Source organism: Hirundo rustica, chromosome 11 (genome assembly GCF_015227805.2).
Source record: "Hirundo rustica isolate bHirRus1 chromosome 11, bHirRus1.pri.v3, whole genome shotgun sequence".
NCBI lineage: Eukaryota > Metazoa > Chordata > Aves > Passeriformes > Hirundinidae > Hirundo > Hirundo rustica.
Window position 1 is genome coordinate 19,900,949 of NC_053460.1, and position 143,534 is coordinate 20,044,482.

General features: G+C 42.9%; 3 protein-coding genes across 13 annotated transcripts in view; 1 reads left to right on the top strand and 2 right to left on the bottom strand.

Moving 5' to 3' along the window:
- Positions 1–3,890, bottom strand: part of LOC120757951 (hypoxanthine-guanine phosphoribosyltransferase-like) — a 15,033-nt gene extending 11,143 nt beyond the window's left edge. The window contains exons 1-3 of the mRNA XM_058422145.1: positions 3,882–3,890; positions 3,542–3,648; positions 2,933–3,114 (exon numbers count right to left, since the gene is read on the bottom strand). Of these exons, the coding sequence (XP_058278128.1) occupies positions 2,933–3,114; positions 3,542–3,648; positions 3,882–3,890 (298 nt within the window). The remainder of the gene's footprint in view (positions 1–2,932; positions 3,115–3,541; positions 3,649–3,881) is intronic.
- An 18,671-nt stretch (positions 3,891–22,561) lies between these two features.
- Positions 22,562–48,449, top strand: LRP3 (LDL receptor related protein 3). 6 transcript variants are annotated; one of them, XM_040075496.2, is made up of 9 exons: positions 22,621–22,702; positions 23,953–24,015; positions 24,420–24,498; positions 27,794–27,841; positions 34,780–34,918; positions 43,812–44,020; positions 44,302–45,388; positions 46,555–46,687; positions 47,619–48,449. In XM_040075496.2, exons 5-9 carry the CDS (start codon positions 34,905–34,907, stop codon positions 48,420–48,422), a joined length of 2,247 nt encoding a protein of 748 aa, XP_039931430.1. In that variant the 5' UTR covers positions 22,621–22,702; positions 23,953–24,015; positions 24,420–24,498; positions 27,794–27,841; positions 34,780–34,904; the 3' UTR covers positions 48,423–48,449. The 6 variants fall into 6 exon arrangements, with proteins under 6 accessions (XP_039931427.1, XP_039931430.1, XP_039931429.1 ...); XM_040075495.2 differs by having other exon boundaries at positions 24,420–24,482; XM_040075493.2 differs by lacking the exons at positions 23,953–24,015; positions 24,420–24,498 and having other exon boundaries at positions 22,562–22,702.
- Positions 48,450–65,633: 17,184 nt separating this feature from the next.
- On the bottom strand, positions 65,634–106,461 carry SLC7A10 (solute carrier family 7 member 10). 6 transcript variants are annotated; one of them, XM_040075451.2, is made up of 11 exons: positions 106,365–106,461; positions 83,932–84,136; positions 76,924–77,075; positions 76,082–76,207; positions 74,975–75,128; positions 73,206–73,329; positions 73,007–73,110; positions 71,879–71,975; positions 67,582–67,731; positions 67,131–67,308; positions 65,634–65,875 (listed from the first exon to the last, which is right to left on the bottom strand). In XM_040075451.2, exons 1-11 carry the CDS (start codon positions 106,456–106,458, stop codon positions 65,751–65,753), a joined length of 1,509 nt encoding a protein of 502 aa, XP_039931385.1. In that variant the 5' UTR covers positions 106,459–106,461; the 3' UTR covers positions 65,634–65,750. The 6 variants fall into 6 exon arrangements, with proteins under 6 accessions (XP_039931385.1, XP_039931386.1, XP_039931387.1 ...); XM_040075452.2 differs by lacking the exon at positions 67,582–67,731; XM_040075454.1 differs by lacking the exon at positions 67,131–67,308 and having other exon boundaries at positions 65,746–65,875.
- Positions 106,462–143,534: the final 37,073 nt, after the last annotated feature.

The following is a 143,534-nucleotide window of genomic DNA, read 5'->3' on the forward strand; positions in this document are numbered from 1 at the left end:
TCGTAAACAGTACCCCAGATACACTGAGAAGCTTTGCTGATAGAACATCACAGTCTGCGAAAACTCCAGGCAGCAGCAGATGTGTAACATTAGGAGCACTGGACTATTTTGTCTTGTGGCAAACATCTTCATAAAAAAACCTTAGAGAGACTCTTCTCCTAAGTAATGTGTGATTATGCCTAAATAGTGAAACTGACTGAAAATCTCAAATTGTGTCTTTCTGTGTTGTTCAATAAGAAAGTTAATAGTTTGTCAGAGGAGAGAAGCATGTTTTAAAGTGTCATTCTGTTTTAGTTTAGGTTTTCTTTTTCTCCATTTTTTTTTTCATTTTTTAGTGTGTGTTAATAAAACTATTTTTGTTCATTTTTTAAGCTTAAGCCAGCTTTGTTTTTTTTCTCCTAATCTCTCCCTCCCACAAAAAGAATAAATACAAAACCCCCTACATTAATTGGTGTTTCTGCCCGGGATTATTAAATTAAAACCAATACACTGGTGCATAAAGTAACTGTTTTTATAAAGCACTGTGGTTACTTTACAGACACAGGGATATTCCACAAAATTTCCTTTTAGAGATCTACCAAAAGCAGATCTAGAATGCTACTTGAAGTCATCTTCCAAGGGCTACCAGACTCTTAAGATTCTGGAAACTTCTACAGTTGAGGATATTAAGAAATATTCTGAATGTTGTCATTCTAGTATTGAGGCAACTGAAGTGGTGTTAGAAAACCCATGGAAACAGATGAATTTTCTTCAAACATAAAATAAGAGCCAGGGAATCCATCAGACTTTATGGACTACACAGAAAGAGCCATAAAACAGAGACTGAGAGAGAGCCGAGCTACACCCACAGCAAGAACTTTCTCAATTTGCCATCTCACTCCAGAACGAGAGGTTTTATTGTTTTATATTATTCATTCTTTATACTTGTATGCACTTTGTTTGTTAAGTAAAATAGTTTTTTCCACTTTTCTCCAAAGAAGTTTTTTACCGGACCAGTTGGAGGGAGGGGCCACTTGGGTTTGCTTCCTGGAGGGATCCCATTCAGGGGTTTTCTCCCAAATTTGTCCCTAAACCAGGACATCCATAAAGTTGGAAAGGAAAATGAGACTGTCAGTGGATTAAATTGGAGCATACCAACCTGGCATCACAGTAACATAATTAATTATTATTTTATATGTAATATGTATCAATTTGAAAAGAAGGGAGAAAAGATCCGTGTCATTCCATCCCTCCTTCAGTCACTACCTACCTCTACTACTAGCACATTCTGGAAGAGATTACATAGGGAAAGACAAGACTGAAATGGCAATTTTCAGCAAATTATACAGCCAAGAAAACACACTAAAACCCTCAGTTACAAGGAAGTTGCATTGATTTTCAAAGGAGATTGTCACTTGAACTACTGACTTGACTTTGGCGATTTCTGAAGAGTCTTCCTGTAAGTATTTATGAAAGCTTAAAATATGGTGATAAAGGCACCCATGACAGGTCTATTTATTGCTCTATGGATAGCAGTAGTATTCTAGAGCCACAATGAATGAGTCAGTTCAGTATGGTTCATTTCTGGGGGTTCTGGGATAAAAGGGGAAATAGGATCTTTGGGAGCACTCATTACCGATCACTTCAAGTTTCCACTGAGATCAGTGGGAATGATTGACTGTTTGAAAGCCCAGCATTTTAAATCAGTGGTAAGTGGCTGGAAGTATGCAGTATCAAAATCTTAATAAAGATGGATTTCCTAGAAAATACACAAGAACAGTTGTTTCCCTTTAAAAGCTGAAGATGTTAATTCATACTTTCCCATTTAGTGTAGACAGTTCCTCTCCAACAAAACTGATTTTTTCCGCAGGTGAATCATTCTAGGAGGAGAAAGAAGAGATGGAAGTTGTTGGGGATTAGATTTGTTCCTTTTTGTCTTAAAAAATTTTTCCCCATAAATTACTAGGAAACAGCGTGCTGATACTTAGAAGGTACTTGACTAACACAAAAAGACCTGGCCTGGATGATCACACAAAGTTTGCGGGAGGGAAAAAGGACAGGGCTGTGGAGAGCGGGGTTTTTCTTTTTTTTTTTTTCCCTTCCCTGCCCGCGGCATTGGAGAGGCACAGTCGGGCGGCTGTTGCTGTGTGAAGAGTCCACTGTTAACGGAGGGTCTGGTCCTGGGAATTCTACTACCATCCATCATCTGCTGGTGTGCCCAGGAATTCTGAGCTCCTTCTCCTGCCCTGCTGGAGCTGGGCCAGCCCTGTCCAGCCGTCGCAGTTTCTTCAGCACTGCTCCCTTTGCCAGGACACCCCCTGCCTGCTGGGGACCCTCAAAGTTCCAGCCACCAGCCCCGGAGCTTCCACCCTTCCAGCTTGGTGCTCTCGGGGTCCCAATGGATCAGACTGCCCCATGCTGTGTGAAACAAAGCCCCTCCAGGTTCCTGGTTCTGTTTACTATTAACACTGTAGTTGTCGTTTGTTTGCCTTGTTATACTTACTAGTAAAGAACTGTTATTCCTTTCCCCATAGCTCTGACTGAAAAGCCTCTTTAATCTTCTAAATGATAATAACTTGGAGTGAGGGGATTGAATTCCCCATTCCTAGAGAGGCCCCGCCTCTCCCTCGCAGATACTCGTCTTTCAAACCAAGACAGAAGTTTACATGAAGCATGCCCAAAAGTGTTATCCTGTATTTGTTTGAAAGGTGTGCTGCTCTTGCTTTTTGCAAGAGGGAGTTTGACAATGCCCCTGGCTTTGTCACATTGAGTGGTCTGCTGTAAGTTTATTCCAGTGAATGTATAATATCCACCCTTTGGGGCAGATCAGTAAATCAGTTCCTTTTTAGTATGTAATTTGAACAGAATGTGTGCATAAACTCAATTTTTGTGGGGTTCTCATGCAATGTACCAGCATTTAGAATGCCAGTCTATGGAGAGAGTCAATTTTCCAAAGAAAAGAAAAGTTGCTTACACAGTACAGTAACAGGCACAGACTTATCACCATTTTGATTTAGTGGTTTTATATGATCCAGCAAATCATCAAAGAATTTATAGCCTCCTTTAAGGACACAGAGTGCAACAATGTCATGACTTCCCATGGCTTGCATGATATCTCTAGCAAAACATTGTGTCCTGTGAGAAAAAGAAAAAAAGGAAGTTCTGGAAAGTGTTCTGTATATCATCGTTGTTTGTCCATATATTAAGAAATGTTCAAGTAAAAATTCTGATCTTGCTGTTAGGTTTTTATAACTAGCAAACAGTGACCACAGCAAGTCATAGCAAAGTTAGTTACATATTTGCACAGCACAAACTGATTTAATTCATAAACCTAAATATTGCAGGATAGGTGGGGAGATAAAGATCTTTGAGGGAACATGGAAGCTTGGAGAGAAATCCTCTCCATAAACCCCCTCCTGTACTAGACTTTAGGACAGAAGTGTGAGGGCTGCAGGGTTTCCATGTTTCTAATGGACTGCACAGGGCAGGACCTCAGTCTTTTCATTTGGAGGGACAAAAATTGGCATCACTGTCCCTCTTCTTTTCTGTTTACCCTCATTACCTGTCCAGGATGAGTCCATGAGGAATGAAGAATCTTTCTAAATCTTCTTCATAATGCTTAGCAATGCAGAAGAGATTTTTGTTGTAGCCACTTTCCTCCTCTCTTATCTGCAAAGAAAATGGAAGTAGGTCTAAAACTAGCGAAAAAGCCATACAAGAAAATGCTTCCAGTATCTGATAGTGTGAAGAAAAAAATTCCTCCCCCCCCCCAATAATGTGCAATAATCTCACTGTTTTAATTTAACTGCATGATTTTAGAAGCTTATGGGGAGGTGGGGAAGAAGGGAAGTCTACAGCTTAGAGCACGACATATTTTAAAAAATATCCAAAAATTTGTTTACACAATCCATTGTTGTGACAAAGTCTATGTTTTATTAAAATTCATGTTATATCTTGGTGCCAAAAAATATCAGTCAGAAATAAAGTAAAATAAACAAAGCATATTTTTAAAAGGATCTTGAAGGGGAGGTCTGCAGCTGTTGAGATGTGGTGAACCCTGTCTGTCATTCTTGCAGGTCATCCTTTCATAAAACAAGAGAGTGATAGTTCTAGTAACACGCTTGACATAATTTAAAATCAAATCATGCTTATATTCCCTGTAATCTGATTAGTCTACCAAACTGCACTACTATCTTATTAACAGGAAAGTCTGAAATTTCTAACTTAATCCTACTTGCAAAATGAGCTAAAACCAGCTTGCAGGCAATATATTACAGGATGTTCTTACTAGAGGGGACACGTATTATTAATGCATCTAGTTTAGTGTTCTCTTGGTGAGGGAGCACAGTAGCTAATGAAAGGAGATTTTTCTTGTTTCTTTGTAGTCTCACAGTTGCTCTTCAGATGGTAGCTGGTGACACTTGGGATAATGCAGCAAATCTGTTCCAGTGGATTAACAGGCATAACCACAACCTTAAGTGACACATTACACAGAAGTTCTGTTTGGGAACTGTTAGTGCCTCGAGGCTACCTGACCTATCTGATGAAGTCAGCAGGAACTTCCTTCTGTGAATTCCCTACTGTATTTCCTATACACCCATGAGCTCCATATCCTGAGAAAAGCCTTGCTTTTCTAATTCCTAGTGTAAGGTGGCCCTTTCTAGCTGACATGTTTGTTGGTTGATTCTCAGGTAGTTTTCACGTTTAAACAGAATTCAGCCTCGTTTTGCTAAAATCAACAGCATGAATGCAACTGTTTGAAGCCTCTTTCTAATCAAGACACTAATTATTGGCACTACTGTCAGTTTACCATTTCCAGCAGTCAAACTGAGCACAGTGTCTGAAATTATAGTGAAGAAATAAACACTGTATGCATATCTGATACGATCTGTAGCTTTTAGTGATTGGCTAGAACAATTGTCTGTAAGCTTTAGCAATGTGCTATTGGCTGGAAAACCTTTAAAATGCCCTGTAACAAAGAAATCTTTGGCTGCTGCTGGCAAGATGTGAGCTGTTGTCACCTTTTAATTGTCTCACCTGTTATGAAGCTGATGTCTCAATAAGGCTCAAGGAACATCTCCCAGCGGTCCCGTCCCGTTTGTGCAAAGCGCCAACACAGATGGTGCCCCTTGAGGCAAGGGCCTCATTTTAGAATCCCTCTTGGACTGTTCGGTCCAAGAACCGTTGGAAGCCCCAGATAAATAAATCAGATTGTCTCATGAAAGAAAGAGCTGCTCCCTCTTGCCGTGAGCTTCGAACGGAGTAAGGTGAGATGGGATATCTGGGGCACGTTAGGGTTGGGCAATATTTGTTCAAAAATAAATGGGATGTCTTTGACCCGCTTGAGACACTTTTACAAGATAAATCTCGTACAGCTATCCAGAAAAATTAACTGAAAGACTTGCTGACTGGGGTGAATACAAACTTCCAATCTATAGACCCAAAATCTGTTTTGACTTATGATTTCTGGGACCTGGTAAATCGGAAACTGTATAACGCCCTCTCCGTTAAGAGAGATGAGGCTGTTGCTAACTTATTTCCTGTATATCGGGCATTGCTGGATGTCGTTCAACAGATCGAAACCTGCGGTTCCCCTTCGGCCCCAAATCGACTTCGCGGCTCCCTCTGCGTGTCAGAACGACCCTGCGCCTCCCCCTGAGGGTCAGAATGACTCTGCGTGTCCCTCCGCACCTTGCAATAACCCCGTGATTCTCCCGGCGTCCCAGGACGGCCTTCCAAACCCCCCGCTTGCCCTCGCGCGTCCGCGTCCCCCCGACCTCCCAAGCCCCCCGGCCCTCCCAGGGCCCCAGTCCGCGACCCCGGCCCGCTTACGGGCTCCCTCCCTTACTTCCGCATCTCGAACTGATGGCGTCACTGTCTCAGCGGAGGGCTTCCCCTTTCCCCAGCCCTCTGCTCACCCGGGACGGCTCGGCCCTCCCTCTGCCTCCGCTAGCCCCTCTCATTTTCTGCCTCCCCCAGCATCCCCGACCGGTTGTTTTCCCCTCCTGAGCCTCCGGTTATTTCCCCGTATCTTTCAGCCGTTTGCCCCGGCTCTCCGAATTTCTCAGGTTCCTCCGCTCAGCCGCCCGGCGGCCCCCAGCCCTGTCTGCAGCCAGATAATCTCCCATCCGGGGAAACCCCCAACGCCGTACCCATCCCTTCTTCCCCTAAAATGCTATCTCCGCCCCGCTTTTTGCATTTAACCAGCTGCCTCAGCAGTCCGTGTACGCGTCCGCTTCCCCAAACCCCTCCTCGCTGCTGTTTTTCGCGGCTTCCCGCGCCAGCTTCCGGATCGATGCAGCGTGCCGCCGCTCGGCCCGGCTCCGATCCTTTCGCGCGGCCGTGCAACCCGCACATCAGCTCTGCCCAGCCCGCGCTGCCCTGCAACGCCGCTCAGAGCGGCCCCGACCCCGGCCCTGCCGCGCGTGCCCCCTTCTGTCCCTCACGCCCGGCCCTGCTGCCTGGGCGCCGCCTCTGCCTCCGCGGGCGCCCCGCCTCCCTGCGTTGCGCCGGCCGGCTCCTCGGGCTGCGGGTCCGTTTGCTGGCCCGGGGCCCCTTTCCCGGGCTGCTCCGAGCCGCTGCTGCCCGCGGCCTCGCTGCCTCCTGATGTCGTTCCCGGGGAGGGGAACCGCCGCCGCCCCGGGGGCCGGCCGGACTTTCGCAGCTGCCCCAGCACCGGGCTGGATTTCCAACACTGCCCCGGAGCCGAGCCGTCCGAGGGCCGGCACCGAGCTCCTTCCCGGGCCTGCTCCGGGGGCGGGGAATGAATTCTCCCGAGCTACTTCCCTCCTCGCTTCGTCTCCGAGGGAGAGGGAAGAGTTCGTGAACATCACAAGAGCTTCACACAGCCGAAAAATACCAGCCGGTCTTTCATATGGTAATGGAACAGTATGAGGGCAGGAAAAGAAACGGCTTGCATTCGCGGCTCGAACACCTGACGCTGACTTAGGCGTGAAGCGGTCTGCATTTACAAGCCAAATGACAGAAACGGTTTCTAGCTCCAACGAAGCTAGGACACCGCAGGCATTTTCGGCAGAAATACCAGACACTGGAAATAGTTCAGATGGTGGGTTTGCCTTACCTTACTCTGGTCTTACGAATTTAACACGAAATCCTGATTTGGTTCGGTCCAACTTTTATTTTTCCTTACCACGTTTAAATTGAAATTCGACTTGATATTGAAACAGTATAAGTATATTGATAGGCCACAAAACACAGTAAACAATAGCTTACTTTGTAGACTAATCTGCATTTTTGACTTTGTAAAGGTTTGCAAACATAATGTCTTCGTATACCACATTGGGATGTTTCTCTTAAGGTGGATTTGACGGTTTTACTGGACGTGACACAGCTGTAATAGTGTTGGCTTTTGTTATAATAATTCAATACTTTAAAATGTTTACAATAATTAAGTTTTAAGCTCAAGAAACTTCAGAGGGAGCCCAAGCAGTACCGAGATGGGCTTAGCAGTTTCTACCACAACCACAATAAATGACACATCGGTTCATTTTATACCTACAGGTTTAAATGAATCCCTTCCTTTTAAATGCCATGCATTGTTACTCAGGAGAGATTTTTTTTTTTTTTTTTCCCATTTATTTTACCAGGAATCATTGACTCTGATTCTAGAAGTGAAATAAAAGTCATGACTTGGGCCCAGGATCATGCCTCCTTGAACTGATATGACTCCCCATACTACCGGACATGCAATCTGTCAGCTTAGAGAAGCACAGAAAGTTTTAAGAGCACGAGCACTCCTTACGTTTACTAGTCTAAACTTATTTCCTTACATTGACCTTTTCTGACCTGTGTTATGGATGGCAAGTTGTTTACAAGATTAACAGAAAGCACTAAAACATCCAGAAGCAATGATTTTATATTACATAGATGATTTGTTTGTTGCAGCTTTTAACCAAGTTCTATAAACTAGAATTTTATCTACAGCAGTCTTTTGAAGTTTAAAAATATTTGGCCTAGGATAATTTCATTATGTGGGCAAACAGAGATGTGTTAATCATGATTATACCTGTTTGCTTGCCTTTTATTTTTAAATCTGATGGGACATCTTTCACTGTGAATGAACTGTTTTCCCATTGTGACTGTATCTTATTAAGTATACCTAGTTAGTGCTCAAAGTTTTAATTTAAATTTGGCTTCATATCAAAACAGTATAGCTGCACAGATAGATATAATTTGTTTTTTACTATTTTAGTATTAAATATTTGTATTCCATTACTTTTATTAATCCAGGTTTAAATCTGTTATATTGACATTTGTAAAAGGCTGCAATTTTACAGGGTAGCTTGCCAAATTTTGTATTGCTGTTTTGAAGTTTTAGAAAATTTGTGTTTATGTAAATTTGGGGTTACTATGGGTTTTTCTCAAAACTAAATTTTCTAAAATCATAACACACTTTTTACACCCATTTTTTATTTCTCCAGTAAATTTGTCATGTGGTTATTCTCATCACAGACTGTTCTCAGTGCCTTTCATGTTAATAATTGGAACTTTTATAAGTATCAATTTTTAATTTTGTTATGTTCTAATATTTAATAATAAGATTAAGGTTTATTATTGTTAGAACTGAGTAATGTTATGTATTTTTACTTTATTGAAGTAATTTTATTAAGAGTAATTTTTGCCAAGGTTGATTTCTGTCAAGTCTGAGTGTTGCTAAACTTAAACAAAATCAAATTTAAGTCTTCTTCACTTTAAGCTATTTTACGTTCCATTTCAGTTTTAATAACATCAGACTTTATTCAGTGTTAGTAATGTTGAATTTGACTTTTTTATTTCACTTAAGTGATGTTAGTTTTTACTGAATTTAATTTTAATTTCTAAGTAAATTTTGTTAAAATATGCTTGTTTAAACCTACTTATAGATATGACAGTTTTTTAAATCCCCCTTTTTTTATATATTATGATTTTTATTGCAACTTCTGCTGTTTTGTCTTTTACAGATAAGACAAAAGATTCAATAGTTTTATATTATAGCTTTATTGATTGTAAGATATTTTAGTGTTTGCCTTTATTAAGGGATGGGTTACCTGGAGAATCCTGAGAAAGAAGGCACGATTCAAAAAGACCAAAAAGCTGATCACATGAGAGAGAGACTTTATCACATTGCTGGGCAAAAGCCTGCGTCCTACCTCATTTTTATCTCAAATGTGAAGTCTATTTAATTATAGCCAGCTTTTAATATGCTTTGTCAATTTTTATGCAATTTTCTCTAAGCCACGTGTCATTTTGAGATCTCACTCTTGTCCTCTAGCTATGCTGTGCATTTTTAAATTAAGCTTTTTGATTTGTCCTTACACTTTCTATATGAGTGGATCCAATGCTGTTTCTTAATTCTCAAGTATTTTTAGAACTCCAGAAAAAGATGTCTGAACTTCATTCACAGCTTCCTGTGTACTGATAGTCTTGTGACTTCTTCCAGTTAGTATCTCTATGCTGAAAGAAACTTCAGAGGAAACAGGATTCTGTATGGTTTGATTAATTTTTTGTCCTCGATCTTAGTTGTTTACTTTATACAAACACGTTCTAACATTTTGCTGTGTTTTAAGTATTTTATAGCTATTATTGTTAAGAGCCTTGTTTTAAAATATGTTAAGGGACATCCCTCTAGTTTAGAGCCTGGGTCTTGGCCACGCCCTGACTCTACCTAGATGGGAGATTTACCAACAGGCCCAGGTGTTTTCTGCATCAAAACAATACTGGGCTGGAGGAGCTGCCACCTCTATGGAGCAAATGGACAATCCTTATTGAGGGTCCTGAGGGTCAGGTTGCCACAGTAGGACCGTTCGTGGTCAGGGCACCCATCACTTTATGGGGCAGGGACCTATTGTCTCAATGGGGAGCCAGGCTGGAAATCCCCTCAGCACCACGGGATTTCTAGCTGGGGCCACTGTGGAGCGCGCCACATCACCACTGCCATGGAAAACTGATGAGCCAGTGTGGTTGGATCAGCGGCCCCTTTCAGAAGTAAAGCTAAAGGCACTCAAGTCCCTCATGCAGGAGCGCTTGTCCAAGGGCTACATAGTACCATCCACTAGCCCTTGGAACACCCTGTCTTTGTCATTTGTAAACCAGGCAGACAGGTGGGGGCTCCTGCAAGACCTCAGGAAGAACAGTGAGGTCATTGAGGACATAGGCGCCCTGCAGCCTGGCCTACCCTCACTCTCAATGCTCCCGAGAGACTGGAAATTGGCAGGTGTTATTAAAGATTGCTTTTTTAACAGCCCTCTCCATCGCAGAGATGCCCCAAGATTTGCATTTTCCGTCCCATCAATTAATAGACAAACCCATCTAAAAAGGTATCAGTGACAAGTTCTTTCCCAAGGGATGCAAAATTCTCCATCTATTTGCCAAATGTTTGTTGCCCGCATTCTCTCACCCACCCGACAAAAATTCCCTGATGCTACAATTTTTCACTCTATGAGTGATAATTTAATATGCACCAAGACTGACTATTATTTGGAGATTGTTCTCAAAAAGACTGTTCAAGACATTGAAGGAGCAGAATTTGAAATTGCTGCAGAGAAGATTCAGCACACCTGCCCATGGACCTACCTTGGACTCCAGACTATAAAATAATAGTTAAAAATATCAAGATAGTTATAGCTATCATAAGAACAAATAATATGGCCATCTATGCATATTATTTAATTTGACATATCTTGCCAAATGAACATGGTAGAAGGTCATGGCTCACAAATAATTTATTATAGTGTCCCTGATTACTATAAGTATGGCTTAATGCTTGAAAAAATTACTGATATAAACTATTCAATTAACCCTGCATGTTTATTTCTGAATAATTATACTATATATAGTGCTTCTCTATTAAAATAAATACTTACTGTCAGTAACAAAAATTATCAAATAATATGCTACCTCAGGTCTGTTTGGCCAGCCCTGAGTGGGGTTTTTTCCTCTACTAGACTTATTTTTTTTTTAATTAACATTTTAATTTGCATTTTTGCATTTTCAGGCAGAACAGAATCACTCACGTTCTTTTCCTTCTTAAGGGTTACGCTCTTTTATTATGTGCTTCTCAAGGTAATTTGAGTTATCTTTATGTAATAAATATGTATTGATGCACTATCTTAGTTGATCAGGGTACCAATATCCTATCATTTCCCTACCTTTAAAGCAAACCAAACCCAATCCTTATTCCATATTATCTATACTGGCTGAGTTCTAAAGTTTGCATATTGAATGAAAAAAAAACCCTCAAGACTTTTACTTCTCGACTCTAAATAGCTGAAAAGATATGCAGGTGTCTGGTCTGCAGTTCTTTGACTACCAACTTGGAAAACCAAAATGTTGGGGGAATAATTAACTTGGGACACCTGGTCAAAATGAACAAACTGCCTTAGTTGCCGTGGCCAGAACCTGCTTCCCTTCTAAGAACAAGGTGAACTTCATGTGCTCCTTAATACTGTTTCCCATGAAGTCAATTGTGATTTCTTCTGGCATTTTCTCTGGCTGTGGTCTGTGGAAACAAAACCTAGATTAAGGGGAATTAATGAATTATTTGTTGCAAATGCAAACTTAGAATTATTAGAGCCCAAGGCTGTTATGAGATAGCACATCTCTCAAAAAGGGTGCTAGGAAGCACCATCGCACTGTTGTTTAGATATTGTGGTCCAAATTGTGTCACATGACTATAAGTAAAAGAAGGATTTAGTCACTTCTTTTGATACTGTCTTGTTCAATCTCTGACTTAATAGTTTCCAAATGTTTTCACATAAACTGATTATGCAGCTGCTGCTGGTTTCTGTTATTTCAGCAGCTCTAAATGTAGGGCCCTTAGGAGAGCATAAAAATAGATTTGGGGCTGCCTTGGCACTATTGGTTTTAGGCCTGCACGGCAGTGATCATAGCCAATGCAGCTGCAGAGCTCTTGGTTGGCACTGTACAATCAGAAATTGATCCACATATTTGCTCTGCATCTGCTCTTCCCTGTAAAGAACTTCAGGAAGAATATTAGTAATGACCATGGGAGTGAAAGTTGTCCATAAAGAAGAGGAGCATATGTTATGCAGTAAATACAAATATGTCTGAAACAAAGTTACATTGTGGGAATATTAAGATTGTGAATGCTTGCACATCAAGATTTAAATATCACTGATGGGTTTTGTGTTAACTTTTTTGCCCTTGATTAAGGATAGAGCTTTGCAGAAATCTGAGCCCTTCTGTGCTGGGATGCATCAAGTAAATTACCAGCAAAAACAGTGAGATTGGAGCCAAGCTAGATGTGGGCACTGCAATGAATATTTGTAATTGCTTCCAACTGGGATTAATGTACTTTCAGTAGATGTATAGGCACAGGATGAAATATTTAAAATTGCTTGACAGTTAAATATTTGCTAGTGTGGCTTGCTTTTGAGAAGTAGGAAGGCTTTGTGATTTTTCCTTCGGCGTCACTGTAATCAATGGACACTACTTTTCCATTAAGTTTAGCAAATGTAGGACTGAGAACAAATTAACTCATCACAATATACCAGTTCTTTACAATAAGGGAGGCAAGAAGAGCTGAATTTGTGATTGCTGCACCTGTGACTGAGGAAATGGATCAATGCCATATTAGCTAATGAAATAATGGTATTAAATATTATCTCTGAATCACTATCTTTGTTCAAGCAAGTACGCCGTTTTTATGGACATAACTACTACTATTTTTTCGTAGTTAGAGAAGAAGAGCATGGAATAAGTAAGATTATAAAAAAAGTGTTTTAATTACTGTCATTTATGAAAGCTGGCAAATTACTATAGTGAAGAAGTATTTTAAAATTAGTAGGTTTTCCTAAGTTACATGACAATTATATGTGAGCTGCCATATTTTTGGTAGTCAACAACAAAAATGCATACACAAATTTTTGTTCATTTGTTCCAAGAGGGTCTGTGAATAATGATAAATTCATAAAAGGTAATTACAGTTAACTCCCAAAACAACTGGTTGTGTGAGATAGTAACTGAAAAATCTATCAACATCTCAAAAGTCTATAAGAGAGTCTGACAATGTGAATACAAATTTAAGTATAAATGAATACTCGGGTATTTTATTCAAATAGGTTTTAAAACTGGTTTACTGGTCTTTACAGCACCTCCCCTGACTTGGACAAAACAAACATATGCTGCCATGGGAAAAAGTGCTCTAATGAAGGGTATTTGAACACTGATCACTGTAGATGTATACACCAATTTGGGGATCATGGGATTTCCTGTGCTGTATATACTGCATTACCCTGGCATCCTCTCAAACCTGTATAAGATCAAAGAACTTTTATGTTAGCTACTTTTGATTTAGAATTTGTGAGCCTACTGGTTCTATCAGCTTGATTGCTTTCTGTTTAAAAGAATTCATAAATGTGTAATATATAAATATAGAACAACATATGGAGCAACATATGTACAAATTGATTTTATTATTGTTGCCTGCTGCAGGATTCTCTCCTATGCCCTCTGAAACATAATTGGTTCTGAGATTTCCCAAAATGAGAATTCTGTACAGAATTTTTTTATTTAGAAAAGTTGTAGTAACCATCATGTAATTCTGATTTTAAGTAGGTACCCTTCTGCAACATTCCTGATCATTTGCCACTACAGGCACTGGTGGATACTATCCTAAGTTTTCTTCAATTTTATTTCCTAATTTTTATTAAAATAATATTTTTCATTAATTTAGTTCTTCTTTTCATTAATTTAGGCTTCCCTATCTGGCTTCAACTTTGTCTTCAACTGAGGAAATAACTGGAACGTATTGACAGCCACATGGATATTCTGGGAGGAGTACTGCATGCAGCCATGCTACTGCTGCCTTCAAGGATAAATGAATGAATGTCAGCTCAGGGGAGCACCATTGATCCTGCGTGAGAAGTTGATGCATAGGAAAGAGGACCTTAGATGACTCAACCTTCAAAAACATGGAAGTGCAAGGGCAGAAATTTTCTCGATTTTTGTCTTTCAGGTTTTGACAAATATCTCACTGCCTCAGGCATCAGGTTTACATATGGTGTTGTATCCTAACAGTATGTATGGTTAAAGCTTTGTGAAAACAAATACCAGTACTCTTTTAAAACAGTTTTGGTCATGTAAATCACTGATTATCCTCATACTCACTATCTTTTTTTTTTCTTCTTTCTAGGCATACTTACAGCCTATGTACGTATGAATCCACAGGACTGCCAGTCTCATTCACTCATTGTTCAATTGTTGAAATAATTTTCCCTTCTCCTTCTTCTACCCATATATCACAGGCACTCATTTTATTTTCATGCTTTGGTTGGAACATATAACTACGATCCACAGCTCTGCTGCACAGACTGTGTCACAGTTAAAGAGTATATTGGATTAAAGGGTTATCTTTATGCACAAAAAAATCTGACTTTTCATGCTTTTAAACTCCATTGAATGTTGAAGCAGCCTTGATTATTCTAAAAATCTCTGACTGTAGTTTTGTTCCATGGTTTATGCTTTCCTTTCCTCTCTGTAATGTGATCTGAATTAGCATGCTGATTTGTGAAAACATTACTGGGCTTTATATTAATCAGATTTCACTTGTACACTTCAGACAGATTATACTTTTTAGAAATTTTGTACAATGTGCAATAATAAAAACAGCCTAAGCAGCATGGAACAGAGATGAAAACAGTACACCTTCAGGGCAGGTATAATTTCCTATCCCTAGCTGCAAGCCCACCATCCTTGATGACATGCTACCATTTTTTTACCATTCTAGCTCTTACTGTCAATAGTTGGGAGAATCACTGAGGATCCAGAAAGACAGTGTTTGTTTAGCCAGTGTGACAAACCAAAGAGAGCAGAGTATTTTGTGTCATGGAAATCCATCTCATGACTTAGGAGCGATGAACTTGACATGTTCTGTGTCCTCTTCCTGGTAGGTGTTGGCTCACAGTCTGTGTAAAAATCTGACATCCACACTTTAGCGCAGGCTGGCATTTCTTCTTTCCTAGTGCTTTAAACTTATTTTGTCTTTCAGTGAAATTAGCCAAACAGATTATTGTCCTGATGCACCAATACATGGTAATCATTCTGTCCTTTATAATACTCTACTAAGAGTAGACTTTTTTAGGTGAGCTCATGTTTATTTATATACTTTTTCACTCTTTCTGTGGAACAGTTTCACTGAGGCACAGTTCCAAATTCTTGCTGTGTTATCAGTCTACTCACGTTAAGAAGAGCTTTGGGAAATAAGCTGTAAATTGTAATGTGCTTATGAACACAAAAACCACTGTGCTATGGGTATGTATTGAGAATATTGAGAAGAAAACTTAGAATTGTCAATAATAATTATTCTAGTTGATTCCAAGGATACTTTAATACTGTGAAATCATAAGGACTTTTAAACCTATTGCAGTGAATAAGTGCAACACTTCATGCAGAATGGATATAAGAGAAATTTATACTCGAAAACATACCATTGGAACTTTAAAAACATAACTATAGTAGACAAATAAGGGAAACAAAGCCATACATCAGTCTTAGTGACAACCCCTGAGACATGTGAAACACAAATTGCATTTTCTAGAACCAAATAAAACCTTTAAGAAAGTATCTTAAAGGGAAGGTCCAAATTTTAGTAAAGACTAGCCAGAGATGCTAAATTTTAGTTACTGCCAACACAAGTAGTAGGAAAAAAAATAATTGTCAATGAAACAGGAGAAGCCTGGTTATCCTTACCCTCTGTGCTTTTCCTGCTCAAATGGTAATCGGGTGCAAGTAAAATGGCAGTCTATAATAAGTATGCTGTGTGGTACAGACTGTAACTATTATTCACTTTACAGTGGGATTGCTGCAGTCCATGTAGTCTGGTTCAGACCTGTACTGTCAGTATTGCTGTGATTTTTAAGCCAGTGCTTCTTGGTGAAATGGCAGAGCACCAGCTCTGAGTTACCTGCTGCACCATTTCCTCAGGCATCAGCTTGCTGAACAGCATGCTCTGGCTAACTTGTAAGTCTTTGCACAAGTTCCCCAGTTGTAAGGATGGATGGAAGACAGCTCTAAAAATTATTAGTGTTCCCATTTAATGGGTAACGTTACACCAGAGAGCATTTTCTGACTGTTAGGGGAACACCACAGGGTGATGTGACAGGGGAGCTGCTCCGCAGCCTCTGCATCTGCACTGCAGTAGTTTACAACCCTTCTCCACAGTACAAAAACCACAGTAAAAACCAAAAACCTACCCTTCTCCACAGTACAAAAACCAGTCACCGAACTTTCAAGTTGTCCGTTCAGTCGTAATTATGTGTTTTGCTTTTCTGTGCGTGTTTCATTTTAGATAAGCCTGATTATATGTAACACTTTAATTAATTTCTCTTTTTTTTCTTTCTTTTTAACAGAATTTAACAGAAGGCTGGGAGCACACTGCTGAGCAACCTCAGGTGGCTATTTTCATCTGCTCTGATAACAATATGCATTCCGAGCAAAGATATTTGTTCTCTCCCTAGGAGATAACTTTAATGCGCATTCACTGTGTTCACTGTGTTCATTGTGTGAGTTAGAGGAGCTTTCATGCTTCTAATTCCAATCTGTTTGATCTCCTACTTAAATTCTAAAATAAGTCTAGTAACTCATGCAGCTAGTATATGTTGACTAAGAATGTATTGATAGTTTGTTCCATTTCCTTCTGTAGAAAAGAAGTAATAATGACAACAGGTTCAAGCCCCGCTGAGCCTGTTATTTCTCTGAATTTTTGTAGGTGAAGAGGAATCTGAAAGCACATTAATTAACTAAAATGCAATTCAACCTTATTTTGGTACTGCTCTTCTATCATTTACAAGTAGAAAAGACTTACTTCTTCAGTTACTCTAGCCCTCATTTACCAAACATTTTGCATGTCAAGGAGAATAGTAAATCTTTTATGACACCAGCTACCAGGGAGAGTAAGCTCCTAATATAACCAAAGCACAAAAGGACTTAAACTCATAAACTAAATTAAATCATCCAAACTCATCTCATCAATAGATATGAAGGAACAGGCAGAATAGAGAAATCAGTTTAGCATCTTAGTAGATACGGGGTCTCACTATTGTCTTGCAGTGCTTTTCTACTGTGTAGATAATAAAACCGAGCACCACCACAGTTCATACCAATCCAGATACAGTTATTAAAAGATAAAGTCACCAGGGAGGTAGGAGATGTGATGTTGAAATAGCCATTCACTGTGGTGTCACAAGTGAAATAAATGCGTAGGAACTCACTGTCCTTGTATGAACTGCAGAATCCCTGTGCTGTGCAGTGGGACTGGGAAGGTGCTCAGAAGATTCGAGGGCACAGAGTTGAGGAGTGCGCTGCAGGGAACGAGTGTGTGTGCTGGCCTGTGATGGATGGCAGCCTCCTGAAACAGCTGACATAATTGCTGACATAAAGCAGCAATTTGAGATTATACTTTAAAAACTGGATCATACTGAAAATATTTAAAGCCAAAAAGAAGAGAGAAATAAAACAGTGCTGGTTGTGGCCTGGCTTTTTCTTTCAGGTGTCCGGAATGACTTGTTTTCCAGTGGAGCTTATGGATAAAGTGCAGCTTAAAATATTTGTTAAGGAACCTTGATAAACTTCTTCCAATTATTTCTGTAATTATTTGAAATGCAGATAATTCTAATCCTCTTCTGTAATTATGCTGCTTGTTTCAAAAATCTGATCTCATTAACACAATTAAACCAAAATGAGACATAATTTACTTAATGGAGTAGGTTGTGTGGACGTTCAGTTTTGTTAAGAGAGCTAAGTTACAAGTATGAAAAAAACCAATATGCAATTAATGCTGCCTTGATAGTAATTACAAAAATAACTGAACCCTTTCAAGAGAGAATAATTTTATTTTGTTTTTCAAGCAATTACCCTAATGTAATTGCTGCTTATAATCTGGTCTGCTTGATACAAACTCAGGATTTCATAGAATGTTCAGAGTGTCATGGAGGAATATCACAGCTTTGCACACTCTTTGGAAAAATGCCTATACATTGGTGATGTTCTTATAGTATTTCTCCATCAAACAATTTGGAATTGCCTTCCTGTGATACCAAATTGCTCATATTTATTTCCATCACATTTCATAAAATGAATGTGAATTACGACAGGGTTTTTCCAGCTCTACAACAGAATGTATAACAAATACCTAAAGAAGAGGAAGAAAAATAGATCACTGTGAAGTTTAGTAATGACCTGTAATGGATCAAGGCAGAAATAGTATTAAAGTTGGTGCAGCAAAGTACCCTTGAGAATTTTCTTCTCTTTCAGGAAGAGTGTAGTTGTCACTAAATGTAAACGTTATTAAATGCAGCTAGATAGTGCTGTGCAGTGATGCGATAAAACTAGAGATGAACAGTGCGAGGCTGAGACAAATCATGTGTTACCACACCTAATGTTTTCTACCCAACTTTTCTTTAATGCTGGCTGTCAAAACACAACAATGGTGATTATATGGGATTGCAGTCTTGTTGATTTGTGCAAATCTGTACATGCACTGAAACTGATATATACTGAAAACCAGATAAATGCATATAAGTTACTTGTGGAACTGCTAAAATTATAGTCTTAGTTTAAAGAAATCTCAACCAAATAAATCCATAGATAGAGATACCCATAAAAGAAGCATAAGCTTTTATAAGTTACAAAAAATAGACAGAGGGGGAACAGATGTGAATAAAGTAATAAAATGACACATAATCAGAATAAGACAGGTATTACACATGGACAGGCTAAGGTTCCAAGTTATTTTAATGTTTTAATACTAATATTGACAGAATCCATAATCTTTGTCAATATTGCAGTATCATTGTCTTCATTTTTCTACTGCATATTTTTAAAAATTGCAATATTTTTTGATTACACACAGTAAAACTTTATCAAAACTTTATTTTGGTGGTGTTACATGAGTTTTTTGTCATCCAGTTCTGTCAAAAGCATTGAACTGAATGAACATATCTATAGCTCCAGCATATATAATGTCCGTATCATATGTTTTGAAATGGGATACAAAGGCTGGACACTTGGCTAGAGCAGTGATTTAGTTTGGCACCATTCTTTTAAAGTCATTTTAAAATGCTCTGCAAATCACCCTGAAGTAGAGCACCGAGGATAGGTTCTGCTGGTTATGTTTTCAAAGTGGATGTTGTGATGTGATAATTAATTCCCCATGGCCAGTAGATGCTAGAGCATACACATATGTATCTTCATATATAGTCTTCTAATATATACATATATTTATGTGAACACAAAAGTGTGTGACTGAAAATCAGGTCTCAAAATTTTAAATTAGTCCTATGTGAACATCAAAGTATAACTCTAAACTGTGTGGATTTTATCTTAACAAGTTAGTGGCATGGACACAATCGGTTAAAAAAAGAGTCTACATCCATCATTTTGCTTTCAGTCCTATACAGTCTACTGTTTTGCTGAGATGCAAGGGTGTTATTTAATGGAAATGAGAGATGCAATTTACTCATAGTTATCATAAAAAGGGTTAATGGAGAATGTAGAAGTGAGAAACATTCCACTATTGCTTTTATAGACCCATAATTTGAGGATTACTGCTCAAAAACCCAGATGAAATTATTTTACAATCATGGATCCATTAAAGGTTTAAGAATTGTCTGGTTAGATTGGGAAGAATTTAGTTGTGAAAAAAAAAAGTGTGATTTATTATGCTATTTAAAATTGCACAGACATGTCAAATAGGCTGTATCTGCAAAACAGGCAGGTTGGGCAGAATGTGGGGCCTTCTCACCTACAGGCAAACGTAGTTTGTACTGACCCACTTATTATTTTTGCATCTTTAGCACATGTAATGGTCTTAATTTTAATGAAACCGGGCAGAAACACTAATTAATGTGGAGGTTTTAGTATTTATTCTTTGTCTGTGGGAGGGAGAGATTAGGAGAAAAAAAAAAACAACACAAAAACCAACAAAACAGGCTTAAGCTTAAAAATAAAAATAGTTTTATTAACACACATTAAAGGAATAAAAAAAAAAGTTGAGAAAAAGAAAACTTAAACTAAATCAGAATGACACTTTAAAACACCCTTCTCTCCTTTGACAAACTATTAACTTTCTTTTTAAACTATTAACTTTCTTTTTAAACAACATAGAAAGACACAACTTGAGATTTTTCAGTCAGTTTCACTATTTAGACATAAGCACTCATTACTTTAGGAGAAGAGTCCCTCTAAGGTTTTTTTATGAAGATGTTTGCCACAAGACAAAATAGTCCAGTGCTCCCAATGTCACACATCTGCTGCTGCCTGGAGTTTTTGCAGACTGTGATGTTCTATCAGCAAAGCCTCTCAGTGTATCTGGGGTACTGTTTACAAATACTTCTTCTAGTCTAAAATCATCTTTATCTCAAAGGTGAGACCTCCTTTTGACCCAGGAGCGAGGGCTTTAAAGTTCCCAAATAAATCTCAATTACATCAGTCCTCAATTTTGATTAGAATTAGCATTCTACCCAACAACACTAAGATGCTAAAAAGAACAGTCCATTTCTCCATAGTTTACCCCAGAGAAGTCTGGTTAAAAATGTCCACTTCTTCAATCCTATTCCAATATTATTAGTTCTTTCACTTCTAATCTAACTGACTTCATTCGATGTCTGTTCCACGTACCCTGTGCTTTCCTTCTTCTTTCTCTCAAGGAAGAGTTGTGCTTTAGAAGCTCCATGTTTCTAGGGAAGGGTTAAATCCGCCCAGGCCTCAAGGGCCATGTGCATGCCCCGGGCTGTATGAGGCTGAAGAAAATGCAAAGCTGTGCTGATGGAGGAAGCTGGTAGATGTCCTTTTTTCCACCCCTCGGTCTTATGTAAGGCAGTCCAGCTCGGAGCTGCCATAAGGCTGTAAACATGTAGCATCACTGAGCTGTTCTTTTTTACCTTCCAGCTGGCAGCCAGGAGAAAAGAGCTCAACCCAGACCACTCCCATGCGAGCAAGCAGCTCTCAGAGGGGCAGCAGGGCCCGACCCGTGCTCACCCGCTGCCTAGGATGATACCTCATTGCTGATTCTGAAGCAAGCAAGAGACCGATTTGCTGCAGAATGGAGTTTTAAATGTCCTTTCCAAAGCTGCATTGACATCCTTTTTGGTCAAACTGGCTGCCAATATCTTGGCTAGCTTTCTCATAGGTCCCTGTCCTCCAGCCCCCCAAAACCACTCCACTGTCCTGGCAGGAAAAAACATTTCACATTTCTCTATAACCAGAAAACAAAACTGTGCCAACCTATAATAGCACAGTAGAAGTATTTATTATGACATCAATTTCTCTTATTCTAGGTTCACCTGACATGATACTATTGATCCTCAGGCCAATCATCCATTAGGCATTCATTAAGAGCCAGAGTGATAGGCTAATACGAATTACAATTATAATAATTCCAATGAAGGAATTGATAAGGAAAAGATAAGGCACAGGTCTGTAACTCAGCAAGGGTAAGAATCTCCTCAAACTCTGATGTACTATTATAACCACACTATATTGTTGAAATTAAAAGGCCTAAAGCACTGGTACTGGTTCTCACGGACAGTATGTGAGTATCTGCAAATGTGAAAACAAGGGAAAGTTCAGTAAACGTGAGGTAGAACTGGTTCACTGTAGCTGTTTAGGGCAACCTGAGCAGGTTGACAGTGTCACCTTGCACTGTTTTGCAATTCTCTTTATGAAGTTCCCAGTTACCTTCTGTCACCTTGCTGCTTGTAAACACATTAAGTTTTGTCCATTTTCAGTGGGACAGGATGGGTTTATGACGTTTATACTAACTGAAATTGGCTGCCTTGCTCTAAATACGTTACCTGTTTGATGACAGATGACTTGTTCCACGGTCGGCCGGGCTTGGAAGAATCCGGGCCTGGGTCCCAACACTTGGTACGCGTGAAAGGACCGTGAGAACTCTAAGGACAGCCGGGTTGCTAGGGAGGCTTTTCTCCCTGCGCCCACCACCGATCACAGCGGTCATTCTCGGGAGCTGCATGGGAGCCAGTTCAGCGTAGCTCCGGAAGAAACTGCTCGGAAAAGGCGTCGGGCTGACCCGCTGGGCCGAGGCAGCTCCCGGCTGGGGGGCCGGCGGCGGCGGCCCTGGGCGCGGCCTCCCGGCATGGGACCGCGGCTCCCCGCACCCGCCCGGCCCAGGGGCGGCACCCGCGGGGCCGCGAGGGCTGGCTGCGCCATGGCCGCGGGCGCAGGGGCGCGGCGAGAGCGGGGACACCCGTGCCTGACAGGAAGCCCGGCAGCCGGCGCTGCGCGGGCGGGCTCGGCCCTCGCCTTCCCTTCCGCCCCCGGCCGCGCTCCGCCCGCTGGCGGCGGCGCCTCAAGGTGTGCGCGGAGAGGAGCGGGGCGGTGCTGCGTTCCCCTCGCCGTCTGGCCCGGCCGCCGCAGCTGCTCGGCGGGCCTGTCACGTGGGGCAGCGGCGGCGGCGGCGGCGCTGCGGTCTGTTCTCCGCCACCTGCCCCGGAGCGGGAGCGCGGGCCGGCTATGGGGCCGCAGCTGCGGTGGGTGCCCGCGCCACTCCCGGCTCCCCGGCGGGCGGGGGTACCGCGGGCCCGCGGCGCCGCCGGCTCCTGCGGCTCAGCGTAGCGGCTCGGTGGGTGCGGAGCCGCTGCGCTTTCCCCCGCGCTGAAGGGCAGGCGACAGCGACCCGCCATGGAGAAGGCAGCGGCCGCGGAGCTCCGTCAGGGCGCGCTGGGGCCGCTCGCTGCCATCTGCCTGGGTGAGTGCGGCCCGGCTCCCTGGCGGCGGGGCACGTCCGGGCACGGCGGACAGCGGCTGTGGGGACTGCTGGGCCCCCTCCTCCCCTACGGGAAGTGACCGTGGGAGGGGGCCCGGGATGGGACGGGGTTGCCACACATCGAATCATGCCGGCGGAGCCCCCTCCCGCCACCCCGCTTCCGAATGGGGCGAGGGGCGGCGCGGCCGCGGGTCTCTCAGGCACCCGCTTGAGCTGCCGTGCCCGGCCGTGTGGGGCCGCGCAGAGCGCCGCCAGATCTAGCGGAACCTATCGCCTTGCCCTTGGCTCTGGAAGGGCTGCCATAACCTCGCATAGAGCTGCAAAAAAAAAAAAAAAAAAAAAAAAAAAAAAAAAAAAAAAAAAAAAGTTCAAGGGGCATCACCGGTTCTTCCCTGGGCTGTGAGCTCGTGCGGGGCGCGGTGCGGGCAGCGGCGCCGAGGCTCGGTGAGGGACTGCCCGGCGCTCGGACCCCTGCGCGCCTGCCCGGCCCTTCTCTTGAGTTGCAGCGGGAAGAAACGTTTTCTCTCCCTCCGTGTCTCTGCTCTCTTCCCTCCCTTCTACTTGAAGCTGTTGCTCTCCGCTCCGCTTCTCAGCGGGTGTTAAGTTATGGCAACGTGATGGAGCGTATTACTGGTTTCCAGTCTGTCAGCCTGTTCAGTCAGGGGGGATGTTTTTTGTTAGGTTGAGGCGTTGGCGCCTGGCTGTGACTAGAACGAGCGAACGATAGGCCCCGCGTATTTAACAGGAACACGTGAAGTTAGAGGAGTTACTAGAGCTGACTGCTCCTTTCCTGTGCCCTGCCAGAAGATTCTGGTGGGGCAGTGTAGTCGGGAGCACCACATGCAGCTGAGCAGTGCTGGGGCTGCACTGAGCCCTCCAGACACTTACGTGTCACAACTGTCACAGCTCCTTGATCCAGAATGTTTTCACCCACATCTCTTTGCTAATGAAGTGGGTTAGAGTTAATTTTTAATAATCCCAAGTGACAGTTACTATTACTTATGTGAATGATCAGAAAGGGATTTCTGTGGCCAGATTGCTTGTTCTGTTTTTGTGAAAGTGCTTCCTTAACATCAGTGATTACCTATAAAAATGTAGAAAGTTGGAGTTTAAAGGTTCCTGTGTTTATTTCAAATGTATCTATTTTAATTGATGTAAGTACAGTGTAAAAACCTAGCTAAACTACAAAACAGTTTGAACATCCAGGTCGTACAACTCTTTGTTTTTTGCAGAGTCTTAATGGAATTTCAGAGATGTGCACAGCATGAGGATAATTGCTACAGTGCTTATTTAAAGTTAGAGAAAGATACGTATTTTCCCTGTATCTCTGAATTTCTTTTATTGGGGGGGGGAGAGGGGTTGTGGGGGTTTTTTGTTTGGCTGGGTTTTTTTTTTTTTTTTTTTTTTTTTTTTTGATTTTGTTTTTGGTTTTTTTTTTTGGTTTGTTTGGTTAGTGTTTTGGGGTTTTTTTGGTGGTTTTTTGTGGCCTAGTCAGACCTTTGTTAAATCTTTTATTAGTTGACATAAATAGCATGGTTATTGTTAAAATGACTAATGAGATAATAAAAGATTATATAAACTCCAGAGCTGAAGTGAGAACACTTCTTGTGTTTACGTGTGGGTGATGTCAGGTTGAAAGTTTAGTAGATTTCTGCTTTCTATGACTTCTAGAATTTCACTGTCTGGCTCTTCTTTTCAGCTGGAATGTTTTATTCCTATTCCTTGCACAACTGACAGTAGTGGAAGTTGAGAAACATGAGAGGTGGGAAGCTTGTAAGGTATTTTGCTTCAGTGCACCCATAAAAATATAATGCTGCTACTTTAACAGTTTTCTTATTTTACTTCCTGCTTGTCTGTCCTTTCCTTTCATCCTTGGTTTTGGTTCTTGATTCTTGCCATTCTTTTCTTGTTTTCCCATGGCCTGTGTGTGGGTGTTTGGTGTCTGTATCAACACACTGCCTCTGACCATTGCTGTGTGACCTCATCTGTAAACTGCTGCTCCAAAGACTGGAATTGGTTTTGTTTCAACTGTTCTTCTGTGAAGACATTTTGTTTATCATTCTTGAGAAATTCTGGAAGACATAGAAAGTTATCAAATAAGAAGGAATTAGTCAAGCTGATGTCTCTCCTTCTGGCTGTGGGGAAAGCCTGGTAGCTGTCATTTGTTTGGAGCTGCCAAGATGTAAGTTTCCCTTTTGATACAAATAGCCGCTTTCCAAGCTGAAAAACCTCACCCTGAGAATTATTTAGTGATCCAAATGAACGGCACAGTAAGTTTCCTACATTGAGTTCAAGCCAACTGAAGCACTTCGGGGGGTTTTTTTCTGGCTTTCCCATAACTGCTCAATAGTTAAGAAAAAGGGCATCTAGAAAACTTTCTAATGCTCTAGTCTATCACATGTTTTTATTTTGACAGGAGACAAGAAAATCGGCAGGGAATGGCTATTCTTTCTTATGGGCCTCTGACAATTTTGAGAGCTGTGTACTGGTTTAGCAGTGCTCTTGTGGTTTGATTTGATGGTCTGGAGTGAGCAAAATGGATATTGGAAACTGTAAGCTTATTCAGTTGCTTGGGAAAGTATCTGGTGTGAGACTTAGGTTTTATTTTAAAGAACTATTTCTGCTGACTTGGTGTATAAGGGTTTGGAAATGAGAGCGAAGAACTTGCAATTGCAGCCAGTAAAAGTTTTTTGCAGAGATAAATGAGTATTTTGGGGGGGTTTTCTTTCTTAGGTATCTGCCACGTGTGGTGTGCAAGGCTGCCTATAACTGCATCTGTGGTAGTAAACTAGGGCTCTCGGTTTAACAGTCCTCAGTAATGTAGCTCTGAGTTGGCTAATTCTGCTCTATTATGCCTCTTGTCTTTATCCTACTTACTTCCTTTAAAAGGGCATGGAGGCCTCTTATAAGCCATGTTAGGAAACCTCTGCTTCAGAGCTTGTTTCTCTTATGGCTCTTGGGAGTATTCAGGTAGGAAACATAAAGAAAGATTACAGTGGTAGCACAGACCCAGACTCTTCCATGCATTGTATCTTCAAGCACTGCCTTCAGTTGTGCTGAAACTAGTTAGGCAGAGTATATTCACATACTTTCTTTGGAGCAAAACCAAGAATTTTAATTCTCATTAATATAAATTTGTGATATAATCATGAATTAATTTCACCTCAGTCTTTAGGACTACGTTACTATGGTTACAGAATTAGTGGCACTTCAGTATTGTAGAGGAAATGTTGTGTTGCTGTTACAGCTGCTATCCAGAGTTTGTCACAAACGGATGTGCTGCTTTGCCAGAGTTAACAGAGCCATGCTGTTTCCTGGTACAGGATGTTGCTCCTAAGTAGGCTTGCTCACCTAACAGAGCAAGCTAGCACTGTGAAAGAAGAAATAATTACATGGCATATTGTTATTATAACAAATGTTGCTAATGTTAGCTAATTATGTAATAAAATTAGTGCTGTTAAGGTCCTTTGAGCATCATAATAATGTTTATTAACACAAATCTATGGCTTAGGTGTGTTTCTCCTCAAGCTGCAGTGTTACATTCACTGCCATTTAGCTGCCCTTCTGGTTTTGTGTATTCCTAAGAGCTCAGTCCCAAGACTACTCAGACTTCTCTTGTCCCTGTGGTAGGGCCCTGAAGCCTGTGACGCCAGGAGTAGTCTTTCTCTGTTTCTCTGTTTTGCAGGGCCTGGCCTCAGCCTGAGGTCTGTGGCAGTCCTCCCAAAAGGAGAAAATCCAAACTGTGGATAGCCAGATATAAGTCAGGGAGGGCCAGCTGTGTACGCACCTGGGCTGCTACGGTGTGGTGACTGAAAAACATGATTGGGCCTGAACTGGAAAGCTAAGGGATTGGTTTTTATTTCCACCTCTGTAGTGTCTGGTACTTTTTGTACCTCTTGTGCTGATTTAAGTTATAACAGAAGGTAGTCAGGGCAAGGGTCATTGTTTTGTGATGTGTTTAGGCAGTGTAGAAGACAATGGGGGCCTGCACTCTGAGCCATAAATAGTGTTGTGAGCTGCTTCCTAAGTGACTGTTGGGAATAGGGACGGTTTCTCTTCCTCTCTTCTCCTATTGTTGATTTTTAAATTATGCTTTTAACTAAATTCTTGCAAGAGATTACCTATGAAAAGATTTAGGGCTTAATTTATGCAAAATAAAGCCAAAGTGAGTACTTGGGCTGGGATGTAAATTAAGGTTTTGTAAATTAAGGGTTTGGTAACATTTAAAGCCTTTTTAATAATTTTAAGCATTTGTCATTTTACTAATAGGTTATCTTTGTAGATTGCAGAGTACTGTTGATATGAGAGCAGTCAGTGGACCACACTTTGATTTTTATAGTGCCTTAAAAAATGTGTGGGGAAACTAGTAGGGAACTACATGTTAATGCTGACTTTTGAAGCAACAATGACACAGGACAAATTTTCTTTGGCAATAACTACTCTTTCCAGATCACTTTAATAGTATGCACTGTGAGAAGAGACTTTTGAGAAAGTGAAGAGTCTTTGGAACTTAATTTGCAAGTCAGATATATATTGCAAGTACTGCCTCATCCTGTTTTGATTGTATTAGTGGACCTTGTTGAAAACTCCATTGCTTTTACTTAGTTAAGGCAATCATGTTAGCTTTAGCAGCTCATTTTCAAGGTGACATTTACCTGAGGGGAACAAAATTCCCTTTATTCAGAGCAGAAGTATTTAGGGATAATAATCACATTAGTTATCCAGCATTTAAGCAGGTAAAGTCACTAGCAGTGCTGATAAATGTTTTAGTGTGATTGTTCTTCTATGTTCCTCAATTAAAATTAATCCAGTGGAAGATAATTTAGAATAGATTGGCAGTTGTTTCTTTTGGTAGCATGTTTCAGAGGTACTAAACTTACATTGTGTATTGACTCGCTTTAGCTACAGTGAAGGATAATAGTTGCTTACGTGTCTTGCCTATGCAGATAAACAAAGTTCTTGTCGGAAAATTGCAATGCATTTATGCTAGCAACCCAGCAGACACCTAGGAATGGTAATTGACTGCTGCACCACTAGAACTTGTCTGAACATTGTTTTTCTGTCTTTACACAGTGAATCTCTTCCTGACTGGGAAAATAGAAAGTGCTGTTACCTCATTAGGTAAGACATGCTTTTCTTAACCTGTATTTACTGTTCATGTGAGCTGTTGAAGCTGTTTCTTCCCCATACAAAGAGATGTTCTAATGAAAGAGTGACTTTTGTGATGACATTTGTTTAAGACAGGCTAATGATGACATTTTAGGAAGTTTAAGACTTTTAAGTCTTCCTGGGCTTTGTCCTGGTGCCAGCCAAGGTGAATGATCCCGCTGTCCCCAGGGCCAAGGATCCCGCTGTCCCCAGGGCCAAGGATCCCGCTGTCCCCAGGGCCAGGGATCCCGCTGTCCCCAGGGCCAGGGATCCCGCTGTCCCCAGGGCCAGGGATCCCGCTGTCCCCAGGGCCAGGGATCCCGCTGTCCCCAGGGCCAGGGATCCCGCTGTCCCCAGGGGCAGGGATCCCACCGTGCCCGTGCCCAGAGCGGGCGGCGCTGGAGCCCGCTGTTTGCGGCGGGGTCAAGCCCAAGGCGCCGTGCCGAGGCCGTGCTGCCGTTTCTGTCCCCTGTGCTCCTGTCCCGGGCCTGTCCCGCCTTGTGTCGGGCTCGGAGCGCTTTGCATCGCCCTCTGTCACACGCTGCGGGCGGGCGTCAGTCTCCTTGCTGTCGCGTTTTCTTATCTGGTCGCTGTTAAACTGTAAATTGTTACGGTAACAGTAAATTGTTATCTCAACCCGTAATCTGCATTTTGTCTATCTCACCTGAGGGGGTGGGGGAACGGGAGTGGCTGTGTGGGGATTATTTTCCAGTTGGGTTTAAACCACTGCAGGATTATAGATTGCATCATTGTCGTTGTGATGGATAAAAATTGTAAATTTGAGGCTAAGGTTGTAGTGTGTGCTGATATGTTTAGGGAAAAACTGTGTTAAGGAAGTGTGCCTGGGAGCATCAAGTTAGGGAACGTGGCTCATTCCTGAAGAAGCTAAAACAAGAATATTTAAAATGACTTGTGAATGTCAGCATGGAAATTCAACCAGAACCATAGCACTTAATGTCATTTCCTTCTCTCTAGCAGTGCTGTGACTTACTGACGTTATGGGAATGTTGCAGTCAGGATCCTCTTAGTGATAAGGACCTTCTTGTGACTGTCAGTCCACCGTCATAGGGGTAGATGTACTTCATTCCCAAAGAGGCTGCAAGTTACATTAAAACTGAAAACGGCAAATAAGGGAGATGGGAGGAAAGAATATTGGAAAACAGAAAAATAATTCTAGGACAGTGGATTGAATAATGTAGTAGCTTGAGTGTTCAAGTCAAAATTGGGGGTTGAGAGAAGCTTTAAATCAGGAGAAGGTAGTAATTTTATGATTAAATAACCTGCTTAAATTAAGGTTAGAGGAAGTGTGGATAAACCATGCAGGACATGGGTTGTTTCCAACACAGTATTTTCCATTCTTTCACTGGAAAAAGCACAGTGTCATGTATGTCCCAGTATGTTCTGCCTGGATGGTTCTTTAGCTTTTGATGGAGTTTGGCATCTGTTTATGATACGTGAGTTTACTAAATTTGTAAATTAAGTAATTACACAGTGGCTTACTTAGACTGGTGATACTGTCTCTAATATAGTCTAATATAGTCTCTAATAGTCTAAAATATGTAGAGCTTCTTCCAGTTGGCTCTGCTGCTTTCTAACACTTTTTTTCACTAGAAATAGAGTTGTAACATGTGGCTTTTATTCCACAAGTATGCTGAAAACCTCAGAGTATTGTAGCCTTCATGTTTTCTTGTCTTCATACAGTTTTGAGTTACCTTGTCTCCTGATGGTGTAACTGGAGCTTGGGATGAAAATGATCATCAAAGGTCATGGCAACAGAGGGATCCGTGTGTAGCTTCTCTTACCTGTGCTTGCTGGGAGCTAGGTTGGCCTGTTGATGGAGCAGCGTGAGCTCAGATTTTGTCACATCTGTAAGTGGAACCCTTGGACTCTGCCTTTGCTGGTTCTGACTGGGGGCAGAAGAAGCCAGCTGGAGACAGGGCAAAGCGAAGGGGAGCCTTAAGTCTTCTTTTCCCACACGCATAAGGGATCTGCATTAAACCACGTATGCAAGCCCTCCTTGAGGGGGCATTGCGAGAACTTGGGGAGAGTTTCCTGCCGACTCAGAGAGAGCTACTCGAGGAATTGTATATTGCCAAGTATTTGGTTTTGAGAGAAGGTTCCTTGTGCCAAGCGCCAAACATCTTTCGTCCTGGAGCAGATGGTTGGGATGTGTCCCTTGTGACAGGGATAGGCCCTGGTGCAGAAGAATGTGAAGTTGCAGGATTTCTTTTCATCTGGAATTGTCTGAAAACTTATTCTGGCACTGCATAGTACCCTCAGTGTTGTCCTTGGTGAAGCTCAATGTCTGTTTTATTACAGTTGCTCTTGCGAAAAGAAGAGTAATATTATTCATATAAAGATTTTGGAAATGTCATTGCACTTATTTGTGGCATATTTAACAGGCAGAGGAATCTACTGCTGTTTGCAGTAGAAGAAATCCATTTGATTGTTACAGAAAACCTCATTAAGATTTATGCCCTCTTGACAGAAACTCTGAACTCAAGTATCTTCTGGTATTTGTTTAAAGTTTTGCTTTTTTTTTTTTTTTTTTTTTTTTTTTTTTTTTTGTTTTGTTTTGTTTTGTGTTGTTTAGGGTTTGGGGTGTTTTTAACTGTGGAAGATTTATTATTGACTGTCTTTATAATTTATCTTTTCTTTAAAAGCATCATCTCAGTAGGGTTTTTGGTGGGTTGGTTTGCCAGTCCAGGAATTGGTAGTTTTATGTTTCCTTGGTAATGCTAAATGTGGGAAGTGTAAGTAGTTTGGAGTTTGTAGTGAGTTGGGATTTCAGTTTTTTTTCTAGGTTTGTGCAGAAAGGCTGTGGAAAGACACAGACTTGTTGAAAAACTGTTATCACTGCTATTCTTAATGTGTTGTCACTGATGATTAGGTATTCACAATCCAGGACTGTACCTTTCTATTTAGGAACTTCCCTTTCCTTTAGATGTTTTGAACAGGCTTTTGTTTATTTTCCTGAAGGAATCACAGTGTCATGCTGAAGCCCAACTTAATAACACAGTACTTAGGCAGGCATGTGTGTGATTTTGCAGACTTCATGGCCAGGACCTGAGGAGGGAAACGGGGCCCTTTTATTGATGTTGAAGCCCCAACAGTGTAAAATTCTGCCCTTGTGTGGTTTTACCATTTTGTTGTCAGCACTGAAGGCTGTGTTTAGTAAAGGTTTTTCTTTCAAAATTTATGTGTGTGAAAAAAGAGCTGCTGAAAGCTGTGCTCAGGTACTTCACCTTTTCTGCCTTGCAACAGACAGGGCACAAGGAGTGGAGAGGCAGGCGACTGCTTTAGGAAGGAGGTCGATTAATGTTTGCAAATCCTATAGTAATGAGCGTTGGTGGGAAAAAAAAGACATCCAAAACACGAGGCAATTAAGTGAGGTTAGGGTAAACACCGTAGTAGTTTCGGGAAGGGTGTATATGTGTGTGTCCCCAGTTTGCTCCCACAGGTTTAGCGGACCGTGGACATATCATTAAAACAGTGTTTTGGCAATTCTGTCTTGGTGTAATTCGTGATGATAGTGTGCCCCATAATCATCTGTGCCCAGAAATCGTTCGTGTATCTCTCAGGTTCCACGGCCGGGAGTCGTGTGTATGTCTGTGTGTGTGTTGAGTGTAAGTTTGCTTTGGCGTGGGTTTTTTAAGAGCTGCCCGAGCAGCCTCTTTGCCCCTCATGGTCGCGGGGTCGGAGATGACCGCAGTGAAGGGAAGCTGCAGCGGTACCATTTAAAGCCCCAGGCTTGGGCTCTTCTCCTCGGGCATTCGGGAAGTCCGGGGGTACCGCGCCGAGAGAAAACAGCAGCGAAAAGCAGTTTCCAGCCCGAGTCTCGGCTTCGGGAGCTGGGGTCACGGCGCCGGGAGGAAAGGGCGCTGACGCCCGCTCCGGTGCCTGTCATTTAGCCGCACCCAGCCGAGAGGATCCCGTCCAGCCGCCCTGTCTTGACTGCCCCTGCCTGTAGCAAGACAGATCACCTCCGTGAGTTTCCAGCCCACTGAATCCAAAGAACTTCAGTCTGGGCTCCAGCTGTCAGAAGATAAGCCAAGTGAGAGATAGGACGACAGAGTGGGGGCAGTGGAGAAAAGACTGACGCCATTTCCCTCTTTGTCCTTTGACACGAATGCTTGAAATCCAGGGCATCATCTTGGGGGGTGTGCCTGGCAATTTTTGTTTGGGGTCTCTTTTTGTTTTGGGGAGTCCACAGGATTGAGTAGTTTTGTATATAGTCGTTATTTGCTGTTGTTTCTGACTTTTGCTATTCTATTTGTTAGGGAAGGGTTATTTTTTCACTTCATCTCCTTGTATTCATTACTTATTGGACTCCTGAGGGAGTCAGCTAGACCTAGAGGCTTCTCCTTTAAATTGTCTTGAACCAAAACAAATATTAATTCAGATTTGTGGTCCATTGAAATCAGGACCCTTTGCAAGAGCCAAACAATTGTCCTTTTGATTTTGAGTAGGACAAGTCTGAAATGCTTGTTATGTGTCAGAGGGGATAAGGCCGTGGTAAAGCGTTGGCAACAGTAGCCATTGTCAGATGAACTGCCAGAAATGGCATATAGTGTCAGTGCAGCCCTTAGATTTGCACAGCTACAATTCTTCTGTTAAAAGGAAAAATCTCTTTCTTCTGTTGGCTTGTTTTTTTCCTTGCCTCACATTTATATCAGATGTGCAGTGTTAACTAAAAAAAGCATTTCTCACTGAAGACCTGAACTGTGATGTTACAGCAGATCCTTTGCATTAGGAAACTACATTATTCTAAAAGGAAAAAATGTAGAGATATTACTTTAAAAAAGCTTAAGTTACTTAAGTAACTATTGCTCAGAGTCTTTGTAATTACTTCCTAAAACTGGGAAATAAGTATTTGGGAGAATAATATCTCTGCTAACTACACTGATGAATGTGTGAATGGAAGTGCTCATGCGGAGCCATCAGTCTGTCAGTGGGATTTCCTCAGAATGGAAACTAAATAAGTTTTGTGTAATTTTTATTCTGTTCTATTGCAAATACGGTGAGTAAGGGTTATTTATCCAGAACATAATTCGGTACAATGGTAACAGAAATATTTGCACAGGTGTTACTGGAAGCTTCTGGATAGTGTTGTCTGCTGTATTTGTTCTTTCACTTTGTGCATTCTGTTTCCTTCCCATTTTGAACTGTTATTAACCTGACATTTAGGAAATGCAGCCTTCCCAGCTCCTTTATGTGTTTGCTAGCTCTTGGTCCTCTTTTGCTGCTGTGATATGTTGATGCAGTAACAAGTATGTGCAGCACAATTATAGACCTGTAGAAACTGAGAACTGGAGTCGAAAAGTCCTGTGGATCTTACATTTGGTTTTATAATTCTATAATTGCAACTGCATCTCAGTATTTTCTAGAATCTGTTGTGGAGCCGCTCTCATTTAAGAAATACGATAACAAAAATTTCTTGTTTTTGTAACTTCATGACTGCAAAATATTTGTTTGGAAACAGATGTTTTCATATATTTATGTATTCTGTATGTTTTTGTGGCCTTTGAAACTGGAGGGAATTAAATGCATGTATTTCAGTGAAATGCTCTACCTGGAGAATAGCATTTTTATGTTTTGCCTCAGGTAAGTTAGTCACTTCATGTTTTTATATCCCTGTGTATCTCACTTTAAAAGTGCTTACTGTGAACAAAGAGAATAGTGCCAGGCCCAGGTTTCCTGGAGGGGACATGCTGCAGCCCAGCCCCAACAAGGAGCTCTGCAGGCAGCCCTGCCACCTGACTTGACTGCAGCCAAGTAGCGTTACTGGTACTCCTTCCTTCCAGCCCTCCAGTGCAGCTAAATCTGATCCTGACTGGGAATTGAAAATGGTGTATTTATGTGTCTGGATTTCAAGCAATACCATAAATCTCCCATTTATAATGCAGTGTAGTTGGATGCGTATGTGTATGAGGTGACAAGGTATATGCAACCTTTTTTTCCCCTTGCTACATTTTTCAGCTACAAGAATGTAAGCTCCTGTCAAAAACTGAAATATTCAGCTGCAGTCCACAAGTCATGCTCTAGATAGTAATTTGTTTTAAAAATAGTATAAATAATATTTTTGGAGTCTGTTCAGAATAGCTATTGCATTACAGAGAATCAGAGAATTTTCCCTCTCGTAGTCTGCTTGGAGTACGTTTTCCTATCAGAACGGCTTTTCAACTTTTCCTTTGAACACTTAATTTTCATTTTTGAATTGCCTAATTACAAATTACAAGTATTTGATGTAGCCTGCTGTTTTCCATTGGAAGAACCAAAAGTGCTTTGAAAATGCTGATCTTTATTTGGCTTTGTTTGCTCTTTTCCCCATCTTGAAATTTTTTCCCATCTGTGTGGGTTCAGAAGGAATTTATAGTACTTTAGTAATGTCCAGTGAAAACATTTAACGTTGGACTGCAGTTTACTTTTTTGAGGGAGGGGTGGGGGTGTGGTGGTTGGTGGTATTTTTTTAACCGTTATCAACTCTTCAGGTGGTTAAGAGAATAAACAACATGTCCAGGAGCATGTTATAATACAATGAGCTACTAGCTACTTTGCAGTTAATATGGATTATCTTCACTTGCTGGGTGACCTACCTAGGCTTTGGGAAGCTGGTAAGAAGGATTTCTGTATTACATCCTCTTGGCAGATCCATCAGTAATATTTATTGTAGCCTGTGGTAGATTCATACAAGATTATTGATTGGTCCTGCATTGAAATGCAGGTTATGCTTACCTACACTTGGTGTCGGTTTCTTAATTAAAAAGCAGGGCAAGGAAGAAAGCAGTAAGAGGATAAACCTGTGGACTATATGTCTGTATGTCCAGAAACTGATGAAAGTTCTTGAAGCTAATATGAATTGTTGATTAGGCAAAGCATTAACAATATTATTTTTCTCCCCTTATTAACAGCTGCTTGCAGTGGCGAACTGGAACAGCACACAGAGAGACGGGGAGTCATCTATAGTCCTTCTTGGCCATCAAACTATCCTCCAGCCGTAAACTGCAGCTGGTACATTCAAGGAGATCATGGAGACATGATAACAATTAGGTATGGCTTGATGTTTGTGGAGGTAAAGGATTGCTTTGCTGAAATAAAACAAAATCTGAGTTCTGATACACCAAAGTAAGTTGTCTTCAGAGCCGCTGGATGATCAAAGGAAGCCACGATTGTTTACACTGGAACATGGTTCCAGGTCGGGTATCTCTCTCCTTTTAAAAATGCTTCGTTGTGTTTTCTGTAGGCTATTTCTGACATCCATTTTTACAGAAGTCACTTGTGGTCTTTTAATGTATTTATCTTCACAATGCTTGTGTGAGATTTCATATACCCCTGACAGATGAGGGAGTGGGAAACAGCAGTACATTAACTCAGATTAAATAGTCCCCTTTCCCTTCATTGCATAGGAGTAGGTGAAGGCTATAAAACCTGGAACAGTTTCAGTGGGTATGTAAATTAGAGAAGAAATAGCATTTTTCACTAATGTCTTGAAATGGTGCTATGTTTAATAGACAGTTGAAGATAATTATTGCGTATTGTTACTTGTTTACCAAATGACACATGCTTTTCTGCTTAATATTTATTTCCACCAAATCAAATAATAGTTAGCATTTGTGGTACAATTTCAACTCAATTCTAGAAAAATTCTATTCAATAAAGACTAAAATGTACTGGAAATGGTTTGTTAAGAATATTTAGGGTATAATATGAGCATACGGTGAATGTGCTTAATTTTTCTGGACTAGTGGTAGGATCCTTCATGAACCAAAACTTTCTTACTTTAAAAAATAAAACCCAGGAAAAATTTTTGGGGGGTTTTAGTACTGTTACATTCGACACCATCTGCTCCTTCTTTGCTCAGCTGCTTAAAAGGACTGCAAAACCTCTTCAACTGCAGATGCTCAGAAATTGAAAACAAATCTGCCACAGATGGAATAATAGGAAGGCTCCACCACCCATAGTTCAAAATAGGAACTACTCACCAAAAATAATGGAGTAAATACCTGCTGTTATGAATGGGCTAGGAGACCAGCTCCAAAATAATTTCAGCTTTTATTAAAAAAAAATAAATAAAACAGCCTTTATTAAAAGAACAGCCGGGGGAGGGGCACGGCACACACCACTGTTGCTCCTTCGATGACTCAGAGGAGGAGGCAACCAGTTCCATCTCTGCAGGGCGGAGCTGGGTCTCCTTGCCTCACCAGAGTCTCCAGCAAGATGTTTGCTAGCTCTTTGTCGGGGGTGCCATGCTGTTTGAGTGCAGTCCTGGTCATGGCAACAAGGCAGAATCTTTGTTTGGTGATCTGATGTTCTTTTCTGTTTTCCCCATCTAAAGGTGTTTAGAGATCTTTATTGATGCTAGGGCTTGTTGGTTTTAGGGGTTTTTGTCTTCTAATTTAACTTCTGCCAGGTACTGGGCCTTATGGGAGTCTCACGTTTGCATAGGAGGTGATGCAATCTTCTGCCATCATGGGTACAAAGGGAGCAGCAGGGCAGTATTCGACAGTAAGGGGGGATATGAACTAGGAACTGATTAACTTACATAACTTGTGAGACATTTACAGAACATTTTAACACACAACTGTATAACTTAACATTGAAACAAGTAATTAACCTTTAGAAACTTTATTTCCTACACCTGCCAGCATTTGAAATTCATAAATAGAAACATGCTTTTAAACCACATTACATTACATTGGACATGGGGAATTTGTTTCAAAGCTGGGATTGTTGGAAACTGAGAAAGCATACAAATCAGACACAGGACTTGACTCTGGAGAATAATGCTGCAGTTTATACTGTGAAAATGTCTCAGAGCTCCAGATAGAATTGAGACTCTATTCTGCAAGTATGAGTGTAAAAGAGGCTAAAGAAACAAAGGAGCGTAAGGTGTGGCAATTGGTAATAATGTGTGTACAGTTTAGATGTATGCACAGCAATATGACTTGAAAGATTTCTTCTTAATGGGTTTGTTTTCTATCACTGAATACCCAGCCATATCCTGCCCTCCTCTGCACATGCAAACAATAGAAACTACGTGTTTACATCCCAGGGAGTAGTGCTGTGGTGTTGTGTTTCTGACTGTAAATGTACTTGGAATGACTCACTCCAGTGTATGACATGCAAAATGTTAACAGCATCTGAGGATTTCTTTACAAGGCTGTTGCCCTTGCAATGCCAAGGATGTAAAAGAAGGAGCTGACTTGCCTAGGCTAGGAGGTTTCAAATGCAAACATGTTTTCTGCTTTCCAGTTGGATATACTGCTTCTTCTAACAGTGTGTTGGTAAGGGCATAAGAGTAGCTTTTTAAATTTTCCTAGGAAAATCAAACACAATTCTTGTACTAACATCTGGATTTTGAAAGGTTTCAAAGACACCCGTCTCCTTTGTGTTGTGTTACACAGTAGGCACTTCCTTTGATCTTGAATTCGCATTGACAATAAGACAGCAGTGTTACATAAGAGATAAATATAATGAGATACAGCAGGAGTTGGTAAGGGATAAAATTGCAATTGAAAGTATTTTTTATTTCTAAACTGTTTGCACTTGGTGGTTATTTTTTATAAACCTATTTTTCAGCAGCTTTAAGTAGAACAGTGACCAGATCTACATGTGTGTGTAAGATGCTGGCGTCTGTGGCCATCTCCTTTAGAAGCTATGTCTTAATGTCTTATCTTTCATGTGTATATTGATTTTCTTCATGTCCTCAGGTTTCCATGCTTATTGTTTTGCTTTATAGTTTACTTTTTAGAAATCCTTGAGGGAGCTTTTCCATGAGCAGGAAGTACATGTTCTTTGTGCTTATACCACTCTGTATGCATATTTCAATACTTCCTTTCAAGCTGGTGTGTCTAATGGAATGGTTCTGTTAAGACCTGTGGACCAGTCTGTAGCCACTCTTTTCCAGGACTGTGTTATGTCTCTTTAAATTCAGGTGATCAGATGCTAGTTATTGTTTTGGAAACGACTTGATTTTTCCACTCATTTTCTCTATTTTTATGCTTCTTTTCACAGAGGATTATATAAAATCGTGTAAGATCAGATAAAGATGTCATATGTAGTACAGGCTTTATGGGTTTTTGTTTCCTCATATCTGAGAAAAAGATGAAAAAAAAATTGTTTAGTATTTGGTGTTACTTGATGGTTGTAATTAACTCTGGTGTGGGTGGAATATATATTTTTTTTATTGCTGTAATTTATGGGACTGCAAGTAAAATGTTCTCCATGTTTAGCATTCAAGATAAAAATACTGAAAAGCCTGAAAAGTGATCTACTTAGTGACCCACTCAAGCTGTCTCTTACTGATTGAGGTGAGGGGATCGCCTTCCTTGGCTTTCACTTCAGTGATTCATAATACTGGCTTTGAAAAAAGAAATTGTCAGATACCATTTCAGTTTCAATTTCTGCATAAAATTCAGGTCTGTTCATATATTCTTGCTGGTCTGTAATTGTGAGAAGAGTTAAAGAAGCTGCTTCACAGTCTATTTACCAAACACACAGTGTTTCAGAACTTGACATTAATTGGAAAAAAACCTCATAATAGCCATTTACTTGCTCAGCTTTTGAAGAAACAGCCCCAGTGTCTCTTGCCTAAGGTTATGCAGTTAGCTGGTGCTTGGGAGCTGGGAGTAGAATGCAGCTTTCCTGACATCAGGTCCTTGTGCTTCAGTGGTTAAGCAGAACTTTTTAATGAGCCAATTAAGTCATCAGTTGTTCAGGCTACACTTTCTATGAGAAGCTGGCAAATAGAAGTAACTTTTCTTGCTTAATTGGTCAGCTGGTTTTATTTTGGGACTGTGCTTTACTGACCTATACATAATATTTGTTCTCCAGTTTTTAAAATGAGTTTAGAGAGCCAAATTGGATGTTTTTTATTTATTTACTAATTGCTTTCATTCAGATTTTGCATCCCGTATTTGTCCTTTCCCAGTTACTAAGAAAGCTTTCGTTTTCTTTAATCTGTAGCCCCTCGTGCCTAAATTACTGAAAGGATTGTAGAGATTTCCCTACGTTATTTATAGAAGTACTTTTTTTCCTAGCTGCTACTGTTCCAATCAGTGCAGATGGTAAAAAACTAAGCTCTGATAAGCATTAGTTTTGCAGGAAGCACATTCTTCCTCATTCCTATTAATGTGTGTTTATGATATTCTGGTTTAATGAAGTACTTTCCAGCAATGTAAAAATACTTGTCAGATAGTGGGAAGATACCATCATAGGCTGTTACTTCATGTCAGTACATAGGTGAGAACTGATATCTATGACTAACCCTGTAATTTTCTGTAAACTCCTGGAGTTCTGCTCACTGCTGGAGGTAATCTCTTTTTTGGTATCATGCCACTGGAAGAAGAATCAGATGAGTTTACTGATTCCTGCAGAATTCAGTAAACACAAGACTTAGTGCTGTATTTCTCAGTTCACATTGAGTTGTTCTGATCCCCAAATTTGAATACTTTCAGTGTACAGGGGTAAGGCTGTAGTTGAGGAGTGCAAGAGCTGTAGTTTAGCACCACTGCACTGCAGCTTGCTTGGTAGGATGGACCTCTGGGTCCCCATTCCAGTCCTGCAGAACTGTCAGGGCTTTCTTGGAGAGGATTAGTGACTGAGCAGGCCTGTCTTTTGCTTTTCCCCTCAAGTCCTGTGCTTCCTTGCCCAAGATATTTAAAAAAACTGTGGTACTGTGTGGCAGTCTCTCTCTCAGAGCCCCAGCTCTGTTTTTGCCTGAGCTAGCTTGAGAGACAAACCACAGTTGGAAGGATTTTTTTCCTCAGGGCCCTAAAGATCCCAGGACAGCTGTGAACCTTTTCCTTTAAAGAGAGCAGGGTTGATGGCCAAGGAAGGGTCTGCACTTGATCTGCGGGAATCAGGGCTTTATTCAGTCTTTCTCCTGTGGTCGTGCCCCCACAGGGTCAGGAGCCCAGTCCCTGTCCCCCAGCCAAGAGAGAGATCCACGTGGCTTCCTGGCTTTTATCCAGGGGGAAGGGGCTAGAGGCAGGGACAAGCCACTACCCCATCAGGGATAAGGTGGGAGTGGAACAGAGTTGGATTGCATTCCAGTGTGGGGAAATGGGCAGGGAAAAGGAGCAGGAACAAACCTCGGGATGATACATTTTCCAGGGGAACAGAGGAGTACAGAAGAAACCATGATAAAATCCAATATAAAAATGAAATACAATATAAACCCAAATAATACACAACAGTACTGACTGGTGCTGCATGAGATATGGATGATGTTATACCTGAGTACTCTCTGTTTCAGTAGCCGTACTGTTTCTTGTTTTAGTCACAAAAAATGATGTAGTTTTTTGATACAAAAGGTCTGAGACTTCCCTCAAAAACAGACTTCAGTACTTTTCCAAAGACTGTAAAAGCATAATTGTCCCATATTTTCACTCTGTACCAATACTCATTCAAACACCAGACTTATCCTTTTGATAGAAAAATTTGCATTCCAGATTGAGAAAGCTCAGCTGAATAAATAATTGTTTTGTGGATAGCAGGATTAAGTTATTCTTCAGAGGACTATAAGAGAGCAGCTCTAAATCTAATTAGAAATGATGAAAGAAGTAATGCAGTAGAAGCTGCATGCAGGATTCAGGACTCTTGGCTAAAATAAATCAGTTGGCTACTTAATGTCAGAGTAGAATGGCAGAAACTTCTAACACAAAACCTTGTAGTCATTTACAAATGCATTATAAAGTGAAGCCAGATTTTATATACTTACAAGTGCAAACATGTATTCATATTGTTTTGATATTTCTTCAGAACGTAGTGTTTTTTGTGGTGAGGGCTTGTTCAGGTATATCATGCTTTTGGTCTTGTGTAAAATCACCATCAGTGTAAATGAGAAAAAGTCTGTTTCTAGTAGGGGCAATATAACTAGTAGGGGTAATATAACTTAAAAGAGTGCTGAAATAGAGTGACAATACCTTAATTAAAGGAAAATTTGTTGAAAATAGATCTGTTGATTAGTTTGCATAAGGGGGAATAAATTGCTTTGACCCTTGGCAGAAGAAATTTTATAACTGCTGTGGTATCTATTACAGATAAAACTTCACGTTAGAACTAGAACATACACAGAGAAATTGTGTTTGAAACTTCTAGGCACTTGGGATTAAGATTTTTTTTTTTTTTAAAGAGTTTGTTCTTGTGAATATTCTATATTGTCCATTTTGAATACGAAGGCTTTTTTTTTCAGTAGCTTGTGTATTTCTGAGGGGCATGGTGTTTTTAGGGAATCTATTAAACACAGCGTTTCCTTGTAAGTCTATTCTGTCTCATGACCCTTGTACTCTGTGGCTGAAGTTTGGATTTGTTAGGGAAGAAGTGTGGGATTCTACTCTGAATCTTTCTGAGATCCACAAGTGACACTCAGGAAAATCAGTTATCCTCTGTATCCCTGAACTTCTGTATTGGAAGCCGGAACTAAAGGTTCTCCCTGTTCCACAACCAAAAAAACCTGTTTTTTGGCAATGTACGATACTAGACTTTCAAGGTGCAAGTAAAAAATAGTAATTATACATTAATGCAGGCTCTTGAGAGGTATTGCTGTCATCTGCAAAGGAGCTTGTAAGCAAGGTATGTGCATGTAGCTGACTTTTCTGTACTCTTCCTTTGTATGAATCTTAAAAGTGTTGATTTTTTTTTTTTCCCCCTAGAAAGAAATGCATTTTAAAGTAAGTTATAGACAGCTTATTGTATAGGCAAATTCTGCCCTGGTTTGTGCAGTCTGTGTTGTGTAACCACACTATGGCTGAATTGTTTACTTAATAGACAGAAGTAGCTCTTTTCAGCAGAGTGAGGAAAGTGAGTGGCTGTGGGACCTAGCTGGAGTGCTGGGAACTGGATAAGATAGGAGAACAATTTGTTTGCCTCTTTAAGGTTGATTCTGATACATCTAAACCAACTACAGAACTAAAGGATCAAAAGATTTAGTAAATGAACTTGTTTGTATCATACAAACAGAAATTTTATAGTCATTCCCACCCCCCCTTCCCAGTTTTGAGTTTCCATTTCTTGATTTACTGACTGTTTCCTTTTCTTAGAAACTTTTGTTGTTGGGCAGATGGGTATTTCTAACACTTAGTCAAAAAGTTTTCATTAAAAAATTCCTATGAACAGTCCTCCAAGTAGATGATAGAAACTCTACATGATGTGTGGTGCCAAAATGAGTTACAGGGAGCAAAACTGATGTGGTAGCTAAGTAATGCTGTCTCACATCTCATGTAACAAACAAAAGTTGTGTGAGTACCTATAGCTTCGCTGATGCTTTGGATAATTCCTTTTCATGCAGTGGCTGTTCTCTTTCTTGGTCATTAAAAACATTTTATGCAGAACGCCTGTAAGAGAAATATTCTGGTTTATCTTTGAATGGCTGAGTTCTTGAATCTTTTTATTTTAGCTGCACAGTCATCTAAAACTTCCTTGCAAAATATGCTGATTTCAGAAGCTTGATGAGGTTGCTTATAGCAAAGAATTAAGTGCTGTGGGAATATTTCTTCACAGCTGGGAAGACACACAGAGGTTGGTGGGAGAAAAAGTTAGAAGAGGAAGGACATTTCTGGGTGGATTGTCCTCTCACATATGTTGTTTGTCATCTCTTAATTTCCATTTTACCTTATCACTTTCAGTGCTCTCTTACTTCTCATGATCTTGCTGTTAAAATTCTTTTTGAGAGTTATTAAGCCAATGTGTTTGGCAGAACCTAGAGGTGTGGGAAGGCTGAGTCTCCTGCTTGGGTGAATTAGCTAGTTTACATTGTTGCTGTTCTTTTCCTTTTAACTTCAAAGGTCAAGGTCTGGCAGGCATTATCAGCCTTTTGTAAATACACATTGATATCAGAAAATTATCTTTCCACTTACCTTTTTGAAAGAATTTGACTTTGATGTTTGTGAAGAATCATTTAGGGAAGGAGATCTGTATTTTGCAGCAGCTTTTCTGCCTTTCTGAAAATTCTGTCTAGGTATTTGCATGGAGTATGCACAAACTTCTACACCAAGTTAATTTGGTGTGGCTGAGTTACACAAAAAGGAACCAAAATTCATTTCTAAGTGTTCTGAACAGTACCCTTTCCTAATGAGTATGCTTTTCTGTGTGATCTGCAATCTGCTGTTGTCATTGCAGATTGCTGAATACAAATGCAATCAGTTTCATCAGAGAACAAATACCACATATGGTTCCTGAGCCACAGGTTAGGGAATATTATCCAGTTGTGTTCAGTGTTCTGCAAACAGCCAGGGCACCTCTTTGTACTACTATTGAATAATCACTTGACTTGTGTCAGCAGGAGGGCTAGAAAATTGACTGTAAAAGGTTACAGTCTTGTTTGCTCTGCACTCCCAGAACGGGAATATTTTAATCTTTGAATTAAAAGATAATGGTGTTAGTTTTGGGGTTCAATTTCCACCCCTGTTCTCCTCTTGATCTCTCCTTGCCCATCCGTGGCTCGAAGAGTGGATTTGTGTCTCTCATTCTTAGCCCTTTAGGATTCTTTGTACTGCTTCCTATTGTTTTTTTTCCAAGACAGTGGTCAACCCTGTCATCCCTAGGTTCATAGCTTTTACAGTTGGAAATGACTGCTGAAATTAATCTACTTTCTGTAGAATGTATTCCAGAATTTTGCTTTTCCTCATATCTGTATTTCAGGAAGCAATTTTATTTAAGGACTGAGTAAAAGAGGAATCATTTTTTCAGCTTTTGGAGCTACTTTGGTATGATGTTTATGTTTGTGAGATGGGTGCTTTTCCACGCTGGGGGATGTGCTTTGTTTCTATATACTCAAGGTACTATACAGAAGGTAGATGTTTCATTTTCTTTGAATGTGATACTTTTATGTCAGCACTGCTGGATGCAGAAAGTCAGCCGTTAGAGTCTGTTCTTTCTGTGTTAGGCTTTGCTCCAGATACGTGTTCTCTTTGTAACTTGTGCTTTCTTTTGTTCTTAACAGTTTTAAGAACTTTGATTTGGAAGACTCTCAGAAGTGTGCGGTAGACTGGTTGATGATTGGCCCATCTTCCAAGAGGGAGGAGTACAAAGTGTGTGGATCTTCCATACCTCCATCTTTCATCTCTGCAAGGGACCATGTGTGGATATTTTTTCACTCAGATGCATCAAGCTCAGGACAGGCTCAGGGATTTCGCCTTTCTTATATTAGAGGTAAAATCTTACGGGTTTGTTGGTTTCACTTTATACTCTCTCTGGCAATACTTAAAAGACAGTAGTACTTTTTTTTTGACTAGCCTCTTGGGCCATTGGTGGCTAAAGTATTGGTGTGGTGACACTGATATCATTTGCATGTGGCTTTTTAACAGTATGGCTGAAGTGTACTGGCCTGACTAATTAGTTTGTGACATGTATGGTAATAGATGTTGAAAAGTAATATCAGATAGTTCCAAAAGTTTTGATACTGATTTTTTTCTCCTTGTCCTCTTTCACAGGAAAGATAGGTCAGTCTGTGTGCCAGTCAGATGAATTCCATTGTGCAAATGGCAAGTGTATTCCCAGTACTTGGAAGTGTAACTCCATGGATGAGTGTGGCGATAACTCAGATGAGAAAAATTGCACTGTCCCTCCAACAGACCCTCCATCCAGCATCTGTCCCTCAGGAATGTTTCAGTGCAGCGCAGCCCACTCCACCAAATGCTTGATGAACGAGCTGAGGTGTAATTCGGTTAAAGACTGTGGTGATGGTTCAGACGAAGATAATTGTCCTGATCTTTCCTGTGGCAAAAGGCTGGGTAATTTTTATGGATCTTTTGCTTCCCCAGACTTATTCCGTGCTGATCACAGCAGATCAGACCTTCGTTGCACGTGGTATGTCGACACACAGGATAATCGGCATGTTCTGTTGCAGCTCAGCTTGCAGTTAGGCTACAATGACTACGTAAAGGTGTATGATGGCATCGGAGAGAGAGGTGATAAATTAATGCAGACGTTTTCACACCACAACAACAGGCATTCGGTGAGTGTGGAGTCATCAAAGGGCCAACTCACTGTCTCGTATCATGCCCGCTCCAAGAGCACGGGCCATGGATTCAATGCAACGTATCAGGTGAAAGGCTATTGCCTTCCTTGGGAGCACCCTTGTGGAAGTGATGAGGAGTGTTTCACAGATAAGCAGCACTGTGATGGCTGGTGGCATTGTCCAAATGGCAAGGATGAGGAGAACTGTCCTGCTTGCCAGAAGAATGAATACCCATGTGAAGGAAACAGTGGGCTTTGTTACTCAATACTTGACCGCTGTAATAACCAGAAGAACTGTCCAGATGGCTCAGATGAAAAAAACTGCTTTACTTGCCAGCCGGGAAATTTCCATTGTGGGACAAATCTGTGCATCTTTGAGACTTGGCGCTGTGATGGCCAAGAAGACTGCCAGGATGGAAGTGATGAACGTAACTGCCTGGTCATCGTTCCCAGGAAAGTCATCACAGCTGCTCTGATCGGGAGTCTCGTGTGTGGCTTGCTGCTAGTGATAGCACTGGGTTGTGCATTTAAATTATATTCTCTGAGGACCAGGGAATACAGGTAAGTGTCTTGCTTTGCTGATCTTTTAATAGCTGTGGTGGTTTTCTCTGTTCTGTTAAAAAGAAAAAAATGTTGATTCTTAACCATAGAAGTTGCAAAATACTGTGAAATCAAATCCGAGGACCTGATGACAGCTAAACAGTAGTCACTGCATTAGGCTTAGAGAAGATTTCTGGGAGTAGCGAGCGGAAATATCAGCTCTTCTGTGGTTTGTGAGAAGTACGTTTATTGTGCAGTATGGCAGAATCTGTATCTAACCTAATCTGTCTCGAGCGATTTCCTTTTCCTTCTCATTCCTTTCCAACAAACCCCTTGCCCCTGCCAAAAACTGAATGCTGAATTACTACAGTGAAGTCTTTACTGAATCTGAATTGAATAACCCTTCAGCAGCCCTCCCCAAATACTCCAGTTCTCAGTTCTGCTGAAAGTGATGTCCTGTTATGGTGGGGCCTGTTCTGAGCAGGTGTCCATGGTATAAGCTGTGCCCCTTTCCCCTGGTTCTGTATGCCTTGTTTTAGGTATCGTGTGTGGGATTCTTTGCCTGTGTGTTACATGTATGTGCGAGTGGGGTTCTGCTTGTAGGAGAGAGTGATAAGGGACTTTCTGGTTCCCATCTTGTCAGTGTGTCAGCTCTGTGCCATACTGCTGACACTGTGTTTTGAATAGTGTGCTTTACTGTTCTCTCCTGATCATACCTGCATGATTAAGGACCTGCAAAAGAGCTGCTGTGCTAAGGTGGGAACTTCAGTGCCTCTGTTCTGGCAGGACTGGCAAACCTCTCTGCAACTGCAAGCTGCCTCTGTTCTGTGATTGTTTACAGTTCTTAATGTTTCTTTCAAAAATAACCTTTGTGCCCTTGCTGAACAAGTTACTGTTGTTACTGGTGCAACAATTACTGGCCAGTTGAAAAAACTAGAGTTGCCACAGTGTCCAGCCTGAGACTACACTAAAGAGTTTGCTGGTTTGATTGGTTCCTATTTATACCCTGTACTCTTAGTCCTTTTGTTTATTTTAGCATCCTGATAGAATTTTCATGGAGCTTATTGGAAGGTTTGTGGTTTTAGTCCTAGCATGAGCCCTTTGGCAGTGCTTTTATACATTAGTGTCAGAGAGGCAGGACAAACTGTTACTTCTCTTCCATGTCTTCTCTCTGGTTCTGCTTCCAGAGCATTTGAGACTCAGATGACACGACTGGAGGCAGAGTTTGTGCGGCGGGAAGCTCCACCTTCTTATGGACAGCTGATTGCACAAGGACTTATTCCCCCAGTTGAAGACTTCCCTGTGTACAATGCATCACAAGTATGCAGACAAGTGCTAATGAATATTTCAGCAGCCAAACTACTGTAAATTAGAGAAAAGCAATCTGGAACTGTATTTCAGTGGCTGTACTAATTATATGGAAGTAATATAAAAATGTGTATGCATTACGTGGAGCTGAAGAACTGCAGTTCCACAGGTGCTGTAGGTAGTTTTGAGCACATTAAATGTATTTGTTGGGGAACAGCAGTGAGATAAGCATTTCTGCTGTACATCAAGACAGAATAAGAGAAAGGTCAGAAAGTAAATAGAAAAAAAAAGGCTTTTCAAGCTGAAACTGTAAATGCACCTGAAATGTTAAGAAAGTGAAGTCTCTAGTAGTATTTTTGGAAAATTCCTGATTTTCCAAAGTAATTGTTTTTCATTTATAGGTAAATTACAGTGGCAAACCATCAAGTCATTCTGTTTCATTGCTGAGTACTCAGAAAACTTCTGTACCCTGTCAGAAGTATCCAACTGAGATACAGTTCCTAGTGTTATAAAGCACTTGTAGTTTGTTACTCCAGTGGAAAATTAACTGCCTGGGCAGACAAGTAGAGCTTAAACTCATAAAAGGAAGCACCGTAAGGGACAGGAATTGTGGCTGCCCTTCCCTGGTGGTGTTCAAGGCCAGGTTGGATGGGGCATTGACCAGCTTGGGCTAGTGGGAGGTGTTCACAGCAGGGAATTTGGAATTAGATGATCTTAAGATCCCTTGCAAGCCAAACTATTCTATGAATCTATGAGAGCCTTTTGGTACAGGCAGAGCAGTCTTTGGTGTTCTCAAATATTTTGTCAGAAAATAAGCATTTAAGAAGGAAGCAGGGGCTCATATCTGAGTATTATGGTAAAGTGGAGGTACTTGTGGGGAGAACAGGGTTTAGAAATCTTGTGAGTACATGTGAAATGCTGGTTTTCTACCTCTGTGTTCCAGGCTTCTGTGCTGCAGAACATTCGCACAGCCATGAGGCGGCAGATGAGACGCCACTCGTCAAGACGGAGCTCATCTCGGCGGCGCTTGGGCAGGCTCTGGAACAGACTCTTCCACAGACCTCGGGTGAGAGGACAGATCCCCCTGCTGACACCTGCCCGCACCTCACAGACTACACTGGGTGATGGAATCATCAGCAGTGCTGATGGGGCCGTTCAGAGTCCTCTACCTTCCCCTGAAGGACCTAGTCTAGAGGCAAATGGCCAAGCCAGGGGCCCACAAGAAGCTGGATGTAGCAGCCTGCAGCCAGAGACTGAAATTACAGAGCCATCGCCTTCCAACATCTTCCAGCCAAATACTTGCACAGCAGCACATGCAGAACCTGAGGCTGGACACACCGATAAATCTTTAAGTGCTGACTCTGACAGAGAGCTTAAGCAGTCCAGTAAAGTAGATACAGGAAAAGCTTTCAGAGATCCTTTATCTGAAAGTGTAACAGAAATGATCCATGGAGGGTCAGTATCCAGGACTGTCCCAGAGGACAGTAGTTTAAGTGGAAGTCATCCGCTGAGTGAAGATCCATGTAGATTACCCTTAAAAAAGTGGGAGTCTGGTTATCCAGACAGCCCTATGGATGTTCATATCCAAGTGAATGGACAAAACCAATGTTGCCCTAACTCGTACCAGGAGGAGCCTTTGGGTGTTCATGCAGCTTGTTGCCATTCTGTGGAAGTGCCAATGTTACAGTCATCTACTTCCCTCTCTGAAAACAATACCAGTGATGATGAATCTTTACTTGTTTGCTAATAAAAGTTTTTGTTTTGTCCATGTAAATTTTGTAACTTCATTGTTTTTGTGGCAATGCGCTTTGATGATAGGTGGTATATCTGTGCTCCCAACTTTCTCTTTTAAGATGAATGTGCTTTAATCCCACAGTGGGTGCAGTACAAGACTAAATGGGACAAGTTTGTCGCCCTTGCTATTCCTGCAGCTGCAATGGGGCAGAGGAAGGCCAGTGTGTGATGGTAGGGGCTAGGAAAACAGAAATGTGTCACTACAGTTTGGAGATATCTCCGTTCTCTGGTATTTTTTTGTACTTTTAGTCACTCTGCATTCAATGTTTCTTTGCCCTTCAGTGGTCTTACTGAACTAGAGAACTCTCTTGGAACCTGGGGCAAACACCAGTCATTGTAACTCTGAGTTCTAAGCTACAAATAACGTGGTTGTGTTTTTAGGCATAATAATTTAATTGAAATTTAATAATTTTAATTAAGCATACTTAGGAGGAATTAAAATCCCTTGTAGCTTCCTCTTTTATAGGAACCGCTTACTTCTGCTCCCTTCAAAACTGTTTTGATGGCCATATGTACCTTGAAGCACAAGGTCCGCTAAATCCAAAGTTCCTGTATGGAATACCCAGAATGAAAGCAAGTATCTTGGCTACTGAAGCTTTGTAATGAGAGTTTAGCAGTGCCCAGTATAAGTGGAGTGCATTGACTCTTAGTTGCAGCAATATTTCTTTTTTGCCTTGTCATGTGTTGCATTTTCTTCATAGTTACGTTGTGAGTGTTGCAGAATTGTTTCCTCCTTCTTTGCCCTTTGTCCTCTCCTCCCTTGTGTTTCCAGGGACTCTATGCTGATGTCACTTTGAGTGTGCCTGAAGGACACTGAGACTTTACAGCTCCTTGGGGCTGCACTGGGAAGCACTGAGCACTTGGTCAGGATCAGACTTGTTTTATTTTGAAATAAAATCTGTCTCACAAATTTGCTTTTAAATCTGCACTACGTAAGTGCAGATGTATAAGCCAGTGATTTTATTTATCTTTTATTTTTAGAGAATGTTAATTTGCTTTTTTATTTTTATTTGTTTTTTTTTTTTTTTTCTTTGAAGAACTGAAATACATCATTGCCGTGCCATTTTAAAGCTGACACTGTGTAGAGTGTACACAGTTACATGTAAACTGGTGCCTTTTTGGTTTTTTGGAGTGTAATTAAAAGTAAGCAAGTTATTTACCTGTAAGAAGGTGGCATTGCTTAATGAGGAGTCCCTGCAGAATGACAGAACTCTGCAGTGTGATAGCTTGTTCCTGTTGGGATGGCTGGGCTGGTGGCTGGACTATCCCTACCTAACGAGAGCTCTGCTTCAATTCCCCCGTGACACAGTGACAAACAAAAATGCTTTATAAAGGAGTTGAAAGGAAGTTGCTACAGCTCTGTAAACATCCAAGTGCTCCAAAACCTTTTTGTTGTTGTAGGAATTCAAGTTGTCCAGAGTTACTAGCTGAAGTTGTGAAGTTGGAGTCTGTGGCATCTGTGGGCCTGAGTTCTGCTGCTCACAGGACTTTTCCTGGCTGTAAAGGCAAACAAACTTCTGCAGTGAAACAGTTAAGTTTATATCAAAGTTTCAAAGATTTTTTTTTTTCCTTTAAATGGGCTGTATTTTGCCCTGGATCTTTCACTAGGACTCCCTTTGTGGGAGTGCCTTGAAAAAAACAAGGGAATGGGACTTAGGCCTATCTAAATGTAAAATGGAAAAATTAAACAAAAATGATTTTTTTTCCCTCCTCTATTGCAAATTGGTTTGGTAGTGTGTATTCCAGAGTTAGAAGATTCAAGTTCTTAAGGGCATTAATACCAGGAAGGGCTTGTGGCAAAATGCATAACAAGAGTTGTAGTTGCATTAAATAAATACGGCTCAGTAATTTTTTCCAGGTTCTTCTGTGATCAGGACTCATTTCATGAAAGAAAATGTAGTTTTGAAAGAGATCTTGCTTTCCTAGCATTTGTAAACATTTTGGGTACATTCCACCTTTGCAAGGCTGTAATCATTGCACTGCCAGAGTGGTTGTTTCCCTCAAAGGCTACAGGTTTTAGTGGGTTTTTTGGGTTTTCTTTGGGGTTTTTTTTTTTGTTTTTTTTTTTTTTTTGTCTAAAAGTAATTTTGAATCCATAGACTTGTATGTGTAAAGTAGGTAAGTATAGTTAGGAGACAGATTAAAGGTTTATATTGTGTGGATATGAAGGACCTTAGAAATACATGTGTATTTATTTCTGTTACAGAAAAATATTTCTATAATAAAATAATGCTGATCATGCCATGCTTTAAACCATCACCGTCATAAGGCTCATAAAGTTGAAATACGCACTTTGGAGTACTGCTATATTTTGGGAACAGCCCTGAACAGCTAACACTGTTTTAAGATGTGTAACTTCACATTATTTCTTATGTGTATCACACATATTTTGTGTACTGATTCATTTGGTTACTTAGTGAAAATTTCACTGAGAAGGTTTTACTTTTAGAAACTTAAAAAATGTCCACGTTAATGAAAATCTGATGTTGAAGCATACAGAAGTCTTCATAACCCTTATGACTGGTCTGTGCAGCTTTGCATCAATGAGAAATACAAACTTGGCGCTCTTTGTAACACTGACTTCAGCAGGGCAGTTTTCTCTCCTAGCTCACCCCTTAGAAGGCAAGAGCCACAAATTCACTTAATTTTACAGAAGAAATCTCTGGTTTTGCACTGTGAGCACAATGAGAGGTGCATTGCAGTGCCCTGGAATGTCAATACCTGCATAAATCACAAAGTCAGCCTTAGTGTGTGTCTACCCTCCTGCATCTCTTGTAAGTGTTAAACAGGTGTTGGGGATTAGGTTTGTTCCTTTTTGCCTTAAAGAATTTTTCCCCATAAGTTGCTAAGAGGCAGAGTGCTGGTGCTTAGATGGTGTTTGACCAATACAAAAGACATCAGGAGGGGGAAGATCACAGAGTTTTGGGGCAGGAAAAGGACAGGGCTGGGGGAGCTGGGGGTTCTGTTTGCTCTCAGCATCAGAGAGGATGGCCAGGCTGCTGCTGGCTGCGGGAGGAGTCCACTGTCGACAGAAAGTCCGGACCTGGGAGATCTCCCATCATCTATCTGCTGGTGTGCCCAGGAATTCTGAGCTCCTTCTCCTGCCCTGCTGGAGCTGGGCCAGCCCTGCCCAGGAGTCGCAGTTTCTTCAGCACTGCCCCCTTTGCCGGGACACCCCCTGCCTGCCTGGGACATCTGCCCTGCCTGCCAGGACATCCTGCCTTTGCAGCACCAGCCCCGGAGCTTCCACCCTTCCAGCTCGGTGCTCTCGGGGTCCCAAGGGATCAGACTGCCCTGGGCTTTGGGAGACAAAGCCCCTCGAGGTTCCTGGTTCTGTTTATTACTAATGCTGTAGTTGTTGTTTGTTTGCCTTGTTATACTTACTAGTAAAGAACTGTTATTCTTTTCCCCATACCTCTGCCTGAAAAAACTCCTTTAATTTTCTAAATTATAATAACTCAGAGGGAGGGGATTGGAATTCCCCATTCTTAGAGAGGTCCTGCCCCTCCCTAGCAGATACCTGTCTTCCAAACCAAGACAACAGGGAATCAACCATCCTTGAAGGCACCTCAGTTCTGATTCATATAAACTGCCTTCTTGTATTCACAACTTATTAAAATTAGAAAAAAGAAAGAAAGTGAAAATACAACACTTTTAAAGACTATACAACCTTGAATTAATCAGCTAGTAAAGTTGTTAAAAAAATTGTTACTTTAGTAAAGTTTTTCTGCACTCTTTAAATATTTTTTAGACAGGAAATGAAGTGTTTAAGTTCTTTGTTTGGTTTTGGTTTTTCAAGATACGAAATTCCGCTGTCCAAGCAAGCCTAAAAAAAAAAAACTTCCAAAAAAACCCTCTGACTAGAGAAGAATACCTACTGGTTTAGAAAGAACACAAGCTAGTGGTTAGCATAAAGGGGAAAAGTGATTCCCTTAATATTTTCTCTACTGCTATTAAAGCAGGGAGTATTTCTGTTAGAAATTCTGGTACCTTATAGTTTGTCTATCACTCTGCAACATCCCTTAAATGTACTTGTTCTCTATTTCTGTTCTCTGCTTTTTGGTTTGGGTTTTGGTTTTTTGTTTGTTTGTTTTTAATTTGTGTTGTATATATTAATTAAGTTACAACATTTTACCATAGCGTGTGTGCAGGTCTGCGATACAGGTGTGGCATCATGTTTACCAGTGTCTACTGCTGCTTCCTTTACTGAGCACGATACTAAGCAAGAAAGATGCTGGGCACCATCGTACTTTGCCTTGCTTTGGACCGCTTAATTTTTAATAAAATTTCATGTGCCCAGAGCCTGTGGGTTTCTGACTGTCACTCTTAGCACCTAAGCTTGAGGATTCCTAAACTGTACTCCTATGGTCTTAGTTTGACTCAGACTCTTACATGTCAACCCCTGACTCCATGGGTTGACATGAATTTGTGGGGGAGAGGGTATATTTTGGTTTGGTTTTGTATCTCTGGGGGTCTTTTTAATCATCTGCTCTTTCTGGAACCTAAGCTGGTCAAAGGGATTTCACTTTTAAAATAATACTTGTGAAGCCTTTGTACTAGGAAATTCACTGCTGTATACAGTTGCCTTTAACATGTATGCATATATCCAAACTTAAAAAAAAAAAAAAAAAGGCAGCACTGAAGTGTATGACTGTTAGGGTGGTTAAAAAAAATAATTTCTGAAGTACAGCCTCTCTGATTTCTGAAGCCAGTGCTTGTTTCACTGAGGCTTCTCCTTCCCCATCTCTTTGAGTTACTGCTGGATCTGTCCTGCTCTTTTTCAGAAGAAGGTGAAGGCTGAGTTATTTTGTATTGACTGTGTTCTGCAGACTTGGAAATCTTTATCTGTATTGAAGAGAACTAGAGAGACTTTATGGTGATCCCAGATTTATCTGCAGCCATGCAGGATGAAGGGACCCAGCTTGATGCAGAGGGATAATGCCTTCTAGCCTAGCAGAAAGGCTTGGCTGTGCCATGCCATTCAGCTACAGTGGCAGAAGCATTCACATTTCAAACCATACCATCATACCCTGATGTGAGGCTGTGTTGAGGGTTAAGTTTCCTGTAGAATTTTTCCCCCTCCCAAGTTGCTAGGAGACTAAATGCTGAGTGCTTAACCTGGACAAAAGAAGCTGATAACTTAGTTTGGGGGAGAGAGCTGAGGGTGGGGGTGTTGCAGCTCTCGTTTTCCGGGGGAGCACCGATCGGGCCGCTGCTGGCTGCCTGGAGTCCACGGGTGACGGAGAAGTCTGGCCCTGGGAATTCTATCATCTGTTGGAGCACCCAGGAATTCGGAGTTTTCTTCGCTGCCCTGCAGGATTTTGGGTCAGCCCGAGTCCCGCCGCTGCGGCTTCTCCGGCACTGCCACCTCTGCCTGCCGAGGACACCCCGTGCCTGCCGAGGACAGTCCACCGCGCCCGGCTTCCAGCCATCAGCGCCGGAGCCTCCACCGTTTGCCCTCGGGGTTCTTGGTTCTGTTCTACTATTGTTATAATTGCTGTTGGTTTTTTGTCTGTCCTGTTATATTTACTAGTAAAGGACTGTTATTCCTTTTCCCCATAGCTCTGACTGAAAAGTTTTTTTTTTAATCTTCCAAATTATAATAACACGGAGGGAAGGATTCGAATTCCTCATTTCCTGGAGAGGCCTGCCTCTCTTTAGCAGACACCTGTCTTTTCAAAACCAAGACAGAATTTGGCGCCCAAATCGTGGGGCATTGAGAGAAAAAGGAATAACAGTTCTTAAGTGCCTGCATTGTTGTGTACTGGATATCATGTGGTCTGGCTTAACCTGGTTCGGGTGGCATGTGGGTGTGGCCGTATTCCTCCCATTTGCAGGCCCTTTTCTAAACATGGGCCCTGTAACTAAGGTTACTGTGGCTGTCATCCATTTTGCTATATGGGTTAACGAAGTGAGGAAATTGTGGATTTTTAATTTCCTCTGGAAGGCAGGCACATGGATTCAGGGCTATCATACACTAACTGTGTGTTTCTGGAGTTACTTTAACAACGGTACCTACTGTGAAGAAATGACACCGGGGGAAATTTTTTCACAACCCTTCACCCAGCTCTTTGGCCCTACCCCACCAGTCTTTGAAGGGTTCAAATCTCTGAATGTTAATGACATCATACAGTGGCTGGTGTTGCTGGTATGCCTGTTCTGTTTAGCATTTAGAGATAAGGGGAGACTGACCTGGATAACCACCCTGATACCTACCCCTGAGAATAAGGATGCTGCCCCACAGCCTGACCCCGTCCCACAGCCTGACCCCATCCCACAGCCTGACCCTGCCCCACAGCCTGACCCTGCCCCACAGCCTGAGCCCGTCCCACAGCCTGACCCTGCCCCACAGCCTGACACTGTCCCACAGCCTGCCTCAGGAATAAACCACCCAGATTTGGTGAAGGAGATAGGCGAGATGCTGAGGGAGTACCTTTCCCCTGTAGTAGCCTCATTAGCCCCAGCTGCTGGGAAACCCTCCCCCTGCCCCGACAAAGGAGAGTCTGATGGTGCAGCAGCAGAACCCACAGACGTTACAACCGTCCAGCTTCCAGCTGAACCACAGGAGCAGCCACAGACAGCAGCAGTGGCCCCTGTGGAAAAAAAGAAGTATAAGGTGAAATCAGAGCACCCAGGCAACAAGGATAAGAAAGGAGGGCCCTCACAACCCGGGGAGGAGTCAGAGGTTGAGATCATCACTGAGTCCCTGACATATGAAAGTCTGTGTAATCTGCAAAAAGATCTTGCACGGCGGGGACGTGAGGCTTATACAGCCTGGTTACTTCGGGTCTGGGACCTTATAGGTACAGGCGTGCAACTAGATAGTAGTGAGGCAAGGAATTTGGGACCCTTGACCCAGGACTCAGGTGTGAATCAGGTATTCGTAAGGGAGCCAGGGCCCCTTTCCCTTTGGGAGCGGCTTTTAATGAGTGTAAGGGAGAGGTTTGTCCACAGAGACAGAATGCAGGAGCACCATCATAGAATGCGCTGGAAGACCCTTGAGGAAGGGATCCAACAGCTGAGAGAAGTGGCAGTATTGGAGGTACTCTTTGAGAGGGGTGGACAGCATGATAATGACCCCGACAAAGTCAGGTGCACAGGGCAAATGCTGTGGAATCTGGCAACTCTAGGACCATCTCTATACGCCACATACATTGCAACAATTCATCCTAACAACAACCGAGAGACAGTGGGTTCTGTAGCCAACAAGCTCAGAAATTATGAGAGTATAATCAGTGGCCCAATGCAGGCTCAGGTCTCTACCCTGGCTAAGGAACTCAGAGAGGAGATGATGGAGATGAGGGAGGAGATAAGGAGGAACAGTTCCCGTGTGGCACCTGTGCGAGTTACAGGCCCCAGAGTCGGAGCTCAACAGCCCCCAGCTAGAGAGAGAGGGTACACCCCACGAGCTGACCTATGGTTCTTTCTGAGTGACCATGGGGAAGACATGGGAAGGTGGGATGGGAAACCCACTTCTGCCCTGGCAGCACGGGTGCGTGAGCTCAAGGAGAGAAACACTAACCGAGGGGGTTCCACTAAGATGAAGGTAGCCTCGACATCCCATGACCAAGCTGTCAGGTATTATAGAAGTGAGGATGATATGTCAGATCCCTGTGAAGGAACCTCTACCATGTATGCCCAGGAGGGGAATAATAACCAGTGCTAGCAGGGCCTTAGCTCTAGCCAGGGAGAGGCACGGGAAAACCGGGTCTATTGGACGGTGTGGATCCGATGGCCTGGCACATCAGAGCCACAGAAATATGAAGCTTTAGTTGATACTGGTTCTCAGTGTACCCTGATACCATCGGAATATGTGGGGACAGAACCTATTTCCATTGCTGGGGTGACGGGGGGATCACAGGAATTGGCTCTGTTGGAAGCCGAGGTGAGCCTGACTGGGAAGGAGTGGCAGAAACATCCAATTGTGACTGGCCCAGGGGCCCCGTGTATTTTGGGCATAGACTTCCTCCGGAATGGTTATTACAAAGACTCTAAAGGACTCAGGTGGGCTTTTGGAATAGCAGCTGTGGAGGCAGAGGGCATTAAGAAATTGAATAGCTTGCCTGGACTGTCGGAGAACCCATCTGCAGTAGGACTCCTGAAGGTAGAAGAGCAACAAGTTCCAGTTGCCACCTCGACGGTGCACCGCCGACAGTATCGGACAAATCGAGATGCCGTGATCCCCATCCACAAGATGATCCGTGAGCTGGAGAGCCAAGGGGTGGTCAGCAAAACCCACTCACCCTTCAACAGCCCCATCTGGCCTGTGCGCAAGCCTGACGGAGAATGGAGATTGACTGTGGACTATCGTGCCTTGAATGAAGTGACTCCACCATTGAGCGCTGCTGTGCCGGACATGCTGGAACTCCAGTACGAGCTGGAGTCCAAGGCAGCAAAATGGTATGCCACAATTGACATTGCTAATGCCTTTTTCTCCATTCCTCTGGCTGAAGAATGCAGGCCTCAGTTTGCTTTCACCTGGAGGGGAGTGCAGTACACCTGGAACCGACTGCCCCAGGGGTGGAAACACAGCCCCACCATCTGCCATGGACTGATCCAGGCTGCACTGGAAAAGGGTGAGGCTCCGGAGCACCTACAGTATATCGATGACATCATTGTGTGGGGGAACACAGCAATGGAAGTGTTTGAGAAAGGAGAGAAGATCATCCAAATTCTCCTGAAAGCTGGTTTTGCCATCAAGCAGAGCAAGGTCAAGGGACCTGCCCGAGAGATCCAGTTCCTGGGAGTAAAGTGGCAAGATGGACGGCGGCAGATTCCCACTGAGGTCATCAATAAGATCACCGCAATGTCCCCACCAACCAACAAGGAGACACAAGCTTTCCTAGGTGCCATAGGCTTTTGGAGAATGCACATTTCTGAGTACAGTCAGATTGTGAGCCCTCTCTACCTGGTCACACGCAAGAAGAACGATTTCCACTGGGGCCCTGAACAGCAACAAGCCTTTGCACAGATCAAGCAGGAGATCGCTCATGCGGTAGCCCTTGGCCCAGTCAGGACGGGACCAGATGTGAAGAACGTGCTCTACTCAGCAGCCGGGAACAATGGCCTGTCCTGGAGCCTTTGGCAGAAGGTGCCTGGGGAGACTCGGGGCTGACCACTGGGATTCTGGAGCTGAAGCTACAGAGGATCCGAAGCCAACTACACTCCAACAGAGAAGGAAATCTTGGCCACCTATGAAGGAGTTCAAGCTGCCTCAGAGGTGATTGGCACAGAAGCACAACTCCTCCTGGCAACCCGACTACCGGTGCTGGGGTGGATGTTTAAAGGAAAAGTTCCCTCCACTCATCATGCCACCGACGCCACGTGGAGCAAATGGATTGCCCTCATCACTCAGCGCGCCCGCATTGGAAACCCAAATCGCCCTGGGATTTTGGAGATAATTACAAACTGGCCGGAGGGTGAGAACTTTGGTCTCACAGATGAAGAGGAGCAGGAACAAGTGACACGTGCTGAAGAAGCTCCACCATACAACCAACTGCCAGCAGAAGAAACACGCTATGCTCTTTTCACTGACGGTTCCTGCCGCATCGTAGGGATGAACCGGAAGTGGAAAGCAGCTGTACGGAGCCCGACACGACAGGTTGCACAAGCCACTGAAGGAGCAGGTGGGTCAAGCCAACTTGCTGAACTCAAAGCTGTTCAACTGGCCCTGGACACTGCTGAAAGAGAGAAGTGGCCAAAGCTCTACCTCTACACTGATTCGTGGATGGTGGCCAATGTTCTGTGGGGTTGGCTGGACAGGTGGAAAAAGGCCAGTTGGCAGCGTAGGGGAAAGCCAATCTGGGCTGCAGATGAGTGGAAGGACATTGCCACTCGGGTAGAGAAGCTACCTGTAAAAGTCCGCCACGTAGATGCCCATGTCCCCAAGAGTGGGGCTAATGAGGAGCACCGGAACAATGAGCAGGTAGATCAAGCTGCAAAGATAGAGGTGTCAAAGATAGACTTAGATTGACAACACAAGGGAGAGTTGTTCCTAGCTCAATGGGCCCATGATGCCTCAGGTCACCAGGGTAGAGATGCCACCTATAAGTGGGCACGAGACCGAGGGGTGGATCTAACCATGGACAGTATTTCTCAGGTTATCCATGACTGTGAGACGTGTGCTGCCATCAAGCAGGCCAAGAGGGTGAAGCCCCTGTGGTATGGCGGGCGATGGTCCAAGTATAAGTACGGGGAAGCCTGGCAGATTGACTACATCACCCTTCCCCAAACCCGCCAAGGCAAGCGCTATGTGCTGACCAAGGTTGAAGCCACCACTGGATGGCTGGAGACCTACCCTGTGCCCCATGCTACTGCCCGGAACACCATCCTAGGCCTTGAAAAGCAAATCCTGTGGAGACATGGCACCCCTGAGAGAATTGAGTCTGACAACGGGACTCATTTCAAGAACAGCCTTATAAACACCTGGGCTAGAGAACATGGCATTGAGTGGGTGTACCACATTCCTTATCATGCGCCAGCAGCTGGAAAAGTTGAACGATGCAATGGCCTGCTTAAAACCACTTCGAAGGCACTGGGTGCGGGGACTTTCAAGAACTGGGAGAATAATTTAGCAAAGGCCACCTGGTTAGTGAACACTCGAGGTTCTACCAACTGAGCTGGCCCCGCCCAATCTGAGCCCCTGGGAACAAGAGATGGAGATAAAGTTCCAGTAGTACACATGAGAGGAATGCTCGGAAAAACTGTTTGGATTAATTCTGCCTCCAGCAAAGACAATCCCGCTCCTGGGGTTGTTTTTTGTCAGGGACCTGGCTGCACATGGTGGGTGATGCAAAAGGATGGAGGGACCCGCTGCATACCTCAAGGGGACCTTGTTTTTCGATGAACACTGTGACTGTGTCTGTATTTATATTCACATGTATATATATGTATATTATTTAAAGGTTTAAATTCAATATAATATGTTGGTGTGGGAAAAAAATTCGGGGTGGATAATGTTGAGGGTTAAGTTTCCTGTAGAATTTTTCCCCCTCCCAAGTTGCTAGGAGACTAAATGCTGAGTGCTTAACCTGGACAAAAGAAGCTGATAACTTAGTTTGGGGGACGGAGAAAAGCTCCCGGAGAGAGCTGAGGGTGGGGGTGTTGCGGCTCTCGTTTTCCGGGGGAGCACTGATTGGGCCCACTGCTGGCTGCTGGAGTCCACAGGTGACGGAGAAGTCTGGCCCTGGGAATTCTATCATCTGTTGGAGCACCCAGGAATTCGGAGTTTCTTCGCTGTCCTGCTGGATTTTGGGTGAGCCCGAGTCCCGCCGCGGCAGCTTCTCCGGCACTGCCACCTCTGCCTGCCGAGGACACCCCCTGCCTGCGGAGGACAGTCCACCGCGCCCGGCTTCCAGCCATCAGCGCCGGAGCTTCCACTGTTCGCCCTCGGGGTTCTTGGTTCTGTTCTACGATTGTTATAATTGCTGTTGGTTTTTGTCTGTCCTGTTATATTTACTAGTAAAGGACTGTTATTCCTTTTCCCCATAGCTCTGACTGAAAAGTTTTTTTTTTAATCTTCCAAATTATAATAACACGGAGGGAAGGATTCGAATTCCTCATTTCCTGGAGAGGCCTGCCTCTCCTTAGCAGACACCAGTCTTTTCAAACCAAGACAGGCTGAAATGAGAATAACCCATGAAATGGAAATGGAGTAGTGATACCTGAGTGTTTGTGGGTCTTTTGGCAGCCTGTGCTGTACAGTAGATATATCTTACAACAAACCAAACTTGAGAAGCCTGAAGGGAATTGAGTACTTTTTAATCAAATCTTTCTCTGAAAGGAAAAACTGCTTTTGCTTATTTAAGATTTTTGGACTTGGCTGGAAGTTGCGTTTTAATCTCTCAGGCAAGTGCCAGTATTTAAAATCCAGTACAAATAGCAGTCTGAACCTGAACCCTGCAGGCAGCACACCTCGTGTCCTGTCCTTTGTCAGTCCGTCACCCTAGCAAACACCAGTGAACTGTTCCTTCCTCTTCAGATTCTGGCTCTTGTGTTCTTGGCTGCGGGGATTAAACGGTTACCAAGGCTGAGGTGAGTGGTGGAGGTTTACATTTTATTGCCTTTCATTCTGTGTGTTCCCTGCTTTATGACACCTTCTGGATCTGCCTCCCTTCTACCACTGTGTCTTACTGGAAGACTTTAGGACAAATTTGGTTTTGGTGCCTCAGCATCTTCTTACTTTATAATCCTTTTTTTTTGATTTTCATTTTCCAAAGGCAGAAGTTTCTCATTGAAGAAAGAGCACTAGTGAGGGAGTCAAGGACCAAGAAAAGAAGGTTTACAAAGCAGAGTTCTGTTCGCCTTTATTCACAGCTGGAGGTAGAGACAGGACATAGCTCTGAACTCTAAAGTTTAGGAAAAGACAAATTCTAAGCAAAGTTTACCCTTCATTTTTTCTTTCAGTATCTCTCATAGAACTCCTCAGCAGGTGAATTGTTAGTGATTTCTGGAGGAAATTCCTGCTAGCAGGAACTGCTATCAATTTCTGATTTGGTTGTTGGTACAAAGGTGCTGGAAGCTAAATGATTTTTTCCAGGGTTTAACAGTTAGTGAAATGTGAGAAATACCTTGACAAAGGCATCCGAATATGAAGTGTGGGACAGCATGTGTGTTGGAGGCTGGTTGGTTGTTCATTTGTTGTCTTACCTTTGAAGATGAATTTTGTTTAACTTCAGCTCTTCTGCACATTTCTCTTGCAGCATTAGCTTGTCTGGAGCTGGGCCGTGGCAGTGGCTCTGTCCTGGTTTAGGGACAAATTTGGGAGAAAACCCCTGAATGGGATCCCTCCAGGAAGTAAACCCAAATGGCCCCTCCCTCCAACCAGTCCGGTAAAAAACTTATTTGGAGAAAAGTGGAAAAAACTATTTTATTTAACAAAGTGCATACAAGTATAAAGAATGAATAACAGGAAACAATAAAACCTCTCCCTCTGAAGTGAGATGGCAAATTGAGAAGGTTCTTGCCGTGGGTGTAGCTCGTCTCTCTCTCAGTCTCTCCTCAGTCCCAGTCCCTCCGGCGCTGCTGGAAAATGCCGAGGTCCAGGCCCCGGTGGGCTGCAGGTGCAGCCCCCAGTGCTCCCCTGGGTTTTCAGTCCAGAGCAGGTTTAAACAGTTCCAAGAAAAAGGAAAAAAAAAAACCAGTCTAGGGAACTTCTCTGCCCTAGCTAGCTGAAACTAACTAAAAGCAAAAAAATCTCTGTCCTGCAGTCTCTCCAAGCCTCCGCCGAACACCGGGTCTGGAGCAGAATGTGGAGGAGTCAGGCAGTTTTCTCAAAACAAACTCCGTGCTTCTCCTTGCTCTTAGAACCAGCCTGAAAGGCACAGGACTCAATATACAGCACAAAGAGATGTTTGGGGATACAAGCATCATAAAGTCACCCTAGGACAGCTCCCCAGCCCACCACAGCACCTCTGCAGGCAGAGATGCTGCTCCCCTGGGCCACCAGCCCCTGTCCTGAGGTTGGTTGATGGCTGCATCAGGGCTTGTGCTTTCAGAACCGATGGAGCGTGGCTGATGAAATCTTGTCTGCATATTTTTGGATACATGTTTTGTAAAGATGCTTCCAAGTTGAATGTATTAGTAGATATGCAGGAACTCATCTGTCCTTGAGCTGGAGAGAGGCTCTGACCTGAAACAGCATGGTGCTGAACCCAAGGTCAATATCCATATGGGCCAATTTCTTAAGAGCTGGATTTGATGTTGCTTGTGGGTCCCTTCCAACTCTGAATATTTTGTGAGTCTCATCCTTTGATCCTTCTGAGATCGAACTCCTTTGGTTTATGTACTAATGTGAATGGAAAATAATCAATTCCCTTATCAAGTTTTTGAAAATGCTTGAGGGTGGCCAGACAAGCAGAAGTACCTCTGCGTCCTCTCTGTGCTTCCCAACAGTGCCCACTCAACTCCTGGAATTTTATCTTCTCCACTTCTATCTTGCAAAGCGTGTAGTGCATTGCTGACTTATATGTTGCTGCTTTTTTCAATCCTGTGATAAATCAGGTAAGAATAATCCAATACATTTTTATGGACTTTTCCATAGGCTGACAGGTGATGCTCCACAGAGTATTTTTCTGCATTACAGCCTCTAATATTTTATGGTACATAAATATAATAGCACATAGTATTTAGGTTTATATAGTATTGCATTGCTATTCAAGGTTTATTCAAAATCCTTTCTGTTGGAAACATCTTGCCTTTTTGTATCAAGTATCAGTAATCTCAACATGCTGATAGTGTCAGCTGTTTCAAGAGTTTTTTTGTTCAGTGGGCTTTAAAATACTAGTAATTATGTCTCCTTTGGGGCTAGTTGCTTTGTCTTTAGGAACAATCTCTCTTATATGGATTGAGTGTGCTGCTAAATTTCATATAAATTTAGCAGCACACTCAATCATTCTCATTTTTCATATGCACATGAATTTATATTTCTAATTTTGTACATTTATTTCTATGGTTAGAAATTCTACATGTTAAGCACTAACCTTTGCAAAGCCTTTAATGTATGTGGTACTGGGAGCAGAGATGAAGCTGTTCCTAAAAATGAAACATCGTGAAACAGTTTTTGGTTATTGGTTTGTAATTCAAAGATGAGGTCTAGTAAATCATCCTGTTCTAAATTAAGCCTTCTGATTTAAGTCCAAATGTTTTTACTTTTAAAGCATTGTGCTGGCTTGAAGGCAAAACCAGCGAGAGACTCCAAGTCAGAAAAAACAATTTAATGGGAGAGGAAAAAAAAAAAAAAAAAAAAAAAACACAACAAAAAAAACAAAAACAAAACAAAAAAAAACCACCACAAAGTAAAATATAACACATGCAATAGTACAAAAGATCACTGACAGAGGCAGAATACAACCTGAAACCGTGGTGGTAGCAGTCCAGATGAAGTGGTCTTGTTGAAGCAGTGTTCTTGCAGAAAGGTCTAGTAGCTCTTGTCCTCTGGGAATCCAGTGGGTAAGGCTGCCTGTGCTGTCCCAAATCCCAGATTATATCCAGGTGGGAATGCTTGGCTCCTCCCCCTGGGCGGAGCATCTCACAATGGGCTGATATCATTTTATCATCTTGCAATGGATCCTTGATTGCCCATTAAACAGAGGTAGCTCCTGGAGGGAGTTATCTATGAGTCATGCAGGACGGCATTGATGGGCCATTAACAGAAGATAGTCTGGAGGGAGGGGGCAAGGGAAACACTGCCCAACCTAGTTTCAACAGCTCACGTAGATGGTGATAGAATACATACTTTGGGCACATCTGACATTGTAACCTAGGACAAGCATATTGGTATAATCAAGGAAAACTTGAGCCAAGTTCAGTTACCAATTATGAGGAATTTGTTCTTTAATTTTGCTTTTGATTTCCTTATACAACTGCCAGGAAAAGCCTTGGTAGCTATTGCAGCATTACTACTATTGCTATTGCTATTACTATTACCTTTCTCATTACCATACAGACTTGTCTCAAGAGCTGCAAACTTTCCTTGCTGGCTCATTTCCATATGTTAATTGTTTAAGCAAAAATGATCCCACGCCAAAACTCAGCAGTTCTGAAAGCAATCAGTATTTCTGATGCTGTAATGTATTTAGTTTTCTTACTAGCTAGTAAAGTTATTGAAATTAATCTGTTAGAAATTATACCTCAGAAAGTGGATTTTGAGCTATGGAAAAGGAGACTTAGTCGTGAGAGCCTCTGACATTAGTTAAAAGTTCAGATGCTGCTTAGCCACAGGGAGGTCTGCTCTGAACTTTTTTTAAAAGCAAGCTAAATATTTTTGATTTCTGTTAGCAAACTATATTATTTTAAATGTGGAATCTTCCTTTACACGTGTGCATATATATGCAAAAAAAACACACCTTTTTTTCTAGCTAAATATATATTTTAATCTCTTAAGGTAAACAGCTTTATGCAAAGAGAAGAATGTAAGCTGTGTTTCTTTTTAGTGTCTACCATCTGAAAGTTTGGAGAGAGATTAATAGAATTTTAAGATATAGATATCGATATTATTAACTACAAAAGTATTGCTGAATAATTAACTAAGAGGTAATGAATCCATATTTTTTGTGCCAGGGCCATGGGAAGATACTTTTAAAATTACATTCAGATGGCTGTTGCCAAGGCTACTGAATGTGATAGTTTTTGTTTTCAAATACTGCCAAAGAATAGTAGCTCAGAGCTGTTCTCATACTTTGCATCTTCAGAAAATTCCCTGGTGTGAAAGTGGCAATATTGGTACAGCAGCAAATCTCAATATATTCATTAAGTGCATGAATGAGATTTTTTTCCTAGTGTATGGCACAAATAAAATATGCAAACCACTTTCTAGGGAGCACCTGATGTGTGAGTGATTTAGGCTTGTTGCTCGGTTGAGCGCAGCTGAAATAGGGAATTGCTCTCTAAAGCAATGTCACACTACCTGACAGGTCAATAGACAGGAGGAACATCAGGGTCCTCTCCTGTGTTTCCTTTGAGTTCCACTGCTGAGCCCACTGCAAACCTCTCCATGTCTCCATCCTCCCGAGCTGGAAGCTGGATCATGCTGAGCATCATGCTGGAGTTCCCGGGTGGTGCTGTGAGCCCCATCCCATGAGGGATGCAGGAACCCCCTGCCACCTTTACAACAGTGCTTCAAAACTGAGATACTTGGGATTTAAATCACTCCAAAAGTGAGATACTTGGGATTTAGATCACGATTTCTGTATCTTTTTTCTGTGTCACAAAACGATGCCAGAATGGTGCAGATGATTGCTGGTGTTGTAGCTGTGCTCAGCGCAGTCACCCTGCCGCAGCTGCACTGGAGATGCTGTGCTCCTCCAGGTGTGTGAAGGGATGATCCTTGGGATTGTAACTTCCACGCCTCGTGTTACGTGGGCATTTGCCCCCCCACCCCCGGGACAGCAAGAGGTCTTGCTTTCTCTTGATTTCTGTACTTTGAATTTGTGTTGGCAACTGCCCTAGTTTCAAAATGCCTAAATTTGTATGTCTCTGGTGGACCCTCATGGTGCCTAAAATCAGTATTCCAGAGCTGTGTCTGCTGCTTTCCCCTGTGCTGAGCGAGAACGTTGCCAGGAAAAAACCTCAACAGACCAGCACCTTATTTTACATTTTATTATTTTTAATTTTTTTTTTTTCCTTAAGGAATAACTAAAAGCTTCAGAGGCCATAAAGGATGTAGCTCACTTAATGGGCTTCACTATTGGTGCTCTAAAACAATTTATTTTTTTTCCAGAAAAACTTTTTTCAAAAATCAGCATGTAAACAAGAAGCTACTTCAGCCGGAAAGGCCACGCTGTTATTTCCTCACTGCTGTCTCGTTCGCCAGCCACCAGGAGTGGGCTGAGGAGGCCTCCTCCTCGGCACTTCCACACTGAGGGTACACCACAAAACACAGCTTCTGCCCCCAGCATGTCATGGACTCTGCAAGGAGCAAATGACAGAGGTTAATGCACGGTTAATGGGGCTGCTGAGTTCTTCTAAACAAGTACGTGATGCTGGAGCAATGAATGCCACGTGGGCAGGGGGCTGCTGAGCCCTGCTGCCCCACTGACCGCCCCCTCCAACCCTTCTCACTCCAGCTCAGTGAGCAGTGCTTGTGAAGCAGGGGCAAATTAAGATGGGAGAGATTTAGGGAAACCTTTCCCCAGCCTCTCACAGAGCTGCCAGTGCTGCCCAATGCAGGCTGATAGGGGTGGGATGGGATTGGGATGGGGATGAGATTGGGATGGGATGGGATTGGGATGGGATGGGATGGATGGGATGGGATGGGATGGGATGGGATGGGATGGGATGGGATTGGGATGGGATTGGGATGGGATGGGATTGGGATTGGGATGGGATTGGGATGGGATTGGGATGGGATGGGATTGGGATTGGGATGGGATGGGATTGGGATGGATTGGGATGGGATTGGCTGGATTGGGATGGGATTGGGATGGGATGGAATTGGGATGGAATTGGGATGGAATTGGGATTGGGATTGGGATTGGGATTGGGATTGGGATTGGGATGGGATGGGATGGGATGGGATGGCTGCCAGCCCTCTTGGTACTGTGTCAGCCTGGCTGCAGTGTCCACTGGTCTTGGGGAACTGCTGGCAGCAGAGCAAACTGCAGCTGAGGGAAACCCTCCAGTGAGAGCAGAGGGCTAAAGTGTGCTTGTTCGAAAGTCCTCACCTTGGAGCAAAGTGATTAAAAATCAAATACAACCAAAACATAAAAGACTATTTGCAGTTTTAATTTTATATGAGGGATAATGTAAGGCTTAATAAGAAGCTTTTGAGCATGAGATAGTTCATTATGTCACACAGGGCTTGGTACACAGTGGTGGTGGCACAGTGGAAGTGGGCAAAGGTCAGACAAACTCCTCAGTCCTGTTGTGATTGCTCATTTAATCTCTATGTGAGTGAAGTGATACCCTGGTGTATTTGCCACAGGACAGGCTGCTGTGAGCGAGCCAAGTGGATGGGCACAGAGGCGTGAGAGGAGGCAAATGTATCCAGGAGTGAGCAAAACATCTGCCCAAAGAAAAGCACTGCCTGGCCACCTTGTGCCCAGGGGCTGCCCATGGCTGAAGTGGTGGCCAGCCTCGGGTAGGCAGTTTCCTGGCTGTTTTTGGTGCCAGTGTTGTCAGAGTTTAAGCAGGGAGGGCAGGGAGGCACACAGTGCTGGCTTACCTATTAGCCTATTTACACACTTTGGTTTATTTCTCCAGTAGACTCCAAGGAAGAACACTGGCACTCCAGTAAAAATGATAATTAGTCCAACCCCACAGACGATCGGCTCAGAGTATAAGCTGAAGATCAGCAGAAATGCCCAAAACGCCAGGTAAGTGATGGGGATGAGGAGGTTCACCTACCAGGAGAGAGCAGAGCAGAGCCCGACTGTGCAGAGCAACAGCAGTGGCTGACTGGTTGTGGTGGGCTGCAGGCTTCAGCCTCCCTAGGTCGTGTCCCCCTTCCCTGTACCGCTATTGTCCTCTCTGCCCATCCCAACAAGCTCACAAGAGATCTGCCTGTGCGTCCTCCTTTTACACTACTGGCACTTTGGGACATGGTTTGGGAGGTGTTCTCATTCCACCCTTTGCATCACTGTTGCAACCAAGAAATTTAGCTTTAACAGTGTCACCTTGATAGGTCTGAAGATTTTGGGTTTCTTCCAGCGTAAAACAATCAGGCCTATAATTGTCACTCCATAGCAGAGGTAGTTAATAAATGACACGTAGTTGATTAGCGTGTATGTGTCTCCAACAAGCATGATGATAAGTGTGGCCAAACACTGCAAAGAGAGGAGCACAGCCTTCTTCAGCCATTATTAGAAAATGTAGCTTAAAAACAACAAAACCAAGCAAAAATCCCATCAAAAATCCTTTTGTTTATAGCACCTGCTGGGCATGTGCTGCCTCCTGTGGCTCTGTTCCTTATCCCTGAGCTGTGCCGCCAGGGCTGGGGCTAAATGGGTATTTAGGGTGATTTGGGGCCAGAGACTAGAGGGTCTGTTTATAAACACCCTGGGATGCTGGCATAGGTGTCTCTGCTGCCCATGATGAGGCAAACAGGGCTAGGAAGGTTGGCAAAACCCCCACTCCACCTTTTTCTGTTAAGTGTTTTAAAAGCTATTGAACCTTATGGTTAGGACTCCAGGTGAAAGGGTTTCCTAGACTTAACATGTTTCAGGCACTGTGTTGTTGCAGGTGCTCTGTGTATTATAAAGAGTTAGAGGTTTGCCCTTTCTCCTGCTGGCTCATTTCACAGCTGATCAGCATCATCAATCTTTTAGCATTACTGATGTTTGGAGACTGGCAGATGGATGGTGGAAATTTCCATGGTTTTGCTTGCTATTTTGAAATCTGTCTGCTTTATACTGACACTGAATTGATTTTCATCTTTTTTTTGCTTTTATGTACTCCCTATATTCTGTACCTGTACATTTGTACCCACTGTAGCCAGTTTTTTACCTACTCTGTTAAACAGAAAGACAAAATAAATTCCCCAGTGGCTCCAAGCTGGGGGCCCAAGTTTAGGTTATCTGTGAAGCCAAGGTTGAAACTAGCTCTCCAAGACACATTTCCATTAACAAAGCTTAGTTCCTATCTAAGTTGGGTGGGGGAGGATTCAGAAAGGGTTGAGCTGAGGGGGAATTTATTCCTCTAACTGGGGATTCTTGTCAATTATATAATTTGCTAAACATAGAAAAATTGTATGCACTTTATGTTACATGTGCGTCTTCATCGCTTTCCACCTAGCGAGTTGTGCACCTAAGGATCCTTTTAAAGGTAACACCTTCTTATCACCTAACTGTGCCTAGCTTGTGGATTTAGGACCAACAAAAAGGCATCAATACTGTAGACCCAGGAGAGCTGATTTGGGGGCCAGGGCACTGCTCCTTGAGCCCCCACCCCACTCTGGTATCACGGGGGCCGAGCACTCACCTGCACAAAACACCTGTCCAGTGGGCACTGCCTGCTGGAGCCCAGAGCCTGGGGGAAGCTAAATATCCAAATCCCTCCAGAGAGTGCTCAAGATTTTGGTTTGTGTTGATCCAGGCTCTCTTTGTGCTTGTATCCCTTTTTTCTTAATTAGCTGTTTCGATGGTAAATTCCTCCCAGGAGGGAAGGTTCCTGTGCCTCCAGCACCAGGAATTAAGCACCACCACAACCAAACACCCTGTTGGTCCCTCTGTTCCCCTATTCAAAGCCTTGCAGGCTTCGCAGGGGGCTTTCAACACCTTGAACTGGCTCACCACAAAACGGATTTAAATTTGGAACCATCTTGTATCGTTGTTCTATAACATGGTCACTGCTCTCCCCTAAACTGTGAACTGTACCATATGTGTTTACAAATCACTCCTGCCACTGAGGGTTTTGCAGTGACTAGATATTTATCTAGTGTTAGATACTTGTTTATTATTAGATATTTATCTGTTGTTAGATGTTTGTTAGTTGTTTACTATTGTTAGATACTTATTTGTTATTGAATACCTATTATTAGTAGATATTTAGAATAGAGACTCGACAAGGAAAAGGTCCTGTCATAAAGGGGGGAAGTGACGCCTTAAGTTTTAGTTTTCATGTTTTCCCGATTCTCTGCTGCCTAGGGGTGCAGTTCTGAGCCTCATATTAAGTGCTAGTAAGCTCTCTTCACAGAGCAGGCAGAAAAAACAAATCCTTTTCCTGCTGAAGACCAAGGACAACGGGTACAAGTTTTCAGACCCAAAAGCATAAATAAGGGTGGGCTGAAGAGAGAAAACAAGATGGATGTGACTTCATAATCTGAAGCTGTGATTGGAAAATTAAACTCAATATGCAAATGGACCAAAACTTATAAAAATGTGAGACCTTTTTGTGACTATTTTGGGTCCATCTTGGGTGTAGCCCTGGCCGGGCTCTTGTTCTGCCCAATGTGTGCCCTTAAAGGCCTTTTAATAAATATCTACTTTATTCTCTTAGCTCTGTCCACTCTCTGTTCCAGGTTAGCTTTCCCAAGGCATCCCTTGGAGCGGCAAGGTTCCGTGCGTGGGTGACACTGATGTGTCAGATGGGCTCACGGTGCGGGTGTCACCCCCAGCGGCTCGTGGCTGAGGAGGAGTGCTGCCCTCCAGATGGCCTGGCCAGAGCCACATGGCTGGCAGGGGGGCCAGATACTCCCCACCATCTTGCAAAAAACTGCGGTCTAAATTTTTCATTTACCTTGGCCATTGTTTTTTGGGAGTAAAATAGTGAATGAGTAAAAATAACGATCCTACTGGTAGTGTTGAAATAGCCATTCATCATGTACAAACAAACTTCTCTCCATGCAGAGAGCTAGGTGTGATTCAATGGAAGAGTAAAGGAACCTGATAAATTAATTTGGTTTGTCTAAAGTGTGGCCCCGTTTGCTGTTGTAGCAGCCTACACTATACTATTATTATCTTTCTATTTCTTAAGAAATTAATATTTCCTAGAAGCATTTGACGTGCACTGAGCTGCGTTAAAACACCTCCAAATGATGAATTAATGAATATGCCATGCTTGTTCTGATTTGCACTGTGATTTGGGGGGATGGTGTGGCATGGGTCAGGCATGGGCAGGCAGCTTGCTCTTGTTGGGGCCGTTCCACAGAGACACAGCCTCTGAGACTCACTCAGCGTGTGTTTCAGCTGATGTATTTAAAGGACAAAGGAGTTCTGCCTATGGGCCCCTGTAGAACACAGGATCCCACGATGGCTGCCCAGGGCACTTTACCCCAAAACTTTAATGGGTAATACACCAGATGTTTGTGATGGGGCACTAAGCCCCAGGAATGCTGTAAAACCTCAGTAAGATGCATATTTTGTCATAAAAGTGGAAGGAGCAGGAGGCTTATTTGGTGAAATTTTGTATGGGTGCATTCTGCCAGAATTGCTGTTAAAGCCAGGAGACATGTAAACATGCATCTTTCTAGTGCATCTGGGGTCAAACCCTCGTGATTTTGATATCAGTGGCAAATCTGCAGTTGGCAGCCATTGATGCAGCCAAGATTTCAAGCAAATGCCCTTTGGGGAATTCCTTTGCTTGGGCCCTGTGGCCATGGACAACAGCAGTGTGAATCACTTTCCTCTTTATCATCTTCTATGCCACTGTAAACCCCATCACACATTCTAGTTTCACTATTGGTAAAAGTGTATGAAGCTCTTTGTTTCAAATAGTGACTTCCCTAAGTCTTTAGTGTTGTGGAAATTTATACTGTGTAAAAAGCGAGGGGAATCTTTTTCCCATGGGAGCACACCAGTACCTGGACCAGCCCCCGCCACTCCTCACAGCTGCCCTGTGCGTGTCTGATCTTTGCAGGCAACCTCTGATGTACCATTCAGCAGATGCATTACTCAAGACCACTGTAATCACGTCCCTACTTAATTTTTTGGCCTGTGGAAAGAAATACCTATGGTCCTCAGAGAACTGCCTGACTACCCCTCACAAGATGTTAAAAGTAATTTTAAGAGCACTTTCCCTGGGACCCACCTTGCCTCTGGCTTTGGTGGCAGGACCTAAGGCAGACTTGCCTGAGTGGGATTAGCAGTGACCACGAAGATTTCCAAACGCTTGTGGGAAGCGGGCAAAATTGGTCTAAGGAACTCGTCTTTCCTTAAATGAAGAATCTCTGTTTCAGAAGACAGTCCCTGTCTCCTGCTGCAGGACAAGAGTTTATGAGCTTACACTGCAACTCAGGTTATGGGAGAAAGCCTTCAGGTGTCAAGGGGATTGGGAGGAGGAGGAATTATTTCTGGGGCTGAAGGCCGCTTCTCTCTGGGGCAGCTGGAGCTGCTCAGCTACCAGCTGCAATCCAGGGTGACCCACTGCTCCTCCTCTGGGGTAAAACCACCTCAAAGGTTTTTCCAGCCCATCTCTCAGTGGTTCAGTGTTTCTAAAAGAAGGTTATGTGGTGACAGAGCAGGGACAGTAACTTACACAGACGAGAAGGGCAGGGATGGGTGTGCAGTGCTCGACGTGGATCATGGCCAGCAAACTTGGCAAATGGCCTTCTCGAGCACCGGAGAAACATAACCTGGAAATGAGAAGAGTAATGATGAATCCACTGGGTGTGCAACAGCCTCTCCAGTCCCTAGTCATGTAACACCTCTTATCTCAACCTCCTGCTTCGGTCTTCTCATGGAAGGGAACCGTGGCTGCAACTGCAGAGACAACTAGAGACCGTGTCCCCTGGGGCAAGGTATTTAAACTAAACTCTCCGGTGCACAAGGCCTTTAACAGCTACTGTCACCCGGGGAAAGACCTGCTCTGAGATGCTCAAATACCTCTGAGGACTCTTTGCTGGCCAGCATTGTCTCTTTACCCAGTGAGGGATGAATACTCTGAAGGTTGTGTGGGTATTTACAGTGTCAGAAGGGGTTTGGATGAGGTTTAACATGCCTCAGCATTTCACTTCTAAGTGTACGGCGTGTTACATATGCACCCCGATGTGTTGCATTTCATCATACCCATGAAAGGGCTGGGATAAATAACTTCCCCGAGGTACTTCAGCTGTGTCCTCAAAAAACTTTATAACTTCTAAATTAAACTCAGACAGGTCAGTTATTATGAACGGACTTTATTGATTACAACCTCACAGACTTTACAGATTCTGGCCCAACTATCAGCAGTAAGCGTGCAAAGCATATTGCTTGAAAGGCGATTTTCCAGCACAGGCATGAAAATGCCTGGAACTGAGTACAGCACCAGGCCCTAAAACTCCTCTTTGAGCAAAGCACAGTTTAGCTGTGAGCCACCAGAACTTTGTTGATAAAAAATTTCTTTGGTTCCATGCTAAAGCTGTGTTTGGCTCTTACTGTGATTTATTCCACATCTGCAGACACTTTCAATAACTCACGAGGATTAATTTGCAAGAGATTTCATGATTCAATATTAAATTTGCTGATTGGAAACAGAATAATTCATAACTGATTGTATCGGCATACCCAACAGCAAACTCAGGCTCTACAACATCCAAAATATCTAGCTAGCATTTCTCTAGCAAACGCAATTAAAACAGCCCCTCCCCAAATTAGATAATGTTCATAAAATTGTACTCCATCTAACCTTGATGAGGTAAAAAGGTATCCATTTATTCCTCCAAATGTAGATAGGGCCACTGAGACTGGCATAACCCAGGAAAAATAGCCCAGTAACTTTTCACCAAATGTCTAAAGCAACAGAAGGCAGAGAAACTGAAATACACTGCAAAGCACAGCACCGAAATCAAAGTGTATTTTATACATCCAGGGAATGGTTTACTTACTACCGCCACAGCGTTGGAGGACAAGAGCTCTTGGGGTGACATGGCAGTGAAATATGCAATGTTGGTGAACGTATACACAAATGTCACCAATGGGATGGATATGAATATGGCACGAGGTAGGTTCCTAATAAGAGAATTAGGAGGGTAGATAAGAAATTACAATCATGCACAGCAAGAGCACAACAACTGTGTCCGGCCCGGGGCTGGCCACCCAGCTGGGCGGGTTCACTGGCTGCTCCTCTGGGGGAAGCAGTGCTCCCATCAGCTCTGACCCACCACGTGCTAGAGAAGGCTGAAAGTGCTGTGAAATCCTGTGTCTGCAGGGAGCTTCCTGGGATACCACCAGCTCCCTCTGGGCTCTCAACTGGGATTGATTTTTCACTGCTACTGAAAAATGAACCATCTGTTTCCCAAGAGCCCTGGGTACAGGCACCGTGGTGGAATAACCAGATTTGCTTTGCTTTACCTTCACCTGCTCAGAAAAGGAAGGGGATCCTGTTGTCCAGCTGCTGCCCTGGCCCGTTGTGTACCATAAACCTGGTCTGGTCATACAATGGCAACTTACAGTAGTACAGATATACTTGATCTCCAATCCAGAGACCTTCTTAGAGGTGCACACCTGAACTGCTCTGTCTCTACCATAATACATTTTTCTCTGTCTGTCAAATTTGGAAAAAAGAGTTTTAGAAAGCATGTTTAACCTTGTCAATTTGAATGGATTTAATAAAAGTAGGAAGTGGTTTTGGTTATCCAGTTTAATACTTTAATTTCTCCACTAAGCCTGCAACAAGAATTTAAGAAAAAAAAAAAAAAAAGGCCATTTGCTCCATTCTCTCTTTATTTCTCAACTAAGGCCATATTTACCTTATTTAAGTAACAACTGTTTTATTATTCAGCTTTGAAATGGTGGCGGTGGTGGTCCATTAAAATATTGTTGTTTATTAAGGAATCACATTACCGGGGTCCCTTTATTCCTGCTGAGATCTCTGGACATACACTTTTCCACTCACTGGTATGCAGACATGCTCATAAGGCTGTAGCTTTAAGTCATTCTCATCCAAGCTCTAATAGCTTACATTTCTTTTTGTTTAATTGCTGTGTGCAGTGGATGCCCAGAAGTAACTAATGCTCCAAGAGCTGCTCTTGACATTTGTCATTCCACTTTATTAACTCAGGAATGTTGAAATATTTGAGCTTTGCTGAACTAAATTTCCCTTTCCTTTCAACCTTCTCAGCCTTCTTGCGATAAATCCTTTCCAAGCCCTTCCCATACCCAGGATCAGCTGTGACCCAATGTGAGTTGCCTTGGCAGGCTGGCACCCACAGCTGTGCTGGGGCAGAGAGTGTCACTGTCACTGCACAACTAATCTTCTCTTTCAGGTGTCTGTGGGAGATCTGTGGGTGAGAAAGGAAAGCAACTTCCAGGATAATTCAACTTTTTTATGACAAAGAAGATTCTCCCTGAAGATACTTGTGCGGTATCTCATCTATGGTTAATTTTCTGCTACAGAAGATTGAACATGGTTGAAGAGTGACATAAAGATACTGCCTTGTCTATAGGCTGCTTTGATTCAGTTAATACCTTCTGCAATATTCAGTGTTTCTGTAACTTGCCTGCTATCTGTTCTAAACAAAACTCTCTCTCCCTTAGAAAGATCAGTCCCACATTCACGGAAAGACATTGCAACATCTTATGGAAGGAGTAATATTCCCAGAGAGCTCCAGTGTCTCAGCACTGCAAGAAGAGTGTCATGGAAATGGATACTTGCCTGCGGGGATCAACCAGCTCTTCTGTTACATAGTTCAAGAAGTTCCAGCCGCTGAATGCAAAGGACCCTTGAAGAAAAGCTAATGCTAAATGCCCCACGGATGGAGTCATCCAAAATCTGAACGCACTGCTTGGGGTCAGCTCTTTGTAGTTTCCTGCACAGAGAGCGCAAGCCAGATGTTAGGCCACGCCTACCTACCTCACACACCTAAAACCAGGTAAGCTTTCACTCTTTATTCTTTATTCTTTGTTCTTTATTCTTTTTTGGAACTGAGGCTTAGTGCTCCTCCTGTCCCCATGGGCTGACATAGCAGCTGCTGTGTTTTCTGCAGGACAGTGTCCTGTGGGGCAGCTTGTGCCCTATGGGCACCCTTCACCACCATGTGTAAGCAGCAACTCCTGAGACCCTTTGTCAACCTGCACTGTCTGAGGGGGGATCCTTGGCAGTGTAAACTCCTACCTGCTCTTAATGCAATTTTCTTTGCAAGAGTTTGGTGTTGTTTAGTAGGAATCCTTGAAAATTAGATGTCTATGGGCCCGAAGGTTTGTCAAGACTGTAGGACTAGTACCACTGAGAAAACAAGCTTTCTGCTCTCTGTAAATGTCGTATTTCCTCGTCCTTTATATGACTCATCATATATAGGAAAAAAATATTATAAGTATTTTGTTCTTTCGGCTTTCCAAAACTGGTGAATCAGTGAGACATTTTTCACCCATGTTTAATCTTATAAGTGACTTTTTGTAGGACTAGTGCCTGAAAAGGAGCAGATATCTTCCTGCCCTAGGCAAAGCATTGCTTATTCATTTTACATCCAGAGCACATCAAATTCACAACAGATTAAAAATTTTAAGTAACTATTCCAAAACATTGAGAGCTGCTTTCCTTTATTCTATCAAATCCTACCAGGTGGGCTGGAAAGGGACTTTTTTTAAGGGGATACAGCTGGTTTCTCCCATCTTCCTCAGCTGTGCCAGTAAGCAATTCCACAGCTTGGCAAAACCCAGCACACCTTCAGGTCAGTTTGTAAGGGGGAAACATTGCAGTAAGTGGGAAAAATCAAGTCTGTCAACAGTACCATACCAATGTTAGAGCTGTCTCACAGAGTACCTTTAAAGATCTGCATGAAGCCCACAATAATGATAAGAGTCAGGGCTAAGAGTTTTCCTGCCGTAAATATATCCTGAATGCGCGTTGCCCATCGCACACTGGAGCTGTTCACCCAGGTCAGGAGGACTGGAGAGCAAAAGACTGAATTCAGTGAAATGAAATTATGTTTATTTAAGAACATACAGTCAAAATATTGAAAAGCAGATGCATGTTCCTGCAGGGAGCTCTAGCATGGCCAGTAACGAGGGTGCAGAGGAGCATTGCCTTTCCCAGCTGCCGGGCAGCTCCTGGAAGCATCGGGTGCTGCCAGCTGGGGCTCTCCCCAGCCCCAAGAACTGTGCCTGAGTAGTGCTCAGCATGCAAGGATCATTGCCTCTGCACAGAAACAGCGAAAATCTTCAGTCCTGGAGCTCAGGTTTGCTTCTGCCAGCTCCACAAGCAACAAATGCAGAGCTGGCTGCACGCTGCCTTGTGCACACTCACACTGGTGAATGCGAGAGAAGCCCAGGAAGGGGGAGGGCTCAAAGGGTGCTGGGTCACCTATGCCAGGTGCCCATGGGTCTGCAGGGAGCACGGCACTGTCCCATCCCACGTGCCACCACTTTCCATGGACCCACAGGGATTGGGGTGCCTTTGTGCCTCCCTCCAGGCCGCTGTACTTGCTGCAGGCAAGTGGAAAGGGACAGAATATCCCAATATCCCAGTCCCAGTGCTATTCCTGGGACCTCCCCACTGGCCTTTGGAGTTGTGGCCCTGACCCCAGCCCAGCTGGAACTGCCCCTCAAGTGGTCTCTTGTAAAACCAGGGCAAGATCTGTATGTGCGCAAGGAGCAAATACTCACGTAAACACACCATGGAGAGGATCCTAGAGGCATTATAGGGGGGGATACAGTCGGGGAAGATGGGCTGCAGGACGTAGTTTGAGAAGGTCAGGGCAATGACAGCCAGACTAGTTGGGTACATGATAAGCACTGCGCTCCACAGCAGCAGAAACCTGGAAAGACAAGGAAAAGCACAAAGAAAGCAGTGCTGGAGCTGTGCTGGAGGAGATAACACACAGGAGCTCAGCTGTGCACAGCACAATCAGGGCTGAGCACCTTCATCCTGGTCACACATCACAGTCACTCAAGACTCTCCTCATCCCTTTTCCCATGTTCTCTGCACAATCTGTATTAAAAATGAAACACTGTAAAGCAAAGCAGGGTTTAGGAATATGTAGAAGAGCAAGGATTCTGACCAGCGGGTATGTTTGTATTTAACTGCGTGTTTAGATGAAAGGAGCTCTGTTGTTTCTGGACTGACATGTCACCACAGCAGACAGCAGTCCCTACACTGAAGGCACCTCTGAAGGGTTGTGGCAGGGCCCTCAGCCGTGGGCAGCAGCTGTGCTCTTGGGGCTGCTGGCAGTTCCCTGTCCTTGTCACCGCTGGGGCCGGCTCTGGGACCCAGGCCAGGGCAGATCGGTGCTGCAGCATTTTGTGATGGATCACACAGCTAGGCTGGCTGCCTCCAGATTAAGGAGATTGCACCCAACAAGGTATTGTGCAGATATGAACTGTGAGATATTTTGGTTTTTCACTCTGTGCAAAAGAAAAAAAAAAAGTTAAAAAGGCAGCAATGGATCAGGTTAGTCTTTAAAAATATTTGAAGTATAATTATTTCTACTGTGAGAAGTAATCATTGCAAGAAAGTGGTTTCTTGCCATGTATATGCACACACAGATACACACAGTCATTCATTCAAGTACATGCACAAATGTAATGTGCAGGGATGCTTGACACAAATGAGGATTTGAAATGATATTTCCAAATAAGATGGTATAATTTCTATATCACATTTATAAAGAGAGTTGTTCTTTAAGGGGCTGCACCCACCCTGCTTCCAGCTCTGTAAACCTGGCACAGCTGAGGGAGTCTCTCTCTGTGTCATTAACCTGGAGGGAGCACTGCTGCTGGGTGCTCCTCAGCTGAGGTGGAAAACGTCTCTCAGTCCCATCCTTCACTTTGCCTTGAGACATGACTTTAAGAGTTAAGATTTTAGCTAAGGGTTAGAAGCAATTTATATTGATCAAGATGTAAGTTAAATTAGTAAATGGTAGGTTAATGATTATTAGATGCCCAAGCTAACTGTTATATTATGAGCTTGTTTATAGAAAAAGTGGAGTAAGTGAACTGTCATAAGAATAGATTGAAACCACTAAGAACAATGGCCAGCACCTGGACTTGGTATCAATCAATCACGAAGCAGGGGACCTTGGACGGTGCCAGAGGGTCACAGAGACCTGATGAAGACTCTCCTGACTTCATCCTTTGAGACCACTGACCCAATTCGAGACCACCGACCCAATTCAAGAGAAGAACTGCGCACGCGTGAAGGACTGATAGCCTCATTTTAATACAGAGCGGGGATGGGAGGTGCTGGGGTTATGCATATGTATTGTATGTAAGATCTTGGAGAATAAATAGAGGGCAAAGAGCCTTGTTCGGGGCGGCCACGCCTTTCAGAGAGGACTCCTGTGCCGCCCGCAAGTGAATAAACATACCACTTTCTAACTTTAATTAGTTAGGGGGTCTTTGTCCATGACTGTATCGGTTTTCAATGACTCAGCCTTCTTGTTTCTGGGAAGTATGGGGCAGCTGTTAGCTACCGTAGTTAATCTGGTAAAAAATTAAGAGCTGAGTACTTTCCCAACTGGCACTGTAGTTTTTTACAATAAACTCAGCAGGTTTTTTTCTTTCTCTTGATTTTGTCGTGTGAATCAGTTTGTTCCCCGCCCCCCAATTTCTGTTGTTTTTCATTGTGGTTCAGAGCAGTTTTCTCCAGTGACTGCTTTGTGCTATTTGGTGTTGATGATGTACCCAGCTTGGGACAGCTCTGCAGATTCTGCTCGCTGAGTTAACTCAGTGGTCCACACTGAAGAATAAATGGGACCTAAAGTCTACAGTGACAATTTGCTGAATATGATTAGGATACTGATGGTGCTGCCTGAGGTCACACTGTTTTGTATGGCTGTAAACTGGCTGGGCCTTTGCAGAGGCTACCAGCTTTTCCCTGTCATGATTATCTTCACCCACACAAATGATGTACATTGAGAATTATGGAAAACATTCAGTGAGGAGAATGTCTCTGAAAACACTCTTTCAGGCAAAATTGGCCCTTGTTTCTGTGCTGCAGTATGAAGTGTGGTATAGCTGGTATTGGGTAGAATATGGTTTAATGGGAATGGATTGTTTACGACAGTCATGAAATTGAAATGCAAGATTGATAACACAAATTAAAGCAAATGCATAATTTGAGCAGAGGAGGGACGAAGTTGCACTGTCAAATGTGAAGCTCAAAGGAGAAATGGCAGTAAAAGAAGAAGGAGGCTTGCCGAAGGTGTAGGCCCACTTTTATCGTGTTTCTAAAGGTAAGTTTTAATCAAAACCTATTTCTGAGAAAAAGATCTCCACGCTGGTCACTCAGATCACATTCACACCCCTAAACAGCCAGCTGTGGGGCCAGGGTGCAGCGCTGGCACGAGATGTGTTGCCCCAGTGCCAGCAGCTGCCAGGGCAGGATGAGGACCTGGAGGCTCGGCTGGCTGGGAAGGGCTCTCCTGAGTAACATGGCTCGTGGAGAGATGATGTTTGCCTGAGGCAGGGAGATGACACAGCATGGCATCCCTGGAATTACTTTGTTCTTCCGATGGAAAGTGGCAGAATTATTGCCCTGAGGGCTGAGCTGTGGTACTGGAGATGGAACTCCACCTTACAGCCTTCACAGTTAGTCAGTAGCTGTGATTACAAAATAAGAGAAGTTAAATCCCTTGTTGCTGAGTGAAAAGTGATCAAATCTTTATAACAGGCCTGAGACACCTGAATATAAAGAAAAAGGAGCTTGGTTTCAGGTGTTGTGGGTTTGGTTTTTTGGGCTTTGTTTGTTTGTTTGTTGGGTTTGTTTGTTTGTTTGTTTGGGTTTGTTTGTTTGTTTGTTTGTTTTTGGGGGGTTGGTTTTTTTTGTTTGGGGGGGGTTGTGTTGTTTTTTGTTTGTTTGTTTTTTGTGGTTTTGGTTTTGTTTGTTTGTTTGTTTTGGGTTTTGTTTGTTTGTTTTTTGTTTTTTTCTGAACACCGGAGTTTGCATGAGAAATCAGAGCTGCTGCATGCGGTGGTGGTGAAGGAGCTGGTAGAATAATATCTCTGCCTGTATTCTAGCTACTGGCTGGACGGCCTCAGCTGTGTTTGGTTGTTGAGCCTGATCCAAAGTTCATTGAAGTTAAGGGCACACACTCCCATCTGTGTGTATGATGAGATAATGTCTCCTTAGAGGCCATCCCCATCTCAGAAACAGGCCAGAGTGAGCGGTGCCATGTGCTGCTCTTGGGAAAATGTGACATTCATGTGAGGTGCCAGTCATCCTTGGACCAAAACTGAATTTTTTTGCAGATACCTCTGCATACTATTTTCCTCACCTGTGGAAAGAAAAAAACTGCATGGTTTTATCTGGGTCCTAAATAGTCTAGTGGACTTGGTGAAATTGGTTCTCAAATTTGAGATGTGCCTGTACTCCCACAAGGATCTCACATTAGGTATGTTAAGGATTCAAAGCAGCCTGTGAAAATATAAAATTCCAGTGTACCCTACATGTGCATCATTAGCAAAAGAAAAGAGTTTGAAACAGGTGCTATCGTACAACTCAGTACAGTTCAGGAAAAACTGAACTGTACTGAGTTGGAGCCAGTTTGAATACTACTAATGCCATCCTACATTGCTGAAAGACTTACTGCCTTTGGAGAATTCAAAATTTTGCAATAACAAAAAAGGAACATAGAAGTATATTTGAAGCATGTTATACTTGCAGTTTAGAGTGGCACTTATCAAAGCTTTGGCTGAAAACTCTCCTCTGACTGATTTTGATAAGGACATGTGTCCAGTCACACCCTCTGCTGGTGAAGCAGCTGCGATGGCTGCAGTGTTATTGCTGAGCTTTCAGAAAAAGTTGTATTGATCAGAAACACTCTGGAGGGTTTTTCATGAAGCTGAATTTATTCACTGTCTTCTGCAAGAATACCTATGAAGCATTTTATTTATCATTTGGGGTAATATTCTTTTTATGTCTCAAACAGGCTTGCAAGCCCATGTCAGGAGAGCTGCACCCAGATGGCTCCTGCAGCACAGGCTGTGACATATTCCCTGCAGTTTGTGTGCTCACACACAAATGCTATTTAAAACCAAAATGATTTCTAAACAGAGACAAAAGCAGGAGTCTTTCTTTGGTTCCAGACCAGAGCCAGTAATACTGGAACCCTTGCTCACCTCTTCCTTCTCCCCTGGCCAGAGGAGCTGCAGGGTGTCTCTGCTCAGGCTTTTCTCCAGGCAAGGTTTGCCATCGCTACCACTTTTCAGCAGTGTTTCATGCTGTCCTTGAGCTGCACTTAGAGCAGGGCTGCTGCTCTGCAGCCACAGCTCCTCCCAGCTCAGGAGATCGCCCTGTCCTGCCTCTGTTAGTCCACTCACCTACTTATATCACACCCAGCAATGTGGCCTTTTAAATAAAGAGTTTTTCATCCAGCTATCAATACTGCCAGACACAGAAGCTGGGGCATGCAGTACTCCAATGGCTGTTACAATCAAATGGTATTACTTTGTGCCTTTAGCTATGCAGGAAAACATAATAAATGCAGGGATTTTGGGAGATAGGGACAAGACAACAGAAGTGGAGTTGTTGTTGTCTGAGTGGGTATAGCACGTGCTCTTATAACCTTTTTATGAATAGACCAAACCATCCCGTTGGTCACTGGGGAAGTCAGTTGCGTGGGAAAGGCAGATGAACTAAAACCTTGTGTGCTGAGTTTGATGTAGTTGGCTGTGGAAGGATTAAATGCAAGGAGAGGAGCAGTGGGTTTTATCTCTGAGCAGTGGGGAGGCACGCTGCAGGCCCCTTTAAGCTCAGAACACTTGTGCAGCTGCAGCGGTGGGAGGGCACTCCCCAAGTGGGAAGCCAAAGGTGTTTGTCAGAGCTCCCCAAAGCTGCAGTCTTTAGGTGGTGGCTCAGCAAAGTGCAGCAGGGCACAATTCCAGCTTGGCTTTACTGGAAAATATGGCCAAAGCCCCCGTTTTTACATCAAAACCGAGCTGATGGCTTTTGCCTAAGGCAAGCGTTTGTCATAATAGTGGGATTATTACTTTTCTTGCGAGAAGAGCTGAAGTCTCTACACAGGAAGAATGGGAGCACTATTTCCCTTCAGGTAACAGGCTGTACTTTTTTGATATTGCTTGTGCATTACAAGCCTGGACACCAAGCAAGTGCTGCCCAAGCAGAATTTCCTGCCCTGGGAGGTGAGACTGTACCCAGGTACAGGCTGGGTAGTGATCAATCAACTGCTGTGTGGTTTGTTATAGCAGCTGCATGGCTTGGTATTTGCAGGGACCAGGCAAGTTCTCTGAATATGGCAGAGGGAGCTGAGGAACAATTTAAAGCCAGGTTTAGTTGTACTTGATTTCTAAGTAGTTTCATTTTCTCCCCTAGAGAGCAGAATTCTTTTGGTTTTGTGGAACTCTCATGTTTGTGGCCTCCTTCACAGTGTCGTTCCAGGGATGGGGCTTGTGAAGGTTTGTGGGGTTCTGTGCTCTCAGTTCCCTTGTCCCTGCTTGCAGACACAGTTCCTGTGAGCAGGCAATAGGGAAGCTGCTGCCTGCCTGCTGCAGTGCCCTGGAGAAGCAGGAGCTCTGCCGTGCAGCTCCTGCCCCCATGAGAGAACAAACCTCAGTGGAGCTGAGAATTGATTAACCAAGCCAACATTGTTGTTACCTCAATCTGATCTGTCATGTCAGTGTAATTTTCCATGCAAAGTGGGACAGCAGTCAGAGCAGAGATTCCATGAACTAAAGGAACACAGACTTCATGAACTTTATAAGGCAATGGCTTAAGTTTGACGAACATCTGAAATGCCCTTTGTGACCAGGCGTGTCTGTAATGCTGGCTGTGCCCACTGCCTGTGTGGCGTTCAGCTGCAGCAGGCATGAAAGGACAGCTTTTGGGACAGGGTGACAGACTGCCTGTGTTACGTTTGTTCTGATTTGTCCTTGCTCAGCAGCCAGCTCAACTGCTATAAGCTTGTTTTCCATCTCACACGAGAAGGAATACTCTGGTTTGGTGTGGGTTTTTTCCTTACTATTTCTCTAGTTTTCTCTACAGGTGCTTATTTTTCTTAACTAAACCATCAGCATGTGGTATGGCCTCTCTACTCACAATGAGAGAACTGGTCAGAACATTCTGGTGCTTCTCTAGTAGGCTGCGAGTACAGGCTGACAGATTAATTAATTGTGTTGAGTACATGAAAAAGTGTACACTCAAATAAAAAAGGTAAGCTCCTCTCACTTGTCCCTTCCTCACAGCCACACTACTCCATTAGTAATATTTTCAAGGAGAAATCCTTCCCCTAGTTAGCACTCCTCCCATCTCTGTATTTACAACACTTGGTTATTCTGTACAGCTGCAGTAAGTGAAGCAGCTTTGCTTTATTTCTGGTAAGTAGCTCCAGCCTGGCCTCCCTGGTGGGAAAAGCTCCTCCACACAAGGCACGGATCATGACTTGCACACAGGAAGATCACTTGGACATAGCATCACACTTTTCTGTTGTGGACTTTGAGGCAGTGGGGGAGGTGAAAGGATGTCACCTTCCCTTGGAAAACAGCACTGGGAGGTCTGTGTAGGGACAATTTGGCATTTCTAACAGAGAACAGAAAGATTGGTTTTGCTGAAGCATTTTTATTGACAAATGTTGTCTCTTCCAAGTGAGATGGCTTTCCCACGCCAAATACACAACATAAATGTGTTTTCAAATTAGTTTATAGAGATAAGGTACTTACCCAGCTAACCCACCAAAAATCTCTGTGACATAGGAATAATCCCCTCCTGACTTGGGGATGGTGACTCCCAGTTCAGCGTAGCACAGCGAGCCCAGGGCAGCCACACCACCACCAAGCACCCAAATAACGAGAGCCAGTCCCACCGAGCCGGCGTGCTCCAAAACTCCCTTCGGTGAAATAAAGATCCCAGAACCAATGATATTGCCTGGAAAGGACAATATGTTAGCAGTCAGGTAAACAAAAGTAAATAGTTTTATTTATTCAAAAGAAGGTGAAGAAGCCCATAGGCCCCACTCAAACAAAAAGCACAGCCGCCCTTTCCCCTGCCCCTGCCCCCTTTTCCGAGTTTGCGTGACTGCACTATTGCTGATCACACCCTGCCATTTATCAGCAATCGAAGACAGTAAGTGTGCGCTCAGCTCTGCTGAAGCATGATAAGTCTCAGCTGAGGATTCATGAGTTTTCTGCCATGAACCTCCTCAGCTTGCAAAGTATCTGCACTCACCTGCCATGTCCAAGTGTATTATTGAAAGGAGTTAGAGGTGACTTTGTAAGGAAGATTTTTCATCTGCTCCTAAGAGGAATTTGAACAAGTTAAGGCCCATTTCCAGGGAGTTTGGGAAGTCCAAAATAAAAAGTGTAGCATTGTCTATAACAATGGGTCCAAAAGGTGTGCTTGCCACCAAGGATGGATTTAAGATTGTGCTTGAAAAAGTAATCTCAAAGTCTAAAGTACTAAAAATCCATACGCATTTTGTACTAGCAATACCTGTGCTGCTTAGTCATCAGCAATAAAATTTAAAGTTATAATGTGGCATGACTAAAATATTGGACAGTATGAGACAATTGAGACGATGTGAGTTGAAGCAGTGCTGGGTATAGAAAAGGAGTGCTGGATACCACCTGGTGCTCTTTTTTCATGTGGGGCCAGCAAGGGTTACACGATGGGTGAGCAGCTGGCTCAGGGTCAGCACAAAGGGTGACAGTGACCGGGGTGACATCAGACTGGGGCCTGGCACCAGTGGGGCTCTGCAGGGCTCCATCCTCAGCCCTGTGCTTCCAACACCTTCATTAGGGATTTGGGCCAGGGCTCAAAGGAGCACTGAGGAGGTTTGCTGCTGACTCTGAATTAGGAGCTGTGGCTCCTTTGAGGGCAGAGGCCCTGCAGAGAGACCCAGCCCAGTGAGAGATGGACCATCCCCAGGCATGTGAAGTTTAACGCAGCAGGTGCTGGGCTCTGCCCCTGGCCCGGGGCACCCCTGGCTGTGTGCATGGGCTGGGGAAGGAGAGGCTGGAGAGCAGCTGCAGGAAGGGGCCCGGGGGTCCTGCTCAGTGGCCACTTGGAGCTGAGCCAGCAGTGCCCTGGCGGCCAGGAGGGACATCCCTGTCCTGGGGCACCGGGCCCAGCACTGCCAGCCCAGGAAGGGATTGTTCTGCTCTGCTCTGGGCTGGGGCGGCCTCACCTCGAGTGCTGGGGGCAGTTTGGGGCACCGCAGCATAAAAAAGACATGAAGCCATTGGAGAGTGCCCAGAGGAGGCCACAAGGATGGGGAAGGGTCAGGAGGGAAAATCTTATGAGTCTTTGGTACTGCTGTGTGCCACAGTCTGAACAGTTGTACTCATGCATATGGAGAAAGGCCTTAAGTTATAAAAGCCCCTTAAAAATGATCTGCTACCTGCCAGCATACATGCTTGTGTATCTGCATTTTTCACACATCAACATACCTGAAAACTTTTTTGGGAGGAGCTGATGGTGTTTTGGGGAGCATGCTAAAGTTCAGATGTAGCATTTTTTACCAAAATAGATCTGTAGGTTTCCATTGCCTGTTTGGGATGGAACCATATTCCTTTCTGCCCAATTCAGTACCGAACAAACGCCCAGAGACAGAATAACCCCTAAATGGGTCCACTGGCTTCTTTCATGCCATCTCCTCCTGTTCACTACCCTTGTTCATTTTAGCTCAGGTTTGCTGAGCAGATGCAAACACTCATCCTTCAGCAGGCTCTCAGTTTCCACCCCTGTCTCTTGGGTCACCTTTCCATTTTGTCCATACATGAAGAAAGGATGCAATGCAAACACAGCATGGCATCCCTCAAACTGATAATGGAGCAGAAATCCAGTGTTACAGCGTGTCTCTGCAGAGCTGTGCTGGGTGGTGCTGGCAGGGCTCTTCCCTGAGCTCTGCTGTGGCTTTGTGCTGGAGAGGGGTGAGCTGATGGCACACCGGGCTTTCTGTTCCCACTCAAAGGGGTGATGGACAGAGCTGCGGTGGGCTGGGAAGGGCGGGGAAGTGGAGAGAGAAGCATCAGCAGCACCACTGGAAGCAGTGTGGTCTGGCCAAGTTGTGAGGGACCCAGGGAAGGGAGCTGATCCTGGTGAGGTGTAACTGCAGGGAGAAGGTGGTGGCAGTGATCTGGCACAGCAGTGCCAGAGTGCAGTCTAAAGAAACAGTCACTGATGTGTTTTTTGAATGCTTGCACTTGGCATTGTCAAAGCTCTGAGTCTCTCTGTGTTTCATGTTTCTGCCTCCAGGCAGAGGCATGGCTTGTCCCTGGCAGCCTGGTGATGGGCAGTGAGGGGCACTGGCAGTGGAGCTCTTTTTCAAATCCAAATGGTTGCAGGGAGGAGGCGTCCGTGGCTTAGAACGATGGTCTCCTTTTATGGTAAGACTGCCAAAGCAATCCTCCTCATCTGCAACTCTGTCTGAGCTGGAAACAGCCAGAACTTTAAGGAGAATGCTTTCTGGGTGCAACTATCTGAAGGAGCAGGACAAGGACCAGACAGCCTTCTGGATAGTTCTTTCATACAAATATTCCATTAATGTTTTTAGTAAATTAAATAGCAAATCATATTTTTAAAAATGTAATATTCTTCATGAATGAATAAAGAATAGGGCAAAATTACCTTCCAAATTCATTACGTATTACTTTACACTTGCAACATGTGCAAAAGCCGTATCAGGGAGGAGGGGTGTGACAGCCACAGCTGGTCTGCAGCTGGACAGATAAATTTGGCCATAACAGAACCCCAGTTAGGCTAGCCTAGTTTGTTAAAGAGAAGTAATCAAATCCCTGGGTGAGCAATGATAGGTTGGATTAGAACTCAAAAAGGGACCCCAGCCAATCCCATTCAATCCTGATTGCAGACATCTCATTGGCCAGTGAGCTGGGCGGGGCAGAGACCCTGACCAATGAGGTGTTCAGGTGGGAATTTTGAACCCCTTATAAAAGGGGCCTCCATCAATAAACTCTGGCTGTGGTTGCGTGATCTCAGCTTGCTCAGTCGTGTGTCTGCCTCCAAAACTGCGACCAAACGTGATAGAGTGGAAGTGCTACAGCCCTTCCAATAACAAAATGTTCTTATGAAATATGCCATGAATGTGGTAACTGTGCCCAAAGAGTACCTTCACTTCACTTGGCGTGGGACGTGTTTAAAAATAGTAATGGTGGAGATACTAAAGTGCTCCAGAAAATAAGATGGCAGAAACTGCATGATGAGAAGCAGTTTTCAGGAGGTCTTGGTCAGCAGGAACTGGAGGGAATTTGGTGAGCAGTTTTAGGGGTGAGAAAATGCAATATGCACTCTTTCCCAAACATAGCACGATATTTTGTCATCTCTTGTTTCTTGGTGTTTGTTGCCTTTTTTCTCCTTTTCACAATAATATGGAAGAGTTGGGATAAAAATACCATGACAACCTCAGCTTTTGTTTAAAAATTATTTTACTGACCCTTATGAGTCAGAAGGCAAGCAAAATATCCTGAAATATATATATACATATATGTATCGCTTCTGAGACCTTATCCAGTCTCATGATTATATATATATTTTTTTTTCTGGACAATGGAAGCGGGGGAGAATTAAATAAATAAATAAATAAATAAATGTCTGTGTTTTTTTATCCCTCCAGTCAAGTAACACAGCAGTGCTGGTAGTAAAATTAGCAGAATGTTTGCATGAAAGAACCATCCAGAAGGCTGTCTGGTCTTTGTCCTGTTCCTTCAGATAGCTGCACCCAGAAAGGTTTCTCCTTAAACAATGTCCTGGCTGTTTCCAGCTCAGAGTTGCAGACGAGGAGCCCAGCCTGTCACCTGCGAGCTGCACGCTCAGCCCAAGCAGTCAAATTTGCCAGGTCCTGGGTTGGATGAATCCAAACCAGCTGTTGCAACATGGGTGTGAAGTGGGTCCACCCTCTCCTATCAGCCATGCTCCACCTCTGACTTAGTGGAAGTGAGTCCCAAACCTGACTTTCTGTGAAGAGAATGCCAAATCTTTTATTTATCTGCAGCACACAATCCACACAGACTATAAAAATAATGGATCTTGCAGCCCGTTGGAAGCATCCATCAGTTCTGTAAGAATGGACTTATTACATGTAGAGACCATATTTGGTCTTGCTTGGATAAAACCAAGCAATTTCCTGTAGAGTTAGCAAAGAAAAATATCACTAATGCCTTTTTATTGCATACACATTTCTTTAAAGATCTGTTGTACATCTGAAATTCTGAACGGATCGGTAATTTGTCTAAGCAGCTCTTTCCCCTACAAAGTGAAGTATTAATAACAAAGAAATTCTGTGCCTTTTTGGTTTTGGTTTTTTTTTTTTTTTTTTTGGCTGCAGCCAGGTAAATCAGTTTGTCACTAGTTATTCGGTGAAGGATTATAGCAGGCAACATTGCTAAAAAACCGTGCATGGTTCATGAATATGAGTCCTGCCAGACTCCTGCTTTCATCAAGTGCTGTTTGGTGTCCTCAGGAGATGGCACTCCACACTCAAGGTGGGCCACAGAGCACTCAGTGATGAGGTGGGGAGCTGTGATGTCCAAAGGCAGGCAGAGGGAATTCTCCCTGGGTTCTCTGCCTGTGAGAACTGGGTGTCCTGCTTCCTTCAGCCTTGTGGAGGTGCATCCCATGTTTATCGAATCAGAATAGGAACTGGTAAGAGTAGTCAATCACAGTAGTCAGCATCATCAAAGATTATACCCCAACTGTAGAGTGGGTGTTTAATTGCTACAGTTGTGACAGATGGTCTATTTACTGTCTGGGTATATTTACTACGAAGGGCAAGGCTGGCACTTGTTTCTCAGTGTCATTGTGCACAAGCTGTAGAAAATGGGATTTTTTTTTTTTTTTTTTCTTCTCTTGAAGTAAATGTTTGAGACCAACCTGATCTCAGGTACAGCCCTCTCTTTATATATTGGTATATTGTATCCTCAACAGCAGATACAGGCAGTTTTCACTGAGAATAAAATAATAATCAAAAAATTCTCCCATCCTCTCAGGACTCCCACATCTAGGTAGACATTGCTCAGGCCAGCAGGATGTCTGTGTCACTGCTTTAAAAAGTTCTCTTATAAACAAATGTGGAAGCTTTGCATCCTGACTAGGAATTATAAATAAATATATCTTTTTTTCAGTACAAAATATTGTAAAGAATTGAGAATCCTGTTAGGCAAGAGCAACAAAAAAGATTGATCAAAAGGAATTGTGCTTCGCAAACTGTTTAAATCCGAATTAAACATGAGGTGGATTATGTCAATAAGGGTGAGGATGTAAGTCATCGTGGATATTTATTTATGTATGTATTTAGCAGAAATCTGCTAAATGAAGCAGCTTCTGGTGCAGCTAATTGTCAGTTAATTTGCTCCCAGGCGTTAAACACTCCCGACTGAGGATGTCAGTGATCGGTTTTTACTGTCAGTGCCTGTTTGTGAACTCAGGGCATGACACAGCTACAAAACCAGTCAAGAAGTAAAATGCACAGCTCGTAACTTTGGTGCAAACTGGAAATTTGGTGGCAGCACAGACAGCCCCAATGACTCTGTTTATTCACAGTAAATGAACTTGCTGCTCCCTGGCCTGGCTAAGCTCAAGCTCTGGCTCAGCCACGTGCCAGAAGTGGCTGCCATGCCCCAGAGCTGCGCTGTGGCTCCCAGTGACGCAAGGCCAGGCACAAGGCGCTGCTCAGGCTTTGCCCCGCTCTTCTCCAGCTTATTAACACAAGTGTAGCATCTAATGCCAGAGATGATAAGTGTCCCCTCCTTCCCTACTAAAAGACAAAGACTAAAAGAAATTCTGAATCAAGAAAACTGGTCTAAAAAATTACTAGGCTGTAGGGACTCAACAGAATTAAAACTATCAAACACTTCAAGTGCGTTTTCTTAACCTCTAGTCAAACATGAATTTAGGCTATGTGACAGTTAAGGTATTTAATGCAATTTCTTGGGGTTTTTTGCTTCTAAATAGCATTCACGAAACTCTTAATGGAAGACGGATGAAGAATAAAAGGCTCTATAAAGCCTGGCATTAAAATAATAGCCATTTAACTCCACATGCAAGTAAAAAATGGAACTCCTGTATCAGCGGAAAATGAATTATGGCTGCTCTGCTAATATGCTTGCAAAACCACTCCCCTCAAAAATGCCTGTAAAAATAACAGTGATAATTTAATGTCTACAGGGATTAGTATTTAATAAAATTAAACAAACTTAAAACCTGACTTCAAATATTTATGTTAAAATTCCTAACAAGCAAGAACATGACCAGCCATTATAAACTGCTATTCTAGCATTCCAACTGGATTTTACTATGTTAAGAATTTATAATCTGATTAGACTACACACAGCTATAAAGATTTTAAAAATCAGGCTGCTTCAAATACTGACAAAAGCGTTTTCTTTAACTTCTGATAAATATATAAAGATTATTTGCCTTCTGAGCACTAATATGCAGGTGTAGTCCATGAGTACTCGAAGAACCAAAGTTTTCTAACATTGAAGATGTGGACAGAACAGAAAACTGAGTTAAGGAAAGTAACTATTGCAGGCATAGCTTTACTAATAATACCTGATGCAGTCTTACAAGGTGTGCAATAGTGTGTTCCAGTGATAACGGTTAGATTTTGCTATTGCATGAGGTACTGTGGAGATCTGTAAATAATTTAGATTTCTATATACTAAAAATCAGTATCTGCTCAGTGCCCTGCCCAGCTGCACGAAGGACACGAAAAAAGCAGACTTGCCCATCTGGTAGGAAATGGGCTGGAAATATCTGTTATCTGGTGAACCTGAAGAGCTGTGGCAAGGATGGAATGTCATTCTCATCCTGAAGTTTAGTGAATTTTACTGTGGGTGCCAAATTTTTGGTTTGCTGTTCTCCCTAGTAATCAACCAGTCTCCAGGATGGTGGCATGTATCCTTCCCCAGAGAGAGAATAACCTCTGCCTTCTCATCTGTTATTTTAAGAAAATGTAAGACTTATTAAATTGCAAAGGCCACTGATAAGCAGAACTAGCAAGTGCATACAATTTGTACATGCCAGCTGCATTGTTGTGATTCTGGGAGTGTATTAGGCAGCTGTATTGCAATTAGATGAAAAAATCACAATTAGAGAAGAACAATCAAGGCAAATTTTGCTGGTCTCAGTCTTCACAGGACCTTTAATATATCTGAGGCCATTTGAATAGTTCTTTAAAAGTAGTAAACTGCACATTTGGCTCTGGCTTGAGGTATATAAACTGCTTAATGATGATGGTTTATTTGGATTCCCTTTCCAACAGTAGTGGAAGGCAGCCTTAAAGGAAAGAAGTACTCTGATCCTGCACGACACATTTATGGGACTGCAGTGCTTTGCTATTCAGCTGGAGCTTGCTGCTTGCCACAGGAGACTGACCGTGCTCATGCTATTAGCACTCCATCCTCTGCCAAAGCACCCAACAACTTAAACCCACAAAAACATGGTGGTTTAAAATTTCTACCTTTTTGTAAAATTAGTGACAATTTGTCAATTACTTTTCTTCTACAGGAGCAGTTTAACCAAGAGATACTTCAACAGGAAAGCTTTTAAGCCTCTGTTTTGGTAACATGGTGTTCACAAAATAATCTGTTCCTTCAACAGCATTCAAAGGAGGTTCCTTTGGAATGTGTTGGCTGCTTGTAGGAAGGGCACATCTGTACCATAAAGACCTCACTAAAGGAGACACGATGTGGTGATATTCTCATTACAGAACTTGAGTCAAATGCAAATGTTCCAATAACCAAAACCAGCACTGGAACCTCCGATCCGGTTCTCTGGCTTGTAAGCACCATGCTCTCCTGAGTATGGATGTGGGCATACACTAGGAATGATGGATGAATTTAGAAATCCTTTTGTTGAAAATTGCAGGGCCTAACTGAGAAGGAAACCTGGCTGTCCCTATGTCCTAGTGCTAGTCCCGACCTGCTGGAGACCAAACATTTAGGTGATGTGTGCACAGGATGGATCTGCACTAAGGCATATAAATGGCCAGGAGGTGCTGGGGATCAGGCCTCTTAGGAGCATGTGAAATAATAAAGATGACAGATGTCTGCTAGTACATGGTTTTATTCAGTTTTATTTGAGTAACATTGTTACAGTGTGTTTATTTCAAAGAAGAAGTTAAAGCCTGTATGATAGGATTTTGTTGTTGTTCTAAACTGAAGCTCCTTTTATTCTGTTAATCCTTTCACAGGCTGCAGGCTCTGTCTCCTCTTTTCAGGCACACAGTCCACTGCTTTATTCTCCTGCTCCTCTATTCTGACTCTTGTACTTGCTCTGACTTCTCTACTTCCTTAACTTCTGACTTGCTCTCCTCTTCTCTTGCCAGCATTGGGATATGTGGGCTGCATTTCATTACCATGAAGAGGAAACCTCAGCCTCCCTTGCCCTTCTCTGTACACTGCAACGATAAGGCAGAAATGTCAGGAAAAGCCTTCTAGGGACTGGGTGACTTTTTCAGTGGGATATTCTCACCGTGAGCTCCCACACACTGTGACACTCAGAGCAGACTGTGCAGCAGTGCAGCTGTGCCCAGGAGGGGATTACATACAACCTGCTACTCTTGCTGAGCTTCACATTGCACCTTCCTCTTCTGCCCCATTCCCTGACATCAGGAACGTTCAGCAGAGCTTATTGCAGGGCCGTGCTGCCAGGTAAGGATGAAGGAAACCCAGACAGCTGCAGAGCAGTTCTTTTTGGTGGTTCCCACTGCATCCAGTGGTACATGGGTCTATGGGGAACAGAGTCTCAAACTTCCCTGTGACTGTGGGACTTCAGCACATAAAGGAGCTACGGTGACCCTTAAAGCAAAGGAGAGAAGACTTCAACCCTCCTACTAATTTCCAAACAGAAACTGAATGCCAAACCTACCTTGATGTTGTGAGAGGGATGTGGAGAAAACCTCTATGATGCTCCTAAAATGCCTGGATTGCCCTGGTAACAAAGTGCAGCACTGCACACTGACTGCTCTCCATAAATAGTGCAGCTTTATGCTCTTTTGACCCTTGTTATCTGTCCAACATCTGGTTTCTGTGCTCTCTGGATCTCAATATCCTTACCTGGAATTTTACCTGCAAATGGCAGAAACGTGTTGTTAAATCCCCTGATGTAGAAATGGGCAGTGTGTAAAGCTCTGCCCTGCAAGCATGCTGGAGGGCATGGGGGTCTTCTCTAGGACACTGTGACTGATTACTAACTGAAAAATTCTAATTTGAAGGAAAGCAACTGACAGTGGAGATGGGTCCTTCTGTAGTGGCTGAAGGGGCACATGCCAGCCCATTCAGCTGATTTAATGTTTGTCCCTTGGCTCAGAAATCCCACAAGTGATAGCTGCATCTCTAGGAGTGCTCTCACCGGGCCCTCTACATCTGCAATCATTTTCAGTCTTTACCAAGAAGAAAAGCAGTTACAAAATACTGCTGTAAAACTCACCAACTCAGCTATGAAAACAGCCAGAGTTCAGCTGTGTCAGGGAGTGCTGTGGCTCAGACAAAGACAATATGTCAGATACAGCTTTTTAGCAGCCCACTCTTCAGCTCTACTTATGCCAATGGTAAAGATGCCCTTCAGCCCTGCTTACACCCTGCACCATCTTTGAAGCATAATTTGTTTTATGGAAAATGCCAGATTTTTTCCTTTTTTTCTCCCCCTAACTCTGTTCTTTTTGCTCATTGTGATTGATCATGGAGAACACATTATTTAATCTGGAAAATTCATGAGCAGCTGCTGCCCAGTGAGAAAGCCTCTTGCTGTCCATTCCTGAAAGCGGTCAGTCTTCATGGATGTGTCAGTGCCCAGATCAGAAAGATTAAATAGAACATCAGTATGCAATTTTGAGAGTTACACAGCACACAGAAGGATTTTTTGTTAGACAAGTCTAGGCTCTAGCAGAAGAAACCAGCCTGGAAGTTGGCACATTTCTCTGACCACCACACTACTCCACACTCCCTGCTTACCTCATACAGCATCTCTGCAGTTTTTTTTGCTGTGAAAAATGTTCCTCCTTCAGAATTAAAAATTTATTTGCCTGTATTGGTGTCCTTGCAACCCTCAGGCTACCAAAAACCCACGTGTGCTCTGCACCAGTCAAGGGACAGGATGGGACTTCTGAAGCAGCATTACAGGAATGAGCAGTCTGGAGAGAAGACACAGCTTGAACATGATTGCACAACTGCAAATAAAGGAAAACCTAATTCCCACTCTTGCCTCTGATTTTCTCTCAAATTACTGAGGTTTATGCCTTCTGCTTTGATCCCACCACGATGAGCCCTGCAAAAGTCCTCAGACTCAGGCCAGTTGGTGGACTTTCGACTGTGCTTACATGGCTTCTGCAAACTTGGGATCCATTAAGAGCATCTCTAAACTAGGCATCTCTTAATTCTTGATTTCGGAGGGGGTATTATGGGAACTTCAGTATGCTAAACTTTTAAGATAAAGCTTATTCTTCAGTATTACCCTGAATAGTAAAAGGCTAAAATGTTCAAAGTGCCCTTCTGAATTGAAATTCCCAGCAATACATATTTTAAACAAAGCTATATGAAAATGGCAGTAAAAATCATCCAAATACATCAACTGTTGTGTTATAGCTCAGGTTATGTTATTGGGAAGAAAGATTGATTTAGAATCTCCTCTAAGGTCTACTGCCACTGCCTAGGATATTACACAACCTTATTCTGGATGCAGATGTAAACAAGACATGAACTTCTTAGCAAAGCCTGGGGTAACTGCAGTTTTCACACCTCCCTGAAGGGAAGTAATTCAATCCCTCAAATTTACATTCCTCGAGCTGTAAATCTGTGTTAGTGTATTCTGTATAGTTAGTTTTACCTCTTAGCATGGTAATCTCAGCATTGATGTCTCTCATTTACATCTCTAAGTGGCTTTATCTCTGTTTTATCAAAGAATACAAAGATAGGCTAGGTCAATGAACTGAGGTGGAATTTAAAAGCAAAAAATGGTATTTATGCCTCCTGGGGTGTGTATAAGTATTGCACAATGACATTTGACTTAAAGCTTGCACTAAACTCAAAATGCACTTTGGTAAACAGCTCAACCTGAGTTTAAATGAGATTTACAAACACCTAACAGCTCAGTATATACTTTGACAGACACCACTTATGATGTATTTATACATATATTTATGGTTTATACATGTATTTATGATGTACATTGTCCATGTATTTATAACCAGCACTGACTTGTATCTTGACTTCATTTTTAATTTATAATTTATTTTACAGAACATGTTTAGACAATTTTACTGAGGAAAACGAGAAACTCCTGGGTTTCCAAAAGAAACGGCAGCTTCTCTTGTAGTTCTTAAATATCTACGATCTGGGAATTTAAGGACCTGTTGTAATATGATCATGAGTTAGCAATATTGCTCTATAATATTCTTATGCATGTATGAATCTTGTATCTGCAAATATCACAATTATCTTTTGAAATTGAAGTATCTTCAGAATTATGAGACTTCATGTTGCTCACCGATGTCTTTATATATCAGGTTTATTTAAGCAGTTGACCAGCTGTATAAATGAAATTCATCAAAAGAATGTCACTCCTGCCCCCTGAAAAGAAAAACTGGTTCATAGAATAGTTGAGTACACAGAAACATGGAATTAAATTAGCCAGTCCTGCAAAACAGATGATAACACAGACTTGAACACCCCAGCCACCACAGTGCATAGGACCCTGCTTATAATCCACACTTTCTGTTCTAGTTTTTCAAGAGATTGGAGATATGTCTTGTTTTCTTCTTTCCTAGTTTCCTAAAGTAACAGACTTATGTTTGAATCACATGTTTTATAAATGTCACTTTACAGAAGTTTTCTCCTTGGTTTGGGGTTTTTCAGTTCTCGTGCTTCTGAGAAGCTAAGTCTCAGCCATGAATTCCTCAGACTATTTCAGAAGGCCTCAAAGGGAAACAAAGGGATTTCAATAGATGGTGTATTCACAGACCTTTCTTCAGGGAGGTTCTGTGAGATGATGACTAAAAGTGAATTTGCTCCTTTTGGCCTCTGTGTGCCCCTTTCCCTGTCTGAAATACAGAGGATGATGCCCACCTGCTGCAGAGGGCAGCCCAGGATGCTGCTCCTGTCCCCTGGCTGTGTTTGGTCAATGACAAGCGTGTTCATTTTTACATTTGTGGTAAAATGAGTGAATGGGACTGGCCCCTGTAATTTCAATTCATGAGAACATGGCTCTCTGCTGTGCAGCCTGAACACAATAAGGTTCATTCTCAACTGCTTCACTGCGGCGCCAGCCTTGCTCAGGTATGTGGGCAATAAAGGATTAACGTGTTTGCACCTCGCTGCTTTAATTTAATTTAAAGCCTGATCCTATGAGGCACTGTCCTCCACTCTTGTTGCCTTCAGTAGGATTTGAGGGACTTGGGACCAGTTAAGAACAGGGTCTTTAATTTTCTGTCAGGAGCACAAGCATGTGAAGGAGAGCTATTCCTTCTGAACGCACTCGTAATATGTACAGGACTGGGCGCTTTTTGCAATAGTCTGCTTAAACCTTACTGTGTTGCTAGGGAACTGGCCGTGTCCACAACCAAAAAACATGGAGACATTGTGTCCTACTGCTTTCTGGCAGAGTTTACCATCAGAAATGGCTTAATTGCAACAAGATCTACTAGCAGGAGTACAAAAAAAATGTGATTTGTCAGCTTTTTTGTCGGCTTTTTTTTAAATTACAAATATTCTAATTCTATCATACACATGGAAATCCCTTTCATGCTGAAGGCTAGGCATGTGAGGACACCACCAGAATCAAACACTTCTTTCCTTTATTCCTTAAAATACTGATTCAGCTATTTTTAAATTTACTTGAGTCAAAGTACAGTGTTTGGAAGCTTAACAAGCTTGGATACTTTCTGGTCTTTTGTACTAACTAAGGCTATTACTGTTTTCAAGACTCTAATAAAAAGACTTGATTATGTATGCTTCCAAAATGTATGGCTTTTCAATATTTCAAACTGCATTTAAAAGCATCAGAAATAAGAAACCTGTATTTATGGAGACCCAGAATGACATTTCTGACACAGTTCCTTATCCCTTTCAGGACATCAGAACTGCCTGCGTTGTTTTAAATTAGTGATAAAACAAGGCTTGAAACCCCAGATACCAAATAAGTCTGCTATCAAAACAGGACAAAACCTGGGCAAAGAAAAAAATAAGCCATGGGGAAATTGAAAAGAAATATAGTCTGAGGTGACCTCCCTTAAAACAAACAAGTAAATCCTGTCCTAGTAAGCTCTCAGGAGAGCTGCTAAAGAATTTTGAAATAATCCAGACAAGGAACTCAACCCCACATTCTCATTCTTGTCAGTCCTTTTCTTGCAACTACCTAAGAAAAAACGGTCCCGTGTGTGTTTTGTACAAAAGGATGGATTTTTATGACATAAAAGCAAACACTTTAAAGCTGTAAGTCCTCATTCCTTGGCAGTCATTATCTTCAGGTTCATGGAGAAACACATATTGATCCTTTCCAAGGCACAGGTGGGCAGGGAGGCAAGAAACACTATTCTGGATTCATCAGCCTTCTTTGTGGGGCCCGACCAGGAGCAATCTCACTGCACAATACAAACATAATATGGCACCTGTTGATAGTTTTTTCTCCTTCTCTCAGGATGGTTGCACAATTTAACAGCATGGAAGACACTGAGGAACTGTGCCAAGTATGGATGTTTCTTCATGTCAGACCTGTAGCTTATAATGTCATGCACTGTTCACAAGTGCAATGGCCTTTTCACAAAACTCCCTGCCTTACAGAGAAGGCGTTTCAATATTCAGACCTCAGCTTTTGTCCTCCACTGTCTGGATGCATCCCTAGAAGAGAGCAACTTTTTTATACAGACTGCTCATCCCTGATTTTCCAACCCAGAGTTAATGTGTAATAGTTAATGTGCCTGTGTGCTGACCATTGCTACACGTGAATTAGAAATTTTGTGTTGGGCAGCCTTGTGACATTCATTGCCACAGATCACATTAATATTGTGGATTTTAGTCTCTGACCCAGTGTATTCAACAGAATGAAATTCTTCCTTAACTTGATTTCTCCTGGTATTTGTGGATGTAAATAAGGCCCTTATATTGTTCAAACATAACTTTTTGTGGTATACTATACTAAGATGTTTTGCCTGATCTAAATTAAGCAGCTTCATATAACTGATGAAAGAGCTGTTGTTTTTCACAGCAGAAAAACTGCCACTGATCCAGATCACTGACCTATTTCTTGGAGTTAGAAGTAACCTTTCTAAAGTTTTAATTAATGATTTAATGGGATGTTTTACACTACTGACATTTTAGTCCCACATCTGAAGTGCGATTACACCATTATTTAAGGATCAGATAAAAAAAAATTCAACTTGATTTTCAGATACAAAAAGATTTTAGTTTTCTGTAAGTTCTGGTACTATTCTAAAGAAAGTGTTAAGTGAATCAGAGCAATTCAGCTCCAGGGGTCATTCCATTACTCAATGATACAGAAATTCCTCAGGCTTAAACATCACCAGTATAGTCCTTGACACTTTTCTTGCTCCGAGATCCAGTGGAATTTGTCTCTATTGCCTGAAAGAGATGATGAACCATGCCTAGGAGCAAGAATTTAAACAGTTCACCCTAACACTAGATTGGTTTGTACATTACCCTGCAATCAGAAAAACAGCATCTACAAGTTCCTGAAGAGAGGAACAATTTGTAGACACTCTTCAAATCTTGCTTTTCACTCCTGATTTGCAAAGGCCAGTGCCAGAATAAAACATCAGGAGAACAAACTAATACTGCATAAAGACATTTCGTGGAGGCTGACATGAATAAATGTACATGAATAAATATATGTTACCACTGTAGGTGTCTTTTCTCTGCAGGACAAGAGGGCTTGCATATTCTCTATGCTTTCTCACTATACAGAGAGGGATACAAGCATTTAAAAAGGAATTAGGGTGTTGAGAGGCTCAGCCAATGTTGCACTGCTGGCTCCCTGCTTTTTGCCATGGAACATCTGCTAAAGAACTCTTTGGGAGACTTCTGGGTTTTTAAGGACCAGCAGAATAACACAACACTGTTAGGATGTTTTATATTTGGGGCACTTCAGTACTGACAAATGCCTTCTCATTTTATTATGCTGCAATCAAGATGACAAAAAAGTGTGGCAGCTAGTAGAAACTCCCCCCACAGTACAACAAAAAACAGGGTCTCAAAAGAAAAAGTTTGGCACATGAAAAGCTGCAAACAAAAAAAAAGCTAAACCTCCACCAAACCATTTCTGCTTGTTGTGAGCCTGCCAAAGGAGAACAGACTTTCTCAACAGAAAAGGCTACATTATGCTAGAAGGAAATGAGCTGCAAGGCACAGGAAAAGGGAACACGAGTGGAGATTTATGGCACTACTGAAAGCAAGCACTGTACTGCCAGATCAGGAGTGAGACACTTACCAAAGGATGCTACCTTTGTTAGTTCATCTGTCAAGGAAGGAGTTTCTCTTGTAGGGTATCTAAACTACTGGCATTCATTGCAGAGAGCTCATTGCTTCAGCCTTGTGATCAGTCACTGTGTCTCAGTCAGAATTTTCTACTTTTTTTAGAAGGTAGGAAGATAAACCCCCCACAGAAACTAGCAAAACTCATCCAGACTAAACCCGCTCAAACTGTCGGTCAAGGAATATTTGATAGCTAATGACTTGGAAAAAGAATTGTGTGGCAATTGTTGCAGAAAAGTACAAATCTAGGTTTTTTGTTTTTTGTTTTTTTTTTTCATATTGTACAGGTGGGACTTCACATGCTGAATTCTCCTCAATACAGACTGCAGCAGAAAGGCACATCTGTGGACAAATAAAACCCTTTTCGTTCTCCAGAAATATTCAGTAAATAAATTTAAGGCTTTTAAGGCTGTTCTGTGTCCCCCCTGCCCCGCTCCTCTGCCAGGAATTTCTAATTACAGCTCCTTTTTAGACTTCCTCTCTCTAAGTTTAGTCTTAGAGGTAAGCTGCTAGCCCAGAGAAGCTGCAGAATCTCCCTGAATTTTTACCAAGATTAATTTGAACTTTGCCATGGTTTTTACTTTCAAGTGAAACTGCAGCTTGTTTTCAGCTCCCTAAACTTAAGTGAAAGGCTACCCCAAACAATTCTGATGAAGAACTGTATGCTGGAACAGGCTTGAAGATCGTGGGAACATGGTACCACCCCTAAAATATCATGCCATTAATGTAACCTGCATTTTGGATGGGCATCTGCTGCTCCAAGGGAAATAGAGGTTGGATATCAGGAAAAAGTTTTTTACAGAATGCATGATAAAATTCTGGAATGGTCTGCCTGGGGAGGAGGTGGAGTCACCATCCTTGGAGGTGCTTAAAAAATGACTGGATATGGCACTCAGTGCCATGGTTTAGTTGAGGCGTTAGGGCTGGGTTGGACTCGATGATCTTGAAGATGATCTTCCAAGCTAGTGATTCTGTGATTCTGTGATCTTTAGCTTTCTTTTTTCCCAAATGCAGGATCGGATCTTTCTCAGTAGTATGAACCCTTTTTTCCTATTGGGTACCATACCAAACTATGGATACCTATCACCCTAAATGTACATATGGAACCTGGACATGTAATTTTCAGTAGTTTTGAATCTGAGCCTAAGCCTCTAGGCTATATGAAAAAAAAACCCCATTCATAAGTTCCTCAAAATTGTCTTTGTGGTTTCTCACTAGTAAGGAAAATGTGCCATTCATCTTGAACAAAAATTGACCGCTGACTTTACTAAACCATAATTTGCATTTATGAGAGGACAAGATACTGAATTACACTTCTCTACAGTCCAGAGCTAGATCCTGAACTACTGCCTCAAAAAAAAACAGTTGTGCATTTGTAAATACTTTGTGTGTTACATCAGTAAATGCCTTGTGGAACTAAATGCTCAAAATATTAGTTAGCAAGGTGTGAAACAGATAAGGAAGGCTGATTCCTTTCTAAAGTGTTTAGAAATGTGGTTTTTTTTTTTTTTTTAGAGTAAACCATTGAAGTGTAATCTGTATTACTCTCACAAGTAACCAAAAAAACCTGTGTCCTGAAACTTCAGTTAGCTATGAAAGTGAAATGCACTCACATGGATTCAGAGAGGAAGAAAATTCTTGCTGCAACACTGTTTTCTATGACTCCAGGCAGGATCACAGAAATCAGGAAAAATCATCCAGTGATGTGGGTGATGGTCCTCTGCTGTTTTTTTCATACATCTTTCTGCTGCAGTCCTGTAACTTTGATACTACTCCAGTGAAGTCCATTGGGTCATTAGGAATGATCTCCTAATGGTTTGATATGTTACTTGATTAACAGATGGATCTGATTCAATGATCCAGTCCACTTACACAATGGTGGCACATGAAACATGACCTGACAGGATACAGCAGGCACTGTGCATCAATATCTATCCATTTCCACTTGAAAAAGAGGAATATGAAGGCTGTTCCCTGTTCCATGTGTTCCCTTTCCCCAATGTTAAGCAAGCAGCTTGCTGAATCCTGTACCAGGCTTCTGCCAATAAGGACTGTCTGTGGGATTTTAAGGGATGTTAGAATGACAAGAGGCACAGCAGTAAGGAGACAGCTAATTGACACACAAGTTGGCTGGCAAATAGCTTTTTGTTACTGACAAGGAGGAAAATCACATTGGAGTGCTGCACCTGGAAGTGATATTTATACAACTAAAAACTTCCATGTATATGCATATGCAATTATTTGTATGTAAGTACGATGACAGGCAGATGAAATGACAACCAAGGCAGCTCAGTTGCCCCCTTGATGTATAGTCATGGTGTGGGCAGTAAATTGCACTACAGACTAGGACAACCCTGACTAAGGAAGAATCTCTGATGGAAGGAGGCTTTGCAGCTTGTAGGCATTCTGCTGAGACCATCCACTGGGTGGCTGACTGACATCAGCTATGGATTAAATAAGTGTGTGCTGTGGTCTGGAGAGATAAATTTCAGAAAGTTACTTTCAGAACTTGCAAAAATGAAACATATTGCTCACTGGTCAGCTGAATGTAGTTTTGTTACTAGCACTGGACCTGAATCAGGAAGCAGTTTATAAGGGATCTTACATCAAATTTGTGTGTGTAAAGTACTGCAAGCATTTTTTAAGCATCGCAAAGTCAGCTGATGTAGATAACTTGACTGCCTGTGCTCAGCAAAATAAGGAGATGAATTTCGCTTTAGCTGACATATTTTATTGTAGTTGAATTTGTAAGTCTTCTAGTAGGTCTCATATAACCTGATGTTAAATCATTAACGAGTATACAATAGATTTCATCATAATGCTAGTATGACCCTATGACTACTTTCACACAGTTTTACAACCACATAAAGATTTTAAGAGATGTTTAACTGTTTGTTTTATATAATGTTACTTGATCTGTATTAAACAGTCAAACAACCCTCTTAAAGTGTGTTATATATGAAATTTGCGTATACAGTTAAATAAACATTTCTAACGTAGGAACAGTGAATTTTGTTATTCAGACCCAAGGAACCAGGCTGGTATCAGACATTAATCAGTCTGTACTTTCTAGTTCTTGTACTTTTCTAAAGAACAATGGAACGTGGTAGAAATTACACTGAGACAAGTCATGAAAGTTCTTACTTAGCTTTTTATCTACACAGGCAAAACTCCAAGGAAGGCATTGTATAGCTAAGATACCTGTGTTCAAAGAAAATACACATGCAATAATCTTAATTACATACACAGTTCTACAAATGAGATGTAAAGCCAGCTACGTGTATGTGCATGAAAAATCTGCTCAATCAAATACAGCACTGATTTCTGTGTCTGCTAAATAAAATCTAGTGTGGATTTCAAACAATTATATACTATCTATAAATTATTATCTAGGAGATAATACATGTATGCCACTACTTTTAAGGCTGTATTACTTCATCTTAGTATTGGCAAGCTTGATTTGCAGTGCATTTGAGTGCATTAGGTTATTAATGTCTGCAGCCCATGAGAGATTTGTTTTCACTATACATAACCACGTTTGAGACAGAGCAGTTTGGGTGTTTCTACAGCATGTCTCAGGCACTTTCCAAAAGTGTTCTTCCTGTGACAGAGATGAATTGCCAGAAAGATTTGTTACTACTAATAAATGCTGTTCAGTTTTACAGTCGTTAACTACCAGTCTCTTTTTAGGGTTAAGAGGTTTTGTATTTAGTACCTGCATTTACATTAGGATACTCAGAAAAGCTGTCTTCTGCCTCAGTGCAATATAAACTTCAGAAATATCCTTCTTCTTTAATCAGGCTTGTTTGTAAACAAGTTACAAAATATAAATGAAGTAATGAGGGACAGACTTACGTTGTACAAAAGCTAGGCTGCTGGAAGAGATCAGGAGACTGTTTTATGGGGTGGATATAGGAAACACATATTCCTAATTTGATGTAGTTTATTATGGGCTTTTTCAGCATAGTTTTAGATGAACTGGTATTTCTTACGACAAAACCTTTCAAACCTCTATCAAAGGATGATAAAAATTTGAAAGGATGAGTTTTGTGAGTGCATTAAGACAGCATAACAATTTATTGTGTTGATGAATACCTCAGTTGTAAAAGGAGTAAGAAAACTGCCCTACAATTCAAAACACAGCAAGAAGATTGAAAAGGAAGACCTCTTTTCCAGGGAATTAGAGCAGGGTATGGGAGCCTCAGGACAACTAGCAAGATACAGGCTGTCTGTGCCCTCCCTGCTCCCTGAACCGGTATGCACCCTGTATCCACAGGGCAGGCTGAGCCCTCAGCTCTAACAGCCAGAGGCATGGCATGTTTAACCTGGGTGACGTGATGTACCTGGAGAGGTCGTTTTTATTCTCTTGGTTGCAACTGTAATGGACTACTAACAGACTACAAAATATTAAGAGAGCCTGCCATTATTGGAATACTCTCAATTACGGTATAATGGTGACAAAGGTGCTTCCACCCCCAAGCCTTCTCTTTCACTTCATGTTGTTGCTTTCTGAGTGCTCCCTAGAGCAATCTGACTCCCCATACAATGCCTTATTTTAAACAAGCAGAATTTGCGTATAGAAGGCAACCACAAACTTTTTAATCACATATTTATAGTATTTTTCAAATACTCCCTCATGTTTTCTCTTCTTAATTACTAGAAGACTGTAATTCTCTATATCCCTCCTGCAGCTGATTAGAATTGTAGAACATTCAGCTAAATGAGAGCAAAGCCAGACTGTACTCCTACTACATACCACTTTGTTACAGAAGACTTTGATACGTGATTTAATTTTGTGCATCTGCACACAAACAAATAAAACTAATAATAGGATCCTGTGGTTGTGTTTCAAATGTCTTCTATGAAAATATGGGGGGATTTGCAGAAGAATTTTTAGGCTTTATGTAGCAAAGCAACAACCTTCTCTAATACTTACAACACTTGAGAGTACTACAGGACAGGCATGACATATATGAATTCTGCTTGCAAGATACTGCAAATAAGGTTGATGAAAAGTTGACTGGGAGAGAAGGGTAGCAGTCTCAAGATACCATTCTCTAATGCCTAACAAATGATACAGATGCCATAAACCTTCCCTATGGCCAACAGCAAGTCGGGGAATACCTAACGATGGTAGTGCCTTACCTACAGCAATGTGCAGCACTCAATACTTCACTCTAACACAAGGTCATCTGTGCTCCACTGAGAACCAAAATCTAGATTTTCCCCCTTAAATATGCTGAGGGATTCAAAATAAAGGAATAAAGGTATTTTTGTACATGTAGAACACATCTTCCCACAAACTGCAGATAATGATTTTAGTGTTTCACTATGGGAATGGACCAAAATACTTTCCTTTCATGTAACAGCCTTTTTTTTTTTTTTTTTTTTTTTTTTTTTTTTTTTTTTTTTTGCAAGACCATATCCACCTACATTGGACATAAAGGAATACATGGCTAAAAGCATAAAATTGCTGGAGGGGATTATGATCACTTATAAGAAGCATGCAGTGAAGTCTTCTTCCTCAGGCTTGGTGACATCAATCACAGAGACACATCGGGGTCTCCCAGCCAATTCTGCTACTGAACAGTGCATTCCCATGGATGTGGCAGCTTCTGCGCTGTGCCCGTTGTTACCTCTTTGTGCTGCCACGGACCTTGACACAACTGTCACTGCAAGTCTTGTCCACAGGTCTCGCTGAAGGTAACGGCTGGATCTTCCTTACAGGGTTTTGAGGCTCACTGGGTCAGTACAGGCTGCTTTTATTCACTTGGGCGTATCTTCCTTCCCCACGCTTGCCCCCACATCTGCAGCCCCATCGCCGCAGTGACGGAGCACACCGAGGGACAGCGCCGAGCACAGCCTGCCCCGATCTCCCGGTTCTGACTCTGACGGGAGCACAGCCTGCCCCTATCTCCCGGGTTTGACTCTGACGGGAGCGGCAGGCTCAGCGCCGAGCACAGCCTGCCCCGATCTCCCGGTTCTGGCTCTGACGGGAGCACAGCCTGCCCCGATCTCCCGGTTCTGGCTCTGACGGGAGCACAGCCTGCCCCGATCTCCCGGTTCTGACTCTGACGGGAGCACAGCCTGCCCCGATCTCCCGGGTTTGACTCTGACGGGAGCGGCAGGCTCAGCGCCGCTGGCGGAGGGCTCTGCCAGCGATGGCTGCTGCGGGACACCATCGCTGCCAACTGGCGCAACAGCCACTGCGGGTCCCGGGACACTCTCTAAGCGCTTCTGAAAGCCCACGCTGCCACCTTCACTTCGAATAACCCCGATCTCAGAATCAATCTGGTTCAGCCTTAGAAGTAAGCGCCGCAGACGCCTCAACAGCTCATCGGTCATCAAGAAAAGTCTTTAGGAAACCTCACGATTTTGCGTTCAGCTGAACACTGGGCAGAGGGGGCTTACTCCAGTCGGCACCTGAACACAGACCGTGCCTTACAAGGACGGCGATCGCCGCCCGGCGAGCCGCCAGACGAGCCGCGCCGCACCGCGCAGCAGCGCGCCGTCCCGTCGCCGGTACCGCACACCTGCCGCGGAGCCGTGCATCGCCCCACCGCCGCCTGTGCCCGAGCCCCCGCGCCGGCACGGTCGAGCGGAAGGGGCCGTCAGCGCTGCCGCGGGCGCGCCGGGGCGGGACGCGATGCCCTTACCGATGATGATGGCACAGGCGCTCACCAGCCCGATCTCCTTCTTCAGCGCCACCCGCTCGGCGCCGCCGGGCGCGCGCTGCTCCCCGCCGGCCATCGCTGCCCGCGCTGCTCTGCCCCGCGCCCGGCGCGCATGCGCCGCCCCGCGGGCCGGGGGCGGGGGGGCCGCGCCGCTCGGCGCCGGGGGCGCGCGGACGGTGCCCGGGGCCCCTCACGGCGGCGGTGGCCCAGGGCTGCGCGTCCTCGGACACCCGCGGGTGCGTCCCCAGGAGCCGCAGGGGCAGCAGAGCCAGCGGCGAGGGCTAAACGCTGAGCGCCGGGCTCGCGTGTTCGGCGTGTAACGGGTTAATGCTTTGTTCATTGAACTTGCAAACACAGGATGACTCATGACTTTTAAGAGAACCTTTAAACTTGCAAACACAGGATGACTCATGACTTTAAAAACTTGCAAACACAAGATGACTCAGGACTTTTTAGACACATGTGCTATTGCTTAACAAGGCTTTTGAGTTCCAGGAGAAGGAACTGTAACTGTTTTCAGAAGATAGAAGACGGTCTCCTAGCACCAAGATAAACCGACCGATAACAGAAGAAAAGAACTGTATAAAACAGAACTGAAAAACCGTAACCGTGCGGCAGTTGGCGGAGTGCAGACCCCCTGTCGCCCAGCGCTGTATTTGCTTATGCCCCGCTTGCTGTAATTAATAAAATTCTAATTGGGACTAAATCTTGAGTCGTGCAATTTATAACAGGCGTGCTGGGCAGCGGGTCCTGCCCGGCGCCGAACCGGGGCCCCCTGAAAGAGCCGGCCCCGCATGGGCTCCGCGGCGACCGCCTCCTGTTGGGCTCTGTTAGTTGAGGTAGTGCGGTAACGTAAAGAATAAACATTTTATTGCTTGTCATCACTGCTGCCAGCGTTATAACCAAGACGGTAATGCCCAGGATTGGCTGGTTTCCGCAATTTTAACGTTAGTTTTTCCGCTCTCTCTTCCCATGTTGTTCCACACTTCTGAAGGGATCCAGCCCCAGCCCGTGCCTGCAGCGGCTCCTTCGCAGCTGCGGGGGCTGAGGGAGCTGCCGGGGCCGCCTGCTGTGTCCCCGCAGCCCCGCGGGGCTCGCCGGGCGGCAGCGCCTGCTGTCGAGCTACAGCTGGGGTTATCTGCCGGGGAGCTTAAGGAAAGAAAGGTTTTCTTTCCTCCCACAGGGCATGGCGCATAAATGTTGGGATTTGTGTCTGTTTACAAATCCTTTGCTCTGTGAACAAACTGCCCTCACAAGAATGTCAGTGCGTCCGGTTGTGTCCCCGCTCCGGGTGGGAGCTGACCCCCAGCTAGCTCGGGTCAACACAGACACAAAGTTTCCAGTTCGTTTTGGCTTTTCAGCTTAGCAGCTGGACCCAAAGGTGACAGTCAACAGCAGCAGAAGAGAAAAGGCTGGCTCTCAGCTTAGCAGGTTAAAGGATGTTTATTAGCAGAGATCTCCAAGCTCCGAGGCGAGCGGCTGAGAGCTTCCAGGCTGAGAACCCAGCGGCTGAGAGCTTCCAGGCTGAGAACCCAGTGGCTGAGAGAGCTTCCAGGCTGAGAACCCAGTGGCTGAGAGAGCTTCCTCCTCCCTCCTACCCCCTATAAGCGGGGGAGGGTCCCAGGGAGGATACAAGAAGACAACAAATCAGGGAATTCAGGGGGTAACAAGATGTGCCCACCCCCAAGCTTCAGACCACTAAAATCCAGAGCCAAAGGAATTTCCCCCAGGCTACCTATCACCTGAAGCCCTCTGCCGGAGATTTCACAATCCGGGAGGGACCCCGGGAGTGATTGACAAGCTGCCCCAGAGAGGGGGGTTGGGGCAGAGGGGATGTTACATGTCATGTGAGGTATGGGATGATTGACACAAAACACCTTATTATACAGACAACACAAAAGGGATACAGAATTGGGGATACAGTGAAACGAACCATAACATAAACTTCTTACAAAAATCTAATAAAACAGTTCTGCACCACCACATCTCCCCCTTTTTTGTTTTAATGACAGGAGGAGGGCTGGAACGGAGGAGGATGATATTCGAAGTCCGGGTAACTCTCGGTGAGCCACTCTGGCTGAGTGGGCCACTCCATCTGAGGTTCATCCTCTGGGTGTCTTCTGTCTTCTGGGTCTTCCTCCAGTTCCATGTCTTCCTCCCATCCAGGCACGGATGATACAGCAACATGGTTCACAGAGGGGGCATGTGTGGTGCTAGAAATTAATCTACTTAACATTTTTTTATGATACCAAATCCAATTAAAATTAACAGAATAACAAACAAAAATAACAAAACTGATTTACTAGAAGAACTAAAACAAACAATCAGCATTCGAGCAGGGGTCATTCAGGAAAGCGAAACCATCCGGGGAAAAATCTTCCCTCCTTTTCCTCCTAAAAGCTGCCTGAGTAACCTGTGGCAGTTTCTTTTTCTCCCCCGAGACCTTCGGGACATAGGGCCTCACCCATTTTGATGGTAACCATCTCGGCCCCGTGGGGGTGGACATGCAAGCGTACCCACGGCCCCACGTGACTAAATCATGAGGTCCCTCTGTCCTTCCAGTCTCAGGGTCCCGGACTATGAGTGGCGGCCTCTCTTTGATGTTTAGCTGAGGGTTTGCCCCGAAATGACGAACAATGGGAGGGTTTAAAAACTCAAAGGTGCTGTTTAAAAAATTCAAAGTGAATAGAGCCCTGGCCAATCGGGTCTGTGGTGTTTCTGTTTTCAACACCGGTTGTTGTTGGTTAAGGACCCTTTTGATTTCTCTGTGGGTCCTCTCCACTACGGCTTGGCCTGTTGAGGAATGAGGGATGCCGGTTTTATGACCCACTCCCCATTGTTGCAGGAAGCTGCAGAATTCCTTGGAACGGTACGCTGGGCCATTATCAGTTTTTAATTCTTTTGGGATGCCCATGAAGGAGAAAGCCTGGATTAGGTGTTTAATCGCATTCAAGGTCTTCTCCCCTGCGTGGGCAGAAGCAAAAACTGCACCGGAAAAAGTGTCCACAGACACGTGCACATATTTAGATCGGCCGAATTGGGGGATATGTGTCACGTCAGTCTGCCACAGCTCACAGCTGTTCAGACCTCTGGGGTTTACTCCTGCACTCAAGGTGGGGAGTGCATGTTGATTACATGAGGGACACGTAGCCACAATTGCCTTGGCCTGTTCCCGGGTGATGTGAAACCGGCGAACAAGGCCAGGCGCGTTCTGATGATGAAGCCGATGGCTGAGCTTTGCCTGCTCAAAAATGCTTGGCAATGGGGCCATCGCTGCAGGAGCAGCAAGGGCATCAGCCCTTCTGTTCCCCTCAGCTATGAACCCCGGCAAATCGGTGTGTGATCTTGTATGCATCACAAAAAATGGCTGCTCCCTGTGGGAGACAAGCTTGACAAGCTTAGAAAGCAGCTCAAACAGTGCGGTGTTAGACACTTCCTGCAGCATTGCCTGATCTGCCCTCGATACCACCCCCGCTACATAAGCGGAGTCTGTTACTAAATTGAAGGGTTCGGGGAACCTTTCGAAAGCCCTGACAACAGCGGCCAACTCAGCAACCTGACGTGATCCCTCCACCTCGGCAACATCTGCCTCCCACTGCTGAGTCTGAGGGTCCTTCCAAGTCATAACTGACTTGTGGGACTTTCCGGACGCGTCCGTGAAAACTGTCAGGGCCTCTAAAGGCTTCCTGCTCCGAACATCTTTCAAATTCAGTGTGAATTTGGCATCCTGATTAAAAATTTTGTGGGCTGGCCGATGAATTGAGATTTGCCCAGTGAAGGAATCTAGAGCAAACTGCAGTGCTTCATTTTCCTGAAGCAGGTGTTCTAACATTGCCTTTGTAATCTGGCCCGATCTTAATCCAATTGGAATGTGAATGCATTCAAAATCACACCCTGCCAATTCCCTGATCCGAACTCTGGCTTTTCGGATCAGTTCAGCCACCAGTTCCTGTGGACGTGTCATTCTCTTGGACCTTTGATGGCTGAGAAAGACCCATTCTATGATTAGAAGTGGGTCCTCTCTGCCCTGGTCCTTTTTGATGTTATTTCTCCATTGGAAAATAACTCCATGGAGGTGTGGCAATTTCCCCATTATTATAAATTTGAAAGGCAGGTCTGGATTACACCTGTGAGCCTGCCGAGTGGACATGAGATGCTGTACCTTTTCCAGCGCCTCCTTCGCTTCCGGGGTTAGTTCCCTGGGAGAACTCAGCTCCTCTCCCCCTTTCAATAAATTGAAAAGAGGGGCTAGGTCCTCAGTTGTGAGGCCCAGCCAGGGTCTCACCCAATTCAATGCCCCACACAGCTGATGGACATCTGCAAGGGTCTGAATTTTGGCCTTGATTTCCAATTTTTGCGGCACAATGGTCCGCTTGCCAATTTCCAGCCCCAGGTACCTCCAAGGTGGCATCCTTTGAACCTTGTCTTCCTGCTCGAACCCTGCAACAACCAATGCATTAATTGTCAGGTCAAGTGCGTGGGACAAGACATCATTGGTGGGAGCACACACAAGCACATCATCCATATAATGATGGATGATTGCTTTCTCTGCGGCTACGCGGACTGGGGACAGCAAGGAAGCCACATACCACTGGCAGATGATAGATGACACCTTCATCCCTTGGGGAAGAACCCTCCAATGGTAGCGTTTCCTCGGGGCCTCTCGGTTAACAGTGGGAACCGAGAATGCAAAACGTGGTGCATCGTAAGGGTGTAGGAGAATATGGAAGAAACAATCTTTTATATCTACAACAGCCAATTTCCAATTTTGTGGGAGCATGGTTGGGGTAGGCATCCCAGGTTGAAGAGAGCCCATGTCTTCTATCACATTATTAATTTGTCTGAGATCTTGGAGGAGTCTCCACTTGTCCTTCCCTGGCTTCCGGATAACAAAAACCGGCGAATTCCAAGGGCTGGTGGTCTCTACAATGTGACCCTTAGCTAACTGCTCCTCCACGAGCTCTTCGAGCGCCTTCAATTTCTGTTTTGAAAGCGGCCACTGTTCAACCCACACTGGTGCATCTGTTTTCCAATTCAGCTTGTGGGTAGGGCGCTCCTCAGCGACCGCCGCCCAAAAATCCTGTGGGGGGTCTGGGATGTCAATCGTGACTCCCCACTGGGCCATCAGGTCTCTCCCCAACAAGGGTTCCCTATAATCCAAAACAAAAGGGCGTAAACTGGCCAACTGCCCTTTTGGCTCCTTAATTTGCACCACACTCTTTGATTGTTTGGCCAATTGCATTCCCCCTATTCCTTGCACGTGTCCTGCCACGTTTTCCAAGGCCCAACGTGACGGCCAGTGCTTAGCTGGTATTACAGTCACGTCTGCGCCTGTGTCGAGCAGGCCTGTGATGTTAATGGCCTCATCACCCACTTGTAACTCACATCCCACCTGGGGTTTCATTTCTGTGATGTTGTGCACGGGACAAGCTGTTGGTATGTTGTCTTCTTCCAGGTGTTCCCAGGTGGGTATGATCTGGGCAACTGTCTGCCCTTTAGGTAGGAATGTTGGTGGGTGAGTGCAGCGTAGCCAGAGAACGAACTTTCCAGGATTGTTATCAAGTGTTCCTGGAAGAATTTCGATCTCTTTTGGGGTGTGTTTGCAGTCCCCCACAACGATGAGCTTACCTTTGACCCTTGGCCAGGTACCCTGCTCACTGTTGTCAACTGACACAAAATTCCAGTTGTCGTCTTTCAGGTGCAAACCCTCCGTGAGCTGCAACCTGTAGGGGGTATATTTAGAATTGGTTGTCAAAATTGGTTGTGCCATGTCATGGTCCGTGTAAGTCATTTCCAGTGTGTTATGTTTGCTGCCACCCTGAATGGGGCATTGCCGCTTCTCCTTCTTTTTCCCTTGGCTCCCTTTCCCCTCCCCTCCTGCCCGGTCCACCCCATTTTTTTCCTCACGCAGGGCGGACCTGCGCTCTTTCGCCAGTTTTTTTGTGAGGGTTTAAACCCTCTCCCTTTTTCCACTTCCCCTCCCCCTCCCCCTTTTTTGTTTTTGAGGTCCTCTACTTCTTTCTTGAGGGGGCATTTGGAAACCCAATGCCCCAAATTCCCGCACAAAAAACACTTCTGGGAGCTTTGCGCAGAATGCTTCTTCCCGGTGTTCGGTGTTTTTCGGGAATCTTCAGTTTCCATGGCTGCAACTTGATGAGGTTTGGGCCGTGGACCTGTAGAGGAGCTCATAAAAGCCAGCTTTACCTGACATACCTGAAGCATGTCTGGTAAGGTTGGTTTGGGGTGTAGGGGTAAACTTAAAATTGCAGCACGACATAAATAATTTGCATTTGAAAACGCAATCTCCGATAAAATGTGTTCCCGAGCCATTTCATTTTTGACCTGAGCTTGAATAGCTCGGGACAGCCTTTCCACAAAATCTGTGAAAGACTCACTTTGGTCTTGCCTGATTTTCGAATAAGAAATCGCAGGACCTTGTGTTTGCATGCTGAAGAATGCAGTCAGGGCTGCCTCTCTCACTACGTGGAGGCACTGGACAGGAATGACCACTTGGTCAGTGGCTTCTGCCCACTGCCCCTCCCCAGCCAGGTGGTCGAGAGTGAGAGGGATTCCCTGAGCATCAACTCTGGTGTTAACATGGTTGAGGAGCCCTGGTAAGGCCTCCTGGAGCAGCCTTTTCCAAGCTGTGACCCATAGGATGTACTCTGTTGGGTTCAGCAAGCAAGAAAACAGGTACTTTAAATCAGCAGGCACCACCTCCTCTGCAGAGAGATCTGCTCTGAGAAGCCCTCTGAAATATGGTCCATCACGGCCATATATCCTGTGAGCTTTGCAGATCTCTTTGATGGTGGCTCAGGGAAATGGGTGGTACTCTGCCCTGTTGTTACCACCGCGGGCATTGCGGAAGGTAACAGGGGCAAGGGTGGGAATGGAGCAGGAGCTGGCAGCTGTCTCTGCTCCCGTTCCCTGCTCGGGCACTTTCGGGTTCGAGGGAGCTGGGACGCCTGTGCCCTGAGGCACTTGGTTGCCTGGCAACCGAGTCCCTGCAAGGGCCGCGGCTTGCCCGGGGGGTGACATCATTGAGGAGTGGGGGGGCGGGGGGGATCCCAGGGGAGTGGGATCGAGCCCCGGCGGCCCGGGACCGGGACCGGGCTGCTCCGGGGCGGGCGGCGGCGCGGCGGCTGCGGGGGGGAAGAGGTGCCGCAGTGCGCACGCGCAGCCACAGGGGGTTGGGGGGGGCAGCGCGGCCGCGGCACGCGGGGCGGGGGCGGGGCCGCGCGGGTCGGGGCTGGGGTGGGCGGGGTCACGCGGCAGGCACCCGACATCACAGGGGTAAGGCGGGGCGGGGAAGGGGGCGGGGCCGCGCGCTGCGGGCACCAGGTCACCGGGGTAGGGAGGGGTGGGCGGCGCTGAGGGGGCGGGGGAGTCCCCCGCCATGCGGTCTCCGCCATCTTGGGAACCCCGAGAGGACCACGTGGACCTGGACCCGATTTCATCCCCCACAGAAAACCGAACTCGGCATTTTTGAACCGGGAAAAGCGGGGAGGGAGGGTTGTCCCGTGCAGCATGGCCAGTGCTGCCTGAGACTTCCGTCCTGGCCCCACGGGGCCAGCACGGGCGTGGAGGCTGGGGTGCCCCGGAGGCAGAGCGGGCGGGCGGGACCCCTGCCGCTCCATCGAGAACGCTTTCCCGGGGACATGGGGACCGGGGAAAAGAGGTGGGGGGAGGAGGGGGAGAACACGTTTCTCCGTTGGGCTCTTTCGGCATTCCCTTTTGAAATTGAATTGCCGAATTTAACTTCATTGCTACAGTAAAATACTTTGTAGCCTTTTTGTCCCCAGTTTGAATCAACTTAATTAATTCCTTTTCTACAGTGCCACAGAAATGTGGGCTGCAGACTCTGTCCGGAGAGACTTGGGGAAAATGCACATGAACCCAGCCAACAAAACTTCTTAACTCGCCTTTTGAGATTTTCAATTTGGCCTCGTTAACTACTGAGGCATAGTTATAATACAACCTTTTCTGAGCAGTCGTGAGCTTTCCGCCCATGTTTTCGATACTAAGTTGCTTTTGAACCCAAACCCAGATGAAAAGCACTCCCTGCGCAGACCGTTCGCTCAAAATCACAGGAGGTTTAACCCTTTAGCTGCGCAGCTATTTTTGGAGGATTTTTTCCTCCCCAATAGATCCCCCTCCCTCGGGGGAACCCTAAAACCAGTAAGTATGTCCCTTTGTGGGTATACTTACCTGTTCCTGTGCCTGGGGGGTGCGTGGGTCTGGATGTTTTGCTGCAAGAAGGACTCCGGTCGGGGCTCGAAGCTCCCCTTCTTTTCCCTGGAACTTGCCTTGTTTAAAAGTCAATTTCACAGGGGTGCGTGACGCCCAGAGACTGTTCTTCGGGCTAAATCAGCCCCAGTCTGTTTGCAGGGTCCGCCTCGTCTCCGGGGGCCCCTGCGTGGGCGGTGGACGCTCTGTCACCGTGGAGCCGTGCTCCACGTGGTCCAAGCTGCTTCTGCCGGCGTGGTGTGCCCCACGTTGGCGCGTCAATTGTGTCCGGTTGTGTCCCCGCTCCGGGTGGGAGCTGACCCCCAGCTAGCTCGGGTCAACACAGACACAAAGTTTCCAGTTCGTTTTGGCTTTTCGGCTTAGCAGCTGGACCCAAAGGTGACAGTCAACAGCAGCAGAAGAGAAAAGGCTGGCTCTCAGCTTAGCAGGTTAAAGGATGTTTATTAGCAGAGATCTCCAAGCTCCGAGGCGAGCGGCTGAGAGTTTCCAGGCTGAGAACCCAGAGGCTGAGAGAGCTTCCTCCTCCCTCCTACCCCCTATAAGCGGGGGAGGGTCCCAGGGAGGATACAAGAAGACAACAAATCAGGGAATTCAGGGGGTAACAAGATGTGCCCACCCCCAAGCTTCAGACCACTAAAATCCAGAGCCAAAGGAATTTCCCCCAGGCTACCTATCACCTGAAGCCCTCTGCCGGAGATTTCACAATCCGGGAGGGACCCCGGGAGTGATAGACAATCTGCCCCAGAGAAGGGGGTTGGGGCAGAGGGGATGTTACATGTCATGTGAGGTATGGGATGATTGACACAAAACACCTTATTATACAGACAACACAAAAGGGATACAGAATTGGGGATACAGTGAAACGAACCATAACATAAACTTCTTACAAAAATCTAATAAAACAGTTCTGCACCACCACATGTCAGTGAATGAGGTCTCAGATCTCATATGACATCAAAAAACGAAATAGTAGCTTGGGAACCTGGGCTCTTCCCTCAAGTTGTAACATCCAAGGGTTTGTCGATGGAAATGCCCGGTTCTTTACTTGTTTATAACAGAACACTTTCCTGAGACCATTTCTATGTTCAGAGAAGGCCCCCGTGTAGGCGGCCTATTCTGAAAGTGCATAGGTTAGAAAATTTTCATAAGAAGATTATGTGGTGACTGACAACGTGCATCAGGGGCAAACAGTGAAGCAGGAGTAATTGGTTGTGGCGGGGTGGAACAAGGAATGTCTGGTTTTTCACCTCAGTGAAGGAAGCTGGGAACTTTCTGTGGTGACATCAATCTGATTTTCTTTGACTTTAGAATGAAAAGTATGACCTGACAGCTGTTAAGCCTTTTGAGAAAATCCGTGGACTATTCTTAGAAAGCTGATAATTTTAAGTGCTTTTACTTTATATTACTGCTTTAATAGACAGGCTTACTGATTTTCAGAGGCTGAGGCTTGTTTCCTAAGTTGATTTACTACTCTGTTTCTGAACGAACTGCCTCACTAACTGCTTCTAAACCCTCCTATTATTGAATTTCTATGTGATTTTTATAAGAACATTTACAAGAACAGTTAATTTTTGGACTACATAAACTACATGTTCTCCTTTTAAAGACTAGGAAATATATGCAAAGACTGGAAAAAAAGTTTCAGGTGTTCAGAAGTAACCTGATGTATCAGGTGTTTCTTCTAGGCACCTTAATTGCTTCATAGCTTTGTTTTATACTGGTAGCAACTCTTGTGTGCTTTAGTAGGTACCTCTGAAAATCTACATGTTAGCCTTATACAGACATTATAATATATTTTGGGAAAGTTTTCTATGATAGTCTAGTTCTTTTGTAAAAGCTGAAAAAGAGTTAGTTTGAATGCCATTTAAAAAGTACAAAAATCAAGAGATACATGAATGAATGGTGTTTCTAACTCTACTGAGTTTCAAGAACCTAGTGAAATTTAGGCTCAATTAACCTTTACAGAAAAACCACAATCTGTTAAATGAATGACACTTAGAAGGATGACACTGTGCTTGTTTTCTTTGGCTGTGGTAAAAATGTTGATTTGCACTGAAATATGTGTATAATCTTTGTGGTATAGGAAGATAGAAGAGGGAGATAGAAATCCCAGTCAGTCCTCTCTACTGATTAATAAGCAACAGAGCATGCTGGCTATGGGATGATGAAAATGAATACTAGAATTCAATTAACTCTAATAATCTTCCTCAAGTCGACTGATTTGCAGGATTTTTAAAGAATATTCTGGCCAGTTTGGAGGGCTTTGCCAGGGAATGCTAGACATTTGTACCTGTGTGTACTCCCTGCAGATACAAATATTTTATTCCATAATTGCTCTTCCTTACTGAAAGCCAAGGGGAACAACTAAGTGACTATACTGGTTTAACAGGTAATAAGAAGGAAAAACCTAATAGAAAAGCACCAGAAATCTCTCCTTAGGAGAGACAGTCAACAAACCATTAAAGCTGTGAAAAGCAGAGGAAACTTAAAGCATTTTATCTTGCTATCCAGTTTCACATCGGGTGTATTTTGAACAAGGGTAAAGGAGCTGGCACTGGAGAACCATGGGGTGAAATCTCAGCTTTGTCCCATTAAAACCTTTTGTGGCAAAACCATTAATGAACTGCCACATCTCACCGTAGCTTAGAATGGCAGGATATTGTCTAGGACACCTTACAGTTTCAGCACCAGATCCTGGCTGGTGAGTTTGATCCTTGAGGGCAGCATTGTGTCTTTGCCTTCTGCTCCCAGAAGGAAGAGTTAGCCTTTGTGGCTGGGCAGGGTGTGCTTCCTGGGCAGCTGTGCTTCCATGGCCTTCTGACATAGCAGACCCCAAGGCTCAGCTGCCTGCCCAAGCAGGGACCTTAAAAATGTCCATTTGAAGGGACCTGTACTCTTGCCCTGAGAGTTGAAATTAAAGGTTTACACTTGCCTTTTCCTCAAGATGCTTAGCATTACTTTCATCGGTGCTTCTTTGTGGCATTTCTGCCAGAATGTATCTCCTAATGCAGGTCATAAGCTTGTGAGAAGTTTAACCTGGTTACTTGGTTTTGCTGGGCACATGGGGTTTTAGGTGCAGCTGTGTTGGTGAGGAAGGAGGATGGTGGCTGTGCAACAGCAGTGCAGTCCCTTCCTGCCACATGAGACTGACTTCATGCCATATTAAAGGTTATGGGCAAGGGGGTTCAGCCAAGAAATCTGTGCTAGTCACTTAATTTAGGATTGTAGTCCTGCACTCCTGTGGAGAACTTAATTTTTCTCATTTGTCCCTGGACAAACTCTTTCCCTAAATCCATCTAAAGAACATTGATTTACTGATTCTTTTCCTGGGATGTGCACAATAATTTACTTTTCTTTTCAAAGTTTTAAGTGTTTTACTGTTGCTGAAGGGTTAAGCAGGTGGCTGTTTACAGCACAAGTTTTCAATATGCCCACATCCATAGCAGAACACTGGAGTGTAAAACAGCAGTGAGCCAGAAACCTGTTGGAAAAGACAGCAGTGACAAAGGTTGCCCACATTAACTGCCAAAAAACGCTCTTTCTTTATTTTCTTCCTTTTTTTTTTTTTTTTTCCTTCTTTTTTTTTTTTTTTTTTTTTTTTTCCTTTTTTTTTTCAGGCTGAGTGCCTGCCTGCTACACTGTGTTTTTTGCATGAGAGTGAAGAGAGGACTTTTCTCTATTTGTGGTAGTGTTGGCTTATTTGTGTTGTATATTTTGTCCTATTGTTAATATAGTTTCAAAATGAGCGAGTCAGAGGGCATGTAGGTCCTAATTAGTAGTTATCTGAGGCAACTCTCAGAGCAAAAAACTCCTTTATATTGTTTTGGATCTGAACATACTGTATCTACTTGAGTGACAAAAAGTTAGAAAGCAAAAAAGCCAAAGTTCTTTGTCGGAAAGCAATTGCTGCATAGCAACTGCATAGAGAGGATGCAGTGAAGCTTGCATGTATTCTCCTTTGTTGCTATTTTTGTCCTTTTTGTCTTCATGTTCTGAAATGTACAGAAATTATTGAAATTGTTGGAATGAGTTATTTCATTCATTGCTACTTACGCTCTAAAATAAAGAAGCAAATTATGCAGTTTGAATTTAGTGTTTTGAGAAGAAAAAAGAAATTTAATATGCTATTTGTGAAGGGATGCTGTAACTGAGTTTTCAAATGAATGTGATCTTTTATATATGGAAAAGAAGCAAGGTTAAAGAAATATAAAGATTTGCAAATATTTTTCCCAGTCTCGCTCCATTTTTTTATCCATCTAAACAAATTGCTGTTGTCTTAAATGTAACTAACCTTACAAAACACAAAACTTGCAAGAGTTATTAAAACATAATTCAGCTTTGAATTTAATGGGGTCCATGAACAGCAGCTGGGAAATAGTAACTTGGAAGAATCACCTGTTTGTTGTGTATTGTTAAATAAAACAGTGGACTGGCTGGTTTAGCAAAAGGAAATTTGGAGTGTAATGGGTTTTTAAAGTGTACCTTAATTGCTAACAAACTTGTGAATAAGGTTTTTCATGTTGCATAGTGTCTGTGGAAAGCTTATACAAAATGTGGGAGACTGATCTTAACTGTCCTTAGGATGTTCCCTGTACAAGTGCATGTTAGAGGGGTTTGGCCACCCCTTCAGCTGACAGCTGATTTGGGCCTTCGGGGTCCCACTGCAATGGGATTGCTGTTACTCTGTGTTTCATCACGCTTTTGTAGCAGGACAGAAACTTATAGAACATTAGGATTAAGCAAGAATACAAACAGGAGAAGACCACCCATTAGTGGGAAGTGACATCAGTGGGAGGGACTCATAGGAAGCTTTTCCACTTTAATGTGGATGAGTTCCAACAGGTAACTCTAAATCAAGCCCAGGTGTAGGTGGATCAGTTACTTGTTGAAAGTATACTACTCTTCATCACCTTTCTTTATTGTGTTCAGTCTCTAAGACAAAGGTGGAAAATGGTGTCCTTTGTATTTCTAGTACTATTTTCTCTTGTATATCTGTTTTCAGAAAGCTGTAGTAGAGGAAGACACATGAGTGACTCCTGTGTGATTCCCCAGTACCAGAAAATGTACTACCCAGTAGAAGGAAATGGGGGATGTACGTTTGAAAAGGAAAGGCAGAATCTTTTTCTCTAACTTAGTAACACAGGAAAATGCCCAGAGTAGCTTTTATTGTGGGTAGCTACTCTTCTCTGTAATAAGGGCAACAAGAGAGAGGTTCTCTCAATTGTGGAACTGTTCTGGCTCATGGAATCATAGACTATCCTGAGTTGGAAGAGGCTCCAAAGGACCACTGAAGTCATATTCCTGGCCTTGCACAGAACACCTCTAAGAATCACACCATGTGCCTGAGAGCATTGTCCAAATTCTTCCTGGACTCTGGCAGGCAATGGTGTATACCTTCTGAATTCTACTATATGTTGCATTTGTTGGGCTTTGGGAAGAGGCATAGATAAGGCTGACTGTTTGCACTGACTGATGCAATGGTTCTATGACCCTCTGCAGGATCTGGGAACTTCCATTCCATAATTCAGGAATCTCAGGAGATTCTGTAGGCAGTGTCACTGTGGTTTGTGCTCCTCTAGAAGGACTGTGGGTCTTACACACAGCAGGGGCTTGCCTAGTGTTGCTTCTATGAAGGACAGTATTTTGACAACATATAGAAAATTCAGGGCCAGCTGCTTCACATCCCTTGAATAGCATGCTTTTATCTGTAGATTCTGGTGACTGGAGTGTTTGCTGTCTTTTAGGTAGATAATTCATCTACCTAGCAATTCAGATATGAACTGCTAGATACTTAGATACCATTAGACACATAGATATCTATGCAAAAATTCTATTTCTAAATTTACATCTACATGAAATAGGTCATTTAATGTTCAAATTCTATCCTCCCTTCAAAGACATTTCATGACAACTCATAAGTAGATGAGTGTAAGTAAATAATGTGAAGAGCTATTTGTGGGTCATTGATGAAGGCTCTGGAGGCAGAGTTACTGAAAGAACCTAGTTTGAATTAAGCATTGGCTCATTTGGTGTGTTATGAGATTACCTTGAAGTGCAGGGTGAAAGGGAATGAAAGGATGATAAATTTCAGAAAAAGCACTTGTTTTATGCATGTTTTCAAAGCTCTCTGACAACACTGTAGTATTTCAACATTTCACCACTATCAAAAGCAAAAAGGTTTTCTTAAATCACCAATTTAAATTGTGCCTGTTGACTCAGGCATTTAGGTTGAGGTTCACTGGAACTTTTCATATCCTTTACAGAAGGAAGAGAACCACCAGGTCCTTTTCCTCTTCATAGGTTGCTACCCTGTCCTTCCCTATTCTGCATAGGTATGCTAGATTCTTTCTTCTTGTACCGCTTTTTCAGCTAAACGTCAGCATCCTAACTTTACACCATTTCACCAGTCAGCTGAGATTGTCCTGAATTTTATCCCTCACTTCTGCATTTGGTGAACCCATGAATTTTTAGTCTCTGTTTGGTCACTCAAAGTGAATGATATTGGTCCCTGGGATAGGGGAATCACTCAGAAATTTCTTTCTGGCTTGCCAGTGCATGATAATTAAAACGTGGGTCTTATTTCATATCTTTTTGTTTATGGACATAACACGTTTGGCAGAGTTAAAAGCTCTAGTTTAAAGGAAACTAGTTCATCTCCGCCACTTCCTGTTTGTCTGCTGAAAGAAGTTCCCTATCAGACTCACAAAATGCACTCCCTCTGAAAACTCTTGTCACAGACGCGCACTAGATGGCGCTCTGGATCTGTATTTTACAGTAAATGGGTCTCCGTTGGCTGCTCAGATGATTATTGTAAGTACTTCTTGAAGTTAGGCATCTAAGTTTAAAATTAAAATTACTGTAGCAGTAAAAGTCTTGTGTAAGTGGGTTTGGGTTCATGTTGTTATTAACTCTCCCCCAATAATCCTTCAGCATGTATTTTTAAAGCACAGTTTTATTTATGTATGCCATTGAAGGAGTAATGGCTGTGCAATGCACTTGAGTATCCGTGTTTGATGCATGAAGAAGCAGAATAGGAGGAGCAGAGGATGGGGATCATTCTGCTGTGTGTTCTCCCAGTCTGAGTATGGCTCAGATGTAATTTGAATGAAGACATGAAGGTTGATGAGGCCAATCATTACTGCCATGATCCATAGGTCTGTAGAAAAGATGTAGTCTGTGCTAAAGACTTCAAGTCTGGATTAGTTACATTAGTTTTGCTAATGGCATTAGCTCTGGAATTCTGTTTCTGATTGTAGTTAAATTGTGTGAAACCATACTTACTGCTTCATTTTGATAGCATCATTTCACCACAGCTTGGATCTATTGACTCTGCTCATGCTGGGTGCTCTGTAGGCAATGATTTGGGAAGTGGAGTCTGGACCCTGCTTTCTCTGGGGCCCAAGGCATAGCTGTGTGGGTGTGCTGTGGGCCGGTAATCAAGGTGCTGGGGCAGGGCAGCTTTCTGCGTGTAGGGGGCAACTCAGCTGCCAGGAGAAATCTCCAGACTGCTACTTCAGTGATTTACCACTGAGACATGATGGGGTACACTGCTGTCTCCTGCCTTTTTGAATATTGTCTTCCTGATAGTTGTTTTTGTTAAGGCAAAAACAAAGGCTATGCTGTCAGTGGTGCTTAACTTACCTGTCTTGGCTTTGCCTTCAAAGGGCAATGCTTAGGATGCCAAGTTAACTTCATTCATCTAGGATTTTAGAGCCCCCTCTCAACTCTTCCTGACCTATGAACACTCCCGAGTCTTCCAGGACAAAATAAAACAAGTTAGCTGAGCCACCTGACAGTGATTTGAATGAACTTGTTTGATTTTGCCCTGGAACTGACTAGAAGTGCTTACACAGCCAGTTGCTGGGACTCAGCTGTAAGATGTTACCAGCAGAGAAACAGAAAGGAACAGCTTTTTAAAAGGCCTGTGAACTGTGTGCCCTGGGTGAGAGGCTTTATATTAGCCTGTTCATTTTCCCTTGAGGAGATTAAGTGTGCTTCTATGGCCTGTTCCACCAGGGGAATTCAATAAAAAGCAGCCATCTGTCAGGTGTATCTTTCCTGCAAAGGCATGTTCCTGTACCTAAGGTGTCCAGTGGGGCCACACAATATACTTTATAGGCCTGCTTGTGGTGGAGGCTCCATTGTAGAACCTTATTTTGTTGTGTACTTCAGAAAATGGGGAAGGCAATTTGGCACACTGTTTTCTGACAGCCTCTGAAATACAAAAATGCTTTTTGTTCCCACTTCTGTTAATAAGCTGCTGCATCTATTAGATCATGGAATAGTAAGGAAATTATAACACTTTTTATCTGTACAACATTATGATTTTTGAGAAGAATAAAGAAGTTAGAACATGTATCACACTCTTAACTTAATGTATTGGTGAATATGTGCACCAAGAACCATAACTAAGTAGATTCCCCTCTTGTCCAGGAGCAAATCTCCAAGATGAAGTTGTCTTAGAGACAGAAATCTCTATTTAGTTTAAGTGATGTAAGAACCTAATAGTAAGAGAAAGGCTCCAAAAAGTGCTTAATCATTATGACTGTTCAACACCTAAAAGGCTTCCAAAAATGCTTTATCATTATGTCTGCTTATCATAATCGCTCTTGAACTCCTGAAAACTGTGTGCAGTATGGACCATGGATAGCATGCCTTGAGACGCATTAAAAGGAAGGAGAAAGTGGTGCAAAATGTGGAGGGGAAAGTGAGGGGCAGAATTGCTGGCAAAAAAGACAAAAACTGCTCTGCTCCCCTCCACCCCATCTTAGCAACACCAAAGGGAGTACAGTGTGGTGGTGACCTATTCTATGCTTTTTAAAGTAACCTTGGCTTTTTCTAAACTTTTCTCTACTTTTATCTTTCTTTCTCTTTCATTACTATTAAATAAAAATATATCCCTTTTTTGGCATCAACATTTAATCTCTTTTGGTTTTAATCTCGTTTTGGGGAATATTTTGGATCTTCGAAGTTCTTTCTGGTTTATACATAGAGACTTAGCTTTCTTTGCTCCTCTGGGTTTAAATCAGATTGCAATAAGTGCATTGTGCTTATAGTTCACACGTGTCCCCTCTAGTACTTACCTATTAAATGAGTTCACAGAAACTACACTGTAAACCTCCTGGAAAAAATTTTATGAAATAGTGTTCTCTGGTAAAGAGGGAAAACAGAGCTGCAAGGAAGTTAAAACCTGGGCTTGGCTTCCCCACTAATGACAAACTCAGGCCCCAAAATTTGCTGAGACAGAGATGACAGGCTCTCGCAAGTACATTGGGTCATCCACCTACCCCTCCTTTCTGGTTGCTGCAGGGCACAGATGCACTCAGACAAAAAGGATTGGTTGCTTTTGAGCTTTTTTTTTGCTTATTTTTTTGCTAACACATAAAGCAGAGCAGGAGTGAGATGTAGATAATGCTATACACCTGTCCCATTCAAGTGCACTAGACCAGTACCACCAGATCTTTATTCCTCACACTGCTTGAAGAATATGGACTGTAAGAGTACTGCAGCACTATGGGTTTTCTGTCAGTTCTGGGAGGCCATTTTTAAACTGTGAGTCTTGAGTGTGAGTGCTTCCCAGTAAGAAGGATTTGTGTTTGAGGAAAAGCAGCATGGGAGGAGGGATATTGTGGGTAGGTAGGGTTGCCAGCGAGCTTATTCACTCACATCTGCTCTGTGCACCAGCCCGGAAAACAGTGAATGAAGCTCAGATACTGGTGTGTAATATGATCTAGGACAAGTTTCTTACCACTCTGGACGTGGTTGCCTACCTCTAAACCAGATGTTTCCTTCCTGTTGCAATCTGCCTGGACACTTGTATGTGTTACATTACCCTTGGCTCTCTATCAGTGGTAGACCTTTTCAAGAAGAAGAGGCACAGGATGTCTTTTCTTTGTGCTAGGCTTTGGCAGTTTCATTGTAGGGGTAGGGGGTTTTCTGTGGTGTGCATCATCACAAACATTTTTGATGATAGCATCAGATTTTTCTCCTGCTTGCCCTTTTCCGTTGGAAGAGGTTAGGCTCTTTGGTTGTTGCCTGAGGAAATTCAGGAGGTGGGTGGGTGCAATGAGATTTTTGGCTGCGCTTCTCTGTAGAATTACTGAGAGTGCAGAGGGCCCTCAGTTCAAATAGGGAGCAGCCTGCACGAATGCAAGTAGAAGCAGAAGATTCTCCAAGGCAGCACGTTTCTTCTTTCCGGAGCAACTTGCTAATAGAGAAGATTATGTTGGAAACAGCTGAGCTATTCTGTGTGTGCGTTTGGCTAATGATCATTCATGCGATCACATCAGCCTCATGGAAATATGCGGTTTCATCTGGGTGTTGGTATTCACATGCTGTTGACACATCACAGTAAGGAAATGGAAGGGGAGTTTGTAAACTGTGAAAGGTAATGTCCCTAACAGAAAGGAGGACCAGAATCTAGAGATCATCCTTTACTGGTAATCTCAAGGATTTCTCTTCCAGTAGTATTCTGTATGTTAACAGAGCAAAGGCTACTGTCGTTTTAGTGGCTTTTTTCTGCCTTTCTTCAGTGTTCTGCTTTTAGTACTCCTTTCCTGATACCCTGCATATGTACTTACATGCCTCCTGACCATCTTCATTCTCCTTTCAAACTTAGAAAATGTGGACAGATGGGCATACACATACCATGACTGCAAATTCTCATTTTCCTGGGAAATCTTGCTCAAAAGTATTCAAGAGTAGCTACTCTGAAAGTACTGAGGTGCAGGAATCTGGCACTACGTGATGCATAATGTTGGAAATATTGATAATTTAGACCTTGTATCACCTGTGGTACTATAGGACAACAGAGTGTTCAGCAAGTGCTGTTAATGAAATGTGCTTAAGTGCTTTCTTGAACTGGAACCATCGTCTGTCCATACTGTGGTATATGGAACCTTTTCGGCTGGAAAGTCTCAAATTGTTGAGTCAAGTCCTGTAGTGTTTTAGGAATAGCTCAGGAATCTGCCGACAACTCAGACAATATGGTGTTTTTCTACCCGAGTTGTTGGCCATTCAAACTGAGCTCAAACCAAACCTTTGGGGCTTTGGGGAAGCCAGTGACAAGCCAAAGAATCTTGTTTAAATTGGTTTTGACTCAATGCTGCATTTGCTTCTGAAGCTTGATTTGTTCCTTTAATTCACAAACAACATCTCCTTCTTTCCACTGACAATTCCTAAGATGACCTCTTGAAGGAAAAGGAGCAAACATAATTTTCTGCTGTGCTGGTGATTCTCAATGGAGCAATCACAGGTGTGTGCAGAAGGCCAGAGCCAAGATGAACACCTGCATGCTTTAGCTACTTCTCTTTGGCTGCCCAGCAGTGATTGCTGATGGCGCCATGTGTTGCAGGATTTCAGGGTGCTCAGCTCCTAAAATCTAAAGGGCATAGATAAATACTTTGCAAGATCTAAGAACCAACTTCTTTCTGGTCCCTGATGTTAAGTGCTACTAATACTTAATAACACCAAAAGGCTAGTGCTTTCATTTCTGCTAGTTTCTAGTCACACTATTTTCTATCTTCATATACGTATCTCCTGTCTGTTCCTCCCAGTATACCCACCATGCCTTATGTGCATTTTATCTTACATGGACAAACTACAAGTGGACCTGGGTAGCAGTTTTGTTTGACTAGAGGCTTCCTGTGAACGGCAACCAAAGGGCCTAGCCCACCCCTGTGGCACAAGCTTTTAAAGTCCCATTATTGCTCTGAATCACACCTTCATCTCCACACCCTGAGTCATATATTAAAATAAAACTGTGGGAAATAATAAAACCCAGTTATATGAATGCATTTTTTATTATAAGAGTGGGTTTTTTTATTTTTTTTTATTACTGCTTTAAGGCTGACTCATCATCTTTTGTTATGTTCATTACAAAAGGGTTTGCTCTAGTCCCTATTAACTTGAAGGGAAAGGAACAGAGTGCACAGACAGAAGAACAGTTCCTTGCTGTCATCCATTCCCTTGTCCTCAGTATTTCTCAGTCTTTACCACAACTGCTGTACAAGAGCCTTCTGGAGCAGGCTGGGTTACAGGGAGGATTGACAAGGCAAGTTTGCAGAAGACAGCTCAGAAGAGGGGGGCAGATCAAGTTCTCTTTAAGTCCCATATCTAGCTTCTGGCCTGTTTTTCCAGGTACTCCTGTTACAGCGACTGTCCTTTTTCAAACAAACAAACAGTTTTAAGCTCTGCCCCAGCAAAGTGAGAAGTTTTCCTCTGTCACAAAGATGTAGAAGATGAGATTGGAGGGGAGGAAATAAAAAGAAAGTAAAAGGCAGAAGGCTGGTTTATTTTTTTTAATTAGGAAAATAGCATATTTTCATTTAAAAAGGAATACTCTACAAGGCCATGTTTTTGTTAAGTAATTGGGCTCTGTAGATTTGGCAAGTGGGTGGAACCCTTTTCTTTTTTGGGCTTTGTAAATTAAAGTGTTTGTATCTTGACTGAAGCTTGAGAAATTCATTTTCATCTTCAGTTTTAGATCATACTTGTTGATCCCACCATACCAGGACTCCTTGCTCAAAATACAGTATGTAATCTGTGCCATTTTGTCTCACTCTAACATCTTAGGGTGATGTAGCTGAATGTACAGAAAATGTCCCCTGAACCCGTACTCCACTGGAGCCTGGCATCATGCCAGAAGAATTCCTGTGTGCACCTCTGGCCACAGTTTCCAACCTCTCCCCCAAACCTCCCCCCCACCACCCCCACACCTTTTTTTTCATGCTTCTCTGCTTTCTCAGATAATACCACCAGCCTTAGCCTGTGCTCTAGGAACAGTCTGATATTTAAGATCTGCCTCTGTTGCAGGACTTTCTGCCATTCCTGTCACACATTTAGCCAGGCCATCTTAATTTCTTTTGGCTTTTCAAAGAACAGGTGCTTCAGAGACTACAGCCTGAAGGTCTGATGCATCACATTAGTCAGAAGGTGGCTTCCCTTTTTACTCAATAGGGAGAGGATGCTGAAATCTTCATTACAGATTTGCTGTAACTTTTTTTCTGAATTTTCTTATAGAGGCACTATTCAAAAAGATATTTTTATGGGATGGGCTTCTGTTACTCTAAAATTCTGCCACCAAACTTTCCGTTCATAGAACACCCAACAGTTCTCTGGTGGTGAGGACTTGTGGTGGTGGATGACTTCCCAGTAGATTTTTTATATATCTACTTTTGTCTGTTTCTGAACATGGATTAAATAATGCTCCATCATCAGAAAAATATTAAATGTTCCCTGATGGAGTATCCACTAATCATTTAAATAGTGGTCTTCTGACTTACTGAATGTCTTTTGAGACGTGTATTATTCTCTGCTTACACACAGGATCTTAAACTGCGGCAAGTCTACTTGATCTCCAAGGATGGCATGTATTTTAAAATTATTTTACCCATAGACTCATTAAATAATGAGAAAATTTTCTGCTTCACTGCTAGGAAATAAATAAAAGTTCCTGTCAGGTAATTAAAAAACCCAACAGACCAAGGAACTGGTTCTTGAAAGATACAATAGATCAACAGGATAACCCTATATGGACCAAATGCCTGGAAACTGAGAATCATCTGAAAATAATGTACACAATGGTTTAAATCTCTGGACGCAGGTATTTTATTCCCTGTTTCTCAGTAATTCAGGTAACTTTTCTAAGGGTAATGTCTGGAGAGCTCCCATGGAAGCAAAAACTAATGATAGAAATAGAGCTGAGGGAAGCACATTAAAAAGACTTCATAAAAACTCCCAATCCATGAGATCTAGCATATTCTGTGGAGGATATTGAATAATGGATTTGCTCACTGTGCAAACATAAGGCTTGTTACAGGCCCCTTTCACTTGCTGACATTCTGAAACTGTTCATCCAAACTCCAATGCCCATCTTTTTTGGTACTGAGTAGGATTGCTGCTCTATTCTTTCCATTTCTGTGGTTTATCAGAGCTTCTGCCTTTCTGAAAAGAAGTGTATTAAGGGAAGAAAATGATAGCTTTGAATCTGAGTGTTTACCCACAGGAAAGCTGTTCATGTTTATGTGAGGAATTGGTCTGGTCCTGGGCATTCAGTATCTAACGTTTTGCATACACTGAATGGGTGAATGACTTATATCCATAACAGAGGGGCCTGTGGGAAGATAGAACAACTGGTAAATTCAGTTCTTATAATCTATAAAAATAGCTAAGAGGTATAATGTACTGTAATACTGCCACATTAACACTTAGTGGGCTGTCTTTTTATTGTTTTGTTATGCAGCAACTGCTTTATAGCTGTTTCATAAGGTGTTATAAAGCTTTGCTTCTAATGGAGGATATTCCAAATCCAAATCCAAATTTTGTTTCATTTTTATGTGGTTTCAGAAAACTAAGATTATCTAGTATACATTTGCATTTACCCTGCTTGTCACAATTACAAGGCAGGTGCACAAATAATGAAAGTTAGTTTCATTTAATAGCAAAGATTCAGCAATGTTTGTGCTATCCAACTGTCTATTTTTTCCTTTGTAAATGAATTGAGAACCAGAGCCTGTGATGTACAATCACTGTCTTCACTGGTCTTTCTTTGCCTCTCTTTCCCCATGTCTCCACAGGTTATGTCAGGAAAGCCTGATGTGTAAGGCAACTAACACTGAGAATCAAGTATGCAAAAGGGTGTCAGGGCCCAAAGCAAACAGAAGCAAGGTAGCCAAACGTGTGTTGTAAGATGACAAACACCAGTGCTGTTTTATTCCTGGGACAGCACCTCAAAGAGGCATTTGATGGTCACTGGTAGTTATACTCTGACTCGCCACATTTAGTTCACTCCTCTTCCCCTGCAAACCTGCTCTGGACTTCTCCTTACACCCCCAGGCTGTTCTATCTCCTCCTCCATCCCTTTTAATGGAAAAGGCTCTCTTGTCTTTGTGATTTACATTCATTATTCTCTTCTTCATAATTTCCATCCTCTTCCTGACAAGGAAAGGATGAGGAGGAGGCAGTAAGGTCCCCAGAGGGGGACTAACATCATGATAAATCAGGTTGCCTGTGAAGAGACAGTGTTTCCCTTCCTGAAGTCCACAGTAGGACAACTGTCAGGGTCTTTCTTTTGTTACTCCACCATCCTGTTGCAGAGCAGCAAGCATTTTTTTTGGTAACAGTTCCCAGGGAAGAGTAGCACAGAACCCAGCAGAGAAGCTCTGTGGTGTGATAGATTCTTATTTGGACCTGTTGCTCATCTGCATGATGCCTAGACTACGGGGAAAAGCAATCCTAAAACAAGGCCAAGACCAGAACAGTTTCCACCCTAATAATGACTTATTTTACTGTTTGCTCTCTGAAAATCGAAACAGCTTGGAATGGTAAACTTACCTCACCATGTTCCCCTGAGAAAATAGTCTGACCTCTCCTCCTGTGTTTTTGTTTTGTTTTGTTTTTGTGGCCTACGTATTCTGCTAGGTGTTCATAAGAATGAATTTCTGTTCTGTAACCCAGGAAGCCTGACCAGAGCAGTGTCCAATGCCTACATGGAAGTTTTTGTGCTTTTTTACTGCCTACATGTGAAGTCGGCTTAGGCTGACTTCTTCCCTGTCTCCATGATAGCACCTGTCTGCCATCCTCAGCATATCACAAATGATGTCAGTTAAAGAGATGAGACTTCATCCTTTCCTGAATTTTCAGGTGCTTGGTTCATATCAACAAAGAGGGGATTTGGTTCATTTTAGTCTGTATAACTGAGAACTGATTATGAGATACAGCTCATGCTCTTTATGAAGCTGTCAAGGGAGGACAGCTAGAAAAAATGTTTCCACTTAGAATTATTTCTATGCATTTTGAAATACCATATGCATATCATTCCTTAGTGGTTTAGGCTTGTGTCTGTCCAGCTGATTCTGGCTAATCCTGTCCTGAGACTCAGGCCTGCAAAGCAGTGAAGAGTCAGGTTATTGTGGAGAACTAGAACTCCCTAACACAGAAGTTAAGAAAATAAAGGTTTCTACTGACAGTTGACTTAACAATATGCATGTATTTCCTGTCTTCATGTACACTGTTTAGTGTCAAATGTACTTCTGGTGTTTAAAATAATAGTAAGTTTACCTTACAGGTAAGAAATGTGTTCTGAGGGTAAAGTTTTCTTATGGCTGAGGTTGTATGAGTTCCAAATAAATTCAATGTCCAGAGCAAATCATGCTTAGTGTTTTAGTTCCAAAGATGGCAAATGTTTACATGCATTTAGCCTGTACTTCACATTGTTAGAGAAATGAAACTGAGGAGGTTTGGATCTACATTTGGTTGTTAAAGGGAATTGTTTTAATGGTAGTAATGTAGTCCAGGAACTTTGCCCAATTTTTGTTTGTTCTCTTTCTGGTCACTGGAAATCTCAGGCCTCTTTCTCAACATTAAAATGGGGATCATGTGTCATTATTTTTTTGTGTAAAATTTGACATCTGTGTCAAGGTGATTCTAGAAAGATTGCTAAAAATGAGCAAACCACCTTGGAAATGATGACCTGCAGGTGATGTAGGCTGCTATGTCCGTGATGGCTATTTTGTGCAACTCTTCTGTAGGAGCTTGTTACATTAGAAATATCAAAATACTTCTGAGATTGACTGAGAAAGCAATATAATCTCGTATCTTTTCACTGATTCTGCTTTATGTTGGTATGGCATATATATGGCTAATCATTTTTATTTGACATTATATCAATAGACAGTAACTCTAGCTGAAAAGTATCATCAAAACAGTATTGATGAGGAGAAGGATGAGTACTGAACACAGATTTAAAGTGGTAGGTGTTAGAAATTAGTCCTAAGTTCCTTTACAGTAGAGGTAGTCCTAGTTAATATCCACATTTAGTGGTAATAACAATTAGATCATGTTGGGGAGGAAGAAGCCAAAAAACCCTATAAATATGATTGCCTCTATTCTGAGAATGAGAAACCTGTAGGTGAGATAGAATTGAAAGTAAGTTTTGATGTTTGAGATGTACTAGATACTGGATCTCTGGGAAAACAGTTATGTGACCATCTGAAAGTTACCTGCAGCCAGACCCAGAGGTCAAATGGGATGTTCTGTCTCACCCCTCAATGTATGGTTCATCCCACACCTGTACCCCTCCCCTGAAGTATCAGGTATCTGTAACCCCATTGGCACAAGTCCTGTTCCAGCCCACCTTGAAGACCCCTGATAAGGGGTCCCAGGGGGGCTGGACGGGCTCTCTTTGCTTGCACCCTTTCCTGAGGACTTTCCTCTCTTGGAATTTCCTCTCCCTACTTCTCCCTTCCCCCACTTTCCTAGGCCTTGCCACGAGCTGCAGCCTGGCAGCTCAGAGCAAGGCCCCCACATCCCTTACAATAAACCTCATCTTCTAAAACCTAACTTCAGAGATCTCTCGTCTACATTTATCTACGCCGTCCTGGAGTCCTCAGCAGCAGGAAGAGGCATATTTCTACAAGATCACCCACCCTTGATTATCTTGTATGATAATGCACAAATAGGCATATGTTGCTAGAACTCTGGAACTGTCATGACAGGAACCATAAAAGATGGGATGAATTTAATTCTGTATGCTGGGTTCTGCTCCTTACTATGTGTCTGTGCATCTCTTACTGTGCTGGTTAGAGAAGGGCTGGCCTATTCCTCTCTTTTGACAAGAGAGACATTGCACACATTATTTTCCTTCTACTCAGAAGTGAGCTAGGGTCAGTACTTTGCTATGTGAGACAGCTTGCATTCCTTTCCTGCACTCTTTCATGGTTGTCTTTCAAACAAACAAACAAAAAAAACAACCAACTTGAAACAAAAACCCAACCCTTCCCTCTACAAAACCCCACATTTGCCAAAAGCAGGCCTATTTCTCATTTTGTGATGTATGAAACAATGATTTCACTGTTGATAAGGCAGGTGAATAAAGTCTACCTGCTTTCTATTAGGGTAATACAGTATACCTTTCTGGTAACCTGGAGTTGTAGTGGGATTTCATCTGTTTTTGCACCACTCTTTACCAGAATCAGCCTCTCTCCTGTATTTTCCTTAGAGAGGGGTTAATAGGGGGAAAGCATATTTGAGGTTACTATTTTCAATGGTTTTTTTCTTCAAACATTGTTTTCACTCTGATTCCCCTACAGGAGCTCAGAGTAGTCAGAAAATCTATTTTACTTAATGGCAAATGCCGATAAAGCTTGTTTATAGGAGAGCCATTTTAACTTTCCTAGTATTGGCCCTATTGTAGTATTTGCAGAGGAGAATATGCCTTAATTTTTCAAAGTTCTAGTGTTATAGGAGTTGCAAAAGTTCTCGTCACAGCTTGCTTGGATTTACATTCACACTTGGGATTTCTCAGTTATTGTGGATCACAAGTACTAAATGAGGGGGTTGGGGTTTGTTCTTTCCTTGTCAGCAGCACCTGTGATGGAAAATTCAGTACTTAAAACGTTTTAAATGCTAGAAGTAATTCCAAGGAAGAATTGAAAGATGAATCTAAACATGAATGTCAAGAATTTTAATGTATAATGCTCCTGATGTGATTTCTGATATGAGACTGTTCTGAAACCAATGGATGCCACTGAAGGATCTGATTCAGTAAACGCAGAGTAATGCCATGACATGCTGGCAAACAAAGTGTTAAACTCAATAAGATGTATTTGGAGGACTGGGGCCCCAAATGTGGTTCTCTGGTTTCGTCTTGAGCTGTGGGTGAATAGGTGTATGCTGTGTGACAGCAAGGTTGCTGTAGTAATTATTCATTAGCTTTAAATAACAGGGTAATTATGAAGTTAAAATTCATATACCCCAACACACCCTTTTTTCCCTAGCTTTTCAATTTCTGAAGAATGCCTACAGCCATCTCCTTTGTGTTGTAAAACAGGGCACCAGCCCTAGTTGTACATGGTTGTTTCTTTGATTTTTGCGTGCTCCTTGCAACAAGAATGTTAACTGGGGTGAAAAGGTAGCATGAATCAGGGAGGCCAGCACTAGAAGAAAATAAAACCTCATTTTCTCCTATGCCTCCAAGGATAAAGAAGATCACTCTGGTACTCATAAACACATGTATACTCCAATTAGGACAGGTTTCTCCCTGAAATTCTCCAATTATCTGATTTTGTTTAAATTTCTCTTCAGTTCTATTCTGGGACAAAAAACAACCAGCAGAAGAGAGATGAGGAGGACAAGTGGCAATATTTTGGAATGACAGGATCCATTCTGGTATTCTCTATGCGAGATATTTAACCATCAGCTGCTTTTGGGTGATGAGGCATGACCAGTGAACTTATGTTACATAGACAGAACAGCCAGAGTTGGAATGCTTCTGAATAAAAGTTCAGATCCAGGAGTGGGTTTATCTCACATAGGTTGAACCTAATTCAGTGTTTTCAGAATCTTGGCATGAAGTCTTCAAAAATGACTCTGTCTTTAGATGTCCAACCATTGCCCATGATATGCTGTGGCTATGCTCCACAGGTTCTGTGTGGCAGCTCGGATTTACTGCACTGTGAAGGGCTGCTGCAATACATGGGGCAGGGTGCCTGGCCTGCGATGTGATGTGCAGCCTGTATGGACAGCAGGGGAAAGGCCCCCTGCACACCTGTGGTCTTGTGCATTACCATAAACTAAGACAGTCTCCTCCTCCGCTGCCTGTGCTGGAAACCCCATAACCCTGCCTTACACATCGAGGCCTTCACCTTGTGAAAGGGGTGGATGATTCAAGGGCAAGGTGTTCAGCAGTGCTCTCCTGGCTAGCTTGCCAAGGACACACTGTCACTGCTGGTTTCTTTTACTGAAGTCATTCAGTTTGCTCTTCTTGACAATTTGGTGCTGCAACCACTGGCTGAGGGTTCATTTTCTGTTTCTTGTGCATCATATTGTGAGCATCATATTGTGAATGTCTAGTGGAATGTAATGGAGCTTATGCCTTCGAAGGCATTTCTAGCTCAGGCCCTTGCACAGGCTAGGGTACATGTTCCAGATGTCTTACATTGCAGATAAATTTTCAGTGCACTGAACTGATGGGATAGAAAGGCTCAGCAACAGTACTCTGTATGTTTGTTTGTTTTCAGATATGTCTTCTTCGAGATCCAGTCTGGTGAGTCTACTCTAGGATCTGACAATGAGCTTTCTGAACAAGAGCAATGAGGTGGTTCTGAGTTCATAATCCCAGATATATCTCAAGTGTGAAACTAAGCTTAATGCATAGTGCTTTTGCAATTTTTTTCTTGCCACCTGAAGATATTTGCGACTTGGTATCAGTAAAGTGCTAATAAATTCTAAGTGAGTCGTCTGATGAGTTAGGCGAGAATTTGTGATCTTGTGTAGAAATTGCATATAATGTTTTTCTGTTCTGGTGGAGAGGATGTGAGCACAGATGGAATTCTAAAAAGGCTCTTGTGGACCACAGATTCTGGTGTGTTCTGAACTCCGGAGTTGAAATAGTTCTAGTCTGGTGCATTTTCTAAGGCGAAACACTGACAAGAGTGAAAAGTTGGAAAGACCTGTGGTAAGGGAAGAAATAAATTGTCAGAAACTTGAACTTTCTGAAGAAAACTGTTGCTACGGTGGGAAGTATGGAGAGCAGATCTGTGAGACCAACCATTTGAAAACAAAATGGCAATATTAGCTAGATCTTAGAATCTAGTGGAGGCTTTTCAACAGTGAGTGCTTTGTTGCTGCAGTGTCTGAGTGCTCTAATCTTGCACTAGGATTCGTGTTATTTATTCAGAGATATCCTATTATGTTGTGAAATCTGGTTTTAAGAAAAGCTGAAAAAGAAACAAGCTGTTGGATATCTTCATGGGCAACAAATGATTTTCATGTTGAAAAAACTCCCAAAGAAATCTACTTCTGCTAATTCAACTTCAGCATAAAGTCTTTTTACATTGTCACTGAATTAAAAAAAATTATTATAGTAAGAGTCTAGGCCTGTAAAGAAATGGAGAGTTCCTGTCTGAGCAGCCTGGACGGGGCAATCCTTTTTCCAAATCCTGAGCATTTTTTTAGTGGAGCTTTATCTTTGCCTGCTTCTATTTATCCTCTTGCTTTTTGTCCTCAAAGCAGCACTGGTTTTTTTTTAAACACCTTGGTGGCTTGGGAAAAAAAATCTTGTTAGGCTTTTAGTAACCATCTCTCTCTATCCACCTGCTCCACTGCTGCCTCCAGCAGAAATGGGATGCTCTTGGCCATGCAGTGTGTAGGTGTGTGGAGTGCTGGGTGACGACTCAGTGTTTGACACTATAAGAGTATTTGAGACCTCATTGAACTGAGGTTAGGATAGCTATAAGAAATACACTAAATAAACAATGTTTTACACAATAGGAAAGTGGAAACTGGTACAAAAGCAATTGGTAACAGATGATCTGTGGTTGTTTACAAAATGCTAACGGTTAAAATAGAAGGTTGTTGTGGTTTAACCCCAGCCAGCAACCAAGCCCCATGCAGCCACTCGCTCACTCTCCTACCAGTGGGATCTGAGTGCGTATTGGAACAGTAGAAGCTGGAAAACCTGTGGGTTGAGGTAAAGACAGTTTAATAGGGAAAGCAAAAACTGCACACAAAAGCAAAGCAGAACAAGGAATTAATTGACTGCTTCCCATGGGCAGGCAGGTGTTCAGCCATCTCCAGGAGAATAGGGCCACACCTTGCATAATGATGACTTGGGAAGACAAACTCCATCACTCCCAACATCCCTTTCCTCCTTTTTCCCCCTACTTTATACACTGAGCATGTATGATGTCAGATGGTCTGGAACAGGTCAGTTTGGGTCATCTATCCTAGCTGTGTCTCCTCCCAGCCTCCCATGCATCCCCAATGTCCTTGCTAGTGTGCCAGTACAACAACCAGAAAAGGCCTTGGCTCTGCGTAAGCCCTGCTCAACAGTAACAAAAATGTCTCTGTATTGTCAACACTGTGTTCAGCACAAACCTAAAACATAGCCCCATACCATTGTGGAGAAAATTAACTCTACCCCAGCCCAAACCAGCACAAAGATCAAAACTGCCTAGATTGTTTTCTTGTACGGTATTATAAGTTGCACCCATGTCATATATTTAAATATGTACCTCATTCTCTTATGTGTATTCCTTTGGCCTTACACTGTATTGCTTCATAAATAGAATCTGTAAATGCCTATTGTAGTGAGCCTTGGTTATTTTTATTTCATAACACTATCTTTTTTTATTATCATTGTTTTCAAGCATCTGAGAGCCAAGAAGGTGTTTATAGGAAGCATGTTTACCTGGATTTTTTTTTACTGTTTTACTGGATTGCTTAGCGAATGGCCTCTGATCCTATCACACGTTTTACATCCTAGCGTCACAGTGACATTAAATCAACTCAAGAGTCATGTAAATATTTCAAGCACACATTTTTAGTCCTAAACACTGAGGCTTTATATTTGCAAATATAAAATTTGAATGTCTAGCTTTGGATGATGATGACCATGACGGACAAATAGGAACACAGTCTTCTTCACAGGAACTAGTGGTGCTTATTATCTCCGAGAGTTTAGATGTCTTGGGCAGGATACCATGAACTAAGGCTTTTGTGGATCTTAGTCTCACCCTGATGAAATTTACCTGCGATTCTTACAGACTGCTGATGTATCAAACACGAATAGTAACTTCTCTCTTTGCCTGTCAGTGCTCTGTGCTAACCATAGAGTCATTCTTCTCATGTTGCTCCAATTAAATGATTGACATGCCAATCCATTTCTCCAGAGGTTAATGACTACGTGGAAAGTAATAAAGCAGGCCCTTGTGGCAAAACAGAAGCTTATCACACAATTTTCTTTCTGATCCTCTGAGTTTTGACATTGAAAAGAAAAAAAAAAGGTTTTTTTAATCTTGATTTCTCTCAGAAGCATTGGTCAGTGAAACTAAGATTTTTCAAGTGGAATGAACTCAATTTTTGTGCTTCTTTTCCCTTGTTTCTCCATTAAAAAACCTAAACCAACCAAAAACCAGTGTGTGGAAGTTTCAGTTATTTTGTAGATTGAAGTGAATAAAAATTGGATTATAGACTCAGAGAAACTGAGGATTGTAAAAGCAGAAAACTCATAAAATGAGTGTCTGCTTATTAAATAGTATTAGCTCTGTCATGCAAGTGTTCAGGTGTAGCAAGCACAAGCAGCAGACAAGCAGTTTTCTCATCTTTGCACAGTGGTATCCTATCCTACTCTTTATGGTGTCCTGTACCATCATAACACTACAATTTCAGTTAAAAACTCTACACTTAAAAGATAAATATCCCCCAACCCCCTCCCCCTTGATGTAAAGACTCAGCAAAATTGCAAAATATATTTTAAACAGGAAATGTTGCTGGTAGAGTAAAAGAAAGAGGAAGGTTTTATTGCTAAATTAGGAAGTGTAAGTTCATCTAAGAGACGTTTTCCTCAGGAAAAGATTGGTAGATATGAGGCAAGGTGATATGCTACTGCAATATAGCAGCTTTCATCACTCACCTCCCCCCATCCCAACACACAGTTCTTCCAGTATCACAGTTTTTCTGTGTACCTTATGTACCTAGAACCCAAACAATAACAGCAAAGAATGAAGTTCTATGCGATGGCCTGGGTAATAACTGAGGGTTCTGTAGCAGCAAGGTACTTGATATTAGTGACCGCTTATTGGTGCAGTGCTTTGCCATCTGGTTTTTGTGTATTAGTTTACTTGTTCATTCCAGAATGCATGCTAAGGTTTTTCTGTTGGTGATTCCAGTTGATTATAGTTTACTCATCAGCCACATGAAATACCTAGTCTTCAACTCAAAAAAACTTAAGAAGAAAGAGAAAACCACTCATCCTTACTCTTGTGGGTTATATGAACAAAATCCAGGAGTTCAGATACCAAACGCTAGTCATGTCATTGTGAAAAAGAGCCTCAGTAAGGAATTGTTTAATATCTCTTTCTACTCCATGGGATGCAACAAAACACGAGGTCAATGGTCACATATTATAACAGAAGAAGTTTCTACCAGATATGAGAATTTTTTTTCACTAGGGTGGTGATCCAACACTAGAACAGGCTACCCAAAGAGGTGGCAGTCACTGCTCTTGTGGTGTTCAAAAGCTGAGCCTCGACCAACCTGCTGTAGCTAGATTTGTGCTGAGCAATGGGATTGGACTAGGGGCCTCCAAAAGTCCCTTCCAGCCTCAGCTATTCTGTAATCTGTATCTCATTCTGCATATCTTAGTTCCAGAAATGACCTATTATAGACCAGACTTTTAAATACTGTGACACAAAAATAATAGATGATTTTCTACTCGTCAGAATATGTAATTTTTTTTTTTTTAATTAAGAAAAGGGTAAATTCAGCTGACACACTTTGAAATAGACTTAAGCCTGTGTTATGTGTTTTAGTAATTTTAAGCATAATGATTTGTCTTCTCTATTGTAATTTCCTTGATCTTGTCCTTTTATGGGTGGCTACAATCAGATCTGTAGTTTTCTGTCCTGCTTTCCTTCATGTGGAAAGGACCAGTAGTGTTAAACTGAAAGTAAATGCTCTCAGCTTCAGTTGTTTGGTCAGTGGGAATTATGTAGGATATAGGACCGTGAAAATTGAATTTTCCTAGGGAGTTAGTATTAGTTTTCTCCCCATTTCTAAAATGTCCACATTATGTATTGTATTTTTAATGAAAATCAATGACATTTTGAATTATATTGATGAAACTAAGCATCCAGAGTAGTTGGTTCTTGCAGATGAAATCTCTTCCTTGATGACCTTCAAATAATCGCTGAAATTATTGTTTGCTGATATTTTTCAAATAATAGATTTGAGAGATATTTAACAAGATCTTTAACAAGATTCACTTGTTGAAAAAAGCACTTTTTTCCTACCTTATAGTTTAAATAACTATAAGCTAAGGAAAAGAAGAAAAAAAAATCTTCTCTTTTGCAGATGTTACATCTCTTGTAATGTGAAATGTTGTTCTTATGCTTTAGAAAGTGTTTATCTTCAGTCTAAGCAATTATCTGATTGGCACCTTCTTTCTTTTTCATCTCCCACTATCTTTTCTCCTGTCTGGATTCTTCAGTTTCCCTCTTTCTTTCCTGAGAACTGAAAATTGTTAAAAGAAAAAGTCTCATTAAAATACAGTTAGTTAAATATGTATGTTTTAACAAGTATTTCTAATGGAAAGCACTACTTGTGATGTTTTTTGCTATTATGTGCATTTTGAAATTTTTCTAGATTTGGAAAATGCGTCTTGTGTGGAGGGACAAAACCTTTCCCTTCCAGTGGTAATTTCTATCCTCACAGTGCTTGATTCAACATGCTTAGACTACGTATGAAATGAAAACCCGGGGAATGGAGAAGCATATATAGAGCCTGAAGAAAAGAGTCAGTTATTAAAACAATTTAGCTCGTCATTAAATCTCAAATTTTGGAACATAAATATGTTGCTGTTCCCTTTGCTTCATCTGTCATTTTACTATAGCAGAAAATCTCGTGCTGGACAAAAGAGCAGTTAAAATAGGACTTGGGAAACAAGAAAAAAACAGTTAAATAGAAAAGAGCAGTTAAAATAGAACTTAAAGCTGGGATCTTGATTTTTGTTCTGACCACCAATGACAAACTGTATCATCCTGTGCAACTTAACAAACCTCTGAGTCTTTTCACCTACCACTCTGTAAATGTCATATAACTACACCGGATGCTGCGAGGTTTAATTAGAATTAATTTTAGTCTTTCAAGTACCTTGTGTTTCTCAGATGAAACGTGCTATTCAATTGTGAAGGATAATTATTATGTTGCATCTGTGTTTTTCTGATACATTATTACTATTTTATTAACCATGTTTTGGGAAAAAAACCACCAAAACCACTGTACTTACTGCTTTTCAGCTTTGGAAAGTTAGTCCCTATGAGCGCAGTAAATAATTAAACTAATATTGGTATTGAGATGTGAGGCTGTTTTATTTGAGAACGTTGATGACTATTAGCAGATTGTCACAAAATGTCTGGCTGTTTGGATACTTGGAGCACCTTAAATCATTCACTTAGGTGTAAGAGGGTCACATTGCTTCTAAATGTAATGAATTGGCTCAGCAATAACAGCCTGAAAAGTCTCTGTTGATAGCTTCCTTGTAGCTGGTCAGGCTTGACCCAGACAGCATTGTGGAGCAATCGTTCGGAAAATGATTCTAGTAATCAGTGCCTGGTGCCGCCTCAGCGTTTGCCAGTTCTGTGGGGAGCTGAGCACACCTTATGCAACAGGCCAATCCTGTTTCTCCTTTTTTTTTTTTTTTTTTTTTTTTCTACTGTAGCACTGAAATCCGGGGAAAGCCGAGATGCCAGAAGATGACACAAGCACGTGGAAGGTCACTGTCTTGGAGGATACTGGGTAACTGTGTAGTTTTCAGATGGAATCGCGGCTACACGAGGCGTAAAAATAACTGACTGTAGCAGCAGCTCCACATCCCAAGGACATAATAATTCAGAAAATGTTGAGTTATAAACTGTTCTTGTACTTTAACATGGATTTGAGCATGTGATTGGGCTTTTCTTGTAGCTGAGAGTTCAGGAGCCTGAAGTAGAAAGGCAGTATTAACAAGCAAGATCAGATCATTTGGGGATAAAGGACTTCCTTCAATAAAGTTATTGTTTTATCGGCAGGTCACATTCTTTTTGTCCTCACTTGCCATGTACTATACTTTAACACACAGGACTTCTGTGTTAATTGCAGTTAGATAAATGTATCTGGAGTGACAGTCTCTGCCAGTCAAGGTCACTGATGTAACCAACTTGCCTTGCTTATAGACACACTTACTGGAAAACTCTTGAGCCGCTTTGGTGCCATCCTATTCCAAAGGAGGTTACAGCAAAAAAATAAAAAAGGAAACTAAGAGGTTTATGCTATTCTTACACTTTCTAAACACAGCATGCAGATGCCTACCACAATACTATCTAAGCAAAATGCAGACCCAACTCACCCACTGTGGCTGCATTTTTATTCAGCTTTAATAAAGCCACTGTGAAGCAAAGCCCTTCAGTGTGGCAGTCTAACTGGTGTCATTGTCTCCACTGTCCTAAGTATAAAGTAGCATCTGATAATCCTGACAGATGTAGAGCAGTGTTGGCCAGTGTGAGCTCTGTCAACTTTATGCAGGAGTTCTTTGCCAGCATAGACCAGAGAGTAACTTCAAGATTCCAGATTTACACAAAATGTGTATCTTAAATGCTAATCCTGCCCTGATTAAGGTACATTAACATGGGAACTCCAGGCTGACAGCTAAAAGCCACATCTAGTTGGTTGCTCTTTTGCAAGTAGGCATCTCATCTTTGGTTTATCTGGCAAGTTGTGTATATGTAAGAGGATGTTAAGCGAAAAGGCATATGCATTTTGTAGAGCTTGCTAGATAAAAAGTGTTATTTGACATACTTTGCTATTATCAGGAGTGTTATGGTACTGGAACATTCTCAGAACGGGGATTAGGCACAGGTACATTTGATGACTCCAGCACTTCTTTGTTCCTCCCTTCCTGTGTATGTCAGCCTGTGATGCCCATGTTAGCACATGGGATTTGAGACCTGAAGTCACATAACAAGCTAAGTGCTGATTGTGCTATAATGCCTGATGACCACTTAGATGCCTGGGATCTGATGGGTCTGGCACCATACTGGACAGACAGCAGTTTGCTGTCTGGCGCATCTCTGTTGCCCTTTGAGGAGTAACTGGTCATGGACATGAACTTAGCTGAGCCATTAGCAAAGAGACTACCAAGTCTATGAAGACATTGACAGACTGAAGGGAAATGTAAATGGATACTATGCATTTGCAAATGTTTAATATTTAAAGTTGGTTACTGGGAAATATATAAAATGGAAGGGTCAGAGTTAGACATTGTGCCTTGTTGGCTTTGCCTTTTAGATTTTAGGAGATCAAAAAGAAAAAAGGAGGAATATGTCATATTGCAGGTAATTAAGTATTCATCAGGAAATAAGGAACACTTGGTCCTTCTCATAGCTTTGAGAACAAAAGGTGAAGGGTAGCTGGTATAATATCTTCCATATGTGGCATGCTAATTGGAAGAATAGAAATGAGGTATTTGGAAAGCTGAATCTAAGCTCTTATAAATGGAAATTGCTTTTGCTTAATGAGTTTGCTGGTAGGCTCAGTGCTTTACACTTGGAAAATAAGAAAATATTTTTGATTATATGTTCCTAAATTAGGGTTAGCCTACTTGTTGAGTTAGTCCTAAGGATTTAATAACTTATAAGTGAAAAATTGTGTCTTTTCTTTCCCTATAAGTACTTGAGATTTAATGATGATTCCCAAGCAATTGCAGTATCTTCTTAACAGTGCTTAGTCTAGGCTTTGGGTATTTCAGTTTAAGTCTTTCCAGAGTTTTGAAAACCTCACATTGGGAATGCAGGAATAGCTTGTTTCTCAGACCTCAGAAAAGTGTGAGGCTTACTTGGATTAGGTATAGCTTTGTCTTTGAGGACAAAAGGGCTTCACTTCCACTTTGTTTTTATAGATACCCCCTGGACCAGAAACCATAGGTCTCTGTCCAGGTGAGCCGAGCCAGTGGAAACACCTTCTCGGTAGTTATGTCCTGCAAATATAGGATTTGGGATGGAGAGGGCAGGACTTTGCTGAGGAAAGCTGTAATGGGAAAAATGTCGAGAGACAGAGTTGCACGGTATTCCCGCTAGATGGCAATTAAACACCTTTGTATAAAAAGGCTGGAAACACCAGTGCTTTCCAGTCCTGTAGCTTGCTTCAAAGTGCTGAAAGCTGGACTTGGGAGTAAGATTTTGGGATATCTGTGTTTTCCTTGGACTAGAACATGCAATAATTTACATATGACAAAGGAAATATTGTTAAAGCTGAACCGAATTTTGGATTGCACATTTGGATTCATACATGTTTTGGCAGTTAGTAAAGGATGAATTTGGTTTCTGCACTGTAGAACCCCCCACCTCCTTGGGGAGGGGGAGTAGTAGAGTC

What these genes read in the sequence shown, in the direction of transcription:
- LRP3 (XM_040075493.2), top strand. Translation starts at nt 22,636, where the DNA reads ATGGAGAAGGCAGCGGCCGCGGAGCTCCGTCAGGGCGCGCTGGGGCCG. An exon ending in TCGCCTTTCTTATATTAGAG is followed by an intron (nt 44,021 to 44,301) that starts GTAAAATCTTAC and finishes CCTCTTTCACAG; the next exon opens with GAAAGATAGGTCAGTCTGTG. An exon ending in CTGAGGACCAGGGAATACAG is followed by an intron (nt 45,389 to 46,554) that starts GTAAGTGTCTTG and finishes TTCTGCTTCCAG; the next exon opens with AGCATTTGAGACTCAGATGA.
- SLC7A10 (XM_040075451.2), bottom strand. Translation starts at nt 106,458, where the DNA reads ATGGCCGGCGGGGAGCAGCGCGCGCCCGGCGGCGCCGAGCGGGTGGCG. An exon ending in CCTCTCCATGGTGTGTTTAC is followed by an intron (nt 76,208 to 76,923) that starts GTGAGTATTTGC and finishes TTTGCTCTCCAG; the next exon opens with TCCTCCTGACCTGGGTGAAC. An exon ending in CCTCCAACGCTGTGGCGGTA is followed by an intron (nt 73,111 to 73,205) that starts GTAAGTAAACCA and finishes CTGTTGCTTTAG; the next exon opens with ACATTTGGTGAAAAGTTACT.